Raw genomic sequence first — 144,179 nt, 5'->3', positions numbered from 1 at the left:
TCTTTTATTGAGCTCCAAGACTGTTGCAAAGTTTCAAGGTGGCATTGGGCCCAAGGTTAGCCTCCTAACAACCCCAATGATATGACAGAAACAGGCCTCAAGTCTTTGGTTGCTTTGTAGATAATTGCCACTGCCCTGTGCCATACTGATGCCCATCCTATCAGTCCTAAATTTAAAGAGGCCCTTTTCCCAGTGATCCTTGGCCATGAGGGTGCAGGAATTGTGGAAAGTGTTGGGCCAGGAGTGACCAACTTCAAACCAGGTATGTTCTTTGCTGATGCCAATTAAATGGAAATGTCAGGATAATTTTAGGAACTGATAGAGTCCTGGCTTTGCATGCTATAATTGATCTCTATTTATATATGGGAACCATCTTCTCCAAAGACAAACTAAGACATACAATCTATCACAGTCTAACAATGGGACGGAATATGTGAAGTCAGAACTAATAAAATATGGAAAATATGGTCACTTTATTTATATATAGCACTGAGAAACTGCTATGAAGCAAAGCCACAAAGTGGGACACAAATGAAAATTTATAACAACTTCTAAATAAAACAGAAAAATAATTTAGTATCATAAAGAATTTACTTTTTAATGATTTTATTTATTTATTCATGAAAGACACAGAAAGGTAGAGACATAGGCAGGGGGAAAAGCAGGCTCCTTCTGGGGATCCCAATGCGGGACTTGATCCTGAATCACAGGATCATAACCTGAGCCGAAGACAGATGATCAACCACTGAGCCACCCAGGTGCCCCTCACTGAAAGGAAGTTAAGGGGACACATGGGTGGCTCAGCAGTTGAGTGTCTGCCTTCGGCTCAGGGCGTGATCCCGGGATCCAGACCCGCATTGGGCTCCCCTTAGGGAGCCTGCTTCTCCTTCTGCCTGTGTCTCTGCCTCAATCTCTCTGTCTCTCATGAATAAATAAATAAAATCTTTAAAAAAAAAAAAAAGGAAAAAAGAATGAGGACTTATAGTTAGCTTAAGTGAGAAATATACATTTCTGTGTATATGATACAGGTCTGTATCATTTTTTTCTACTTGAATGAGAATGCTCCAAACCTAGAAGTATATTAGATTCCATTCCAAACAAGACCAAAGAAATGAACTGCTCCTGTAAGTTTTGAAACCATCAAGTAGTCTAGCCAAGTAGTCCTAGCTCTGCCACTTACTGGCTGTGTGACCTCCACTAGTTAAGTCACTTCTCTGGCACAGCTCAGATTTCTGTTTTCTTAAGTGGGAGAAAAGGTATGTATCCATCTCAAAAGAATTGATCTGAGAATTAAGTGAGATACTATAGGTAAGCGTAGGGTGACTAGCACATACCAAATGTTGAACAAATGTTAATTATCATTATTAGACTGTGGTCATCCAAGGATAGAAGCCATTATTAAACTGAAATTGAGTAAAAGGCAGAAAAAATAGAATGTGAGAGTAAACTAAATGGTGACATGCAATGACATAAAGTTTAATCTCCATATACCACTGTTGCTGTGCACCACTCCTATTATATATAAGGATGTTCTGTTCCATATAGGATATTTAGAAATGTAAACAAAAAATAGTCATGATGCAGAGTTGCAATGACGGCAGAGCCTCAGACAGGATTCTGTAGCTGGTGGTATCAATGCAGATTTGTTGCTTGACTGCCCAGTAGCAAAAAAAAAAAAAAAAGGAAAAAGTTAAAAAGACAGTATATACATTACCTGGGGGAATCAGCAATCACGTAGAGTGATAAATATAATATAAAATACTATAAATATAAATATAAAATACTATAGCCATCTATACTTTATGCTAAACATAAAATATATATCATAAAGAAGATTCATCTGGTAGAGACTTTTACAAGCTGTATCTTAGGCACCATCCAACATATGGCCTTTCTTTCCAGGTGACAAAGTAATTCCACTCTACATGCCTCACTGTAGAAAATGCAAATTCTGTCTGAATCCACTCACAAATTTATGTAAAAAACTCAGGTAAGCCCTCTACACTATTAGTAAGATTATAAATTGGTATAATATCTGGGGAAGTACATTGGCAATATCTGGATAAGCTTCTACCCACCAATACTAGTCCTAGATGTATATAAGAAATTGTTGCAAAATTACTCAAGGAAACATATGCTAGAATGTTCACTGCGACATTGTTTATAACAGCAATTAAAAATAGCCCAATGTCATGCCTGAGTGGCTCAGTGGTTAAGTGTCTGCCTTTGGCTCAGGTTGTGATCCCGGGATCCTGGGATCAAGTCCCACATTGGGCTTCCTACAGGAATTCTGCTTCTCCCTCTGCCTCTGTCTCTGTCTCTCTCTGAGTGTCTCTCATGAATAAATAGATTTTTAAAAACCTTTTTAAAAAATAGCTCAATGTCCACCAACAAGAGAATGGATTAATGAATTGCTGTGGAGTAACACAGTGGAATATTATATAACAACAAAAAGGGTTAAACTTGATCTACATACAAAACATAGAATAGTTTCACATACATGATGTTAAAGGAAAGAAGCAAGTTGCTGATAAATATATTTAGTAAGATATCATATACAAAATAATACAATATACAGGGGAGCCTGAGTAGCTCAGTTCTTTAAGCTTCTGACTCCTGATTTCAGCTCAGCTCCTGATCTCAGGTTTGTGAGATTGAAGGCTCTGCCCTCAGTGGAGAGTCTAATTCTCTCCTTCTCAATCTCTCTCTCAAATAAATAAATAAATCTTTAAAAAGATAAAACAACAGTAATACTATATATATAATATAGTTTATGGTTACATGTGTATGCAGTTAAGGTATAAATACATTACTGAACTGATAAATGCCAAACTCAAGATAGTAGCTACTTCTAAAGGAAATGAGGAATGAAATGAGGTACAGTAAAGTAATTTATTCCAAGGCCCACAGATAAAGTCTTAGAGCTAGATTTTGACCGTAGAGAGTCTGACTCCAAAGTTCAAAACCTTTATCAATTTATTCTTTAATGAGACTACATACAGAAAAACCTCCTAAAAAGGGCGGGGAGGGGAACGCTTGGGTGCCTCAGCAATTTAGCATCTGCCTTTAGCTCAGGGCATGATACTGGAGTCCCGGAATGGAGTCCCGCATGGGGCTCCCTGCATGGAGCCTGCTTCTTCCTCTGCCTGTGTTCTACCTCTCTCTCTGTGTGTGTCTCATGAATAAATAAATAAATAAATAAATGAATAAACAAACAATAAATAAATCTTAAAAAAAAAAAGAAAAGGAAAAGAAAAGAAAAATCTATTAAAAAAAGAAAAGAAAAATCTATTTTAAAAAAAGGAAAAGAAAAATCTATTTTCCAGTTTTCCTTCTCCCAAAAAAACTCTAGAAGATACCTTTATTGGGCACGGAGTTTAAATTTTATACTCAGAATTTGCACAGAGCACAGCAGGCGTAAATAATAACATCCATATTATTCTTTAATGTCAATTGAAGCTAGTTATTTCAGAAGCTAAAATTGTACTACTCTTACATCTAATTACTGTGCCTCAATCTCCTCATCTATAAGATGGGAATAATAATAATGCTTACTTCACAGGGTTATTATAGATAGTTAAAGCATTAATACAACCCTTTGCAAACTTTAAATAAAATAATAGATTTTGGCAATGACCATCAATTCTTTCTAACACCACAAAAAGAGAGATAATAAGGTATTATGTACCTCCAGATGAAAATTCACAGCACCACCTTTGAAATATTCCTACAAAAATATAAAACCTAAATTAAATCAACCAGTTAGATTGAAAATACTAATTAAGAGGAAATACAGGGATGGGAAAATGTGTTACACCCAATTATAGGAATGTAATCAGGAAAATTCAGAATGGAAAAACTGTACAGAACAAATGACTGTTTCTTCAACAAATAAATTTCAAAGAAAAAAACAAGGAGGGAGGTGAGAACCTATCAATTAAAAGAGATAACACGTCAACTAAATGCAATATATCAACCTAAAAGAATCTCTTTGAGATACGTAATAAAATATTTACAAATGAAACAGTAATGAGTGGGGTTTACTTCGAAACCATCCCATTGGGGAGGGTAGGTGCTGGGGAAGAGTGAGCCTTGAGGTGGGGGTTGGGGGAGTAAAAGATGCCAGAAGAACAGCCCTGAGTTGTTAACTGCTAAAGCTGGGATATAATTGCACAGGCATTCAAAAGGCTAGTATTTCTCCATTTATGTACAGTTGAGTTTCCATAAGTTTTTTTCTAAGAATTATTACATACAAACCCTCAAGAGAGTTTCTGGCACATAAAAAATATTCAATAAAAAGTTTATTATCATTATTAACTTTAGAGTACTTCTGACTATATATTTAGGTGAAAAGACTCAAGTCATTTTCTCAATTTTTCTATCTCATAAAAGTGTCATAACAAATATATAACACTTAACTTTTTTTTTTTCAGGAATGTAACCAGTGGTCTATTTATGTTCTCTCTTTATTATCTTGTGTTTTTTTTTATTTTTATTTTTTTTTATTTTCTAGTCTAGTCAAAAATCCTATTGTTGATCAAGAACTAATGCAAGACAAAACCAGCAGGTTTACCTGCAAAGGAAAACCAATTTACCATTTCATGGGGACCAGTACCTTCACTCAGTACACTGTAGTGTCAGATATAAATCTTGCCAAAATCGATGATGATGTAAATTTAGAGAGAGCTTGTCTGTTTGGATGTGGATTTTCAACTGGCTATGGAGCTGCAATCAACACTGCCAAGGTAAAAGTGGTTCATCACCAGGTTACATAAAACAGAATTTACTAGGAGATGGAGTAATAAAGCAGCTAGTTATTCTTCAAGCCTTAGCTCTGTCATTTATTACTTCTATGACTTTAGGCAAGTTATTTAACCCCTCTATTCCTACTCTCTGCAATAACATCTAGTATAAATAGGTATGGGGATAATCAAATCATATTACATATGTAAGGCACCTATCTCAGCAGCTGGCATACAGTCAGCACTCAGTTCATGTTAATTTCTTTTCCTATACTAGTATGTTAGATCACAGACTATCCCTGCCTTAAATATAGCATGCTTAAATATGTCACCTAAATATGAATGTTCACCATGGGAGAGCAGACCTAGTCAAGAGGCAACAGAAACTACAGAAACTCCCACCCATCTCCATTTAGTCACCTCTGCTTTCTTCCTGATCCTATAAATTTCTCTCCCTCAAACTGGTAATTCACCTCTGGTTCTTATCCTGTCCTTTTGTGGCTCCAAAGGCGAATCTCAGGTGGCAGCCCTGATGGTGGCAAGATGCATCCTTGGAATCTCATGTTAGAATTTAGAAGCTTTCGCAAAACTATTTAATGAGAGACTGGACAGGTGTCAGTATCACTTGGATGCCTCAAACAACCTCCTTGACGTCAGCCTTCGATCCTTGAGTTCAAACTGCAAAATGCATCCAGAGTGCTCTTTCTAAACAGAAACAAAAGAACAAATGTTGTTTCTAAACAACAAATGTGAAGATTTCATTGCCCTTTCATTACTCCACTTTGCCATCAGTGGGGTAGTGATTCTCCCTAATTCTATCTACCTTCACAGCGTCACCATTCCCCCAGGCCTGACCCTCAGTTTCTGGGCTCCAATCACCATGGCCCCTGGGCTTTCCATACATGGCTCCCATCAACACTGCCTGGAAAGTCCCCCCCCCACACACACACACAAACCCCTCTTCTGGCTGTCTCCATTTTTTTGTCATTTCCTACCAGAAACCCTCCAAACTGTCAGGCATGTACTGGGTGTCCCTCTCAGTTTCCCCTAAAGTGTCTGTGCTTATTGTCCCTGTCTCTCTTCTTATCACACTCTGGAGAAATTTTCCATTTATTTCTCCTTCCTATTAGACTATTTGCTCCTTGAGGGCAAGAACTCTCTCTTGTTCATTGTGGTATCTCCAGAGCCTAGCCCTGTGCCTGGCACACAGTAGGAACTGGATAATTTTTCAATGAATGAATGAAAAAAAGCCAGGTTCATATGCAATCCTTAAAACATCTTGATAAGGCTTGATCCTCAGCTTTGCAATCTAAATACTCCTCTTTATCAGGTTACCTGCAGTTGTTCAAGTGTCAAGGAAATAAACTCAACCTAATCAAAATTAAAAACTGATCTAATAGCCAGAATATCAAGATAAGACTTTTCATTGAGAATCAGTCAAGCAGACAGAAATGTTGTTTTTGGCTATCAGTATATTAAAAATTAAAAACAGTATAGTCAATCAGAAAAAGACAATTTCATATGGTTTCACTCATATGTAGAATATAAGAAATAGTGCATGGGAAGGGAGGGAAACTAAATGGGAAGAAATCAGAGAGGGAGACAAACCATTAGAGACTCTTAACTATAGAAAACAAACTGAGGGTTGCTGAAGGGGAGGAGGGTAGAGGGATGGGGTAATTGGGTGATGGGACATTAAGGAGGCCACATAATATGATGAGCACTGGGTGTTATATGCAACTGATTAATTACTGAAAAACTACATCTGATGTACTATACTACATAATAATGTACTATATCTTGGATAACTGAATTTAAATTCTTTAAAAAAGGAAAACATAAAATAAAATTTTGTTCTGATAACATTAAAGGGAAGAGGAAAACAAGTGGATTATTTTCACCTAGGTTTCTTTTTGTTTTTGTTTTGTTTTGTTTTTTGAGCTTATAATTTTAATGGCATTCAAATGATTCTCCAAATTTAGCCAGTGACTCATCCATTTTAATCTTGGCAGACTTCCCTCATTGGCTGTATCATTTAGCTTTATGACAGGCAGTCTTTTTTTTTTTTTTTTTAGGCAGTCTTTCATTTATATGTTCCTGCCCCTACTTCACTCTCTTCCTTTAAAAAAAAAAAAAAGGGGGATCCCTGGGTGGCGCAGCGGTTTGGCGCCTGCCTTTGGCCCAGGGCGCGATCCTGGAGACCCGGCATCGAATCCCACGTCGGGCTCCCGGTGCATGGAGCCTGCTTCTCCCTCTGCCTATGTCTCTGCCTCTCTCTCTCTCTGTGACTATCATAAATAAAAGTTAACAAAAAAATTAAAAAAAAAAAAAGTGAGACCACTTCCATTTAAAGTTAATTTATAATTTTGCTGCCTGCAGGTCACCCCTGGCTCTACTTGTGCTGTCTTTGGCCTAGGAGGTGTTGGGCTTTCCACTATAATAGGTTGTAAAGTAGCAGGAGCTTCCAGAATCATCGCTATTGACACCAACAGTGAGAAGTTTACAAAGGCCAAAGCCCTTGGAATCACTGAATGCCTCAATCCTAGAAACTTCAATAAACCCATCCAGGAAGTCATCATTGAAATGACCGATGGAGGTGTGGATTTTGCCTTTGACTGTGCAGGTGGACCTGAAGCCATGGTATATATAGTTTTTATAATAGTATATAATAAATTGCATGTATTAGTATTATTAAACTATTTAATAATATAAATATTATTAAATTGGTAGTATGTATATTGATAAAGTTATTTTGAATTTAACAGTATATTTATGTGTATGTAAATTATATATTTATATAAGTATTATTTATTAATAATATCAGATTACATATATTATTAATATTTGATTAATAAATGTTAATACTTGCTTGGGTTATTAATATTTCTGTATATTCTTCCACATGAAGTTTAGCAAAAAGAGAAAACTTAGAAATAAACATTTTAAAAGAATTGTGCCTATGAGAAATGATAGAGAAAAAAAACAGAAAAGGCAGAGTTAGAGGAGGGAAGAAGACAGGGTGACACGTGTCACCCCTAACAGCTGGAGGCATTCCATTCCAACCTAAAAGCAGAGCGGTGAGAGGTCAGCAAGCTATAAACAATCCAGTTCCGTTCGTCAGATCTTAATAAAAGGGATGCCAAATTAGGTCCACATCATAAATCTGAAATTTTCAATATATTCAATATATTAAAAACATACATACACACACACATACTGCAAAATTAAAATGTAGACCTTTTGTCCTAAGCACTACAATTCTGTATCATTCAGATTTCTTCTCTCAGGGCAAGCTACATAATTTGCAGGCCTTTCCAGGCACAGAGCCCTGAGCAACTACACTGGCTGCAGGCCCATGAAACCAGCCTTGTTTATTCTACTCTCAAAAGTGGGGTAAAGAGCCAATCACACAGACTACACATGGAAAAGTTAGCTTGCCAGACTGCCTAACCTCACTTTCCAGCGAATGGTCACTTGATGCCTATTTGCTCAAAGAGGCTAAATCGAGTTTTGTTTTGTTTTATGAGATGACTAACAATTTATCAACTGATTATCTGCCATGGATTCTTCCTATTTCATGAGGGAGATCTGTGGAGGAACTGTGGTGTTATGGCCTTTTATTTACAACTTCATTCAACGTGGCTCTCAAAACCCTCCTCTAGGGAGGTTATAAAAAATAGAATTCTGTACTTCAACATCCCAGTAGCAGGCTTTGTACAGTTCTTCTCCTTGATTTTTACCCAACTGATGCATTCTCCAGAAGAGAATGGAGATAGGGAGGAGCTGCTGAAAGCATGAGGCTCCCTTCCTGGGTCTCCCCTCTCAGAATGGTTTCATTGGAATAATGTAACTGTTTAAAGGAGGATCTAGCAGGTAATAAGCACTCCATAAATGTTAGCTATTACTGAAAACTCATGCATTAAGGACTCCTTATCCTGTACTGGTCCTTTGTGTTCAATGTTTCAGATCCTGCTTCTTAAATTATTGTTGGCATCTGCAACTTACAATGTGCCACATCCGTTCCTCCACTTTCCACAGCTCAAATTTTTTTCAAACATTGAAATTCAACCTATTGATATTATTTTTCCAGTATGGAGATTCTCAACACTGGCTACATTTTAGAAACGCCTGGGGAGTTGTTACTATCATTGTTTGTATTGGTACCATTCATTGGTACCAATGAATGGGCCATATCCCAGGATATTCTCATGAGTCTAGGGCCCAGGTACAATATTTTTTACAAGTTACTCCAGTTGAGAACTACTTAATCTAAATCTTGGCAGGTTCTATTATTATTTAAATTATGGAACAGACTTACAACAGAGAATCCAAATAAGAATAGATGGATTTAGTTATCACAAAAAGATCAGCTATCTACCCATCCACCATGTTTCCACAACTAAGGAAATCTAAATTTCTCGGTTGTAGAGGAAAGTCCAGTAATACCTGTGAAGGAACTTGAATTCAATGACCACTAATGCTCTTAAGCAGCCTAAAGGAGGTGCCTGAGGGGCTCAGTCAGTTAAATATCTGCCTTCAGCTCACGTGGTGATCCCAGGGTCGTGGAATCGAGTCCTCTATCAGGCTCCTACGATCAAGCCCCATATCAGGCACCTTGCTAAGCAGGGAGTTTGCTTTTCCCTCTCCCTCTGCCTCTTGCCCTGCTTGTGCTCTCTCTCTCTCTCTTTCCTTGCCAAATAAATAAATAAAATCTTTACAAAGTAAAGCAGCCTGAAGAACCCACAGAACAATCATAAAGTTACATTAACTGGCAATATTATAAAGTTTTGAGAAGCCAAAGTAATTCTCATCAAAAATTATCAGAAGCTAAATAAAACCCTTTACTCGCATATGATACCCATTTTTAACTAAGTTATCATCAGGGAGATAAATCCCTTGCTTGAAGCTAAGCTCCAGAAATGTAGAACAGGCTAACAGGGGGCACCTGAGTGGCTTAATAAGCTAAGCATTAGACTCTTGATCTTGGCTTGGGTCATTATCTTGGGATCATGGGATCGAGCCCCACACTGGCCTCTGCACTCAGTAGGCAGTCTCCTCAGGATTCTTACTCCCTCTCCCTCCAACCATTCCCCTCTCCCATTCTTTCTCTCTCTCTCTCTCTCAAATAGATGGATAAATCTTCTTTAAAAAAAGGGCCAACAGGAAAGACATTTTTTTTTTGTTTCTGTTTTTTTTTTGTTGTTGTTGTTGTTTTTAGGAAAGACATTTTAAAATTAAAATAGAAAATAGGAGTTAATATAAATAGCTACCTTCAGGTAACAAGTCTATGAATTTTCTCCTCTCCATGGATCTCTCTATACAGCATAAACAAAAATATTTCTGCCATATAAAAAGTGCATACAGTAAAGCAGTTGCTATTTAGAAATGTTATGAAGTCAGGCGGCCCAGGTGGCTCAGCGGTTTGACGCTGCCTTCAGCCCAAGGGCCTGATCCTGGAGACCTGGGATCCAGTCCCACGTCAGGCTCCCTGCATGGAGCCTGCTTCTCTCTCTGCCTCTCTCTCTCTCACTCTTTCCCTGTGTCTCTCATGAATAAATAAATAAAATCTCTAAAAAAAATAATAAAGAAATGTTATGAAGTCTCAAAACAATAAAAATTTATTCAAATAAAATTTTCATAATACATTCTAAAAGTTCTAGGTCACTTCATCTTCCAATACTAGTAAGACAGACAAAGAGAAGGGGGAGAATTTACTTCAAATTGCTTCTTTTATACAGTGATCAATGATGAAAAAAAGCTATACTTCCTATTGAGACTTTTGTAAAAATAAAAATTGCCCAACAAGTCAGAATTAAGTTGAGCACTGACTATGACAAAGGATATAAAACAAAGTTTATGCTTTTCTTCTTTAAGATTAGTCTCAAAAATTAAAATGTTCCTAATAAACAATATTAAAACAAGCACCTAACCAAAAAAAAAAAATTAAAATGTTCATCTATTTACCATACAGCTTCTTGTGGAATGGTCATCCACAGTTTATATCTTTCTTAAATTTCTTAACATTTTCAACCCTTGGCATTTTTGTATTAACCTCAAACTTGCAGTAGGTTAACATAACATTTTTTTGCTTGTGGAAAGATCAAGGCAACTCCCCTGGGCCACTGTCTTCCATGTAATGACTCAGCTAGTTCTTTTTTTTTTTTTTTTTTTTTTTAATGAGAGAGAGAGAGAGAGGCAGAGGGAGAAGCAGACTCCCCATAAGGAGTCCGATGTGGGACTCGATCCCAGGACCCCAGGATCATGCCCGGAGCTGAAGGCAGACCTCAACCACTGAGCCACCCAGGCGTCCCTCATTTTTGACCTCACATGTCAACATGAGGTCATCTTGATTGTTATAGCAGGAGAATGGACAGCTGGCAGGATGTATACCGGCTTTTCTGTTTTGTCTACGAAATAACATACATCACTTCTGCCGATAATCTATTGCCCAGAACTAGTTATTTAACTCTACTTCTGAGAGATAAATAATGTAGGAAAACTGATAAAATGTTTTATGAGCAGTATCTAGTGTCAGATTCTGTTTAACTGTCTTGCTCTGTTTTAAATAGCATTTTTTATTTATCTTATATTGTGATATACTAAGTTTACAATGTGTACCTCATTCCCTAGGTTCTAGTAGATACCCATCCTCTCTTCATGACTTCAAGGATTGTGTAAATTTTATGCCTCTGAAATTGCAAATGTTTTAGAACATACCCACAGCAGATCATCAAAAACTTGATTAGAATTTATAATATATATCTTCTAGAATTCTTTTCTAACTTCACATATTTTTTTCTTTCTTGATTTGCAATGATACACATTCCAGATTCAGCATAACTATGGTATTAAACAGAAGAAAATAATGGGTTCTGTTTCTTTTCAATATCTTTTTTTTCAATATCTTTTTAGATGAAGTTCAAACTTTTAATGAATCTTCTACCTGAAACTGGACAGTGGAGCTTCAAGTATCATCAACAATGCCATAACCTCATTAGCTTGACTAATCTTATCTTATATGCAGAGTTGTATAAATTTTCCCTAAAGTATTGTACATACCTAGAGAGTTCATGTTCTACTTTTTCTACTTATTCAACTAATCCTTTTTGTTTTACCTTCTAGAGAGCAGCCCTGGACTGCACAACAGTAGGTTGGGGATCATGTACTTTGATTGGAGTAAACTCTGAAATGGCAGGATTGACTATATCTCCAGTAGAGCTAATAATGGGCCGTACCATAAATGGAACATGCTTTGGTGGTCAGTTTTTTTCTCTTTTAATTTACTCCATAGTAGTATGCAAATTCTTCCAATGAAGATTATTGAATGAAAAGGGGAAAAAATGTTGTTTAAATACTGAGTGCCTAATAACACATCTGGAGACTGCATAAAAGTTATTCTAGGAATTATTTGAAAGTAAACAGTTTTTTTTTTTACTTAAATTTGCCAACATATAATATAATACCCAGTGCTCATCCCATCAAGTGCCCTCCTCAGTGCCCAGTCACCCAGTTACCCCATCCCCCCTATTCACCTCCCCTTCCACAACCCTTTGTTTGTTTCTCAGAGTTAGGAGTCTCTCATGGTTTGTCTCCCTCTCCAATTTTTCCCTGAAAGTAAACAGTTTGTATAGATGGATAACTACAATTTGCAAACTGAAATGCAATTTGCATTAAAATGAACCAACACAGAGGAACAAAAGGTAAACTTTAATCAAACTGATAATTCCTTATCTAGAAGTAGGAACTAATTTTAACAATTCTTATTAAGAAAAACTTTTAAATAAATTAAACTGTAGAAAATTAAAGATGGGAGGGATAATCCATTTGAAAACAACTCAAATCTGACCCAGTAATTTAATTCACTCAACAAACTGATTAAACTACCTCCTGTCAAATACCGTGTCTTTACTTGGCATCTTGGCCAAATTGCAGGTTGGAAAAGCGATTCTATCCCAAAGCTGGTTACTGACTACAAGAATAAGAAATTTGATCTGGATCTACTGGTGACTCACACTCTGCCTTTTGACAAAATCAATGAGGCATTTGACATAATGAACCAAGGAAAAAGGTAAATTAACAAGGAGGTTTGAAAAACCTTTATGATGACCTTATTTGTTAAAAACTAACCAGTTTGTCTTTTCTCACATTTTCCACATCATCACACATACTAGATGTGCTTTAAAGATTAAATGGTGACCTCTGGAAAAAAGAAAAGCTTTCTACTCCATTTCCATAATGTACACTGCCATACACTATTCCAACAGAGAGCGGTGATATAAACTAACACATATTTTCCCTTTCACAAACAACTGTTAATTCAGTTGGGGCTGTTCCCTAGAAAGAAAGGTTTCTACGGTATAATGTCAGGTCATTCTGGTGCAATATAGCCCTAGGTCTCCCATCATTAAATTCTGCAATTAACAAAGAATGCCCATTCCAGTCCCTTCAAGGTCAGAACCAAGTGAAAACCACTGATGTGTGAGCAGTGAATGACTCATTTAAAGAAACAAAGGATACCTCAACTCTTACTCTCTTGCTTTGTCCGGGGTCTACTATAAGATACAATCTGATCCATGGTTTTAACTATATTGTGCTCCCTTGGTACAGATCATGAGAACTAACTTATAGAAATGGCCCAACTGGAGTTCTGTAGCAACTGAGGAGCAGGAGAGACGAGGATCAATTATTTTGGTTAAAATGATTAAGCACAGCTTTCAATAGAAGCAAAGAGCAAAACACCAGGAATAGCTTCATAGAGGAGATGTAAAAAAAAGGGGGGGGGGGAACAAAACAAGAAGATATCACAAAATGGGAGTTTCACAAAATGAAATTAAAGTTACATGACATGAGTTTGAAGCAGAAAATAAATGTTGCAAAAGAAGAAAACAGGTCTATGATGTGAGGACCCTGGCTACTTCCTAGGAAAGTATTTCCTGAGAAATTATTTCTACTGACATGAACACTCTATTTTGCAAACCCATTAACTGCAATGTATCAAGAAGAAGCTCAATAGAAAGAAAAAGAAAGATTATTTAAGCTACACAAAATAACTTAGTGTATAAACCCTGCAATATTTTGCATAATCTCAATATTCTCATAAGGAGTATTCCTTATGTTGGGAGTTAGGTTGGAATTTGGGGCATTAGACCCCAAAACTCATATCTCATGCACCACCATTTCCCCCTAGATTTCTGTGTCATGGAATACACCCACAAGGAATGCTAAGTGGCAGCCAAATGGAAAATGGTGAATTACTTTATTAATAGCTGGGCAAGTCTCCCATACTTTTAAAGTAGGCCTGATAAATCAGTGAGAGAATGGAAGGCTGAGGGCTAGATACTTGAGTAAGGCCTCCTACTTCCCCTCTGGCTCACTGAGAAAACCACATTACTGCCCACACTGATGGAAAGGTGACAATGCAGAAAGCAGAGGATGGGACTTAGCATACGGGTATAGGAAACACAACTGAGGATAGGCCCTCCTGCCATACCAACTGCATAGAAGCAAGGAAGTGGAGGGAATACAACACTCAGTTGGCCTCTTAAGGTGCAGTGACCCTGACTCATGGCAAGGAAAGGACATAGACGTTCTCCCTCCACAGGTAGAAAGATGTAGTTCCGGTCCCTGGGTGAAGAAAACATATATGCATGGCAACCTGCTAATGCCAGGGATTCCACAGCTCTAGCAGTTAGGTGGAACATAAGGAAGTCTCTGTCCTTGAGGCTTACCTCGTTCTTTGCTTCTACATGTTGAAGGAATTATCCATGAGTAAGAATATTTAGATTCTCAGAAAGCATCATCCCAATACACCAAGCAGTGACTATTCCAAGACAAAAACCTCACTACAATCCTAGCATGTTCTACTTTATAGCACCATTGGGCAGCACAGACCTCACCCAGGGTCACATGAAGGTCCCCAAGTTTTCCCAGCTTATTAGCACCATACATGAAGTATTATTAATTTTATGAATGGAAGAAGATGCCAAGATAAAAGAAATTAGACATAATTTGTTAATTTCTTTTTTTATAGATGTCTCTAAAGAAAAATTAAACCAAATGTCGAAATAAAAGTACAAAAATTATTTGTGGGTCTTGGTTAAATTTACCACAAAAATTATGCTGATTGTTGTCTTATTATTAACAGCCTTCGGATAGTCCTGACCTTTTGAAGACACCAGGAATAAATTGGAATACTATCTGACTGAATCTGAACCTGTCTGGTTAATTTACAACCTATAATAATGAACCAAGGATTGCCATGAATTTAAACAACTATTTATGGTTAACATCTCAACATCAAATAGTTATAAACATTACAGCATTTGTGTCCGTAAAATATATTAATATTTCCTGTTTAGTAATTATGATAACTGGTGTGTTTATGAATAGAATTATATGATGAGAATTGTTCAAAACTAGTTCTGGAGAGGTGGGAGTGGGGAATGACGGGTAAGAAGTAAAGCTAGTTGGCTATATGTTTATAATTTTTTAGGTTGGGTGATAAATATTCAGGGTTTCATTACACTGTTCTCTCTACTTTTGCTTATCCTTAAAATTCTCCATAATAAAATTTGATTTTTACTAGAATGACTACTATATATGTGTACATAAGATACATATATCTTTAAAATGTCATATATATATATAATGCTGTTACATAATTTGGGGGTTTCAATAAGCTACAAGCTAATCTTCTTTAATAAGCTGCTAAATAATTTCCTTCTTGACATCAGGTATTTACTTTTCTCTTAGCCCTGCTTTACCACTATGAACTATAATCACAAGTAATGGGATATCAAAAGCTATATAAATGGGTAGAGATAAATAAAAAATGAAGATTTTTTTTAAGATTTTATTTAAAATCTTAAAAGGAGGAGGCAGAGACCTAGACAGAGGGAAAAGTAGGCTCCTCACAGGGAACCTGATATGGGACTCAATCCCTGCACCTGAGATTACCACCTGAGCAGAAAGCAGATGCTCAACTGCTGAGCCACCCAGACATCCCAAAAATGAAGATCTTTTAAGGAGAGGGTAATTTGGAACAGAGTAACAAACACTAGCCATCAGCTCACCGTAATTCCTGAAACCCACTCGTTTTATTAAATGTTTACCACATGTTGAACTGAGAGAAGATAAACTTCCTGGAAGCGTTGGCAGAGAAGGGTGATAATATTTCAAAGTAGAAACTTACATTCGGGGTTACTGCAGACTCTCTTTGGTTAGAAATGGAAGGCAGTTAATCTGTCTGTAAATGCTTGCTTAGTTGCCATTGCGGGGAGTAGGATATACCCAACAGGTGGCTGTCCTTTCCCATACTATTCCCTGTATCAGGTGTGTTCTATCTCCTCCTCATCCCCTGGCCTCCTCTCCTCAATCCTTCCCCAGCTTCACGAACTTCCCACCTCCTTTTCAGCTGTTGGCAGTCCTGGAGCTGTTTGCCTTCCCAGATTTCCTTCGGCTCTTACTGTCTTTATGGAAATCTTAACACATGCTGCTTCCATTGTTAGTTTTGCAAGAGTCTGTTTGTAAACTTCTTGAAGGAAGAACAGTCTTTGAATGCATCCCTCTGTTAAGTAGGCTCAATAAATATGTGGTGCATGGGACACCTGGGTGGCTCAGCTGTTGAGCACCTGCCCTCAGCCCAGGGTGTGATCTTGGAGTCCCAGGATTGAGTCCCACATTGGGCTCCCTGCATGGAGCCTGCTTCTCCCTCTGCCTATGTCTCTGTGTCTCTCATGAATGAGTGAATAAGATCTTTAAAATAAATAAAGAAAAAAAGAAAGAAAGAAGTGGTGCTTGACCAAGTTCATCCTCATGAGTATCCAGTTTGTATTAGCCCTTCTGAATGATATTTTTCCAAAACATTTTCTACAGGCCTCTTTTTTTCCTAAAAAGAGATTCACAAACCTCATCCTAATAACTCAGAATGGTCATTATGAGAATAAATTTTTATGTAAAATTGTGATACAGTATCTCCCCTCCCTCTCCCTCTCTCTTTCCTTCTATCTCTAGGATCACTCCTGCAGTCAATGGCCCCTGCGTCTACATGTCTTCTAATTTCCTAATTCCGGTTCTGTGATTTGGAAAACAAACAAAAACTTCATTATTTTTCACAAGGCTGTTAAAATTACTTATAGAATCACTGAAAACCCAGAGTGATGTGTATGAGGTTTAAAGCTTAACTTTGGTCATTCCCTTGGCAGCAAAGGCCTTTTTTTCTTATCCATGCACCTAGCTGAAACTTCTAGTAAATGTAATCACAGTATAATTCTCCAAAACATACACCTAATTCCGAAGTCACCCAAGCATTTCTTTCTTAAAATGATAAATGAATGCTGAATCTATAGGATACTCCAGGAACTAAAATCATGTACCACTAACCATTTGGCAATGTGCAGAAAAGTTCTGTTGTGCCCAAGATTGCGAATCCGAGAAACCACCAAGGAGCCGACACCGATGCCAGCACACGAGGGTTTATTTACAAGCTTGAGCTTGGGTCCAAGTGTACCCGACACAGCAGAGCAGGGACTTGGACCCCAGATGGGATTTAGCTTAGTTTTAAGGGCTGGTCTAGGGGACCTCCAGAAGGGGTGGAGCAATTCCTCAAGTTCTGTTTACATTTTGGTATGGGGCCTTCAAGGGCATTAAGCTCTGTTCTTATTCTAATATGGGGCTTCCTGCCACTGGCTTGGGCTCTGTTCTCATTCTAATAGGGGCTTCCTGCCCTTGGCTTGGGCTCTGTTTTTATTCTACTATGGGGCTTTCTAGGGTGTTAAGCTGTAAACTGTTTTTTTTTTTTTTTTCCTGTAACTGAAGTAAGGTAAAGTTCAGCTCTTATTCACAGGGGCCTGGGATGGCTGTACTTGTGCTAACGCTGAACTTGAAGTGGAATGGCCTTAATTTTCTCGGCCTCCACAGTTCCATTTAAAAATTGCACTTTATTTTTTTCAAGATTTATTTATTTATTGGACAGACAGAGTATGGCAGGGAGGGGGCAGAGGAAGAGGGAGACAAGACTCCCCACTGAGTGGAGAGCCTGACTTGGGGCTCAATCCCGGGACCCTAAAAATCATGCTCTGAGATGAAATCAAGAGTCAGACACTTAACTGACTGAGCCACCCAGGAATCCCTAAAAATTGCACTTTAAAAACATAAAAATAAATCTGCAAGCTACTGACAGTTATCTATTTCTCCTAAGGGCTCTCAAATTTGCTCTTCAATTTTAAGTGTTACTTTTTAAAATACTAGGGACAACACACAAATCAGTATTTCTAGGATTCCAAGTTACTGAAACAAAACTGGAATGGAATTTGACCTCTCCAGGGACGCCTGGATGGTTCAGCCGTTGAGCGTCTGCTTTAAACTCAGGGCTCGATCCTAGGATCCTGGGATGAGTCCTGCATCAGGTTCCCTGCGAGGAGCCTGCTTCTCCTTCTGCCTAGGTCTCTGTCTCTCTCTGTGTGTGTCTCTCATGAACAAATAAATAAATAAATTATTTTTTAAAAAAACGAATTTGACCCCTCCAAAGGGAAGAAAAATTAATTTTAAAGGTTTTGATTCTCTAACATAGTAAAATATTCAGGTCTATTTTTTTCATGCTTTTTCAGTCTGAAATTATTACAAAACTTTAAGAATGTCAGTTAATAGGGTGAACAATACTTAAATGTAGAAGGCAACACAATCACAGTATATTTTTCTGGCAAGAAAAAAATGCAGTTTTAAAGTATAATCACTCTTTGAGCATCCTAGCTGGTCGTTGTTTTCTATATGCTACTACAGCGCCCTCTGGTGTTTGTTTAAAACATTTTTTTCCCATCTACTAGATCCTATTTTCTTGAAAAAACGATTCAGGGAGAGAATAACAACTTTCACATATATCATAGTTGACATTTTAGAAAGTACTTTCATGTGCATTATTCCATGTGATTCTCCAGAATTTTCACTGGCCCATAAATTCTTGAGGGCAAGGCCATGTTTCATATTCTTTGAGTGCCTTGCTGATAGCAGGGCCTCCAAGCAAAGAGCTCTATGAGGTAGGCAGGGCAAAGTTTATTAATTTCATCGAATAAATCCTGTGTTACAGGGCAAAGAAACACTACTTTTCTCACTTGCTTATGAGAGGTTCACAGAAACTTCAAACTGAACATTATCTTAAGAATGGATGGTAACATGTAGGAGAATGACCCTAGTAGAAGATATTTGCTGAAAAATTTGGGGGTAAATTTCATGAGATTTGCAACTTCCTTTCAAATGGATCATCAAAAAAATGTGTAGTGTGTGGGATCCCTGGGTGGCGCAGCGGTTTGGCGCCTGCCTTTGGCCCAGGGCGCGATCCTGGAGACCCGGGATCGAATCCCACGTCGGGCTCCCGGTGCATGGAGCCTGCTTCTCCCTCTGCCTGTGTCTCTGCCTCTCTCTCTCTCTCTGTATGACTATCATAAAAAAAAAAATGTGTAGTGTGTGTGTGTGTGTGTGTGTGAGAGAGAGAGAGAAAGTAAATGTGACAAAAAAATATTAATTGGCATACCTAGGTGAAAAACATAGAGGTATCCATTGTCCTGTTTTTCAAATACTAAAATTGCAAAATTTTTCAAAATAAAAACTTAGGTCAAGGAAAGTGGATATTTTCCAATTCTAAATTAAGTACATAAATCACTTTTTAAAATATGCCTAACAGGTGATCAGTCAACCCTGGATTAAACCCCTCATAGGTCAATTTTTTCCTTATATGGTTAAAACTAAGGTCTGCCTTCCTAGTTTTGCTCTCCACAGCATCAGAAAGTTTAGTCCCTCTGGTAGCTGAAGACAGCTAGAATAATCCTGTCTCCTATAACACCATGTCCTCTTTATTCCTAATTAAATACCTCTAAATATACTTACAGTCAATATTCCACATGCAAGTGTGAATAAAAGACTAAATGTAGGCCATATTTACTCTTTAGTCAGCCTGCCCCATCACTGACAAATATTGAGCTGTATAAAATTCTTAAATATTTCCTTTCTGGAATGCTCTTATTCTATAATTCTATCACTTTAACCCAAAGATAGACCATTTGTCTTCTCTGAAGTTTCAAGGTCTTTTTAGAAGGAAATTATGAGCATAAGTAGGCATTTTAAAATATAGAAGAAAAACAATATCCTCTAATTTTATTGCTATTAAAGAACATTTTTTTATCCTTTCTACCAATAAAACTTGTTTTATAGGTCTACTTACAATGTAGCTAATAAAATTTCAGAACCTGACCTTAAAAATAAAAACGTTTATAATTAACCAAAGGAGTCTAAGAAAGAGATGAAAGAGATATCCCTTAGTGCGGATAGGTAAAAAATAAAATAAAATTCTGCATCATAAGCTACCTTTAAAAACCTGGTTTGATAAGGTATTAAAAAGATTTCCAAAAGAAACAAACCAAAAACCCAACTCTCAACTATAGAGAACAAACAGATGGGAAACAAACCAGAGGGAAGGTGGGTGGGGGAAATGGGTGAAATAAGTGATGGGAATTAAGAGTACACTTACCTTGATGAGCAATGAGTAATATAAGCAACTGTTGAATTACTATATTGTATACTTGAAACTCATATGACACTGCATGTTAAATACACAGAAATTAAAATTTTTTTAAAGTTTATTTTCTCAGGATCCCTGGGTGGCTCAGCGGTTTGGCGCCTGCCTTTGGCCCAGGGCATGATCCTGAAGTCCTGGGATGGAGTCCCCAGCATGGAGCTTGCTTCTCCCTCTGCCTGTGTCTCTGCCTCTGTGTGTGTGTGTGTGTGTGTGTGTGTGTGTGTGTGTGTCATGAATAAATAAATAAAATCTTTTTAAAAAATAAGAAAAAAAATTTTTTTTAAAATACATTTATTTTCTCTGGTTAATATTTGCCCATGGTTAAATCTGGGTCACTGGTACCTAAATGCCTATCTATTATACTACTCTATATACTTTTCTATGTTTGAACTATTTCAATATTTATTTCAAAATAAGAGAAAATAAAATAGTCCTAGCTACAAAAAAAAAAAAAGTTTATTTTCTCTGAAAAAAGATTTTTTTAAAAGATTTTATTTATTCATGAGAGACACACAGAGAGAGGCAGAGACACAGGAAGAGGGAGAAGCAGGCTCCATGAAGGGAGCCAGATGTGGGACTCGATCCTGGGTCTCCAGGATCATGCCCTGGGCTGAAGGCGGCGCTAAACCGCTGAGCCATCCCAGCTGCCCCTGAAAAAAGATTTTTTAAAGGTTTCCAAAAATATTTGTTGGTTCTCCTCAGTAATATGAAAACATGTGTGAATATTCACAACTATTACTAGAACGTCTTCTGTTTTTTTCTAAAAGAAATCCATTCTCAGTTAATTTAGTGCTATTTGAACCAAAATGTCTTGTAAAACTCTAAAGACTTTAAAAAGTGTTGCCTTATTCCATGAAAATAACCTCCAAGAGGAATCTGCAATTCTGCTCATTATAGCCAAGATTTTTACCTGGTAATAATATTGTAACTGATATCTGTGTATTTCTAAGCAGTCTTTAAATGTTTCTGCCAAATTAAAAGAGAATCCTTAGCACTTTCCTTTCCCTCCACAGGTACAATGTAGAATTATTAATTATTTCGAAATAATGGAGTAACTAAAAGTGTATGTATTTGCTATATTTTCTTTTTTAATCTGATAGTCTGAATCCATGTTTCATTTATATTAATAAATCCATGGATGATGATACAAGTATATAATAAGGAAAAATTTCTACATTTGGAATAAGGGTAGATCCCAGTGAGAACAAATTTCTGCCCCCTTGCATGATGAAAGGAATCCAATGTAAACAATCTGTGACAGAATGGCTTAGATATTATATCATATTGGGGGATCCAGGGTTGTTAGACCTTGCTATCAATCTGAGCACTCAGAAGTGGCAGAGCCAGAACACCCTTGGTAAGGAATGTTTATGCTCTTGAGCCTATGCTCATGCCTATGGGCACTACATGTATAAGCCTACTAAGCAAACACTTGGGGGATTTGCTAAACAATATCCCCAGACTGGGTCACCTTCTTCACCTGGTAATTAACAATCTCTTCCAAAATCATACCTTTTGGTGAGATTTACATGGAACAAAAATTTTCTCACATACAGTGCTCATGTAGTATAAAAGTTCCAGCCACCTATCTCTTCATCAGATTTCCTTATTACCAATCTTATAACCTCATTCCTTCAAGTCCCTATCTGACCAAATCACTAATTACTGCCTATTAATCAATGTAGATTCATATCTCAGGCCATTTCATTCTTGTCAAAGAAGATTCAGAGAGATATACATAGGGGCACCCAAGTGGTTCAGTCAGTTAAGCATCTGCCTTCAGTTCACGTCATTCTAGGGTCCTGTGATCAAGCCCTACATTGGGCTCCTTGCTCAGTGGAGCATCTGCTTCTCCCACTCTATCTACCCCTCCTCCCACTCATGCTCTCTTGCTCTCTCTCTCAATTAAATAAATACAATCTTTTTAAAAAAAAATTTAAAGAGAGATATACATTAACTCTTAAAGTTCTGTATCTCTGTAAGATTTCCCAAATCTACCTCTACCAACTGCCTGAATTTTGTGCAGGGCATTGTAAACCAAGCTGAGATTCTCTTTCTCCTCTATTACCATATAGGAGTGGAAGCAACAGTGGAATGAACTGTGAGTCATTTGCTCAGGCAATTTACTGGGCCTTCAGGATCTGTATGGATACAGTCCTATATACATAACTCCACTTGATAATGCCATCCTCCTGGGGCATGTGCAGGCTTATAATTCTGTAGATCCAATAACACCTAGTTCATGGTGAGAAACTCAAATAGCATGATCACCCAGCATGTCACAGTTAGACATTTTCAATCATAAGCAGGACTAAGGAGAGCATTTCTTTGCTCTAAAACTCTAGGTTCTCCATATAGTTCTACTACTTGAGCCTGTATAGGCTCCATACAACATCTTGCCATAGACACTTAAAAAACAGTCAGTCCATAAAGGAAAGCATCAAGACTTTTGTTCTCGTAACAGTCTAGACCAGCTGAACTTCTCTTGCTCTAGGTTCCACTCAAAGCTGGCAGATTTTAGGTCACAGTATCACAGGTGAGAGCTGCCCACAGATGGTGTTGTCCACACTGGCTGCTGACTCATTAGCCATTCCTCACTTCTCTATTACAAAAAGAACCTCAAGGGATCCCTGGGTGGCGCAGCGGTTTGGCGCCTGCCTTTGGCCCAGGGCGCAATCCTGGAGACCCGGGATCGAATCCCACGTCGGGCTCCCGGTGCGTGGAGCCTGCTTCTCCCTCTGCCTGTGTCTCTGCCTCTCTCTCTATCTCTCTGTGACTATCATAAATAAATAAAAATTAAAAAAAAAAAAAAACAAAAAACAAAAAGAACCTCAATGTCATTCAAGAAACAGGCAATAATGAACTCAGGGAAGGTGGGAGTCTCCTTCAGCCCCAAGAGTTAAACTAATCCCATTCTCCTTTGCTAGTGACTAATTTAGGATAGATATATGACTCTGTTCTGTGAGACATAAAAGGAAGTCTATTAGAGGGCTTTGGGGAATAATTTCTCCCTTGATTTAAAAAAAAAAAAGGAGAGCTAAAAGGAAGATCTTTTCTTTCCTACCTTTGAGTGTTGTCCTGTAAGGACATGACAGGCTGGAACTGAAGCAGCCATCTTACAACCATGATGGGAAAAACAAACCAGAGCAGCTAAACCACAGCCCTGACATCACAGAACAACCAGAAGTTACCATTCTCTTTCATTAAACTGTCTAGCACTTTTTCTTTTTTTTTATTTAAATTCAATTAGCCAACATATAGTATATCACTAGTTTCAGATATAGAGTTCAGTAATTCATCAGTTGTATATAACACCCAGTGCTCATCACAACACGTGGCCTCCTTAATCCCAATCACCCAGTTATACCATCCCCTACCCACCTCCCCTCCAGCAACCCTGTTTGTTTCCTGTAATTAAGAGTCTCTCATGGTTTGTCTCCCTCTCTGATTTCTTCCCTTTTGTTTTCCTTCCCTTCCTCTATGATCCTCTGTGTTATTTCTTATACTCCACATACAAGTGAAACCATATGATAATACTAGAAGCCCTAGCTTCAGCAGACAACAGAAAATAAGAAAGAAAGAAGGAAGGAAGGAAGGAAGGAAGGAAGGAAGGAAGGAAAAGAAAGAAAGAAAGAAAGAAAGAAAGAAAGAAAGAAAGAAAGAAAGAAAGAAAGAAAGAAAGAAAGAAAGAAAGAAAGAAAGGCATCCAGCACTTTTAGAACCAACCACCTACCCTCTCTGGCTCTGAATGACTCATGCACTTTAATATTCTTCTATAGCAAAAACCAAGTAGTCCCCAAGGCTTTGCCTCCAATACTTCATTCCAGAAAATCAGATTTGATTTTTTAGTTAACTGTTTCATCCATCCCTGCATACCCAGAGATATTCCTTAGAATCAACTGAAATTTTCACTGCTTCCAGCCTCAACCAGGTCAGGTAATTAATCCCAGATTAAGCCACCGATTGTCTGTTTTCTTGCAAAATTCCTAGTACTGCCTTTACTGATTTCATCACAAGTCACAGAAATCAATTCTGGCTAATTTAAAATGATAAGGAACTTATTTAAAAGATATTGGTTGGGTCATAATATTATCAAGAGGACTTGAAAACACTTTCAGAGATATACAGCTTGAAATTTATGTCCAAGCCTATGCTACAGAACTGATCTCATCAGGCTCCAGATGTTACAGACTGAACCACAATACTACCCCTGGATACAGGATACCACCACTGGCTTGGCTGCCATTGCTGTGCCAGAAAATTAAATCTGCAAATTAAATCTGAAGGAATAATGCTTCTGAAGGAATGCCTCTTCTCTTGTTCATACTCCATAATTCTCACCACTTGCTAGCTACTACTCAAGCCCCCTCCATTTTCCAGACTTGAAGGGAGCAGAAATTTGGAGGAAATGACTGTATTCTACATGACCACTGATAACTACTGACGCAGTCATATTTTTTTCCATTTTAAAAAATATTTTATTTAAATTCAACTTGCCAACACATAGTATAACACCCAGTGCTCATCTCATCTGCAATCTGATATTGATATTCTGTGGGTGTAGCACCTTTTAGATACTGGATTCCTTCTTGAGAAGAGAATTTCTGTGGGTTTGACAAAGAACCCTCCACCTGACTGGGGATCTCCTGTCAGGAGAGAATGGATGGTAGATCCATTCCTTTATAAGTTGGATTCTTTCCACAACCAGCCAACTAAGATTCTGCCTTCAGCCTTTGACTCCCACCAGGGTCACCTACCTTCACCAGGTGTATCTTACTGGTGAAGTTTCTTTTAAGATTGTCTACAACTATATCCTTTTGCAGGATCCACATTTGGTCCATGGGAAAAAAAACCTGAGTATCTGACTCCACTAAGCTCTGCTCTACTTCATTCTGCCACCAAACAGACTGCTCTAGCCAGTCTCTAGCCTAGTGTTTTTTATTATTTCAGATACCAGACCGTGAGTCTTTCAGGTTCCAGAGAACATATTTCAAGATTTTTGAGTGGTTTTCTTCTCTTGGCTTCACATGAGAAAGAAGTGCTTCCATCACTCTCACCAGGTGGGGAGGGCATATATAGAACACTGGCAATGCTCCCCAAAGAAATCCTGCCTTGCAATTATTTCTGCCCTTCCTCAGGAATTCTTTGCCCTTCCTTACAGAGCTCAGAAACAAGAGAGGAGCTAATGCTGGCAGAAGAAACTGTCTGTGTCTTAGCATGTCCTACATAAGGTAGGCTAGTACCTTGCCTTAGAATGTGGGAGTGATTTTGGTACCTATATTGTTTAGCCTTGAAGTTCTTAGTCAAAACTGAGACAATATGAAAAGTGCCATTTTAATTTTTTTAAGATTTTATTTATTTATTCATGAGAGAGAGAGAGAGAGAGAGAGAGAGGCAGAGACACAGGCAAAGGGAGAAGCAAGCTCCATGCAGGGAGCCTGACGTGGGACTCAATCCTGGGTCTCCAGGATCACTACCTGGGCTGAAGGCGGCACTAAACCACTGAGCTACCCGAGCTGCCCCATTTTAATTTCCTATTACCCTTAATCATGAAATTATACCTTGTACTTCTCCAACCTGTCAGGTTTTCCAGAGTCTCCAAAATTCCTGTTTGGAAAAGATAAGGTCAGGTTACTTACAATAAGGAATAACTTATATGATTACACAAAGAAAATTTACTTCTTTGGGATCACAGAACCACCTGAGAAGTCTCTGCCTCCCGATTCTGTGAGATTTATTGGTAATGAAAAATAACAGGAAAAATTGCACAACATAATTCAGATCTGTGGCTGCAAATTTGATATCCATCTTCTCTGTATGCTATGTTTATGTGTATTTCCCAAGAGAAACGGTTTGTTGAGTAGCTTTGGAACCTTAGATTTAACAGAATTAGTACTAGCCACTTCTGGTTCCCTCATCTAAGGATTCCTTCAATTCAGACAATTTTCCTGTTCCAATTCATAGGGTCTATAGCAAGGGTTGTCTCTGCCTCTCAACTGGAGTATGTACCCAAGCAATGCCAACTAGAACTGGGTGGGGGGGGGGGGGCAGTTCCTTTGACAATGCAGAGATACTTATGGCTTCATGAACTCTTCTTTCATTTTATTCAGTACTTACTTTTCTAGCAAAGCTCTATGAAATATGCTTCCATTCCTTTAAATGTTTGACTATGTACACTCACTTGTCTGTTATAAAACCTAAAATTATGGGTCATTTTCACCTAATGAGTCTTTCAGTTCAAAATAAACTGAACTTTTTTCTTGGAAGTCAGAATCCAATACAAGTGAGCAGTAAACTCATTGTTTACTCTCTTCTGCTAGATGAAAGAGAGAGCAACATAGAACAAGAATTTAACTAAATGATGTCTGGAGGTTGATGTTCCCCATTACTTCTATCTTTTGCTGCTATGCCCATTTTGTGATCTGTGTTTGGAAAACATCACCTGTATCTGGTTAGGTTATTTCTAATCTAGTCCACACTATCTAATTCCCTAATAAAACTGAGGGCCTTTGATTTAATCTTGTATCAATTTTTCCTTCTCAAAGAAAATAGATATGACTTCCACATCTACTTGTAACTCCTGTCTTTTAAAAAATATATATATATATATATATATATATATATATATATTTTTTTTTTTTTTTAGAAGTTTTAGGATTCACAGCAAAACTGAACACAGTTCCCATGTATCAGCTGCCACCACACACAGACACAACCTACCCCACTATCACTATGTCCCACAATACTGGTACATTTGCTACAGTTATAAACACTGACAAATCATTTATCGCCCAAAGTTCACACTCTATGTAGGGTTCACTTTTGGTGTTGTACATTCTATGGATTTTGACAAATGTATAATGACATCTACCATTACAGTATCATACAGAATTTGCCTTAAAAATCTTCTCTACTCCACCTATTCATTCCTCCCTCCCCACTAACCTCTAGCAACTACTGAAATTTTTTTTTTTTTTTACTGTGTCCATGGCTTTGTCTGTTTCAGAATGTTATATTGTTAGAGTTACACAGTATGTAGCTTTTTCAGATTGGCTTCTTTCATTTAGTAATATGCATTTAAGATTCCTCCATGTCTTTTCAGACTTGATAGCTCATTCCTTTTCAGCACTTGACAATATGACACTGTCTAGACGAACCACAGTTTATTCACCTACTAAAGGATATTCAGTTGCTTCTTAGTTTTGGCAATTATGAATAAAGCTGCTATAAAATTTGTGCAAATATAAGGCTTCAACTCATGTGGGTAAATATCAAGGAATATGATTGCTGGTAGTATGGAAATAATATGTTCACTGTCAAACTGTCTTCCAAAGTGTTCATACCATTTTGCATCCCCACCTACCAGGAATGAGAGTTCCTGTTGCATTTGGTATTCTGTTTTGGATTTTGACCAAAGAGTTGTGTGGTAGTATCTTATTGTCTTGATTTTCAACTCCCTAATGACATGTTGAGTACTTTTTCATACTCACTTGCTATGTATACATCTTCTTTGATGAAGAATTTGTTCAAATACTTTGCCTTTTTAAAAATTGGGTTCTTAGCTTATTGTAGAGTTTTAAGAGTTCTTTATATATTTTGGAAGACCATCCTTTATCAAACATGCCTTGCAAATATTTTCTCCCAGTCTGTGGCTTGTCCCATTCTCTTGACAAATTTATTTAATGAAGTCCAGCTATCAATCATTCCTTTTATGGGTCATACTGTTGGTATATTTAAAAATCATTGCCATACCTATGGTCATCTAGATTTTCTCTTACATTATCTTCTAGGAGTTTTATATTTTTGCATGTACTTCAGGTCTATGATCTATTTTGAGTTAATTTCTCTGAAGGATGAAGGTCTGTATCTAGATTCGTTTGTTTGCAGTGTATATCTAGCTGTTCTGGCATCATTTTTTAAAACATTGTTTCTTGTATTGTATATCGCATATTTTCTTTGCTATATTGTCAAAAGTCATTCACTACATTTACATGGATCATTTGTGGACTCTATTATGTTCTATTGATCTATGTGTCTATTTTTTGCTGATACCACACTGTCTCAATTATTATAGCTTTATAGTAAGCACTGGGTAGTGTTGGGTAGTGTTATTGGGTAGTGTTATTCTCTGAAGTTGGGTAGTGTTATTCTCTGACTCTGCTCTTCTTCTTCAATGTTGGGTTGATTTATTCTGGGTATTTTGCCCCTCCATATAAACTTTAGACAGTTTGTTGATAACAAAATAACTTGCTGGGATTTTGACTGGGATTGTTTTGAATCTTTAAATCAAGTAGGAAAGAACTGACATTTAGGCAATATCAGGTCTTTCTGTGGACATGGAATATCTCTTCATTTACTTAGTTCTTGTTTGATTTCTTTCATCAGGGTTTTGCAGTTTTCCCCATATAGATATTATACATATTTTGTTAGGTTTATACTTAAGTGTTTCTTTTTTTTCACAAGCTAATATAAATAGCCTTGTGTTTTTAATTTCAAATTCCACTTGTTGATTGCTGGCATATAGGAAAGTAATTGACTTTTGTCTATTACCTTGCACCCTACAAACTTGGTATAATTACCAATCAGATCTAGGAGCTTTATGTGGATTCTTTCAGTACTTCTACGTAGGTAATTATGTCAATTGCGAACAGAAAGCTTTCTTTCTTCCTTATCAAGCACTATACTTTTTATTTTCTTGTCTTATTGCGTTAGCTAGAACTTCCAGTATGATATTGAAAATGAGCGTGAGAGAGGACATCCTTGCCTTGTGCCTGGTCTTGGGAAAAAGCTTATAGTTTCTCTTAATTAATTATATTGCTAATTGTAGACTTGCTGTAAATATTCTTTATCAAGTTGAGAAAGTTCTCTTCTATTCCTAGTTTCCTGAGAGTTTTTGTCACAAGTGGGTGTTAGATTTTGTCAGATGCTTTTTTCTCCATCTATTGATAGTATCATGGCTTTTCTTCTTTTCTTTAGTCTGTTGATATGACAGATTATGCTAATTGATTTTCAAATGTTGAACCAGCCTTGCATACATCAAATAAGTCCCACTTGGTCATACCATATAACTCTTCTTATAAATTTGATCCAAATTGATAATATTTTGTTGAGGATTTTTGCACCTAGGTTTATGAGATGTTGATCTGTAGTCTTCTTCTCTTGTAATCATTTTGCCTAAATTTGGTATTAGGGTAATGCTGATCTCATAGAACTAATTAGTAAATATCTATCTTCCTCTGCTTCTATCTTCTGGAAGAAATTATAGGTAATTGGCATAATCTTTTCCCTTAAACAGTTGGTAGAATTCACCAGTAAACCCATTTGAGGCTGGTGCTTTCTGTTTTGGAAGGTTATTAATTACTGATTCATTTTCTTTAATAGATATAAGCCTATTCAAATAATCCATTTTTTCTTTGTGAGTTTTAAAAAGATTGTGTCTTGTAAGGGATTGTCCATTTGATATAAGGTTATCAATTTTGTGGGCATACAGTTGTTCACAGTATTACTTTATTATTCTTTGGAGATCCATGATGTCTGTAGTGATGTTCCCTTTTCACTTCTGATGTTAGTAATTTGTACTCCTCTCTTTTTTCTTAATTAGCCTGGCTAGAGGTTTATCGATTTCATTATCTATTCAAAGAACCAGACTTTGATTTTGCTGCGTTTCTCAACTGATTAATTTTTTTTTTAAGATTTTTAATTATTTATGAAGACACACAGAGAGGCAGAGACACAGGCAGGCTACACACAGGGAGACTGATGTGGGACTTGATCCCGGGTCTCCAGGACCAGGCCCTGGGCTGAAGGTGGCGCTAAACCGCTGAGCCACCAGGGCTGCCCAACTGATTCATTTTTAATTTCACTGATTTCTACTCTAAGTTTCATTATTTCTTTTCTTCTCTAACTTTGGACTTAATATGTTCTTCTTCTTCTACTTTCCTAATGGAATATGTAAGAAAATTATTTTTATCTTTCTTCTTTTCCAATACATACATTCAAAGCTATAAATTTTCCTATAAGCACTACTTTCACTATATGACACAAATTTTGTTGTGTTTTCATTTCCATTAGGTTCAAGTAATAAGCCAAAACAAAACCTCCTTCTCATCCTTCCCACTGAGCAACTTTCCCAAGACCCTGTTTCAATTCTGATAGCTGACAGGCCAAGCCCTGCACACTCGCTGAAGTTACAAAAGTGTGAGGATCCCCAATGACTAGATCTCTCCGGAGTTAACTCTCAAACTTATCCACAATAAGACTCCAGCAATTCATCAACTACACTGCATATTTTCCAATACCAATATTGGTTCTGCCAGAGGTAGGTTTCTCTCCAATAAGTTGTGATTCTCTGAATTCACCTGGCTCTCCAATTCTGGCATCATTGATTTGCCCTGTGATCTCAATTCTCTGACAGATCTAAGACTGCCATAAGCCCTACTCACCCTTCCAGAGCCCTGGAATAGAGCTTGGGGAAAGACTATCCACTGGAAAAAGGACAGTCTCCTCAATAAATGGTGCTGGGAAAATTGGACAGCCACGTGCAGAAGAATGAAACTAGACCATTCTCTTACACCATACACAAAGGTAAACTCAAAATGGATGAACGATCTAAATGTGAGACAAGATTCCATCAAAACCCTAGAGGAGAACACAGGCAACACCCTTTTTGAACTTAGCCACAGCAACTTCTCGCAAGATGCAACTATGAAAGCAAGGGAAACAAAAGCAAAAATGAACTAATGGGACTTCACCAAGATAAAAACCTTCTGCACAGCAAAAGAAACAGTCAACAAAACTAAAAGACACCCTACAGAATGGGAGAAGATATTTGCAAATGACGCATCAGATAAATGGCTAGTATCCAAGATCTATAAAGAACTTTGAACAGCAAAGAAACAAACAATCCAATCAAGAAATGGGCAAAAGACATGAACAGAAATTTCACCCAAGAAGACATAGACATGGCCAACATGCACATGAGAAAATGCTCTGCATCACTGGCCATCAGGGAAATACAAATCAAAACCACAATGAGATACCACCTCACACCAGGGAGAATGGGGAAAATTAACAAGGCAGGAAACCACAAATGTTGGAGAGGATGCGGAGAAAGGGGAACCCTCTTGCACTGTTGGTGGGAATGTGAACTGGTGCAGCCACTCTGGAAAACTGTGTGGAGGTTCCTCAAAGAGTTAAAAACAAAACTGCCCTAGGACCCAGCAATTGCACTGTTGGGGATTTACCCCAAAGATTCAGATGCAATGAAACGCCAGGACACCTGCACCCCGATGTTTCTAGCAGCAATGTCCACAATAGCCCAACTGTGGAAGGAGCCTCGGTGTCCATCGAAAGATGAATGGATAAAGAAGATGTGGTTTAGGTATACAAGGAATATTGCTCGGCCATTAGAAATGACAAATACTCAGCATTTGCTTTGACGTGGATGGAACTGGAGGGTATTATGCTGAGTGAAGTAAGTCAATCAGAGACTAACAAACATTATATGGTCTCATTTATTTGGGGAATATAAATAATAGTGAAAGGGAATAAAGGGGAAAGGAGAGAAAGTGATCGGGAAAAATTAGAGAGGGAGACAGAACATAAAGACTCCTAACTCTGGGAAATGAACAAGGGATAGTAGAAGGGGAGGAGGGCGGGGGGTGGGGGTAACTGGGTGACGGGCACTGAGGGGGGCACTTGATGGGATGAGCACTGGGTGTTATGCTATATGTTGGCAAATTGAACTCCAATAAAAAAAATACCAAAAAAACCTTTTTTTAATGTAATAGAGCCTGGGAAGTTCCCCAAGGAGTACCTCCTTTGTGTCCCCTTTATCACTCTTCTCCCAGCTCAGTTTCTCCTCAGTAGAGAGCTCTTCCAAGCGCTAGGTCTTACTCGTGTCATTTCCTGACGCAAGGCGGACGAAGCGTGCATTAAGAGCACAAGATGGTACATACAGTCCTCTCCATTTCTCACGTGCTTCCAGTGAAATTCCTGGTTCCTCACCTTCCATATCTCTCCTTCATAAGCCTTTCTTACGCTGCCTGGGCTAAAGTTACAAGAGGAAAAAACCGCTCCCAGACACAGAAGTTTCGCCGCCAGGCGGACGGAGGCAGCCGGTGGAGCCGCCGCCACCGAGCCTCGCGGAAAGCCTCCCAGCTTCAGAGGCAAAACCCCGTGAGCATGCGCGGACGCGCCCCGGCCGCGCCAGGCTCAGGCCCCGCCCTTCGCGCCCGTGGCTGGCCACGCACGCCCCGCCCCCAGGCGGCCGGAGGCGGGAGCACGCCAGGAGCACGCCCCGCCCACGCCCCGCCCCTGCGCACGCCACGCCCCCAGGCGGCCGGAGGCGGGAGCACGCCACGCCTACGCCCCGCCCCTGCGCACGCCCCGCCCCCAGGCGGCCGGAGGCGGGAGCACGCCAGGAGCACGCCCCGCCTACGCCGCGCCCACGCCGCGCCCCCTGCGCCGAGCGCACGCCCCGCGCCCGCTTCCAGCTCGGTGCGGCCCACCCCGGATGTCCGCCCCTCACTGACCCGGAGCAGAGGACATGGCGAACCAGGTAGGCCTGGCCGTGCAGCGCTAGCGAGTCCGAGGACTGAGGGGACAGAGGGGAAGCACAGGATGGAACCGGGGCGCTGACCGCGCGGGGCTGGGCCCGTGGACAGGCGTGAGCTGTGGATCCGAAATGGTGCCTTGGGCGAGCTGCTCTGCGGGAAGGAAGGGAAAGTATCTTTGCTGCGTTGGGCTCCTTTCTGGAAAGGGCTTGGCTGCTTCTGCGGCAGCCGGAGCGGAGTGGGGGTGGGGAGAGCCGGAGCGGGGCGGCGGGGGGGAGTATCCTGGTAGAAGTGGGTTTGGAGCGCTAGAGCCTTTGCATATTATAAAATAAGTGACTTCCCGGGGGTCATTCTTGCATTTAGCAGAACTACAGCCAGAACCCGTGTTCTCCTCACCCTTAAGGTTGCCGTGCTTCACGATTGTAATTCATAATTGAACAGTTACGGTGACTCCAAAGAATGTATTTGGGGAGGACGCCTAGGTCCCTTTCAGTATTAATATTTTTTTTAAAAAAGCATGTTTTTTTTTAAGATTTTATTCATTTATTTATGAGAGACCTAGAGAGAGAGAAAGGCAGAGACACAGGCAGAGGGAGAAGCAGGCTCCATGCACCGGGAGCCCGACGTGGGATTCGATCCCGGGTCTCCAGGATCGCGCCCTGGGCCAAAGGCAGGCGCCAAACCGCTGCGCCACCCAGGGATCCCCAGTATTAATATTTTTGAGCACTTAAGGTACCAGGAGTTTATGTCCTCTTTTAACCCTCCCGTGACACTTCTGCGAGGTATTATCCCCATTTTACAGAACAAAAATTGAAGCTTAGGGGTTGAGAGTGCTTAGTGGTCACATTAAGATAATCAAGATTCCGATCCAGGTCCGTCCCTGTGCCAGGAACTATTCCAGGTTCCTGAAATATGCATTAGACGATGAAGAAAGCCAGAAATAAGAGAATAACGTGAATAAACCATCTAAAGTCGTTTAGTGTTTTAATGTTTTGCAAACTTGAGAAATTTTCCAGAAAGACTTATGACCTTGAATGCTGAAGTTGAAAAGAAATGGTAGACTCTAGACGATCTTTTAGACTTAACAACTTTGCAAGTTGTTTTTCCTTATTACCAAATGCCTTTATTCGGAGGTGAAAAATGATAATCCTGTGATAGTTCAGATGCTGACGTAGGGCAATTGCCCGTGGATTTAGAGTGGAGCTTTGTTTTACTTAGAATTGTCATTGAAAGAAAGAGGTTGATCTTTCAGCATTCCTGAAAATGGGGCAAAGGGGCACAAAAATTTAGATTATGGGTGAATTACAGTACAATAAGGTATTTTAAGAGAGGGACCATGCTCCCATAACTTTTTACAACATAATTATTCCTGTTGCTTAAATTCTGTAGGATACATGACTATCCTGAATTTGACCTTTTGGGACTTTGTTTTGAGATTTATGGTACATTGAGTTGAAAACAGATTCAGATGCAATATCTGAATTTTCTTACCATCGGATTTAGTACCTGAACTTTAATTGTAAAAACAATAATTTCCAGCCCTACCAGTTTACACAAGCTGCTCATCTCTCTATGTAGTCCAACTCTCCTTGCATTCACACCTTTTGTTCTATTGCTACTAATAAATATTGACTCGTTTTTGCAAAGCTACACTATGCCAAGGACTCTGTTAGGGACTATACATACTCGTTTTCATTTACTTCTCACAATAGCTTTTTGTAATTGTAGGTGTTTTGTCACTGTTTGTAACTAACACTCATCCTTTTGTATCCTAGTTAAAAGTGAAATCCATCCACCAAAGTTAAGTCTTTCTCCACTTTGTGCATTCTGTAGCATTTTATGCCTCTCCCTTTAACTTATACTTGTTGGAACTGCTGACTTTCAAGTCTGTCTCCTATAAACCCAGCAGTTTGCAACCTTTATTCTGTCAACACATTTCATAAGCATTATCTGAACTAATCAAAGCTTTAGGGGTTTGTGGGGGAGGGGTGGTAAAATAGGTGAAGGAGATTAAGAGGGTCAAACTTCCACTTATAAAGAAGTCATAAGGATGTAAAAGTACAGCTTTGGGAATAAAATCAATAACATTGCAATAACTTTGTATGGTGACAGATGGATAAGCAGATCTACTGTGGTGATCATTTCTTTATGTACTTAAACATCAAATCAAGGGCGCCTGGGTGGCTCAGTCAGTTAAGCATCTGCCTTCTGCTCAGGTCATGATCCCAGGGTCCTGAGATCAAGTAAGCCCTGTGTAGGGCTCCCTGCTCAGTGGGGAGCCTGCTTCTCCCTCTACCACTACCCCTGCTTGTGCTCTTGCTCTGACAAATAATTAAAATCTTAAAAATAAATAAATAAACATCAAATCACTATGTTGTGTACCTGAAACTAATATAATATTCTTTTTTTTTTTTTTTTTTTATGATAGTCACAGAGAGAGAGAGGCAGAGACACAGGCAGAGGGAGAAGCAGGCTCCATGCACCGGGAGCCTGACATGGGATTCGATCCCGGGTCTCCAGGATCGCGCCCTGGGCCAAAGGCAGGCGCCAAACCGCTGCGCCACCCAGGGATCCCCCTAATATAATATTCTATGTTAACTATGTTTCAATTAAAAAAAAAATATTTTTAACTCCTCATTTACACCTGATTCTCTGGTAAAGGAGAAATGTACTGACTAGAATTTCTAACAATACTATGCTACAGAAATATGATACAAGTCCCATATGGAGTTTTTACTTTTCTAGTAGTCACTTTAAAAGTGAATAAAGGGGATCCTTGGGTGGCTCAGCGGTTTAGCGCCTGCCTTTGGCCCAGGGCGCCATCCTAGAGTCCCGAGATCAAGTCCCGCATCGGGCTCCAGGCATGGAGCCTGCTTCTCCCTCCTCCTGTGTCTCTGCCTCTCTCTCTCTCTCTCTGTGTCTATTATGAATAAATAAATAAATAAAATTTTTTTAAAAAGTGGATAAAAACTTACTCCATATTACAGTAATCCGCCCCCATCCACAGTTTCAGTTACCCAAGGTCAGCTGCCATCCAGAAGCAGGTGATCGTCCTTCTGATCTATTGTCAGAAGATCAGTCAATAGTAGTCTAACACTGCATTACAACGGCCACATCACTCATTTCACTTCACTTCACACTTCACCTCGTGTAGGCATTTTATCACCTCACATCATCACAAGAAGGGTGAGTACATACAGTACAATAAGGTATTTTAAGAGAGAGACCATACTCACATAACTTTTTACAACATAATTGTTCTATTTTATTATTGTTAATATCTTACTGTACCTAATTTATAAATTAAACTTTATCATAAGTATGTTTGTATAGTTTCAGACATCTGCTGAGAGTTTGATTATGTATCCTCAGATAAGGAAGAACTACTGTATTCAAGTTACTATCCTGACATATAATTCATATTTTTTAAATACTGAAATACTTTTCCTTTTTTTTTTACTAAGTCTTCATAATCTGGATAACTTTTACACTTACAGTTTGTATCAGTATAGACTGGCCATTTTCTAAGTGCAATAGCCACACGTGGCAATTGGCTACTATATGGTATAGCAGAGTTAAAAGGGGTAGATACAGTATTTTTTTAAGGTGTTTTATTTATTTATTCATGAGAGACACAGAGAGAGAGAGAGAGGCAAACATACAGGCAGAGGGAGAAGCAGGCTCCGTGCAAGAAGCCTGATGCGGGACTTAATCCCGGATCCCGGGATCATGCCCTGAGCCAAAGGCAGACACCCAACTGCTGAGCCACCAAGGCATCCCAAAAGGGATAGATAGAGTATTTTAAAATTCCCCCATTCTGATGCTCTTTATGCTTCTTCCCACTTTGCAGGTTTGTACTAAACTAGTATTAACTTAAGCCATCCTTAGCCAAAGGAATACCGTAGGGTACATGTTAAGCATTCAGATTCCCTGGATCTCATGCCAGACCTACTAAATCGGATTGTCTTGGAACCTGTATTTTTGACATGCTCCTGCTTATGCATTGTAGAAGGTCATTAAATATTTAATAATAAAATTCCTTAACCAAAAGAGGCTTTTATATATATAATGGTCATCTCCATTAAATTTTTTAGTGAACATTGTTTAAGTGAAACCTAAAAATATGCAAAACAGTTCTCCATATCACTTTGAGGTGTATAGTTTTTTATGATTGTGTGATACACTTTTTAAGATTAGCATTCATCAGGATCTAAACTAACTAATAAGTAGTTTGTTATTAGTGCAGGAGGATAAACGACTTGTTCTCTTTTTTTCCCCATTTCAGGTTATCAAGTGCAAGGCTGCAGTTGCCTGGGAGGCAGGAAAGCCTCTCTCTATAGAAGAGGTAGAGGTGGCACCCCCAAAGGCTCATGAAGTTCGAATTAAGGTAATGATACATCTAAGGCACTGGAAAAGAAGACTTACAATTAGGTCTCTGGGTAAATGAGTCCTCTGAGGATAAATCCCAAAGGCCAGTGTGTCAAGGAGAAGGCATTGAAAGTCATCCAGCCTTAGAATCACAACATCCTCCTCTTATTTTACCCCCTTCGCTTTTGCAGCACTCCTCTCCATCTTTTTAGCTTTGATATTGAGCTCAGCAGTATTTCCCATGGATCACTGGATTACTGCAATTTATCATCTGTAACCTGTGTTTAAGAAGCCTTTGTAAGCTAGTCCTCTTTCTGCCTGTTCTGTAACTTAAAATATGTGATGGCACATTAGAAACAAAAGACGAAATGATCTTCAGTTTTGTTAGAGGAGATTTCAAATAAGATTTGGAAAGAGGCTCCTGATTTGACTGGAGCAAGAAGCAAGTGAAGAGAAATATATATATGTGTGTATATATATATATATATATATATATAAATATTTATATAAGTATATATGTATACAGACATAGATATATTAAAATATCTATATATAAAGTAGATATAAATATATAAATATTTATAAATACATATACACACACACACACACACATAAAGAAAGAAAAAAAGAAAGCAAGCTTAGAGAGCTCTAAAATGTACTGAGCTTTGCAGACAAAGTCTGTATTCAGGGAATCCATAAGTCTAATGCTTCTCAACCTCCGTTGTGGCAGAGAAAGCCTCTCCAGAGGCTACCCCTGGAGAGGGGGATATTGCACAAGGCAGCCAACTGGGTATTTTTAGCATTCTACTCTGTACTTGTTTTGATATACAACTAATATTCTAGAAAAAATAAGCTCTTTCTTGCTGTGAATTAGAGTATACTTTCCCTATCTCACCTCCAAATGCTCATGCTCTTATGCATCAAATATTAGGTTGAGAAGCCCAGGGCCAAAAAGTTTCCAGGATCCTTTTCAACCCACACTCCGGAATCTGCAGTCTTATAAATTTATACATTTTTCTTTAAATTTAGAAGTTAACCTGATTGTGATTATGCCACTGAAAAAGAAAATGTGTCCTGTGATGTACTAAGATGAGCTGAATGGAACATGTCATCTTCTCTGGGAAACTACTAACAAATAGCAAAAAAATGTTACCTTATAAGCAGGTGGTGTATAGGTGAGAAAGAAGCATAAATATAAATACTCCAAGACTTTTTTTCTGTGCTTTTAGTGGTTTAGTAAGATGAGTCACTTAAAAGCAGAAAGATGAGACTAAAGGGCTATTTAAGTAGAAGTTATGTGTGGCTGCTAAAAGCGGAGTTGGTTTCATTAAAAGCTCTGAATTTTGGCCCCAAATAAGCAGGCGGTCAGATTTCAGAGGTAGTCCGTACCTTCTTAGAAGTTGCATTTGTCAGGGCACCTGGATGGGTCAGTCAGTTAAGTAAGTGTCTGACTCTCGGTTTCAGCTCAGGTCTTGATCTCAGGGTTGTGAGATGTAGCCCCAAGTGAGGCTGAGTGAGTGTGGAGTCTGAGATATTCAGAGATATTCTGAGATCTTCTTGAGATATTCTCTCTCTCTCTCTCTCTCCCTCTCTCTCCCCCCCCCTTCCCCCCCCTCCCTCTCAAAATAAAATATATGGGGAAAAAAGAGGAAAAGAAATCACATTTGTCAATAGGGAGGAGGCTTCACAGCAGTGAAGTGAGCCCCACCTGCTTTGTACACCAGTCATATTCCCCTCCACACCTGGAGGCTCGGTGCCCATAAAATCCCCTTGTTTACCTGCTCTTGCTAGCATGCACTGAAAAGGAGATAGATGTACCATTTTTTTGCATATAAATACACCATTATTTTTATGTTTCACTTAAAAATTCTGCCAATTCTAATTGTTCAGATACCGTAGATGACAAGCACGTGCTGATTTTAAAGAGGTTAAAATACCAAAGAAATGTATCTTAGAATCAATGAAATACACTATTAAAAATGCCTTTCCTTTGGCCTGTATCTCACTCTGAATTGCATGCAAACACACTTAAATGGTCTCTAATATCCTGTTAGATTATTGCCACTGCAGTTTGCCACACCGATGCCTACACCCTGAGTGGGGCTGATCCTGAAGGAAGTTTTCCAGTGATCCTGGGACATGAAGGTGCTGGAATTGTGGAAAGTGTTGGCGAAGGAGTTACTAAGCTGAAAGCAGGTAAGGGGAATTTGAACCACTTAATTTTATAATTTCAAGTTATTTCTGCAAGGAAATTATATTTCTAATAAGCTATACACTGTTTCTTCGTGAACAAGTTATCACTTGAGTCTTTGTCAAGAAGGAAATTACTCCTTATCTGGGAAGCCACAAATATTTGAGAGCCTTTTTCATATTCTGTGACTACTGTTCATCTAGAATTATTTAAGTATATTTCCAAAACCAGTTTTGATCAATTAAACAAGAATTTTTAAAGATCCATCAGTAAGTCAGTATTTTGAAGTTTGTGGCCTTGTTCTTCAGTTGCAATTTTAAGAGCTTCATTTCAATCAAAATTTTGTACTTGTATTTCTTCCGTAGCCAGTGTCTGAATGATGTTTTGTAGGTAGAGTTCTAAGTTGAAGTTCTTAACTTTGCCAAGTCACATGAGTTGAGAGGAGTGGGTATTTGCAGGGGCTGATGTATCCATTTAGAAACAGATGCTCCCTATTCAAGATAATGTCTTTGCATGTTTCCCAGGTGACACTGTCATCCCACTTTACATCCCACAGTGTGGAGAATGCAAATTTTGTCTAAATCCTAAAACAAACCTTTGCCAGAAAATAAGGTTAGTATCTTTGTTACTTTATTCTTAAAATAATAAGTAATTGTGTGGCAGTCTACGTGAATTATTTCATTCCAGCTTTATGGCAGCCCCACTTTCACTGGTATCACCATTTTCATAGATTAGAAAATTAAGACTCAGAAATTAAGTGGCTTACTCAGTATCATAACTATTAGATAAAACAATTTTCTGAACCATTCTCCTTCCATAACTCTAGGCTAAATTCGCCAAAACAACTGTTAAGGAGGGGCATACTTATGAAATTAAATGAAATCATTTTTATGGGCCATTTTATTGTCCATGAAATCGAAGTAATAAAACTCATAAGGTTATTAGGAAAACTACAAGAGATAACATAACCTCTTGACACAGAAAAGGTGGTTTTATTGTAGTAAGATAACAGCACTTAAAGAACCACAACTTTGAGGCAATTTAAGATCTCCGTGCATTCACCTTTTTTCTTCTTATTGAGGTAGAACATATGTATTAAAGTACTTAGTCTATAAATCTGAAGTGTACAGCTCAATGAATTATTATGTGTATTCGTACCTAATGGTTATAACCCCTCAGATCAAGATAGAGAACCCTTCCAGAACCCTACAAAGTTACTCATATCCCTTCCATGTCAGTACCTGCCTCCCTCAAGGGAACCACTGTTCTGATTTCTTTTGCTACGGGACTTCATATATATATAGAATCACATACCATGTGTTCTTTTGTCTGGTTTCTTTCTTTCATAATGTCTGTGAGATGTATCCAGGTTGCTATGTGCATCAGTTCTTTTTGTAACTCTGTCATATTTCATTCCAAATATTTATTTATCTGTGTATTCATTTATCTGTATTTATTCTCTTTTTGATGACAGTTAAGTTGCTCCCTAAATGTTTGGGGTTATTGTGATTCATGCTGCTATAAATGTTCCTGTGCATATCTCTTGGTGGATATATGTACTACTTTGTCTGGGGTCTTTTCCTAGGATTGGAATTGCTAAATGTAATACTGTGATTTCATTTAGATGACCAAATGTATATCTCTCATATGTATTTGGTTTTCTGCCATGGTTTCTGGCTCATAGCTACTAAAAGCCTTGAACTTTCCCATGTTATTTGTTATAAAGGTACCTTTGTCATATGAGTGAAGGTGACCTTTGGAAAACTGTTAGGAAACCTATGGATGGCCTGGCCTTTGGTAGGGGAAAAGGGTATATTGAGGCTGAATCAGCCAATGGCCAATATAGTCAATGATGACTATAACTAAGCTTCCATAAAACCCCAAAAGGACTGGGTTCAGAGAGGTTTGGGGCAGGTAAACACATGGAGACTGAGGAGACTGACATACCTAGAGAGCGTGTGGAAGCTCCTCAGCTTTTCCCCATACTTCCTGTGCATCTCTTCATCTGGCTGTTGATTCATATTTTTTATCATATCCATTAATAACATAAGTGTTTCTATGAGTACCATGAGCCGCTCTAGGAAATTAAAAGAACCTAAGGAAGCAGTCTTTGAACCTCCAGTCTGTAGCTGGTGGGTCAGAAGCATGGGTAACATGGGGCACCTGGGTGGCTCATTTGGTTGAGCCTCTGACTCTTGGTTTCAATTCAGGTCATAGGGTCAAGCCCTGTGTCGGGCTCTGCACGTGGCACCAAGTCTGTTTGAGATTCTCTGCCTCTCCCTCCCCTCCTCCCTCAGCTCATATGCACACATGTGCACTCTCTCTCAAATAAATAAAATCTTAAACACACGCGCGCGCACACACACACACACACACACACACACACACACACATGTAACAGCCTAGAACTTGCAACTGGCTTCTGAAGTGGAGGGTAGGGGGCAGTCTTTCTAGGACTGAGCCCTTAACCTGGAATATGATACTATCTCCGGGTAGCTGGTGTTGGAATTAAGTTAAATTCTCAGACACCCTGCTGGTGTCCAAGAATTGTTCAGTGTTGTGTTTGAGGGAAACCCCCCCCCGCCACACACACACACACATTGGAATTGGGTCCATGACCTAGAAGAGTGAGTCATATGTGGAAGATCCATGTGTTCTACATTTGTTTTCTAGTGCCATTGACAAAATTAGTTTTTATTTTTGGGAAACAAGATTCCATTTATTTTATAACATAAGTCCAGTTGGTTTTGGCAAAGCTGGAACCAAAATAAGTCTTGTTTTGAAAGATGATTTTTTTTTTAAAGATTTTATTTATTGATTGATGAGAGAGAATGAGAGAGAGGCAGAGACATAGGGAGAGGGAGAAGCAGGCTCCATGCAGGAAGCCCCAATGCAGGACTCGATCCTGGGACTCTGGGATCACACCCTGAGCCAAAGGCAGAGACACTCGACCACTGAGCCATCCCTGAAAGAGAATTTTCTAACACTGTCTAAAATCTTGGGACCTATCAAGTATAATAATGGTAATGGGCTTTTTGTGGCTGTCTGTAGCCTTTTAGAGGGACAGGTCCTTTCAAAGCATAAATTGTATCCCATGTCACTTTTTGTTTGAGAAAATTCCTCTGGGACAGAAGTGATTTCTTACATTAAGGAAGGCTAACCAGACTTAAGTTGCTCTCTTAAAGATGTAACAATTCTTTATGGTAGGGCTTTGTCACATAGTTGTTTTTGTTTCTGGTCACATATTTCTCTCAAAGGAAAACCATTATTTCACCTGTGTATTTGTTTATTATGTGTATTCCAAAAGACTAGCCTAAGAATGTACATCAAGTTATAGTGCATTAATTTTACTAAAAATAACAAATATTTATTAAGCACCCTGTGCTAGGCATAATGCCTTATGTAACACCTCATTTGATTTCTATAGCAATCTATAAGTAAGATAGGATTATTTCTCTCCATTTTCTAGTGAGGAAACTAAGGCACCAAGGTTAACTAACTGGCCCAAGATCACAGAAGATTTTGACCCAACACTGTTTGACTTTAGGGCCTATACTCCTAAGCAGGATGTTACATTACCTATTTAGAATATCAAAAACAATTTTTGGTACCATTTATCATACGGTTGCCTTTGTGAGGTTTTTTCATCCTTCATTAGCATTACCAACTATATAGGCCGATAAAGTGAAGAGAAAGAGAAGGGAACCTGAATCCTAGAGGACTATTTTGAAAAGATGCCTCCTAAAGATCTAACTTAGCCAATGTGGCTATTTTCATCACCTAATCTGCATAATGGCTCATAATCTGTTTGTGTAGATTCTGGTTTTGGCTCTATGCTTTAAGTTATATATGTTCACAGTTTCATGATGGAATTTTAAAATTACTTCATCTGATCCTTAAGTTGTATCTATTAAATTTATTTCAATACCCAACAGTAAGATCCAGAAGGATATCAAATGTTGGAAAAGATATGTAAGGTTAAAAGTCTTTTTTTTAAGTTTCTCTAATAAGGTATTGCTGAAAGGTGCTAAATTATTAACACATTAGAAATTAGACTTTGGGGGGGCACCTGGGTGGTTCATTCAGTTAAGTATTCAACTCTTGGTTTCAGCTCAGGTTGTGATCTTTCAGGGTCATGAGATTGAGCCTTCTGTCAGGCTTAGCTCAGAAGAGCCTGCTTGAGATTCTGTCTTACTCTGCCCCTCCTGCTCATGCCCACATGTGCTCTCTTGTGATCGCATGCTTGCTCTAAAATAAATAAATCTTGAAAGAAAAAAAAAAAGGTGGGGTGCCTGGGTGACTCAGTTGGTTAAACTTCTGCTTTCGGCTCAGATCATGATCCCAGCATTCTGGGATCGAGCCCCATATTGGGCTCATTGCTCAGTGGGAAGTCTGCTTCTTGTTCTCCCTCTGTCCCTGGCTTGTGCTTACTTTCTCACTCCCTGTCTCTCAAATAAAATTAAAAGAAAGAGAGAGAGAGAGAAAAGAGAGAGAGAGAGAAAGAAACAAAAGAAAAGAGAAAGAGAGAGAGAAAGAAAGAAAGAAAGAAAGAAAGAAAGAAAGAGAGAAAGAAAAAAATTAGACTTTGGGTCTTAGCATAATTTTCTATCTATGTGTCATTTAAAACTGATTTCTTTTTCCTGTGCATTTTGGGAAACCTGATTTTACCCTTTTTCCTTTTTTTATTTTCCTTAGAGTTACACAGGGGAAAGGATTAATGCCAGATGGTACTAGCAGATTTACTTGCAAAGGAAAGACAATTTTACATTATATGGGAACCAGCACATTTTCTGAATATACAGTTGTGGCTGATATCTCTGTTGCTAAAATTGATCCTTTAGCACCTTTGGATAAAGTCTGCCTTCTCGGTTGTGGCATTTCAACTGGTTATGGTGCTGCTCTGAACACTGCCAAGGTAAGAAATTGGTCTGGATTTTAGCTTCTGTTCTAATTTGATACAACAGAGCTTTGCTAGAATAATGCAGTGGACCCAGTCTGTGAGAAACCTGGTGATGTCCTTGACAACTTGTGCAGTGAGTACCTCATAGACTGTCTTTACTGTTAGGTGGAGCCTGGTTCTACTTGTGCCGTCTTTGGCCTAGGAGGAGTTGGATTGGCGACTATCATGGGCTGTAAGGTGGCTGGTGCATCCCGGATCATTGGTGTGGACATCAATAAAGATAAATTCTCAAGGGCCAAGGAGTTTGGAGCCTCTGAATGTATTAACCCCCAGGACTTCAGTAAACCCATCCAGGAAGTGCTCATTGAAATGACTGACGGGGGAGTGGACTATTCCTTTGAGTGTATTGGTAACGTGAAAGTCATGGTAAGTATGTTTTGCTTTATTCTTTTATTTTTTCTCTAGCTTTATTGTAATAATAGAGCATATAATAAATATACAAAATATGTGTTAATTGACTGTTTCTGGTAAGGCTTCCAGTCAACAGTAGGCTATTAGCTAAATTTGGGGGTGAATCAAATGTTCTTTATGAATCTTCAACTAGGTAGGGGGTCGACCCCCCCAACCCCTATTTATTGTCCAGGGGTCAGCTGTACATCCACTTTACTAACTTCGAGCAACAACTTCTTTAAACCTCAGTTTCCTCTTGTGTAAAATGCAAACAGTAATAACCTCTACCTGACAACAAAGTAGATACTCAGCAGGAGTATTATTCTCCATCTGCTTCCTTTATTAAAGATATTAGAATTTTGAACTAGGATTTACTTTAATAACTAGACAGCAAATAAAAGCTTTAAATTGTTCCATTTTTTGCTAACATGGTAGTCAGGTTAATGAATTTGTTAAGTACCTGTTAAAACTGTTGAATGAAATTACATTTAATGTAATATCTCCCCCAAAGATATTTTACTGATATTCTCAGCAAAATGCACTGACTTCTGTGATTTGGTCCTATCCCTGCCTGCAGAGAGCTGCGCTAGAGGCCTGCCACAAAGGCTGGGGTGTCAGCGTCATAGTTGGAGTAGCTGCTTCAGGTGAAGAAATCGCCACTCGTCCATTTCAGCTGGTAACAGGGCGCGTATGGAAAGGCACTGCCTTTGGAGGTAATTTAGTGAGTGAACACATTTTCTCTTTTGTTATTTCCATTGGCAGAATTTTAATCCCAGGCTGATTTTTTTGTTTGTTTGTTTTAACAAGAATGTTCCCATCTCATCATAAGTTGTGTGTATAGTTTTTTGTTTGTTTTTTTGCAGGGGAGGGTGTTTCACATTGAGTCAGTATTTATTCCTGGAGCTGAGGAGATGTTCAACTTCCTCTGAAGTACAAGATCACTTTTTACACACAAATCAGTATCCTGTTGATGAGGAAATAGTTGGGGTAGGGCAGGAGTGAGAAGTTGGTTCCATGGTACGCTAACAACAGTGTCAATCACACTGTTACACTGTGGACTTAAATAGGTTATTGGCATTTCTCCCATTTTTCCAGAGTGCAGTTTTTGTTGGATATGATTATATCTCTTTTCTACATAGTACTGATTTCACCAATAACCAATACAAAGCCTTAAACTGAAAGTACTATATTAGACAAAACCTTATAACAAAATTGAAAAGCTGCCAGACTGATCATTTTTCCCTTTTGTGATCCTAAAAAAGTACATGGTGGTTTGAGGTTGCCTAACTACTGGTAGAATGCTGAGAAACATTTTCCATCTTTTTTGTGGTTGCTTAGCTAGGAAGCACAAATCATGCTTCTATATCTCAACAACCATAATTGAATGAAATTTCAAGTTTTTGTAAGTTTTTAAGACTATATATAAAAATCACATGAGTTTTTAATACTCTGTATTTAACAAAGTATCACTTACAATCATCATCCTCATATTGTTTTTTCATCATCCTCATATCCACTTTTTTGAAGGTCAGAGGAAAAGATCAGGAAAGTAGGAGGGGTTTCGCCAAAGTTTTCTGACTTATTACTATAGAATTCATCATAAAAATGTCACAGACTCCCTGGGTGGCTCAGTTGGTTAAGTGTCCGACTCTTCCTTTCAGCTCAGGTCATGATCTCAGGGTCTTGAGATTGAGCCCCATGTCAGGCTCAGCATGGAGTCAGCTTGAGTTTCTCTCCCTCTCCTCTGCCCCTCTCCAATGCATATGTGTGGGTGTGGGTGTGCACACACACCTGCACACTCTCTCTGAAATAAATAAAACCCTTAAAAAAAAAGAATTCCTTTAAAAAAAAAGTCAAGCTGACCAAACCTGCCTTTCCAACTAGATGTGTGCCTCACGTATTTTAGAATAGAGTTTTAAAGCCACACATCTTTCTCAGGTCCTTATCTATATCTTAAAGGGCCTTCTGAGCCTGAGAGACTGAGCAAGATGATCCTAATCTCTCACTGAAGCCTCATCCTCCCAGCACATGCTGGTTGGGAAGTAAGCTGGAGCATTGGGGCCCAATGGGTGTTGTTAAAATATGACCCACAGATGGAAATAGAACTTTTGGTGTAGAGAATAGTGGTGACTATACTTGTCTTGGTTACCAGGAGATTTAAAGCAGAAAGAAAGGGGCACCTGGCTGGCTCAGTGGGTAGAACATGTGACATTTGATCTTGGGGTCATGAGTTCAAGTCCCATGTTGGGTGTAGAGCCTACTTTAAATAAATAAAAATAATTTTTTAAAAAAAGGACAGAGGGGCAGCCCGGGTGGCTCAGTGGTTTAGCGCCACCTTCGGCCCAAGGCATGATCTTGGAGACCCAGGATCGAGTCCCCCGTCGGGCTCCCTGCATGGAGCCTGCTTCACCCTCTGCCTGTGTCTCTGCCTCTCTCTCCCTCTCTGTGGGTGTCTCATAAATAAATAAAATATTTTTAAAAAAAGGAGAGAGAAAAAGCCCCACAGTCTGTAGGGGAAGAATAATTGGTAGAGGACATAAGAATAGAGATTTGGATAAAGGCTCAAAAGACGTTTTAGATAAGCTACAATGTGTACCTGGGTACCTGGGTGGTTCAGTCAGATTAAGTGTGCCTTCAGCTCAGGCCATGATGATTGCAGGGTCCTAGGATCCATCTCCTCTGTTTGGAGCTCTCCACTCAGTGGGGGGTCTGCTTCTCTCTCTGACCCTCCCCCTGCTCTTGTGCTCACATGCTCACTCACACGCTCTCTCAAATAACTAAAAGAAAATTTTTTTAAGTGTCCCTGGTTTAAAAGGTAGGAAGGCTTTTTTATTGATTTATTGCTTCTTTCAATACAAGTGAAAGATTGGAGTATTTTTGTTTAAAATCTTAAATAGCTAAAAATTTCCCACTTTCGTTTTCAGTTTCACAGTTTTCTAGGGTTAGATGCTATCCCTAATTTCATTGTTGAATTTAAAACCAAAGAAATAAAGTCACATATCACATCACTTTTATTCTTTCCTGAGTTTTATGACTATAGAAATCTTTGCTGCTGTGGACCTAGATAGGTTTATTCTAAGACTTCCAGAGTTCTATCCTGGATAGTTTAAAACTTAGTCTCAATTGGCTAAGCTATTAATGAGATTTTAGTAAATCTCAGTACAGTAAAAGAGAAATACTCAAAAGGCATTTACTGTTTTCTTTTTTAAAGACGTGTATTAAATTCTTTCTCCTTTGTATATGCTGATTTTGAAGTTTTTCGTTCCTCTTTAATTCATGAAAAAATTTAATCTCTTTAATGTCTGTCAGCCACTAAGCAATAAATATACTATAAAGATTTGTTGAGTGAATTAATAGACATATGATTTCTTTTAGGATGGAAGAGTGTGGAAAGTGTCCCAAAGTTGGTGTCTGAATATATGTCCAGAAAGATAAAAGTTGATGAATTTGTGACTCACAGTCTGTCCTTTGACCAAATTAATGAAGCCTTTGACCTGTTGCATGCAGGAAAGAGGTAAGCTTCCTCTTTAGATATATATTATAAAACATAGTAATGATTTAGGGTTCATAGAGGAAGGGTAAAAAAAAAATTATTTTAGTGGTCTTAAAAGATAGCAGTTAAAAACCTCTTTATTGCTTCCTTCTCTTACAGCATTCGAACTGTTGTAAAGCTTTAAATTCAACAGAGAAAACATGTCCATCCTTGTACTGAAGTCTTGTGGTCCACCTGGAACAGCCAGACAAGTAGGGAGATGCTCTTCTAAGTTCACAGTCTCTTAGACCTTTTCTACTACTACTTTTAGAGTAACCTTCTCTAGGGAATAATATTTTTTGTATAATTCATAAATCTCTAATCAAGGACAAGGCTAATACAGTCATAAATCTGTTTTCTGAACTCTCCTTCACATGAATAATTGCCAACCCATTAAGGAGTATTCTAACATAATAAAAGTAATTTCTGTATATGTCTAGGCTGTTTTATGCTGAATTCATTCTCATGGTTCCTATCCCCATAATCTTCATTCTTTAAAGGAAAGCTATAGGAAACAGGGCAGTGATATCTGAACCATGCCACCTTCCATCCTCAGCAATGTTTGCTTAACTTTTAAGAGTCTCTGGCCCATTTACTAAAGAACAATTTCCCCTGCCATCAGGGGCAAAGTTCATCAAAACCAAGTCTGCCTCTGTGAGATTACATTCTTGAGAATAGATCCATGCTCAGTATGTTCAGACATACTCTCCCAGTTCCTGGTAAGGCATCTACCCCACCCTGGGCACTAAACTTCACTGACAAAACTACCTTCTGGGCATAAGTAGGTGAATGTGTGTTGGTAGTGGCTCTATGAACTTTAAAGAACATTAAAAAATACATACTAAATTTCAAAGTTCCCCAGTACTTTTTCAGATCGTCACATTTTACCACTTCTAGATCACACTGCCTTTCCTCTCCAGAGGTTTTTTTGTGAATTATCTGTCCACACTACAGAGGAATTATCTTTCCTTGTCACCTAGAATTTGGTGTTTTTTACTCATGCATGTTGTTACACTTTTAGTATACATATCCATTAACCTTCTAGTCTTTGGTATTGAAAACCTAATACTGTCTGGTTCTGCAGCTTTCATTTTTTACTGATTATTGTGTGATGAATCCATGTTATTGTGTATTGAATCCATATGATGCTCTCATTCACTAATTTTAATACTATGCAATAGTATTTAGTTATATGAGATAACAGTTTATCTGCTGTCCAAATGATGGCATAAAGTAGCTTTCAGAGCTGTTTCTGTATTGCTAACAACACTGGGGAAACAGTCTTGTATATCTTGATCATTGTGTTGGTTACTTAGTATGTATAGATGCTTGACCCATGAACACCATAGGTTTGACCTGCACAGATCTACTTACACATGGATTTTTTAATAGTACAGTACTGTAAATGTATCTTAACATTTTTTTCTTTAGCTTACTTTGTTGTAAGAATTCTCTTTATAATGCATATTTTTAAAATATGTCAATCAACTGTTATCTTAAGGCTTCCAGTCAACAGCCAGAAGTAATATGTGGGTTTTCAAATGCGTGGAGGGTCAGCAACCCTGACCCCTGCATTGTTCAAGAGTCAACTCTATATCATAGAATAAGTATATCTTAACTTTACTAGAAATTGTCAGGTTGTTCCTCAAAAAATGGTTGGAAACTTTTGCAAATCAGATGGGTGTGAAATAGTATTTCATTACTTTGGTTTGCATTCTCCTCAGTTACTAAAGTACTATTACCATGCATTCATATTTCCTTCTTTGTGAAGTATCTGTTCACATCCTTTGCTCATTTTCCTATTGGATTATCTTCTCTGATTAATTTTTAGAAGTTATTATAGATGCCAATTCATCAGTTTTATATTTTAATGTATGTCCAAGAATTGAAAATTCAAATAGAGAAAATTATATAAGAAAGAAGAGCAACACTTCTGTCCCACAACAAAAAGTTGATTATGGTCAAGTTTATATATCTTCCCAATAGTCTGAATGCATATCATAGCATTTATACGTATCCTTTAAAATTATGCAAAGCATATTACAGAATGTTTTTGTATCGATACACTGGATATGCCATGCACATAGATCTCTTGGTTGGAGTGAAGCCATGTACTTTTGTTTTAATACTTTTGTTTGATGTGGTTTAATTACTCCTTATAAAAAGGCTGTGTTTCTGAGCACCATCTAGTGGACTGTAAAGTAGAAAATTGGAATTATGGTCAGGATCTCTCCTTTTTGGATCTTGATGCATTCGTAGGGCCAAGCAGTGCAACCTAGAGGGCTGGAGATACACTAGGGGCCCAAATGGCCCCAAACTATTGCCCTGAGAAAACTGGAAGAAGAAATCAAAACTAGCTTCTACTAAAGCTGGTTCAAGAAATAAGCTTTTAAGCTTGTTTGATTTAGCCTAGGCTTCCAGAAACAAAAGGTAGTATTACCTTGAGCAATTGCATAAGAAAATGGACATGTAATAATGGAGAGCAAATAATTCTTTAAAAAGTTTCTTCCCTGTTACTTTTCTTCTACCTGACATATACACAAATGAGATGGCAAGCATTTTTATGTTCACCAATGTGAAAAAGCCATTTTAAAATACTAAAATAATTAACTCCAATTCTTATAGCTGGCCAATTAGTGAGTTTATTTTTCATTTTTGTCAAAGTACATACTCTTGAGCCAGCTAATTCAGTTTTACAAGTACAAGCATTTCCTGGCTGAAAGCACAATTGATCCTTTTCAAAGAACTAGTAGAAACGAGTTTGTAAGATCCTTACTATAAAGATTCTTAGATCATGGGACTATAAAGCCTTTTCAAGATCCTTTTAATACATCCTCTTGGATACCATGTAGGATGTTATGTATAATGCTGGACAAAATAGGTTTTAGAAGAAAGTATAGATAAAAATAGCTAAAATCCATTCAGCATATGCATGTCAGCAAATCTATCCTGGTTGTCCAAAATTAGGAGTCTACTGCTTTAGAAGTATTGTTGGGAATTTTAAGTAAGTATCTTAAATTGCCTTCCAGACAGATATGTAACTTTAATATCAATGGCTAACCCACTGAATATTTCATGAAAGCTAGTATAATGTATTTTTAAGTACCCAAAATTTTACAGTATTAAGAACTAACTTTAGGGGTACCTGGTTGGGTCAGTTAAACGTCCGACTCTTGGTTTCAGCTCGGGTCATGATCTCGAGTTATGGGTGGTGGGATTGGCCCTGTGTCCAGCTCCGTGCTCAGGGCAGGGAGTCTGCTTGAGATTGCCCCTCTGCCTCTTCCCCCACTCACGCTCACACTCTGTCAAAAAAATAACTTTAAGCAACTCTTTTACTGAAAAATTTTCCTATACCTCGCTAACATTTTTCAGATCTTGCTTGCATATCCATTTTCAGCATGTGCTACTTTTTTTACTTAACCCTACTGATGTTCACTGGAGTAAAATAGTCCATATACAGACATGTCTGACTTGGAACAAGTTCTTTATTGTATGCAGAAAACTAACATAAAGTAGGAATGGATAAAATGATGAGCTTTGAGGAGGAGGCAGGAAAAACCTGCATTATATCCAAAACTCTGTCACAGGGAACCCGTTAATGTGTGTACAACTTAAACCAAACAAATCCTCTAAAAAAATATCCATGCTATTTCCATTTATCCCACTTGAATGCAAAATTATACATAGCTGGTAATCCTCAACATGTTTGTTAGTTGATCTAGAGATAGGAGGAACATATTTTCCATGCATAGAAGGCTTCAGAACATTTTCTGCTTGGCTACCAATCTGCCAGGCCAGTGATCAAAGTCCTAAGGTAACTGACAGTTCTTTGGGCTTAGAGTCACTCATTGACCCAGGAAAAAAGACCAACTTTGGATTCAGCCAATTTTGTTTAATATGCAAAATTGGATACTTTGTCAGCAAACGCCTTTTAGAAAAGCTATACCATAAACACATTTGGAAAGCACTTTATTAATTATAAAGAGAGATTTAGATAATAAATGCATAGAACTAAAAGAATTGTGTCTTTACAGAAACAACTACAAAGTGAACAGGGACATACAAAGTCCTCCATTATACAAATTGCTTTGGTGGAACTTTTCTTTATGGGCACAAAGCAGGTGGGATGGCTTTTAAGCAGACTGGTTGTGATGCCTGAGTGGCTCAGAGGTTGAGCATCTGCCTTTGGCTCAGGGCGTGATCCTGGGGTCTTGGGATCGAGTCCCACATCAGGTTCCCTAAGAGGAGCCTGCTTCTCTCTCTGCCTGTATCTCTACCTCTCTCTCTCTCTCTATCTCTCATGAATAAATGAAATCTTAAAAAAAAAAAAAAAAAAAAAGACTGGTTTTTATCAGGTGGACATTATACCAGAATCCCTTGGGATGACATAAATTTGCACATGGTCCTTTTCCAAGAAAGGAGTGCTAATCCACCACAGAACCACCTCCAGTTTAGAATGGACTGAAATGTCCTTGACTCCCAAAACCAGGATATATGAAGCAAGATAAACAGTGAAAATGTGCTTTAAAATATTCACTGTTTAATAAGCGACTTCATACTAGAAGTTCTTATCCTTGACTGTTGTTTCCGCAGAATCACTCAGGTCTCAGATTTACTAATAAAGTTTCAAAAATTCTAGCCTGAATTTTCTGTTGACCCCTGAGCCAACTACTGAAATAATGCAGATTTGTTTTTTTCAGTCACACTATCTATATAATAAAACAGTTGTTACGTTATGGTATCACTCGACAGAGAAGAATGGCGATTTGTCCTAGTCAAGCAACCAAGTAAAAACCTAGAGAAATCAGAGCCCTGGAGTCCTGATTGTTTGTCTTGTGCTCTTCTCATGACACCAAAATACAAATGTACCTACAAGTTTTGGAAAGTGTTAGCATGTTTGTTCTCAGAGTGGGATGAGGTGCTGGGGTAACAGTAAAAGGGCTAAGCACCCAGGAGATGTAAGCAATTACTAAAAGCTTTACAGTGGTAAAAAGATGAGACATCTATTTTAAAAAATAATTAAAATACTTGGAGCTCTAACAAACATATTACTGATAACTTTCCAGGAAGCTCTTCTTCAGTGTTCCACTTACTTTTTGGCACATTTAATAAGATATACCAGTGTGAACACATTTTTTAATATAGCCAGAGAATCGCCATAGACTGACACTTCTGTTTTTGCTCAGAGTCCTCAAAATAAAAAACAGGTAGCCAAGGCCACCTTATTCCTGCTTCCTTTTTCTCAAAATCACCAAATACAAACCACTGTTTTTCTTTTTCATACTTACAACCCAAAAGAAGAGATAAAGGGGAAGGCTGCCGCTTCTCAAGAGTTCAAATTCAGGAGAGCCAGAAAATCTCCATGAACTGTGTTGCAAAGTTGACCTTTCCTTAAATGTTCATTTTTTTAAATGAAACACACTGAAAACTTTTAGGATATTAGCATAATGTAGCCTACACTGTGAAACAGTTTGCTCCCAAGGCATTAATGTCCAGATGTTCTTCTCTATTGGAAAATGGGCCACACATCCACATTACAAAGTGGCATAATTTGCTCTTCTTGTAGCCATAGAGCTTGGTAGAAGTCAAATACCAAATATAGACACAATCTTATCATACGATCTCAAACAGTGACAAAATTTTTAACTCCCAGACCACTAAAATACCCTCCTCACTTCTCCTACTGTATGTTTTGCCCCAACATTCACTGTATTCATTGCTTAAAAGTTCACAGTTTATGAAATACAAATACAAAGCGGGAAAAGGTGAGGAAGATTAGTGTTAGATTTCAAAGTATCAGAATGGGGACACCTGGGTGGCTCAGCAGTTGAGCATCTGGCTTCGGCTCAGGGAGTGATCCTGGGGTCCTGGGATTGAGTCCCACATTGGGCTCCCCATGAGGAGCCTGCTTCTCCCTCTGCCTATGTCTCTGCCTCCCTCTCTGTGTCTATCATGAATAAATAAAATCTTAAAAAAAAAAGGTATCAGAATGAACTCATGATTAAAAAAAAAATGCATTTCCTGGCTCTGTCCCCTGAAAATGACTGGAAACAATGACACAGTAGTACCCAAATCTTGATTTCCAAATACCATTCCTCATGAAAAAAAACTAGAGCTCCAGAGCTCCTTGGAGAAACAGCCTGTCCCGCTGTGGTACAGGAAAGCTATATGATGAACCTACACTTTGCTATGGCAAAAAGCAAGAAAGTGCTCAAAGACTGGTAGGCACAGGTCAAAATGACACATGAATGAGCTTAAAAGTGCTTCTGCTGGCCAAATTTGGAACAATTACAGTAAATACAGTTTTTAAGAATTGATGAGCTTGCACTGATACTCAAAAACAGTAGATAGGACGGGGGGAAAAATGCTTCTTTGTAAGAGTGCCAGCTAAAAAATGTAGATGGAAGGCTAGACTTAGAAAAATCTCAGTTTGCAGCCAGCAATGTAATAAAACAGTAGACTCTGGCAAGGATTATCAGTGAATGTTAAAACCATGGAGTGAATAGGATACCAAAATGGTCTCCAATTATCTCCTCCCAGATTATTTGCTTAAGAGTTTTTTTTAAGATGTTATTTGACAGAAAACACAAGGCGCACAGGGATCATGACCTGAGCTGAAGGTGGACACCCGGCCAACTAAGCTACCCAGGTGCCCCAGAAAAAAATACTCTTAAAATGGGAAGGTCTGGCAAAGCAAGTGACCAAACTCATATTGGCAATGTGACAATTAACACTGTGTCTCCTGATATTATGTGACATGAATGAGATACACCACATACCATCAACAGACTCTTCTGCCAAAATATTTATCCTGAACCTACTCGTGAGAAACTAAGAAATACAGAATCTACAAGCTAACTGGCTTGCTTTCTTAAGTGTCAATTTCATAAAAAGGGAGGCTTGGGGTGCCTGGTTACACATCTGACTTGTGATTTCAGCTCAGGTCATGATCAGAGTCCTAGAATCGAGCCCCCCCAACCCCCCATCAGACTCTGCTCGCAGCATGGAGTCTGTATGAGTGTCTCTGTCCCTCCCCTTACACACGGACATGTGCACACACTCTCTCTCAAATCAGTAATAAAAATTAAAAATAAATTTAAAAAAAAGAAAGTAGGCTTGTTCCAGAATAAAGATACAGGACACATGTAGTCACAGATACAGGACAACCAAATGCCATGGGTTTGGATCTTGGATTTTAAGAAAGAAGAAAAGCTTTAAGGAACACTTGGGAAAAACTGCGACTCATGTTTATGTACTATAGATAATTCTATATCAATGTTAAATTCCTTAGGTGTGGTAACTGTATTATGACCAGGTAAGAAATTGCTTATGTTGCATGAGACGTGCTATAATAGTAATGGGTGAAGTATGGAGCCACTTCTTTCAAAAGGAAAGTGTCTAAAGAGAGAGATGTGGCAAAGTAACAAACCTTGAACACAGGAAAAGGATTTAAGATGATTTCCTTGTACTGTACTTTGAACTTTCCTATAAATTGGAAATTTTCAAAATAAAAAGTTGGAAATGAACAATCTTTTTCAGAAGAAATAGCTTACAGATACCTTGCAGATGATTAGGGGGGGCCTTAGCAAAGTGAAGCACCAGGCATTCAATTCTAACCATACAGAAAAAAAAAAAAAAAACAGGGACGCTTGGGTGGCTCAGCAGTTGAGCACCTGCCTTTGGCCCAGGGTGTGATCCTGGAGGCCTGGGATGGAGTCCCACATCAGGCTCCCTGTGTGGAGCCTGCTTCTCTCTCTGCCTCTGTGTGTCTCTCATGAATAAAAAAAATCTTATAAAAAAAAAAAGTGGTTCTGAGACAAAAGAATCAAGCTAAGATGGCAAAATTCCTAACCCTCCTCCTATTAATTGATTTGTGGGGACGCGTGAGTGGCTCAGCGGTTAAAGCATCTGCCTTCAGCTCAGGGTGTGATCCTAGAATCCTAAGATTGAGTCCCACATAGGGCTCCCTGCATGCAGCCTGCTTCTCCCTCTGCCTGTGTCTCTGCCTCTCTGTCTCATGAATAAATAAAATCTTTAAAAGTAATTCTTGATGTAGAAAGTGGTATAAAAGTGTTAATGGATTCTCATGTACCTTAATCCATTTTATCATAAGACTTAAAATAAAGATAAATGGCAAGCATATTCCCTTGCTTCTAAATTATAAGTCCAAGGGGGACAGAGGAATAGCAAAAAAATATATATGTAGTATTTTAAAAGTTAACACCAAAAAATAAAAATATATTGACTTATTTTGAAAAGTTGGCTGACTGATACAATTGATGTTTTCATCTAAATCTAATAAACATCTGAAATTAGGTATTTACAATTAGACTACAGCCTATATTGTTTCGAAATCTCCCAAATCGAAGAAAGCATCATCACCAATGTGTTGGTTCACCTTTTTACAAACAAACAAACAAACAAACAAAAAAAACTATCCCATCAAGACTTTTCTTTCTTGAGCTTATTTTCTAATGATAGACAAAGAAACTCTCGCTGTTAATTCCATGATCAATACATAAAACAGTCCCCTAAATATTCATCATTGTCTTAAAATTAGCTCTCAAAAATACGGTTCCATCTCAAATGCTGCTGATAGACTCTGTTGAACCAAATGGTACTGGAATTTTTTGTGTAGTCATTAAACTCAAAGACTCTTTTTACTCAAACGGTCATGAGTTTATTTCAGATTATGAAATCAGCCACCCTGTTCCCACCACTGTCCTCTGAAATCCCCCATAAATGCAGCAAAGTTAATGACTACACGGTGGGATAATCATTCAAACTTTTAATCTCCCTTTACACATTATATTAACATTCATATTGCAAGGCATTCCATTCACAAATATTACAGTTTGATAAAAAACTTCACACACATACCCCAAAAAAGTCTATACCAGATTCAGTCACTTCACTAAATCATTAAAATAATAAAGTAATGAAAACATCATCATAATTCTCTTAAAGCAATAAAGGTCTGAGGCACTCTGGGAAAGATGTTCTCATATAACATGTCAGTGGTATCAAATTATCTTACAAGAAAGTTACCAGATACCTAGCAATCAAGTATACTCCAATGACAATAACTTTGATCTGATATGTATTCGCTGGATCCACTCCCATTTGGACTGAACTATTGAAAGGAACACAGATAGTGGGCAGCTGAGGCTGTTTCTAATGAGGTTCACAACTATGTAAAGGTAAGTGTGTTTTCAACACACCAAGGACAGGTGCATCTCTACTGCAAGGGAACAGGTCCAGTCTTGAAAAATGTTCCTTTATCATCACTACCAGGTTTACTAAATGTGAGAAATGAACAGCCCACTTAACTCTGCCCACTGCTAAAGAGATTTCAGAACTGTGTCTTCCCATCAACCTCTGCAGTGCAATGTTTGCCCTTCTCTGAGGGTCTTCAAGGTGTGCCCTTGAAATAAAATAAAGGGGAAGAAAGGGAGCTTTTCCCCTCCATTTCGACCAAACAGAGGTCTGAAATAGCAATGTATTACAAAATTCTCATGCTCTGCAAGAGCCAGCTACTATCTGGAGCATGGCTATTTTTACCACAAACAAGATTTTTAAAAACCTGATAATCCTTTTCCAAAGCGAATTTTGCCACATCCATTCACTGACAGAGTCCACATGGGAGAGGAGGTCTCACTGACCGAGTGCTTCCTTACACACAATTACAAGGGTAAATCATTAGCATGGGGAAGGAGGGAGGCCGATTCCCAATGGGGAAATAAATCACTGCAAACTAGGGGTCGATTTATGACAGCATAGAACCCTGTCAGAGCAGAATCAACACAAGCCCAGGTCATATAGTGTTTGGTAATTACATACATGGAGTTTAAAATGTATACATATATAATAAAAAAAAAATCTGCAACAACATATGTTGCTAATCTTTCAAGGATTCTCCTCTTCAACATTCACCTGGAGAGCAGCTGGCTCTTGCTGGCCCAGTTGTGGCAGTGATAAAAGCAACTAGAAGCAGGTTTAAGTAAAAAGTGCTCAAAGGCCAAGTGAGAAAACAGAGGTGCAGAGATTTCTGGAGGAAGAGGGGAGCACTGAAGAGTTGAGAATATTTCCTTTCTTCTTCTTAGCTTTTTCAGACCCAAGACAAGTTCTGGAGGACACACATCCAATGCTGTAATCCTTCCTTATCTATAGTCAAAACAAAACAAGTAATAAAAATTTCCTCTTCCATTCTGTACTCTTAATAAAATGCATAGTACAGCCAGAAGGTATTATTGAGATGTGCCATCTTGGGAGAAATTAAAATTGGGACATGAAGTGAGGCCGCGTGCTATCGAGTCGCCGGGTCAGGATTTCACAGCCAGTGTCCGTGACCAGCAGGGTGTGCTCGAACTGAGCAGACCGCTTTCCATCTCTTGTCACTGCCGTCCAACCATCTGGCCAGGTTTCATCCTGCCATCCGCCTTAAACAAACAAGAACAATTTCTTAATTCTATCACTCAGTTTTCTAAAAAAAACTCTCTAGGTAAGTGCATTTGCATGTACTCCTATATCCTTGGATTATCACAGAACAATCAGAAAATTCACTATTAAGACTCCTATTTACAAATGGTAGACAGCGGGCAGCCCCGGTGGCTTAGAGATTTAGCACCACCTTTAGCCTGGGGTGTGATCCTGGACCTGGGATCGAGTCCCACGTCGGGTTCCCTGCATGGAGCCTGCTTCTCCCCCTCTGCCTGTGTCTCTGCCTCTCTCTCTGTGTCTCTCATGAATGAATAAATAAAATAAATGAACCAAAAACAAAACAAACAAACAAAAAAAGACAAATGGTAGACAGCTACATGCAAAAGAATGACGCTGGACCACTTTCTTACACCATACACAAAAATAAACTCAAAATGAACTGATGACTTGAATGTAAGACCTGAAACCATGGAATTCCTTAATGAAAACATAAGCAATAATCTCTTGGGCATCAGCTTCATCAACAAATTTATGGACCTGTCTCCTCAAGCAAGGGAAACAAAAGCAAAAATAAACTATTGGCGGTGCCTGGGTGGCATAGTTGGTTAAGCTTCCAACTCTTGGTTTCAGCTCAGGTTGTGATCTCAGGGTCATGAGATTGAGCCCCACCTTGGGCTCCAAGTTCAGCACAGAGGCTGCTTGAGATTCTCTCTCTCTCCCTCTGCCCCTCTCCCTGCCCCCCTTAATAAATCGATAAATCCTAAAAAAAATAAAAACAGGTAAATACCCACACATAAACACACACAAGCTATTGGAACTACACTAAAATAAAAGGCTTTTGCACAGCAAAAGACTCCATCAACAAAACAGAAAAGCAACCTACTGAATGGGAGAAAGTATTTGTAAATGATATATCTAATAAGGGGTTAATATACAAAATACATAAAGAATTTATATACCTCAACACCACACACACACACAAAAACCACCCACAAATAATCTAATTAAAAATGGGCAGAAGAGTTGAATAAACATTTTTCCAAAGAAGACTCACAAAGAGTCAACAGGTACATGAAAAGATTCCTAGTATCAATAATAATCAGGGAAATGCAAATCAAAACCACAATGAGATATCACCTCACACCTGTCAGAATGGCTAAGATCAAAAAGGCAATAACATGTGTTGGTAAGGAAATAGAGAAAAGGGGAAGTCTTATGGACTGTTGGTGGGAATGCAAACTGGCACAATTGCTGTAAAAAACAGTGCAGAGGTTCCTCAAAAAATTAATTAATTTTAGTAGTAATTCCACTACTGGTATTTATACAAAGAAATAAGACCACTAATTCCAAAAGATATATACACTCCTATGTTTATTGCAGCATTATTTACAATAGCCAAGATATGAAAGCAATTCAAGCGTCCACTGATAGATGAATGGATGAGAAAGTATGGTATACATATGCAATGGAATAATACACAGCCATAAAAAAAGATGTGATCATGCCATTTGCTACAACATGGATAGACCTAAATGATATTATGCTAGATGAAATAAGTCAGAGAAAGAAAGAAAACCCTATGATTTCACTTATACATGGAACATAAAAAGCAAAACAAATGAATAATCAATCAGACTCTTAAATACAGAGAACAAACTGGTGGTTGCCAGAGAGGAGGTGTGTGGTAGAGTGGGGGTAGGGGTACGAAATAGATAATGGAGATTAAGAGGTACAAACTTCGTTATAAAATAAGTAAGTTACAGAGATGAAAAGCATAGCATGGGAATATAGTCAATAATACTGTAATGCCGTTGGGTGACAGATGGTGACTATACTTACCCTGATGAGCACTGAGTCATCGTACTGGCCAGTGTGTTTATTGGATACCTGAGACTAACATGACATTGTGTGTCAATTGTACTTCAGTAAAAACAATAATAAAAGATTCCTATTTATACTTCAACTGTCTTATTTAGTCTTTTCAACTTCATTTTGGTCTTTAGTCCAATGAAGTAATGACGATATTTTAAACTTCCTCGGGTGTGTTAGAACTTCACATTTTTCATACTTCCCAAATATCAAATCAAGATATTTCCAAAATAAAGGCACTGGGTTTCATTTTAGAAAACATACTGATACTATTCCTTACAAAAGTGTGAGTTAAAAGTTGAATTAATGAATTGAGCTCTTTCCTGTTATAACTTTGGTATCTGACTAAACTGCAGCCAATGTGTATTGTGAAGAAAATAATCTTCTTATACTTTCATTAAAGCATTTAATTCCTGATATTATTTTTAAATGGAAGGCACACAGATGGTGAGTATAATCTGTGCGATTCTTGTAGATCACACATTCCTGTAACCAGAAGAAAGGGCTAAGAGAAACAGGGGTTGGTGAGAGAAGGTAAGAAAAGACAATCAGGCAAAACAGGTTAGGGTGGGGCTGGGACTAGAGAATTAGGAAATGAAAGCACAGGGAAAAGAGCCTGAAAGAGACCACACTGGAGAGAGAGAGGAGAGTAGAGGAGGGGAGGTAGAAATAAAACGAGAAATTCTACAATTCTGGATACTACTATAAAAGTGTTTACAGAGACTTACTTTCTTGTCTCCAAATTAGATCCCCTCCAAAAAATTAATCCATTCTTCACTCTGAGTAATCTTTATCAAACTTAGGTCTCACCGACTCAGAAAAATCCCAAAGCATAAACTCTACAGTAAAGTAACCTACTTTTTTGCAATATTTAATCCCAGCCTAAAAGAGAATATGAGGTAGCTTGAAGAATGTTAACTCACACTTTGTCAAGCATGTAAAGATGAGTGATTGCGTATTTTCTGATGTAATGAGTAGCCCTTTTACAACTGGATTTAAGATATAATATTCCTGGGGATCCCTGGGTGGCGCAGCGGTTTGGCGCCTGCCTTTGGCCCAGGGCGCGATCCTGGAGACCCGGGATCGAATCCCACATCAGGCTTCCGGTGCATGGAGCCTGCTTCTCCCTCTGCCTATGTCTCTGCCTCTCTCTCTCTGTGACTATCATAAATAAATAAAAATTTTAAAAAAATAAGATATAATATTCCTCTGACTTTATTGTGATCTGCTTAAAACACGATCTTTACTAATTTCAAATCAGATATATCTGCATACTATTCTGAGGAAATTCAAATTCCTTTTTGGATTTGAAACTTCCCGCTCCACAGGTAGGATTTAACCTAGAGGAGTTACACTGACATATATGCATTATAATTTGATGATTATCTGACCAGGCTCCTTGGAAAGTTATTTGCTTATACCTGGAAATACCACATTATGTCTCACCTACCAGGTGCCAGTTAATGAAAATAGGTATATAATCCAAACGTTTTCCTCTCAGGTTCTTGCCTTTCTAATATACTTATTGCTCTTGCAATTGGTTCCACATGATCAGAACTTTATTCTTATTCCATGAAGATGACAAAAACAATACCTTACATTTCGTACAGCCCTTTAATGTTCACCGGGTATTTTGTGCTGCTATAAATTGCCTCAATTCTTACAACAGCAGCCCTAGAGAATTGGCAGGTTAAAGACTGTCATTTCCATTTTACAGAAAAGGGAGCAAAGGATCATGTTATAAAGAAGTCTGTGGGCTGGATTTAGTGACTCACTTCTAAGTCATTGCAATGTGGCAGACATAACGGGATGCCACTCCTAAGATCAGGTCATAAAGAAGACCAGAAGGATCCAGAAAGGAGGTATCCTTTAATAAGGCCCCAGGACACACCAGCCCCACTACCATTGCCTCACTGTATCCTCTAATCCCAACCGAGAACTGGCTGAAAAAAAAGGTGAAGAGAACATCTGACCATCTGGGTTAGAAGTCCTCATCATGACACTGGGTTTTCATCACTGCCACAAGCCTGCCACAGGGAAGTGACAGTGAGGACATAAAAGTACCAGCACTACATGTGTCTGTGCTGTGCTTTCACGAGAGTTGTATGATCCCATCTGATGACCTGAGCAGAGCCTCTGTAGAGGCAGAACGGCTCATGAGTTTAGAGTCTGACAAACTCTGTCACATAACTAGCTAAGTGACTTTGGACAAGTTATGTAACTTCTTCAAGGATCAGTCTCCTCTTCTATATAATGAGGATAGCACCCACCTCGTAAATTGTGGAGAATTAAAGCATATACCTGTGTCTGCCTCTAAGTGGGTGGCACTACTTCTTTCCTCCTCCCCCTAGCACCCCGCCAAGCGAGCTACACAGGGTTGACGAAGTCTCTGGATTGTTACAATGCACCTCTGACAGCATCTTTTATGGAAACGGACTGGGATTCAAGTACTTCAGCATCTACTGATTCGAGAATTCCCAGGCAGAAAGTACTGCTTTCTTGCCAACCCTTATGACTTTCAGTTCTCTACAGGACACTGAATCGAGTTTGAGATGGGACAGGAAGTGGAAATGAACCAACATAAAAATACACAGAGCAGACTAATCTGATCCTGGGTAATCAAAAGTAAATAAAAATTTAATTAAAGAACATTATAGCATCCCTTTTTCTCACCTTCACAAATCATTGGCTCAATTGTGAATACATGGCCCGCCTTCATCACTCCAACTGCTTTATTTTCTGAAATTAGAGGAAAAAAATTCTGAACATGAAGCAAAAAAATCAACATTGTACTGTTGAACAGCTCACTGTAAGAGTACACACTGTTCACTAACATGAGATGATTTTTCAGGACCATCATGAAAAACACAACTACAAATTAAAGCATCCAGACCTGCCTTCCTCCAAAAAAGGCCAAAAGGTAAAAACAGGGACAGATCTTTTGAGACAATCTCAGACAAAAGTGGAGATACCAGTTTAAAGTTCAAATTAAAAAGAACAGATGTGAACATCAGTAAATGAACGATTGCATTTGCTCTGCCTACCACCAGATGGCAAAAGCAGTGGCTTTCAGGGTTTCTTGTAAGGCTAGTTTCACGACCGTGACTCTGGTAATGAAGGACACGTGTCCAGAGGCTGCATCAACTACACACCATTCTCCATAGGTATGGTCTGATATCACCCACACGTTTACATTCCTGCACATCTTCCCTAATGAATAGCTATCATGCTTCTTTCTACTATCTTAGGTAGTGCCAAAAAATACTTACTGCAGATTTCCAAATCTGGCATTTGTAGATTGTCATAAAATCTAAGGCAAAAAATAATTTTGACTTTCTGTTTCTAATCCCATGAATTTTCTGTCCCAATGATCTATAACTTACTACAAAAAATATATTTTTTAATTTTATATATTTAAAATTTATTTTATATATTTTATTTTATTTTATTTTTATTTATTTTTATTTTTTTTTATTTTATTTATTTTATATATTTTTTTAATGTCAAGAGTATCAGTGTGGTGTCCTAGAAAGAAAAAGGATAAAGATATCTGGAGCTAGGCTGTCCCCTTACCATTAGCACTGGCTGCATGTAGCCACTGTCCACCTGCAAAGAGGCTAGTCAGAATGGTATTGGCTATATGTGTAAAAAAATAAGCTAAGTTCAAAGACAAAGTATGTGATATATCTCAACCCTTTTTACATTGACAAAATGCTGAAATGTTAATACTGTGAATGCAATGCATTAAATAAAACATTTCTTTTTACTTTTTTTAATATGACCACTGGAAATTTTTTAATTACATAATGTGCCTCAGAATATATTACTAGTGGACAGTGAACTCTAAGTTCCATTCCTGTTTTTGCCACTGACTTCATTATTCTAGAAACATTACATCTCTCACTCAACTTGACTCACAGTTTCAGTTTCCCAACATACCTCACTCTGCAAATATACCTTTTCTGATTGACCACACTACTGCAGATACTAGGCTGAGTACTTTTAAAAAAATTTGTACTTGCTCTACCACCTACCTCACAGAATTATTATAAAATACGTTCTAAATGTAGAGTCTTATCATCATTACTTCCCAACCATAATGACTTAAAGTAATCACTCTAATCTAACAAGGACTTCTCTTACACAGAAGGGTGTAGGGGAGTTATACAATTTTCTAGTTCCACCTTCAGTTGTTAGGGATACCACAGAGTTACAAGCCAAAGGCGGGATCATTTATGTTTCAAAAGTGTCCTCTGTACAAAGACTCAGCAGTTTCCTTTTACACCTCCCTAAAGTGATCACAACATATTTTAATTTATATAAACCTAATTTACACTAGACTCTTCATAAACGTTATCAAACGCATAAAACAAGTACATATCTGGTCTTTGCTTCTTTTTTCAGAATTGCTTTTTTTATTCCTTTTTTTTTTTTTTTGCTTTTTATTCCTAATTAAATGGCTTTATGTGTTTTACAGACACTATCATCACTGATCCATATCCTCTTCTCCCACAAATTCTATTTTCTTCAGTCTGTCTTTATATAATCTGTATCTAGACCTGAGTTTGTCAATTCCCTAACTAAAGGGACTTTCTTCACCCCCTTCCCAGCACACACTCTTTTTACACACACACCTAGAAACATACACATGTATCACTGTAATCAGAGTAGCTACTTCTATTCTGCTAACATAAGGTTATATCCGGTGATTACAGGGCCTACCAGGAAGGAACTAAGTTGGTTACTTACTTTCTGTTGCTAATTTTTATTTCAAGCACAATTCACAGCTTAAACAAGAACTTTGTGGTCTGCTAATAAATGTTGATATATATCAAATGCTGTGCTCTAAACTGCTTCTCCAGCTTCTCTCATTGAGAGGCTTCTCACTCATTTCCCTTTTCTTCACAGCTAGTGACACCTAGGATTTTATCAGCTCACACCTGACCTGCACCAGCAGCTGTGATCAGGCTGCCTGCACATCTAGCCTGACTTGCTCTCACACCCGCTATATGTCCTAAACACCACTGCCAAATTTGTCTTCCCGAACTAATGTCACCTTATCATTCTTCTGCTCAAAAATGTTTCAGCAAATCCCTACAATTGAAGTCAAATGTGCCTGGTCAGGAACTGCCTACTGTTAGTTTTTAACACAAAATACTCAGCCCAAGCTTACCTGGTCTCCGTTCAGTCTCACCGTGAAGCACCTACTCATGATTCCCCTTTACCTGGGATATTTTTCCCCATCTTCTCCACCAAACCACGATTTCAACCATTCCGTATTTCTCCCACAGGACCTGCGCCCAATGCTTCAGTCCTCATTAGGCAGCACAAAGTACAGAAAAAGACTGCCTCTAGAAAGACAGAAGCCAGGCGCCAATCCTACCTCTAGCATTTCCTTACTGGTCTGTGTGAACCTGAGTAAACAGTGTACTTCTCTAAGGACAGAATCTGACTGCCTTCCTTTTTCCTTCTTCCCTTTTCCCTTTCTTTTTGCAGAATCTGCTCTAAGCAGGGCTAACGGGGCACCTGGGTGGCTTAGCCAGTTAAAGATCTAATTCTTGATCTCAGCTCAGGTCTTGTTGTCAGGATTGTGAGTTCAAGCACGTGAGTTCAAGGTTGCGAGGAGCATGGAGCCTACCACATAAATAAATAAGTAAATAAACAAATAAATAAGGCTAAGAAATTATTCAGATGTGGTGATCTAATGAAATAATGCATATCATTATCATCATGATCGTTCCAAGAGTTAATATTAAGTGCTTTCCATGTATTCTCTCACTCCTAGTAACACTTCTAGGATAGGTACCATTCCCTACTATTATTCTAGATGAGAAAACAAGCTTTCACAAAAACCTATGTGAAAATGTCTATATTGCAATAACTTATACATACTTGTTAAATTCCTTCTTAGGTCAGTTTCTGTGGACAGCTTTCCTTTTTAGCACTAAATAGCAGACTTATTCCTGTGTGTCTTAGCTCTCCAAGAAAAAAGGTTTCTGGAAGACATTAATTGTCCACACTTCCTTTGTTATTCTATCAGACAGTACTGAACTTAAAGAAAGGTCTTTTGTCTATTCTCCTGTATTTATACCAACAGATAGTAAAGCATTTGCCATACGCTATGAAATCAAACCAAACCAAACCAATTTCATTTAAGGAGTCAGAATACTGATAGCTAGACCCATGGCAGTGGCTGTGAGCTATTCACTAAAACTAGTTTACTTTTCTTCTGAGTGCACAGCTAGATTACATTTCCCAACCTCTTCTGCAGTTAGCATAGCCATGTGACTGAATTCCTGCCAATGAAAAGTAAATATAATTGATTTATGCCAATTCCAGGCTGGTGCATTAAAACCTCCTACACAGGGATCCCTGGGTGGTGCAGCGGTTTAGGACCTGCCTTTGGCCCAGGGCGCGATCCTAGAGACCCGGGATTGAATCCCACATCGGGCTCCCTGCATGGAGCCTGCTTCTCCCTCTGCCTATGTCTCTGCCCTCTCTCTCTGTGACTATCATGAATAAAAAAATAAAATCTTTAAAAAATAAAACTAGCTACACTCATAAAAAAAAAAAAAAACCTCCTACACATACCATTTCATGCTTTTCCCCATCCTCCCCAGTATCTACAGATTAGAAGAGTAACCCAAAGTGAACTTGAAAGATAGGCTGAAGATAACAGAACCTGGGTCACAGAATAACTGACCTATCACCATCCTTAACAACAAACAAACACACTTTCTGGACTGTTAACATGAGTAAGATATGAACATATAGTGTGTTATGAGCAAAAATATACTTTGAGGGTCCATTTATAACAGCTTATAGATGAATAAATACAAAATAGTAGGTCCTGTTATATATTCGAATAAATATCTCTTGAATAAATGCTTAGCAAAGATCAAATCTTTGGATAGTACTTACTGGCATAATGGGGTACATTGGGGGCTGTATGAAAAAGTTTGTGGATTCCATGCCCACAATAGCTTCGAACAACTGAAAACCCATTTGCTTGGGCATGCTTCTGAATAATGTTTCCCAATTCTCTGTATCGAACACCAGGTTTCACTGAAAGGAAAGAAGACCAATGACAAAGAATAATAATAACTAATATTTACTGAGTAATTACTATCTATGTGCCAGGAACTTTTCTAAATGCTTTATATGCTACATAGAAACATATATATACAAAACTTTCAGATGAGGAAACCAAGGGACAGAAATGCTATATGGCCAGTAAATGGCAAAGTTGAGATTCAACCCAGTAGCACCTATGCTTCCTCCTTGGGTGCATAAAAGGACATGGGTGCAGTACGCTAAGGGTTTTAGGGACATACACCTTTTGTCTTCTGAATAAACCAAAGAATGGAAAACACGCATCTCTTCCTCTCCTCTAAGGTCAAGTGTGTTCCTTTTTTTAGAGAGAGAGAGCACGTGTGGGGCAGGGCAGAGGGGCAGAAGGAGAGGAGAGATAGTTCCAAGTAGACCCCCTCCACCTCCACTGGTGAGCACATAGCCTGATGCACGAAGGACTCAATCCTACAACCCTGAGATCATAACCTGAAGTGAAAATTGAGTCGAACACTTAACGAACTGAGCCACCCAGGTTCCCCAAGTGTGCTCCTCTTTTAAAGTGAATAGAAGTAGTAAGGAGAGTACAGAGTCTCAGGAGAAAAAGGAACATCCAGGAAGTAACTTGACTTGTCCTCAGTTTCATTCTGATCAACTTCTCAAAGAATTACTTCCCCTGGGCTTCTTTACCCCCATAAAGGTGATCCTAAAGTTATTCACAGTTGCCTCAGAACACAGTCCTGGGGACAGGATATAGAAAGATACTTTTAACTACATTCTTCCTCCTCTGCTTAATTTTTATGACTTTTTATTTTTCAATAAAAACCAAAACAGAGTGGTTCTCGTTGTTATGTCTCTCCTAGCACTGAGACTCCAGGACAATCAAATCTCTGTTGATTGGACAACCAGCCAATCGAATCTCTGGGCAAACAGCTCCAGGAATCATTTCAAGCAATATATACTTGATTTTAACTATACGTTCAAGCTTGACTTTTGCGGGGGGGGGGGAGGGGGGGGAGTTAATAATTTTGAGGAACCATGCTGACTTTCATAATGATCTGCTTGCATTCCAATCTAAGACCTCCTATCAGCCCCAGTAGTGGGAGAGGAAGCAAAAATTTTAACCCATTTTGCATAATATACAACAAAGAAAATCAAAGGTAATGGGAGAGCATGAGAGGAGATTCTGTCCTAATTCTCAAACTAGAAACAATTCTCATCCCAAGAAAGCACTCATTAAAATCTGGAGACATTTCTGGTTGTCACAAGTAGGAGTGCCAGGGTAACTAGCATCCGGCAGGTAACGACCAGAATGTGTCTAAGCATACTACCATGCACAGAAGGCCCTATGACAAAGAATTAGCAGACTCACCAGGCCAACAATGCATAGGCGGAGAAGCCCTATTCTAGAAGGATAATTTCAACAAGAGTCAAGCTCTCTACTGTGCTGCACTACCCCGAGCAGCCAAGTTAATAGAATATAAGGGGCAAGACTGCTACACACAAAGGTATTAACAGCACTTTCCAGAGACTAAGCAACTTGTGTTTTTTCCTGGCCACTGTTAGGAAGATTCTGGTTTCTGATAGTTTCTTGGCAAGTTTTACTCTTGTGTCTTTGTAAAAACAACATTTGATCACCTGTCTGGTTATTTCAATCAGCTCACAGAAAAGCAAAAGGACATACACACTGAAGGCATTATCTGGCAAAAACCCTAAAAATTATTTTAAACTACCACTTCCACAAATGAGAAACTAAAGAATATTAGTTTTTAAATAATCTAAAATGAGTAAGTAAAAAAGAAATCTCACACATTGATAGATAAAAATATCATGTTCTCACTTTTCATTCCTCCAACTCTATTAGTGAAAGTTTCATCATCTCCCATGCGCGTTAAAACAGACTCAAAACAATAAAAATAACAAATCTATGTCATCAGAGATAACTATGTGCTTGCCAAAGAACCTGGTCAATGTCCAATACTTTGTTGATATATCAGGTTTATTGTGGGGAAAGGGACGTCAGGTACAGATAATACACTGAACGATAGAGCTAAAATGTTGTGGGTTTCAACTGAAAAAACTGTTTGCCCTCAAACTGCCCTCTTAAAGTAATAGTCTGCTGGTATTCCCACTAAGTCATTCTTTCTCTCTCCTCATAAGACACAGTACAAACAAACAAACAAATCTGAATGGGCTGTTTGTATGGACAAAGACAGCCTTTGAAAAAATCTACAGAAATACATCTCTATTCAAAGGTATTATTCACTTAAAAAAAAATTATTATTCACCACAGTAGCAAGACGTCTAGAAAACACAAATTTCCAGTAGAGGAATAGCTGTAGAAATTTTTATACTCTGGATATAATAGATAGTCATTTAAAGAAGGGAGTATATCTATGCATTAGATACATATACTAATTTAGAAAAATCATAAAGATCTTATTGAGAAAGGAAAAGGGATTCCTGGGTGGCTCAGCAGTTTAGCGCCTCCTTCAGCCCAGGGCATGATCCTGGAGACCTGGGATCAAGTCCCACATCGGGATCCCTGCATGGAGCCTGCTTCTCCCTCTGCCTGTGTCTCTGCCCCGCCCCCCTCTCTGTGTCTCATGAATAAATAAAATCTTTAGAAACAAAACAAAACAAAAAGATCCTATTGAGAAAGTACCAAATTACAGAATGCTACCAATAGTGTAACTCCATTTAACCTAACTAAACAGATACACATAGGTGTATGTGGTGTGTCTGTGTCTGTCTGTTAATGCACAAGGGAGAAAAAACCTAAATGTTAAAAGTAGAAAAAAATATATAAAAAGGTAAGAGGAAAGTATTACGGGAAGATCATTCATTTTTCTCTCATAATCTAGCATCTTGTTTTTTTTTTATAAAGAGAACATAATACTTATGACAGAATTAACAAATAGAAGAAAAACTGCACTCAAGAACTATACATTCCTATACATTTATCATGTTCTATATAAATAATATACATTCCTCCTCATTTATCAGCCAAAGAAAATGAAATTCCCAAATCACCCATAAATCAGTTAGTGCTAAAATCTGAAGCTAACTCAGGGAGGGTAGAGGCAAAACTGGCAGGGACAAGGAATGCAACAAGAGCCATGTGAGGCCCATCACAACACACAGCAGCTCTAGCGGGTGCCAGCACTGATGCTGACCTGCGTCGATGGCTTGCATCAGGCACTCATACGTGGTCTGCACCAGTTTCCGTGCTCCCTCATCCACGTCTCCAACAAAAAATGTCTCATTCAAGTCCCCATGATAACCATTGCGATAAAGAGTGATGTCCACTGCAAAACAACAAATATAAAGTACAAATATAAAGACCACATTTGTTTTTATTTCAAAATAGAAGTCACTTCTCCAACATGACAGCAGCAAGCAGCTTCGTGAGCAAGACAATTTCTGCATTCTTAAATTAGACACTAATGGATATACAGTTATCACCTGTAATGCAACTGAACTCACCGTGGAGAAAAGGGACATGGTCATGCAGCACAAGTCAGAAGGTGGGCTTTTCTAGGTATAGTAGTAATTAGATCGGGTGTGGCAGAAGAAATGTATTGAGGATACATTCATGCAAGATCAATAAGCCAAATTAATAGCATTAAACGGAGGACTGTGCTACATTTTGACATTAAACAGAAAATATTGCTTTCACTTTCCATCTTTGACGAGATTTTTTTTCCTTCTAGCAAATCCGCAAATAGGAAAACTTACACTATTCTAAACTTACTTTTCAGAGACTCATTTGCTCTTCACTTAACTGTGAAAATTCATCCTTCCCACTGTCCTCATATTTTAGAGTACGACTACTGGTATATAACTATAAAACATAAAACACTAAATGTACACATTAAATTAGTATTTTTAAACCATGAATTTTCAACCAACCTAAAGTATCACAATAGTGTGTTTGCCAGCATGACACATATATTCCTGAAAAACCTCACGCATTACACATGTAATCAAAATAAGAGTGTTTGTATAAAAAAAACAGGGTTGGCCAGACCACTCGAAACCTATGGCACTTCATACAGAGATACCCTAACTAAAGAATAACAACCAGGATAAGAAGTGTCAGCTGTCTCCACTATCACTCCCAGCCAGCATCACAGCAGGGCACTCCCTGCAGCCTTTACCATATGGGCTCATGCTTCCCCATCTGACGGGGTATCTGATTCCTAAAGAGACCAAGTTATTAACCAATATTAAAAATACCATATAGGGACACCTTCTTTGTCGATATTTCTTTTAATCACAGAGAGAAATATCTTGGCATCTCCTTCCTCTGCACTTGCAGTCTCAAGACAGGTTAATACAGTGGTCCTTACAGCCACTTTCAGGACCTCTAACACATCAAGGAAGGCACTTCTTATAGAATTTAGCTTTCTTCTTAGGGTCTTCATATATTGCTAAAAATTTCTCCTTATCTCTAAAAAGTCTGCCCTGATCTCTTCAAAATCATTAGTGCACTAAAAGGAAAAGAGGGGGGAAAATCTCACTTGAAATAACATTACTTCCACATTTCACTGACATCTTTCACCTTTTTAACAATCACATAAAATAACTGGCATTAAAGAAACTCATGCACTACCAAACCTATCATACTAAAAGTATCTTATTTTTCTAAAAGTATCTTAAAAGCAGTTATCTTAAAATCATAAAAAAAGTTTCCATATCCATAGATTTAAGATTTCTTTTAAATTTTAAACACAAAAGACTAAGTTAAAAATAGGTAGCAAGTAAACAAAACACTAGTCACTGTCAGACTCCCAAAACCTTGTTGCTGCTTCACTGATGGGGACAGAAGTCACACTTACATATTTCTTACCATTAACAATATCACCTTCTTGCAAGGGCCGTCTGTCTGGAATCCCATGGCAGATAACTTCATTCACTGAAGTACAACAAGACTTTGGAAAATTATAATAATTCAGGGGAGAAGGATAACAATTTCTTGCAATACATGCCTATAATAAATTAAAATACAGAGAAAATAATTTAGAATGTACAAAAGAAAAAAATTAACCCATATGCAAATGAACCTGATTTTAAAATTTGAAAACTGTGAAAAAATTTGTTGTACCTATGCTAATGAACTTGATATTTTATACTTTAGAAATAGTAATAAATAGTATCTTAAACAATATACACCAGACTGCAAACCAGTTTACTGATAATTGTAAAAGAAAAGCAAATTCACATATTACAAATATTTATAAATATACACAAATATTATATATGATTCTAATTTAGAATTAACTTTTTGTTAAAAATACTTTAAAATAAAATAAAGTATTAACGTACTTTTAATGTAATTATTTTATATGTGACCAAAAAAAAGGAATACCAACATAATTAAGAGATGATAAAGTACTTACAAATACATTTAATCATTATATTCATATAGAACAACAAAGGTACCTCTAAGAAAATGGTCTGGTTTTCCTTAATCGGTCTTATTTTACTTGGATGTTTTTAATACAGTGAGAGTCATAGCATGTATGATATTTCTTTCCACACTGCTACATCTTCAGACTAATAATCTTTAAACAGCTGCATATAATATGATTCGTGAAATATATCGTAATTTTACTGGCAATTCCACTATTACTAGAAATTTAAATTAAGTTTTCTCAATTACAAAAAAAATTACAACCAATAACTACATGCCTGTCACTTTTCCCTTATTTAATAATATACTTCTACACTTCCCGTAGCCAGTATAAATAGTAGTTTAGAGCACAGCAAACCTTCTTGACTAAAAATGCCAACTCCATCACTTACAAGTTGTGTAACATTAGACAAGTTAATTAACCTCTGCCTCAGTTTCCTTTCCTATACAATGGAGGCAACAATGATGTCTACCTCATGGAGTTGTTGCAGAAATTAAATGAGTTGGTAAAAGAAGCAGGTAAAAGAGCACCTGGGGATGCCTAGTTGGTTAAGCATCTGCCTTTGGTCCTGGGATGGAGCCCCATAATTAGGCTCCCTGGTCAGTGGGGAGTCTCCTTCTCTCTATCCCTCTGCCCCTCCCTGCCACTCCTGCTCCCTAATAAATAAATAAAATCTTAAAACAAAAAGAACATCTTGGCTATAGCAAGCATGCAAAAGGCTGTTAATGCATACTATATATTTTGTAACATATGGAACAATTCCCCCAAATCAGAATTGATACATTTTTTAAATAAAATATTTTACAAGTTGAGTGCCTGAGTGACTCAGGTGGTTAAATGTCTGACTCTTGATTTTGACTCAGATTGTGATCTCAGGCATGTGAGATCAAGTCCCACTGCATGCACACTGGGGCATGGAGCCCACTTGGGATTCTCTCTCTCCTTCCCCCTCTGAACCCTCCTGACTTATGCATGCACGAACACATGTGTTCTCTCTCAGTAAGTAAGTAAGTAAGTAAGTAAGTAAATAAATAAATAAATTTATGAGCCTTTAAATAGCTCAAGACAGACTGTCAAATTTCCTTTCAAAAAGGTTGCCCCAATTTAAAGTAGCATCACCATGTAAAAGAGTACCAGCTTCATCTCCTCCATAAGGCAGTGTAAATAAACATCTTTAAAATACTTAACTAACGGGATGCCTGGCTGGCTCAACGGTTGAGCGCCTGCCTTCAGCTCAGGGCGTGATGCCAGAGTCCAGGGATCGAGTCCCACACCAGGCTCCCTGCATGGAGCCTCCTTCTTCTGCCTGTGTCTCTGCCTCTCTGTGTGTCTCTCATGAATAAATAAATAAAATATTAAAAAAAAAAAACTTCACTAATTCAGTAGGTATTCATGATCTGCATTTGTTTATATTACCATAGGAGGTTTAGTTTTCCATGTGATTTATTAACTAATTATTGCTCTTCTCTTGTGAACAATTGAACAATCTACTCATATAATGTGTGCATTCACTCCTACTCACATACTAAGGTCTCTCCATGAGGGACAGGCAATATTTATAAAAAAGATATCCCTATATCATATTTACTACAAACATTTATCTATTTACTTCTTTGTTGCTGTAGCTATGAAAGGTAACATTTTTATACTAATCTAGTTTCAGAAGTTGTATTCTTTTTTATTTCAGAATTTTTAATGTATGGAGTGGTATGATTTATTTACAGCACTATAATTAAACAAAGCACTATAAATTAATAAAATTAATCATTTTATAAAAACTAAACTAAAACATAAAATGTAAGTTTCAGAAACAAGATATTTCAAGCTCACCTCAGACCATATATTACAGATACTTAAAAATGGGAATAAAGATTTGAATATTTTCTATATTTAACAAAATAAAAATCTGCTTTCAAATTAGCTATGTTAATTTGGACATTTTTTTGGACATTCAGAACTTAAGCTTACTTAATTTTTAGAAGCTAATAATGTGAAAAATATTTTCAAAAGGAAAGTTCTTACTAAGTGTACAGCATGATCTATTTCTTCAGTAGTTACACCAGGTTTAATCATGCCAGCAGCAATGTCCAAGACTTCTCTAGCAAGCTGTAAAAGAGAAATATTTAATACACTCAAGAAGAAATGAAATAGAAACAGAAATCTGTACACTTTGTACTATCTTAGATTTTGTAAGAGATTTGTAAAAATAAATCTCACCATGAATATGATAATCTCAAATTTTCATTTTAAAACCATTTGCATTTCTAATGTCCATCAATAAACAGATGTGTATATAAATATATAAATAAATTTGGGCTAACTAGCTTAATAAATAAGCATGAATTATTTCTATGCAAAAATGCATAGCTTACAGAACCTAAACAATAATCAATTGATGGAAGTTAAGTCTTCTCACATTTTTATACTTCCTAGGTATAGGAAGTATTTTTATACTTCCTAGGTATAGGAAGTATTTTTATACTTCCTAGGTATAGGAAGTATTTTTATACTTCCTAGGTATAGTCTCCCATTATCTGCAAGGGTATGTTCCAAGATCCTCTGGATGCCTGAAACCAGACCGTACCAAACCCAACATATATTATGTTTTTCCTATACATATAAATCTATGATAAAATTTAATTTATAAATTTAAGGACAGTAAGAGACAAACAACAATAATTAAACAGATCAATTATAACAATATACTCTAATAAAAGTTATATGAATGTGATCTCTCTTTCTAAAAATGTCTTACTATACCGTACTTACCCTTCTGGTGATGATGTGAGATGTAAAATGCCTCCGTGATGAGATAAGGTGAAGTGAAGGACACAGGCATTGTGATGTAGCATAAGGCTACTATTAACCTTCTGACAATACATCAGAAGGATAACCTGCTTCCAGACCACGGTTGACCACAGGTAACTAAAACCGTGGAAAGTGAAACCACAAACAAGGGTGGGCTACTGTATTTCACAACAGAAGCCTTACCTTAACTTTATAAACAGCCTTAAAGCTTGCCTATGTTATGATGACTTGTGAAAATAAAATGACAAAATATCATGAATACCTGGTTCTTTAAAAAATAGTAATAATAATACAACAGGTAAAAAAATTGGCTGCCCACTAAACTAGATTACCTGCCATATTATTTCTCAAAGAGGCTATCTAAATTATTGAAGTAGAAAACAAAGGTTGCATGAATTATATGCTAACAATCATTTAATGAAAAGTTAGTATGGCTAGCCATAGTCTTACAATGTAACATTTACTACCTTGATAAATCAACAAATCATTGACTTCATGTTTAATTACTTCATGTCCACTTAAACGTTTTAATCCCATGGTGGAAAAATAACTCTTACCCTACATACAAGTCGCATCCCTTCTATATCTTCAGATGAGAGCAATTTAATTTGAGAAGTACCTTTAAGAGCCTGTTCAGATTCAGACATTCCTGAAAAAGAAAATCAGTAAGAAAAGCCAAAATGAATGAAAAGATGTAGTACTTATTAGCATAATTGTCTTCTTGATAACACAATAATCGTTTAGCCTTATTATTTAACACAATGATATCTCATCATTTGGAGAGTCCAGGTCAGATACTTTTTAAAAATATTTCCAACATGAAAAGGAAATTGCTAAACAAACTGAAGAATTCTAAAGCCAAACTCCCAAATCTATTAGAAATCAGTCAATATGGAGTACTTATCACATGACAGGCAGTATGCTGATAAGATCAATAAATGATTCACATTTAAAAAGTACCTACAATTTACAAATTGTTTTCATGATCATCAGCTAATGAAGCAATTATATACCAACCAGTGATGAATCAATTATACTCCATGATTTTTTTTAAACAAGAACCTAAATCAGTGTTTTACAAATTGTAGTCTATGACCCTTTAGTGGACCATGACTAATTTTTTTTTTAAGTAAATGAATGGAAGAGAAAATCTTAGACTAAATCATATAGAGTAGGAATGAGTGCTATTGTGGAATGTTTGTTAATTTACATACACACACAGATCATGTTATAAAATCCATTTCTCAGGGAGCCTTGGTGGCTCAGTCAGCTAAGTGCCTTCTGCTCAGGTCATGATCCCAGAGTCCTGGGATCCAGCCCTGCATCAGACTCCCTGTTCAGCAGGTAGCCTGCTTCTCCCTTTCCCTCTGCTGTTCCCCCCACCCATGCTCCCTGATTCTCTCTCTCTGTCAAATGAATAAATAAAATCTTCAAAGAAAAAAATTTTAAATAAAAATTTTAAAAATGCATTTCATTGTACGTCACAGTCAAAAAAGTTTGAAAAATACCACCCAAACAATCTTCACTAATAAAATTAGCTTAATTCAAGTTATTTACACACTTAAAAAGTGTTAAAGCCAGTATAATAATTTCAAAATTGACAAAAAGAATATAACAAACCATGAACTAATCTTTTTTATAAATGATATAAAAATCCAAATAAAGTATTATCAAACAGAATCCAAAAATCATAAAATACAGCATGACTTAAACGAGATTCCTATTAGAAGCACAAGGATAGTTCTATATTAACACATCTATTCATATAATTCATCAGAGCCACAGATTAAGAGAGGAAAAATAAATGATCATCTAGAAAGAGAATTCTGATAACATGACCAGTTATCACCTTAACATGACAAATACAAATCTCAAGTTATGAACCATCATCATGGAATGTCCACTTGTCAGCAGTATTAGTATTAGCAGTATTAACAATGTTCTGACAGTACTAACAAATGTCATTAAACAAGAGAAAGAATAAAACGTATAAAATTAGAAAGAAAAGAACTAAATCTTCATCATTTTTAGAAATAATTATGTGTCCCTAAAACAAGGGAATACCTGGTAAATAACTAGAAATACGAGTGCAGCAAGCTGGCAGATATATCAGATAAACATATCGAAGTCAATTAACTTCCTCATATACAAACCATTGCTAGGAAATACAAAACATACTATTCACAAGAGTAACTAAAAGAGATAAAAGTCTCCGGGAATAAATGTAACAACAACAACAACAAAAAACCTAATGAAGAAAAACTGAAAACCCCACTAAAAGACATAGAAGGAGACAAAGTAGAAAAACAATATTCTTGGGTAGGAATACTCAAAATTGTAAAGGTGTGAATTCTTCCAATATTAGTCTATAAATTTAATGTTATCCTAATAAAAAATGGTAACAGGATATTCTGGGGAACCAGACAAACTGATTCTAAATTTCACATGGAAAAAATAAATTAATTAAATAATTAGATTAAATTTCACACGGAAAAACAAACCTACAATACCAAAAAAATTCTGAAAAAGAGGAAAGGTGGAGGCAAAAAGGCTTACCAACTATTAAAACATTATATAGCAATAATAATTAAGAGCTTGGCAATGAGGGGCACCCAGGTGGCTCAGTAGGTGAAACGTCTGCCTTCAGCTCAGATCATGATCCCAGGGTCCTGGGATTCAGCCCCTCATCAGGCTCCCTCCTCTGTGGGGAAAGTGCTTTTCCCCTCTCCCTCCACCCTTATTTTGCTTTCTCTTGCTATCTCTCTCAAATAAACAAAATCTTAAAAAAAAAAAAAAATAAGAGTTTGGCAATGGCACATGATTAGACAGATGAGTTAAAGAAACAGCATAGAAACCAAAAACAGACCCAGATGTGTGATAATTTACTATTAAGACACAGATTGCATTTTAAATCAGTTAAAAGACAGCTGATATGTTTAAACATTAGTCATATGATAACTAGATTATTTTTCTGAGAGAAAAATTAAGTTGCACCCCTATTTAACTCCTCATAGTAATTGTTAGAGGGATCAAAAATCTTATCATACATAAAAAGTGAAACCATGAAAATAGTGGAAGAAAAGAGGAGAAATATTTCTTCAGTTTCTGAACCAAAAAGGTCTGTCTAGGTCATAAAGCCAGACACCCTTAAAAGAAAACACTTGTAAGTTTTATTACAGAAAAATGTTGAAAGTTTGTCATACATATAATGCTACAAAAGATAAAATGTAAACGTTCATTTGGGAAAAAACATTTATAACGCATACATAAAAGGACTATTTTTCCTAATATACAAAAAGTACTTATAAGTCAGTACAGAAAAAATTACTAATCTAACCGGGGGAGGAAAGGCTAAAGATATGAACAGATCAAGAGAAAGAAAAATACGAATGACCTTTTAACATATAAAAATATGCCCAACCTTAAAATTTAAAAATATAAATTATAATAACAATTACCACAAATCATAAAACTTGGCAATATTCTATACTGGGGAAAATATATGAAAAGAAATCCCCATATGTTTTTAAAGAGAGTAACAAATGGCAAAATGGTGAAATTTGTAGTCTCTCTCAAAATAAAAAATGCATGCATCCTTTGATCCACCTATTTACATTAGGCAATTAACCAACAGAAATACTCTCACATGTTCACAAAGATGTAATGGTTACTGCAGCCAAATTGTGAGAAGTAAAAACCTAGAAATAAACTAGCCATACATTAGTAGAGGCCTGGTTTGATGAACTACTATGATGCATCTCCAAAATGGAATACACATCGGTCATTGAAAAGAAAGAAGTGGACTTATTTGGGTTTATATAGAATGTTTATAAGAAATATTAAGAGGATATAACAAGGTGAAAAGGTGTATATAGCGTGTTTCTTTAGTGTGTAACTGGGGGTGGGCAGACATAAAATATCTCTGGAAAGTGGTGCAAGAAACCGTTAAGAGACATTAATTACCTCTGGAGAGTAGGACTTATTTTTCACTGTGTAACATTTTATCCTATTAGAATTTACCTTATCTATGAATTTTTTAAATACAAATTAAAACTATATGCAAGAATATTAAGTATAGAGCAATGAAATATACATTCTTAACAGTATGCTATCATTCAGACTGTCCTGTCCTTCAATTCCTCTGGAAGTGGGGAACTTAACTCAATTCTAAAATTATGTTCATGGGGCATTTGGATGGCTCAGTTAAGCAGCCAACTCTTGATTTCAGCTCAGGTCATGACCTCAGTTTCTTGAGATTGAGCCCCGAGATGGGCTCCATGCTCAGCCAGGGAGTCTGCTTGTAGATTCTCTTTCCTCTCCCTCCTCCCCTCCCACTGTGGAGCACACTCCCTCTCTTTTTCTATCTCTAAAATAAATAAATAAATCTTTAAAAAAATAAAATTATATTTATAAGAAGTTAGTACATCTCCCCACTTCTTAGAGAATAAAGCAAGCATAGCTTAGTATATTAAACCACATAAAAATGCTAATTCTCAACATATCAGACATGTAAAATCAGTCATCTCACATAGTCCAACTTAAGCTATATACACAGGCCCTAAGGTCAGACTGCTCCACTAATTTGTGCTGCAAAATACCTACTGTCTCTGGGTATCTCAGGCACCCATCCATCTATAAAATGGAGAAGACCATGGAACCCAACTCAGGAGTGGTCAAAGTTTAAATGGAGAAAGGAACACATGTAAGGAACCTAGCACAGTGCCTGACACATGGTCATGAAAAAATACGGATCAGGTACAGAATCATAATCATCCTTACTACTATTTCTATTACTGCTATAGCCCAGCCTTTGTAGTCAGACATTCAATCAAGGCCTCCACAATCTGTTTTTTATCTAAATAAATACTACAAAATTAAGGTAGGAGAATATGTTAAAATCAAAACAATTTTTTAATCTAGAATTTGATATAACAACACAAAATACATTATGTTGAATGTAGCCTTTAGCAGCTGCATAAACAATGTTTTCAGAATTGGGCAGATTTCTAAAGGGAAAAAAGAATCTTTAATTCTTGCAAATGTTCTAGTGTGTCTCAGAAAAACATGCTTACATTTACTGGAAATCCATCACTGAAAAATTTCTATAGAAAAGGCACTCCTTTCCTTTGCAGTAGTCACCAAACCCACAAACTGAAAAATGAAGAATCAGCACAGAATTTACCTAAAGGGTGATCAGCATAATCTGGTCTTTGAATATAACTTGGCACTGGCCTTGTTGGCATCTAAAAACATCAAAGAGGTTAGTTAAAACCAAATCTGAAATTAACTTTCATTATTAAGATTTTTACTAACAAAGAAAAAAAGTAGGGGAAAACACACTGAACATAAAAGTTCCTATCATATAAATGGAAAACAAGATTTAAGTGACATCTTAAATATCCTATCTATTTCATGGAAGACCAAACTTTACTTTCCAAGTGGTTAATGCCACTCCCTTAGGATATTTAAGAAAGAAAGGAGACTGGATTTAAGATGATACATACAAACAAGGTGCCCATGTTACTCCAAACAAACCGGCAAACCAAAAACAAAAATAAAATAATGTCTTGAGGTAAATATACATCAATATGCACCTGGCCATTATCTCTGGAGGTAGAATTAAAGAGACTTTCTCATGTATTCTATATTTTTCCAAATTTTAAAAATTAAATATATATTCCTTTTGTAAAAAGAAAAACATCAGTAAACAGTTTTTAAATATTTAAGGATTGCAAACAGATTTCAACTTCAGTCAATTCCTATTCCTGAAGTCTACCTACCAAGAACATAGGAAGGGCTGGAAGTGGCAGAAAACCCATATCTAAATTAAGAAGGAAATATATCCTGTTATAAAAAAAAAAGGAAAATAGTAATATACACTATCACTGTGTTGGCCAGAAAATATCTACCTCTTTCTTTTTTAAGATTAAAGAGTTTTTCATTCTTTCACTAAAAATTTTTTCTGCTTTGCCCATGACTGTCAATTATCCTAAATGCCAAATAATATATCATAAAAGCTAGAGAGCTAGAATGCAAATTTAATATTGATTATATAACTTATAATTGGAATACAAAATACATGCATCATTTTTAGGAAACTGGAAATTGTGCAAATTGATTTAAAAGAATGTAAAATTTTGGGCACCTGGGGTGGCTCAGTCAGTTAAAAGTCTGACTTCGGCTCAGTTCTCAATCTGAGGGTCCTGGGATTGAGCCCATTATTAGGCAACCTGCTCAGTGGGGAGTCTGCTTCTTCCTCTCCCTCTGTCTCTTCCCCTGCTTATCCTCTCTCAAATAATAAATAAAATCTTTTAAAAAATGTAAACATTTTATTACCTTATTTACTCACCAGTGGATAATGTGGTCTGAGTTTACCAGTGTATCGATAGCCTGCCCATGGATCAGTGTTAATATCACCTTCTACAGTCCAGGAAGACACTTCTCGCTTGGCCTTTTCATCTTCTGGAAGGTGGACAAGACAAGAAAAAAAGAGAAAGAATACTTCAATTGTCAAGCTACTGAGCACCAGAATACTTTATTATCACTTGTTTGGAAACCAAGCCACAGAGCCCAGGCATAAAAATCTAGCAAACTTCCACCCCAACCTAAATCACCAAAGCTGCTGCTTTCTTGCTATGTTCACCAACCCTATGATTTCCCAAAGATCCAAGTGTCTTGGGAGCTTTTAAAAGGCCCGAGCTAGACATATTCTAAGATTTTATACAGTATCAAATAAGAATAGCTGGGATGTGTGGGTGGCTCAGTGGTTGAGCATCTGCCTTTGATTCAGATCATGATCCCAGGGTCCTGGGATAGAGTCCCACATCAGGCTCCCCACAGGGAGCCTGCTTCTCCCTCCCCGTATGTCTCTGCCTCTCTCATGGAGAAAGAGGAAAGAAAGAAAAGAGAAAAGAGAAAAGAGAAAGAAAAGAAAGAAAAGAAAAGAAAAGAAAAGAAAAGAAAAGAAAAGAAAAGAAAAGAAAAGAAAGAAAAGAAAAGAAAAGAAAAGAAAAGAAAAGAAAAGAAAAGAAAAGAAAAGAAGGAATAGGAATAGATCACAGAACTCCTTTTCCAAGAAAATGCTAAATGTATTCTCTCTACAATGTCAATTTATAGAAGGCCCAGTTTTTGAAATATAAAATCTAAGCCTAGGCAAAACTTCCCAACTGAGAGCAGATGTTATAAATGGATTCTGTGCTCTTAGAAGAGATTCTAGAAAGAACAGATTCTAAATAATTCCACAGCAAATTTAAAATAAAAAACAAAAATTTCCCACTTAGCTGACAAATAGCTTTCAGACAAATATTTCAAAATGCTTTGAAAATTTTATAGTCAGGATCCCCGGGTGGCTCAGCAGTTTAGTGCCTGCCTTAGGCCCAGGGCATGATCCTGGAGTCCCGGGATCGAGTCCCACATCAGGCTCCTGGCATGCAGCCTGCTTCTCCCTCTGCCTGTGTCTCTGCCCCTCCCCCATGTGTATCTTTCATGAATAAATAAGTAAAATATTTTTAAAAAAAGAAAAAAAATTTTATAGTCATCATATGTCTTTTTCAGGAAAGGAATAATAAGAAGTAGGAAACTCAAAGATAAGAGGAGGGAACCATCAATAGAAAATTACTGAAAACTCAGTAGAAAATTAAAAATCACACGCACTCACTCACTCACTCATTCCTACCAGGTTAGTTATTAATACATAATGTTGTATTCACAGAAATACAACTAAGAATTCTTTGCACATGGAACAGATCCTCAATGATATCTGATGTTAGCACTCTGACTGCATCTCATATCCACAAATTAAAACAGAAATAACCTAAGACTTTTTTTACACAGCAGGAAATCAAATCTCTGCTACATCAAATCAACCTATACACCTTCCAATGCATACTGATCTTCTCCTGTTTACTGTTAAGCTATCATAGCTTTTAAAAGTCAGACTTCACATAATTTCTGAAGTGTATAAGAAAATTAACACTCCCTTAGGGCATCCCTGGGTGGCTTAGGGCATCCCTGGGTGGCTCAGCGGTTTGGCGCCTGCCTTCGGCCCAGGGTGTGATCCTGGAGTCCCAGGATCGAGTCCCACATCAGTATCCTTGCATGGAGCCTGCTTCTCCCTCTGCCTGTGTCTCTGTCTCTCTCTGTGTGTGTCTCTCATGAATAAATAAAATCTTAAAAAAAAAAAAAAAAAGCCCTTTAAACAACCTAAACATACAAAAGGGGGAGAAGAGAGAGACTCATATAATGCTAAGATAGAGAGGAACGGTGAAGTGGGTGAAGGAGATCCAAAGGTATAAACTCCCAGTCATAAGAGAAGTCAGTCCTAGGGATGTCAAGTGCCACATGGTGACTAAAGTTAACAACAAAAAAAGACAATCTACACTAACGGACTCCTCATCTTGCAGAAGAGGAAAACAGGCAACATGGCTCAAATGAGCAGAGACATACAGGAATGCTGTTTCCCAGTCCAGTATCCTCTCTGCAGAGCCCATCATCAACCTGAGATTGAAAGGAAGTTGAGAGGGATCCCTGGGTGGTGCAGTGGTTTGGCGCCTGCCTTTGGCCCAGGGCGTGATCCTGGAGACCCGGGATCGAATCCCACATCGGGCTCCCTGTGCATGGAGCTTGCTTCTCCCTCTGCCTATGTCTCTGCCTCTCTCTCTTTCTCTCTCTGTGACTATCATAAATAAATAAATTAAAAAAAAAAAAAAAAAAGAAAGGAAGTTGAGGTACAAGTGACAAGAATGAAAAAATACAGCCAGTCCATGCACATTACTTTGGAAGAGAATACAATTATAATATTACATATGAAGTAGAGAAATAGTAAAGAATAAGACTAAAAAATAAGAGTAAGAATAGCAAAGGAGGGACGCCTGGGTGGCTCAGCAGTTTAGTGCCTGCCTTTGGCCCAGGGCATGATCCTGGAGTCCCGGGATCGAGTTCCGCATCAGGCTCCCCGTGTGGAGCCTGCTTCTCCCTCTGCCTGTGTCTCTGCCTCTCGCTCTCTGTGTCTCTCATGAATAAATGGATAAAATCTTTAAAAAAAAAAAAAAAGCAAATAAAAAGAAAAGTTCTCTCATCCTCCTGAATTTTAGATCCTCCTCCCCTCTGGAGTTGAAGAAAACCACCATGAACACGAATGTCAATAGGAAAAACATCTCGCATCCCAGGACAAAAATGAACTCCATTCATCACACCTTGCCTTGGGTCAAGGATTACAGAAAACAGTTCCAAATGCAGGCCAACTGATGCCTGCTTCAATTATCACTGTACCAAGTGCTTTGTCTGAAACATGAACGTCAAGAATAATTTTCATCTGAAACACAGAACAGAACAGCCATCAAGATGTAGGCTTCTGGGTCTGATGCACTCCTGGGGACTTGTGAAGGGAGAAGAAAAGATGTACAATCTTTCAAAGCTTCCCGCTGATCTGCATTTGGGCCCTTCCACTACCTATTTTCAAAAGAGAATTAAAAGCAGACCTCCAACAAATAACTAATTCAAAGATCTCTAAACAAGTTAAGACTCAATTATGGTGGGATGCCTGGTTGCTAGGCGGTTAAGCATCTGCCTTCGGCTCAGGGCATGAACCTGGAGTCCCAGGATCAAGTCCCACATCGGGCTCCCTGCATGAAGTCTGCTTCTCCCTCTGCCTGTGTCTCTGCCTCTCTCTGTGAGTGTCTCTCTGTGCGTGCCTCTCATTTTATCTTTAAATAAAATCTTAAAAAACAAAAGACTCAATTATGGCAATTTCTTTTCTAATCTCCATGTATAATTTACTTAGGGAAATTTACACTTTAAAAGTAAGTTAGTTGACATGTTAGCATCAATTTGATCCAACCCTAAATGCTAGACCAGTTAACAGATACTTAGTAAGCATGAACTGTACTGAGGAGTCAGTTACAAAGTCACATACGAACTGGTCTTTATCAAAACAGAACAGTGTAAATAAACATCTGTAGCTGTCTTTCAAACATTACAATGCAAAAGGGTCAGCCAGGTACACTGTGGGTATTGTGGGATATACACAAGATGTGGCCCAAGGCATAGCACACCCAGGCTTCCTTCTTGAACAAAGTCCTATGCAGGGTGCCTTCTCCTACTCAGCTGACACAGAAGAACTGCACATGTCTAAGCTTTGTCTGGGACAGGATTTTCTGATCACAACCCTGACTCAGTTCTTCCAGAGATGATTATTAAACAATTGTTGAGCACGTACGAGGCATCGTACATAGGCTAAGAACTTTATGTGGATTGATTTATTTAATCCTCACAACAAACCTAGAACTTTAGCATTCTGGAGATAAGGCTTCACGTAATTCATGTTTACAAAGCTTGGTGGAACCAGTTCTAAATGATTACGTAACACCTTCTCTCTGCAATCCCAAAACCAAGCATATTAGGTGAGGAGGTATAGAGAAGTAGAATAAAAAAACTTATGTAGTTTTGGGCTGGGACGCCTGGGTGGCTCAGCAGTTGGGCGCCTGCCTTTGGCTCAGGTTGTGATCCCGGGATCCAGGATCAAGTCCCACCTTGGGCTCCCTGCAAGGAGCCTGTTTCTCCCTCTGCCTATGGCTCTGCATCTCTCTCTCATTCTGTGTCTCTCATGAATAAATAAATCTTTAAATAAATAAATAGATAGATAAATAAAGTTTTGGGTTTTTTTAAAAATAGAGTTTTCATATCATGCTTTTGGCTATTCAAAGATATTTATAAAGTCCTTTTACTGACACACACTGAATGTGTCAGTGATAATCTAAAAAAGTGACAATCTAAAACATACTATATTATTAATAACAACTTTCACAGATCAGACTAAAAGCTAATGCTACTGGGACACCTGGGTGGCTCAGTGGTTGAACATCAGCCTTTAGCTCAGGGTGTGATCCCTGGGTCTTGGGATCGAGTCCCACATCAGGCTCCCCATGGGGAGCCTGCTTCTCCCTCTGCCTATCTCTGCACCTCTCTCTCTCTGTGTCTCTCATGAATAAATAAATCTTTAAAAAAATAAAAGCCAATGCTACTGTGTGCGTTCTGACAGAAGATACATGTTGGAAGTATACATCAAGCGAGTATCAACACTATGTGCAAAGGCTTTGCAATCTAAGCGGTCTTCTTCACCAGGATACAGGAAAAATAAATTCTGCCCTTGAGTCATTTCTTTAACTCACAGTTGAAATTTTCCTAAGGCCTGATTAGCTTCTGCAATCAAAACAACTCCAGGTCCAGATGGCTTCACTGGTAAATTCCACCAAATATTTACAGAAAAAAGAATACCAATTGTACACAATCTCTTCTAGAAAAGAAAAGAGGAGGAAACATCTTCCATATTATGAGTCCAGGATTACTCTCATGCCAAAACTAGGCAAAAATATTAAAAGCAAATGACAGACCAATATCCTGCACCAATATAAATATAAATCAGGCATCCTTAATTAGAGATAAGTATGCATTACAGTGAAAAAAGAAAAAAAAGAAAGAAAAGAAAAGAAAAGAAAAGAAAAGAAAAGAAAAGAAAAGAAAAGAAAGAAAAGAAAAGAAAAGAAAAGAAAAGAAAAGAAAAGAAAAGAAAAGAAAAGAAAGAAAAGAAAAAAGCTGGGTATATCATCTTCATGAAATGAACTTCATGTTACATGTTATCTCACTATTGTTTCTTGGAATAAGATGCGATCTTCTAATATGCCCTTGGTTCCTTGCCAGCCCAACATTCTTTTCCCTTGATCCCTTTCCAGATACTAGTCTTACCCTGGATACCAACCTTCTCCACACCATTCCCTCCTCTAAGTCTCTCATCTATAATGGTATAATCAGAGTCTACTTAACAGGGTGTGAAAGATATAAGGCAGGCCAGCTGATGGCTGTCTCTACCCAATACAGCCCAAAGGGATCAAGAACAGTACTCACTCACTAAGAAAATCATCCCAAAAGATTCAAAAGGGCACTATCTAAAAGATGGCACCACAGTAAAATGCAATGAGTAAAATGCAAAGTTTCAGTTGAAGACAGTAATAATTATGTTCTTTTTACTTAAGGGGCATTAGCTGTTTAATTCTCTTGGAGTGTAGGTCATAATGGCTCTTAATTTCCCATAGGAAACCAGTATTAAAGAAACACACACTCAGGGTCATACTGTTTGTATGTTGGTTAAGCATCTGCCTTCAGCTCAGGTCATGATCCTGATGCCCTGGGACTAAGCCATGAATCAGGGTCCCTGCTGAGTAGGGGAATCTGCTGCCCCCTCCACCTCTCTCCCTGCTCATGCTCGTTCTGTCTCTCAAAAATAAATAAAATCTTAAACACACACACACACACACACACACACACACACACTTCAATAAGTTAGCAAATGCTTGGGGTAGATATCCATTCTAAGCTGTTTTACTAACATACTATTTCACCTCAACCCTTCACTTCCCTATGCTTTAACTGCCTGGATATAAAATGTTAATAACTGGCTCAACTCTAAAAATATCTAACACATTAGAAATGCAGGACTTAATGTGTGACTGAATAAATAGCATTATTGAAACCAACTTCTACACTTTGATCTGAAGTAACAAATCCTGCTATTTATGCTTTCTTAAATTCTCATTTATTCATGATCCTCCTTCCTCATCTCTAACCACATTTCCTTCCACAATAACCTAGCATTTCCATTCAATGTACACTTCACCTCATAGAGCCACAGAAAATGTCTTTTTACACTTTCATTTCCCTTTCCTTCAAATGGTAAATTGACCTCGATGAGATTTTATGATAGATATATATAATCTACCTATGTTTATTAAACCAGCAAATTCCTAAAAAATATACAACTAGATGTATAAAAAATTACCAAGATCAGTAGGTTGAAACAGAAACTTTATACCAAGAACCATGTGCTGTCTGCCAAGCTTTCATTCATCAGGATGGCTATGTTGTAAGACTAGAAAGTCATTGTCAGTTTTCAGGTAACTGTGTGGACTTGTCTTAAGCCCTTAAGGCAGCCCACTAATGACATGAATTTACAGAATGATTAAGTAGCTAAAGCAGAATAGGTCATGTGAATTGGTGATAGATCTATGTGGCTGATAGCAATAGCTAAGAAGTAGCTAATAGTTTCACTCTGTGGTGTCTCAGAAAGTAACTTCAAAAAGAAAAATTGAACATATGGCTGCAAATAATAATATTAAAACAAAAAACAAAGTAATAAAATTTTTAAAAGTAAACAAAAACAAAGAAATCGGGCTAAATTTCGAAGCCAGACAGCTCATGTGCCCCTGCCTACAACACACAAACCCTTCTAGCAAAGAAAAGCAAGTGCCGAAAAATGAGGACATTCTCAGGTACTTTTCAAGAAAGATTCATCTATCCTAAAAACCATCTCATGTTTTCACATTACATACAAGATTAACAAAGAGATCACTCAGCCACATTTTATTCACACAATTACATTTTACAAAATTTACACAATTACATACCACAAAGAATAAAAAATTTTAAAATACATGCTAATTCTAGCTCTTGGGATTATACTTTCAGAAACCCAAATACATATTTTCAGAACTGGAAGACTTCTAGTTTTCTGCATAAAACCCAAATCTAAGACAAATAGTACAGAGATGTGTGATTTTACTTACTTGCTTTCTTATGTAGTAACTTGTGAGTTGCCCAACTTCCTTTAAAACATTCCTAAAAGAGTAAACAAGAAAATCAGCGTCAGGTCTCCCTTAATCAGAGACATTTAAGGAATACTGTACGTAAGAAATAAATGTTGGAATCTCTGTGCATTCAATATTTGGGCGAGCTTAAGAAATGGTGATATCTATTTAAAAATTGAGATACTTCAGACAAGTAAGAAACATTAGCCTATATTATAAAGAGTAGTCACATAGTTATATTTCAATTTTATGTCACCAAATTATTTTCGAAATTATTAGGAAAATGAACTCAAGTAATAAACTGAATTCAAATAATGAACTCAAGCAATAAATTAGAAAAATGAATTCAATTAAAGATCTTATTTATGCTTTCATTCTTATAGTATTTCCATCAAAGAATTTAAAATTATTCAAACAAATCATTACAACTACTAAGAAAATTCACAAAGTCCTACAAATGTTTTGACTTTGCAAATATAAAAGAGTAACTAACATATAAGAAAAAAAGCTAAAAACATAACTGAAAGCACCCCTAGAACTATGCAGTGATCAAACCACATGACACGAGTGATGCTACAGCTCCTCCTCTCCCTCACGGTTTGTCTAAGGGCTCTGAGGAGCTAGTTTCTCCTTTCAGGGCCAGAATCTCCTACTTTCCTTTTCCTCTCCTTGTATCTTTCAAAGCCTGCCAACTGCTAAGTTAAGAAAACGCAGGTCATACCTATTGCCTCCTACTGCAATGTTAAGCCTCAACAGACTTCAAATGTGTAAAAAGATATCTGCAACATTCAAGACTTTTTTCAAAGTTGGTAAAAAGACCAGTTCTTCGCCACCCTGGAGTTCTAGGAAACTAGTTTAAAAAAAAAAATTATCTATGATTCTGCCAGAAGAGGTATTGTGATTAATTGGAAAGTCCCAAGAACTGAAACGGGAATAAGTTATTTCTTCAGTACTACCTACACCTATTCAGCATAAGAAAACAAAGGTAAAAATCAGTGTTAAACAGTAATTTGAAGGCAACCATAATGAATAACTATAAGTTATCATTTACTGAATATGTGCACTATATGCCCACCTCTCCTTTCATCCTCACAAAAACCTTGCAGGGCAGATGGCATTATTCCCATTTTACACATGACAAAACTGAAGCACAAATAGCTAAATAATTTACTGTCATATAACAGAATCACACCTGGCAGAACAAGAACTCAAACTCAGGCTTACCTGACTAAAGGTCATGCTTTCCCACTGCTTTAGTGTGTGGATGGGTAGGTGTGTGGGGGTGTGTGGAGAGTTTGTACTCAATTCAAAACATCAATTTAGCATCAAACTCAGAACTAGAAAACATTCAATTAAGCTCTACCATCACAAAGTCTAAAATTTTATCTTTAAGGGGTCCCAGGAGGCTCAGTCAGTTGAGCATCTGACTCTTGATTTTGGCTCAGGTCATGATCTCAGGGTCATGGGATTGAGCCCCGAGATGGACTCCGCACTGGGCATGGAGCCTGCTTAATATTTTCTCTCTCCCTCTCCCCCCACTTGTGCTCACTCTCCCTCTCTCTCAAAATAAACAAATCTGAAAAAAATAAAATAAAATTTTATTTTTAAATCTAGGAAGCAATGATAACTACTAACCATTTTCATGGGTCCTCAACTGCCCTATCAAGTGGGGCAGATATCTAGGTGACGATAATATAGCAGATTAGATGAGATCATGTAAATAACACATGGGAAAGTAGATAACCAAGTGTCTAGTACCTAGCAAGTATCAAAATATGGGAATCCCTGACATCCCAGTGCTTATGGCTATGCCTGGCATTGAACAGGTTTTCTCAGTATATGATAAGAGAATGAACAAAAATTAATGTGATCATATACATACACAAAGCCTTCTTCCTGTTGTCGATGGAAATGTTCTCATCACCTTCCAGGACCAAGCTGCCTACTCCACAGCCATTCTCCCCTCCCTCTCACACCAACAGAATCCTCCTATAGCACAGTTGTAATGGATCCTACAAAAAAACATTCCCAGCCTCGATGATACAAATGGCCTCATGACCTAACCTGGCCAAAATCTCAACCCAGTTGTCAGGTGGGGCCTCTGGAAAGCTTCTTAGAAAACAGGCACCTATTTTCTCTTCTTTGCCCTTTCCCAGCTTCAAACCAAGACGCTGGCTGAAGCGAAGTGGCAGTCTTGTGACCACAAGGCATCAAGCACACCCCAAGAAGCCTGGATCCCTAAGGACTTTGTGAGGCTGCTGTTCCAGTCTCAAAATACCTACCTCCAGACTCCTCATCATTAAAAATCTCCATACTTGGACCCTTGGGTGGCTCAGCCAATTAAGTGTCTGCCTTCCACTCAGGTCATTGTCCTGAGGTCCTAGGATGGAACCCCGAATCAAGCACCCTGCTCAGCAAGCACTCTGTTTCCGCCTCTCCCGCTGCCCCTCCCTCTCTCAAATAGATAAATAAAATCTAAAAAAAAAAAAAAAAAAGAACATGATATAAAACAAAACTCCACACTTTTAGTTTTGGAAGATATATTAGTTAGAAATTGCATTGGATTGAGAGACACTTGGGTGGCTCAGTCAGTTAAGCATCTGCCTTTAGCTCAGGTCATGATCCTGGGGTCCTGGGATTGAGCCCTGTGTCAGGCTCCCTGCTCAGTGGGGAGTTGGCTTGTCCTTCTGCCTCTCTTACCTGCTGTGGTCTCTCACTCAAATAAATAAAATCTTTAAAAAAAAGAAACTGCATTGGATTATGAGAAATAAAATCTCAAACAACCATGGCATAAAAACAAATCAATCACTCCACTGTATAGTAACAGACTAAAAGGCAGGGGTAGGGGTAGGGGAAAGGGCCACTGGATAAAGATGGCCATAACAACTACAGTAGGTTGAATGATGGCCACCCAGAGACACCAGGTTCTAATCTCTGGAACCTATAAATATCACCTTATTTTGAAAAGGGGTATTTGAATGTGTGATTAAATTAAGGGTCTTGTGATTAGGGAGATTATCCTGGTAAGCCCTAAATGCCACCATCATGAGTGCCCTTATGAGAGAGGCAGAAGGAGGCTCACATACACAGAAAAGGAGGGAATGTGGCCAGAAGGGTACAGATTAATGTGGTAGAGCCTCTGGAGGGAGGACTGCCCTGCCACTGCCTTGATTTAGGCTCAGTGGAACTGAATTTGGACTTAGACCTCCCCAACTATGAAAGAATACTGCTGTTGTTTTATGCTACTCTGTGGCAATTTGTTACAGCAGCCACAGGAAACTAACACAGTAAAAAACAAGACACTAGGGCACACCAAAAGAATGAATCCAATTAGGGCACTGAGGGTGAAGGACTAATTACAGTCTTCTTGAAGCTTTTTCTGCTTACTGTACTTATTCATGGGGTCAACTCCCCATTATGCACAGTAATTTTTAAATAAGATCAGCCAAAGCACATGACTTACTTTAAGAAGCTTAACTTCAATCGGTATTTCAATCTCATCTCTTCCTTTCCTTTCTAAACTGTTCATCATCATGGATAAGACTGGCAAAAGTGATGAGACAGACTGGAATTTCCCTTGTTTCTCATTCTTCCAGCCTCACGGCAGTAGGCTATCAACAAGGAAAAACATCAGGGATGCAGAAGGAAGGGAGTAGAGAGAAACGGTCAGAGTGGGTCCTAGAATGACAGTCTAAGAGTCAGCCAGGCCCAGAGGCAGAAACCCACCAGGGCTGCAGGCTCAATGTACCAATGCTATTCTTCAGTTGAAGGCCTTGACACCAATGCTTTCATACTAAGTATGCTTGGTATAATTTTCAATTAATTTTCAGTATGCCAGCTTAAGATAAATCAACCAAATGTCTACCCAATAAGACCTATGTATGGCTAAAGTGGCTTATACATTATCTAGGTGCTGGTATGTCCAATACTGCATCACTGCTGTAAATAGTCTACCCTGAAAAAAATTAAGGACAGATTTTTGCTCCATCACATACACCCCATTCTCCAAAATCCTAAGGTACTCCACTTGTTATGGAAGCACCGGCACAGCACAATTTGCACCTTCAACTGGCTAGCCTTTTTCCTGCCATCACTAAAATTAGAATATAAATCAGAAGAAAACACGTCAAGAACAATAGAGAAAAAACTTCTGGACAGAGCAGGGTTATCAAAAGAGGACTCTTAGGTACTCTTCAGCTCCACAAGCCTTGGATTCCATCTTTTAAGTAATTATATAAAAGAAGTTCTTAAAAAATTGTGATTATCTCAAAGTTAACCTCCTCCTCCCCCCTTCAAAGTAGAGCAAAATGACAGAAGGCTGAAAATAAAGAGATGGCATTTTTGAAAAAAAAAAAAAGGTATTTAAAACCAATGAGTCTCCAGCATCTGGCTGGTTCAGTCCATAGAGCATAGGAGTCTTGATCTCAGGGTTGTAAGTTTGAGCCCATACTAGTTGTAGGGATAACTTAAAAAAAAAAAAAAAAAAAAAACTTAGAAAAAAAAACAACCAACAAATCTAACATCTGGATAATAAAAGTTTCAGAGAGAAAAGGGAGAAGAGAGACCTTAGAAATAAAGTTTTCTGTAACTAAAAGACAGTAGTTTCTAAACTGAAAAGACTCCCAAAGGATAAATCTTAACTTGCCCAAGGCATACCATATGTAATTTCCTAATACTGGGGTAGAGAAGCTCTAATAAGCTTCCAGAGAAAGGGGGGAGGGCAAAAATATGTAAAAGATTATGAATCCCATGGCAACAAACTTTTCAACAACAGTGGAAGTTAAAAGAAAATGGAACAATAATACAAAAATTCTGAGAAAACAATTTCCAAACTAGAATTCCAAATTCAGCCAAACTGAAACTCAAGTGTCAGGGTACAGCAAGATATTTACAGAATCTCAAAAGTTTACCTCCCGTGCAATCTTTCTCAGGAAGCTACTGGAGGAGATATTACATAAAACATGAGATTAACCAGGAGAGAGGAAGATATGATACAGACAAAAGAGAAGTAAAGGGTAATGCTTGAGAAGGGAGGTAAGGATGACTGCACTGAAGGAAGCCGGAGGGCAAGAAGTTGTGGCTAGAGGCGGTCAGTGTTCTCAAGTAAAAATGACAAAATGCCAAATGTATTTGAAAGTATTGAGAGGAATTCTATGCAATTGTGGAAGAGTTTGGGAATGAATCAGTACATGGCCAAAAGAAACTGTGAAATGAATGGGAAAGGGCAACCCGGGTGGCTAGGCGGTTTAGCACCGCCTTCAGCCTAGGGCCTGATTCTGAAGACCCGGGATCGGGATCAAGTCCCACATCAGGCTCCCTGCATGGAGCCTGCCTCTCCCTCTGCCCGTGTCTCTGCCCCTCTCTCTCTGTGTCTCCCATGAATAAATAAATAAAATATTTAAAATAAATAAATAAATGAATGGGAAACAGGAGCATCTGGCTGGCTCAGCTGGAGGAGCATGCAATTCCTGATCTTGGCGTCATGAGTCTGAGCCCCATGATGGGTATAGAAATTACTTTAAAAAGAAAGAAAAGAAAAGAAAAGGAAATAGGAAAGGAGTGAGGTGCTTTGTAAGTTAGAAACATTTTGACTAGGTATGTGAAATAATTTGAGTAATCAACTAAAAAGTTACAAAAAATTATTTTAATTATGGATATTTTGCCTCCATGAGGTTGAGACAATAAACGAAGCCAATCAAGAAACATTTAAATTACTGTGAGTTAAGATTCGATATAAAATATATTTTTTAAAGATTTTATGTGAGAGACAGAGAGAAGAGAGAGCGTAAGTGGGAGGAGGGGCAGAGGGACAAGCAGACTTCCCACTATATATGTGTATCCAATGCTAAAAAACGCTTTAAAGTTTAAAATATGAATGAATTAACATCTAAAGAAAAACACTAGGTAATTTTAAAAAGAAAACAAAAAAATTTTTTTAAGATTATTTATTTGAGAGAAAAAGCAGGAACAGGGAGGAAGAAGCAGGAGGAGAGGGGGAGGCAGACCCCGCTGAGCAGGTAGCTGGATGAGGGGTTCAATCCCAGGACCCTGGGATCATAACCTGAGCCAAAGTCAGAGGCTTAACTGATTCAGCCACCCAGGCACTCCTCGAAAGAAAATATTTTAAAACATATATATTTCCATTGCTTAAAAAAACCTTTAAACAAGGTTAAAATACAATGATTAGCATCTAAAAAAAAATCAATAGGTAATTTTAAAATGAAAACAAAATTTTAAAACGAGAAGAAATTTACAATTTCATAGAACTGAAGTAGTCTCCCACTTGACACCACCTCAACTGTGCTGTCATATGTTACATAAAAAATGAGATTTTTTTAGGAACTCCTGAGGGGCTCAGTGGTTGCACATCTGCCTTCAGCTCAGGGTGTGATCCTGGGGTCCTGGGATTGAGTCCCACATCGTGCTCCCCACGGGGAGCCTGCTTCTCCCTCTGCCTATGTCTGTCTCTCATTAATAAATAAATAAAATCTAAAAAAAAATGAGATTTCTAAATCGCTATTGTATAGTTAACCTTTTTTAAAATAAATTTTATGTTCTGTAATGTAATAATTTAAAAGGTTTGCCCATCACCATATACATCTTATATGTCCAGATATTCAAATATAGTTTAAAACTGAAGAGTTAACTACACTATGTTAACTAAATGGAATTTAAATTAAAACTTAAACAGAAAAGTAAACATCTTCAGTATTTAATGATACCATCTAGGTTGAGTATCCATTTCAGGGCATCCAATTCCTTTAATGTGATACTTAACTTTTTTTTAGATCACTAAATCCTTTGATAATCTTCTGAAAGCAATCATTCCCCTCCACAGGAAAAAAAAAAACATACCTGTGCACAACAAACTTGTGCACAGTGTTAGTCGCTACTAAATCATTCATGCATATAAAGTGTAAAATATGACCAAAGCACTTGTAAGGTGCTGGACATTCAGCAGTGAACAATATAGGCCTGGTCCAGACAAATATTACACAGCTAATTACACGATCACATAGCTTAAGTCATAAGGGCTAAAAAGAAAAATTATATAGTGCTAAGAAAAAGAGGTAAAGGGCAAGAGGTAAAGATACAGGCATGGGTCAGGATGAGGTTAAGGACTCTGGTCTCTTCCAGTAACAACAGAAAGCCATTAAAAAGTTTTAAACAAAGGAACAACCTGTAAAGACTTGAGTTCATGACATTCCTGATCTTCATCCACAAACCTAAAATTAAAATCCCTTTTCCTAAATAATAATCGAAAGAATGGTCTTGAAGAACTGTTCTTTAAGCTGTTCTTATTCAAGAGAGAGAAAATGAGAGAGCAAGCAGGGGGTGATGGATAGACAAGACTTCTCTGAGAATCAGAGCATTTTATTTCTTTATTTAAAAACTTACCAAGACCAGATTGAATATTTGCCTTCTTCCTATTGTATAACTTATGAAACAGAGTGAGCATCTCTTTTATGCTTGGCAAACTGTCCTACTCTTTGCTAGGTATAGAACAGCTTCCAAATTTTATCCTTTGCACTTTCAACACCTCTGGGAGTTCCTTTAAAGCTTTTGTTGGTACTGCTTCCCCCACAACACTGCCATTCTTTTCATCACAACCATTTTCCTCATTTATGCCAACAAGTTGGCCTCATTGAGTTGTTCTGTTCTGGCTGCATGTCTAGCTGTCTAGAATGGTGAGGAATGCCAATATTCCTGTGGCCAGCTATTTCTTCTACAACTCCCTTTATGTTAAATTTAGATTTTATGTTTCTAGCATTATCATTTACCATTTCTTTACTGCACTTTGATCTTTGTTGGCCAATTCCTTCTTTCGATTATCCGTTCTTATAAAATATCACAGAAGCCATCACTGGAAAACAAGAAAGCAACACAACTACAGACTTTGCTGTCTGGATGAGAAATGAGTGAGATGCACAGTGGCCAATCACTGACAGGTTTTCAAAGAAGGGAGTGACTGGTCACTGATAAGGTGCACACCTGTGATTTACACAGTGATCCTAGGACTAAAGAGTTGGCCATGAAGTGTGTACTTTATGTAATTACTCCATGTCATTGGGAGACTGGCTTCACTTAATGGAACTATGGTAACTAAATTCATGCATATCAGGCAGCCTGGGTGGCTCAGTGGTTTAGCACCACCTTCAGCCCAGGGTGTAATCCTGGAGACCCAGGATCGAGTCCCACATCAGGCTCCCTGCATGGAGCCTGCTTCTCCCTCTGCCTGTGTCTCGGCCTCTCTCTGTGTCTCTCATGAATAAATAAATAAAATCTTTAAAAAAATAAAAAAATAAATCCGTACATATCAAAACTGCAAAATAAGATCTACCTTTAGCAAGTACCTAGTTAGCTTAGTCAATAGAGCATGCAACTCTTGATCTCAGGCTCATGAGTTCAAGCCCCATGTTGGGTATACAGCTTACTTAAAATCTGTCTTTATATAGTTGGCACTCTGATACAACCTATTTATAAAACTTTTCTAAATAGGTTATGTGAACAAAACACTTCTGCATCACCCAGCATCTTTTTTTACCCTCACAGAAGCTGACATAAATTTCCTTAAGTTAAAAAAAAAAAATCTGTATCCCAACTGATTCATTTAGAGAACACAGAAATTTACATGCCAATTTAAATGGGGGGTGGGGGGGCACATACCAATTTAAACAAGAAACATAAGGAGAAAAAAACACCAAAGAGAGGTAAAAGCAGAATTTAAAATGTTACCAAGAATTTAGTATATTCACCTAATTCGGTAATACTAAAAAACAAAACAAAATAATGCTTTAAAAAAAAAAAAAAAAACACACACTACCTACTACTAAGGATAATTGATAGCCCCTAAAGGGTTTATAAGTAGGGACAACTCAAAACCCACAAGGTTCTCTAAAACAGTCCTTCTCAAACATGACTAGTGGCTAAAAAGCATGGACTCTGAAGTCAGACAGACTTGTATCCTAGCTTGGTCACTTATCAGCCTTTCGATACTTAGTATCTGAAGTTCTGCTTTCCTCGACTGTTATGTTGGGAAAACAACTGTGTAAAATGTGTGGCCAAGAAGTGCTCAATTCTAATTATCATCAATTTTATTATTTTTTGAGGCAATTTAAATTTTAAACTTGAAAAGATGATCACTTAAGTATCTCTACCTTTAACATGTGTCATCCCTGGCCCAGATTCTTGGCTTCTGAAAACTGATAGCAATTAGGCAGCTAGTAATTGCACTGAGCTTTGTATCTTACTGGCATTATTACTGCCCACAGAGGCTGCACAGTGGGGAAGGGGATGTAACCCCAAGTTCGAACCTGCTCCCACCACACAGACCATTAGAGAGAACAAAGCCTACTGGCTCACAGCATCTGAGTACAAGCGGAGACCCATCTCTGGCAGACACAAAGGCACCCTTAGAAAGCCAGGCCTTTATATATATATTTACATTTATAAATAAAACATTGATCAGTGACAACCAGTAGTCATATTACAAGGGAGACAAAAGTCACAGATTTGCAGATTTAGTCCAACTATAAGGCCTGAACAGAATGCGTGGAGCAGCTATTTGAGGGCTCTGAAAAGAAAACCGCAGCAGGCAGATTAGGGAAGACCAAAATTTGAAGTTCCACTGATATGGTGACGAGTTCACCATCTCACCCCACGTATCATCAGGGGCAACAGAAAGTGACCACTTGGCACAGACACATTGTGCTCCAGGAGAAATCCTTTAATTCTGGCTCAAGGAATGGAAGAATAATTCCCAGTGCTCCAAGAGCACAGATATCCACCTTTTCTTCTCTCTTCTATCCTGTTACACCCCACACTCCAAGTGATCCCAAGGTGACCACCTATAACATGAGCTTGTAGGAACCAAAATTCTGAGGAAGAGGCATCTTCCTTTTCTCATCTGTGAAGCTGTAGTCCAGAGAGGGTAGGACCAAACCCCACTTTCTTCCCTCTGCCCTCTTGCCATGTAGCCCTGGACACAGACAGCATCAAGAAGTGTGCAACAAACTGGGTACTAAATTACAGCTTTCTGGCCAGAAAACCAAAAATGAGAATTTCTGAGAAACCAGAAAGTACCAGGAAGGAGCTCCAGAAAGGGACCCCATAAAGTTGTTCATAACACGACATTAACAATACTTGTGAGAACAGAACTAACTGAAAAGTCCATCATCCACATCTCAGACCAAGCCTGGATCTAACTCAGATGAGGAACGGACTAAAACAAAAATATCAACATTCACCAAAGGATTTAAACGAAATTCAAGATCTCGTAATATCAAAATTCCTAGTCTACAGTCTAAAATTATTTGACATATAAAGAACCATGAAAATTTCAACTCACAAGTGAAATAAGTCAACAGACACCAATACTAAGATGACATGAATGTTGCCATTAACTGCCAAAGGCTCAGAAGCAGGTATTATTAAAACGTGCCAACGGACAACATTCTTAATACCAGTGGATAAAGAGAAAATCTTTGCAAAGAGAAACAGACATAAAGAAAAACCACATGGAAATTTTAAAATTGAAAACTACAGTAGCCAAAGTAAAAAACTAACTCGGTGGATCCAACAGTATAATGGAGATGACAGAAAAGATCCAGAGATCAAAAGAAACTATTCCATTTGAACATGGAGAAGATTTATTTTTAATGAACAAAGTCTCAGGGGCCAATGTGACAATAACGAATTATTAAGAGTAAAGAGAGAATGGAATAATGATAAAAAAGAAAAAAAAAGAAAAACAGGTCAACTAAGATGATATAACAGTCTAAACTATACATCTCTAACAAGAGAGCTTCAAAATACATGAAGCAAAAAGTGACAGAAGTGAAAAGAAGAGAAAAATCCATACTATAGTTGGAAATCAAAATTATCATCCATTCATAATAAAAACCCTCAGTAAACTAAGGAGAGCATTTCCTCAACTTGATAAAGATTATCTACCAAAGTCTATGGATATCATATTTGTGAAAGACACAATGCTTCTTCCCCAAGATCAGAAACCAGACAAGGGGTAGCCAGGGTGGCTCGGCGGTTTAGTACCACCTTCAGGCCAGGGCCTGATCCTGGAGACCTGGGATGGAGTTCCACATCGGGCTCCCTGCATGGAGCCTGCTTCTCCCTCTGCCTGTGTCTCTGCCTCTCTGTCTCTGTCTCTCTCTCTCTTTGTATGTCTCTCATGAATAAATAAATAAAATCTTAAAAAAAAAAAGAAAGAAAGAAAGAAAGAAAGAAAGAAACCAGACAAGGATGTCTACTCTCAACATTCCCAATTCAACATCACACTGGAAGTCTTAGAATTCAAGAAGGCAAGAAAAATATATATAAAACGCATACAGACAGTAAAAAAAAAGAAAACTGCTCCCATTCAAAGATGACATAAGTATCTGTATAAAAATACAAAGGAAAAAATTCCCAGAACTAAAATACCAGGTTAGCAGAGCCACAAATACAAGGTCAACACACAAAAACCTGCTGTATTTCTATATACTGGCAATATATATAATTAGAAAATGACAAAAAGCATTACTATTTATGATCACTCCTCCCCAGAAAAAACAGTATAAATGTAACAAAACATGCATAGCAGTTGAAAAACTATAACACTTATAGAAACTAAGAAACAATGATAAATCAAATAAGATCTAACTAAATGGATATCTTGTGCATAGAGTGGAAAACTAAACATCGGAAAGATGTCAATTCTCCCCAAATTCATTTACAAGTTTTAAGCAATTCCAATGGGGATTGCTTTAAGATATAAAAAAGTATGGTTCTAAAATTTATATTAAAAGGCAAATAAACTAGAATTGTTCAATTTTGAAAAAAAAGAATTAGAGGAATCTTACACTTTTTCTTATGTTAAGGAAACAATTTTTCCTATTTCTGCTCTAAAAATAATTTATTAGGGGCTAATGTTGAATCTCATCAAATGTATCTTAAGAATGTACAGAAGCAATTTTTTTTGTATTTGGTGTAATGATTTGATGTATTAATAGCTTTTCCTATTATTTCATGATTTCTACCTCCCTAAAATAAACTAGCTGACTATGGTGGATTATTTTTTTTTTTTATATTACACAACTTGATAGTATTTGTTTTGCAAAGTTGTGGCCATTTTAGGTCTCTCACTATGTAATGCTGGATATTTTAATTCAGGGTTTCCTTGCTGCCCTTTCTTCCCTTTCCTATCTGCCACCTCACTCTTACTGCCAACCCTTATTATTGCTGGCCAACAGATAATCTGTCTCAAAAATATAAATAGCCCTGCTATCTTCTTAATGAATAAAAAGGATCAGGTGGCAAGTATCTATAGAGGAAGGTTACCATCAAGCTGGATGAGCAGGACATCATCTTCCATTATAGGTAAAAGCCTGTAGAGCCTCCATTCGACATTTATTATTGGGAACCACCATTTGTTGAGAGCCTGATTTTGTGTGGGACACCTTAAATGCATTATCATTCAGATGTCACACTAATCCTAGGAAGTGGATATTAATATTCCCATTTTACAGATGAGAAGGTTATTTAACCTACTTTAGTTTGAGCCAGTTCAAACAGCTGTTGAGTGGCAGAGCTAGAATATAAATATAGGACTTTCTGGTTCCAAAGTCCACTCTCTTTCTATACAGCTACAAGACTCACAGGGCAGAGCTCAGAAGAAGCGACAGCTTGAGAACGAGGATAAAAGGGGGCAAGAAATGGGTCTGCATCACTACCTCCTCCTCACAATACCTTGCCCTCTGCATCTTTTCCATTGGCTGTAGGGACAGTTGTATCCTGTATAATAAATCAGTACATGTAAAAAGAAACAAAAACAATCTAGCAGCATAGACGAGAGAGAGGAAGACAGAGATGAGATCAAGGTAAAGGGGGACAAATTTCAAAGAAAAGGCTAAATAAAATTTTAGCTTAAGATATTTAAAAATACAAATATGAAGAATTTCTAAGTAGTTACTAAGAATTGGCAAAAGGACAAAACCAAAGGAAAAAATACGAGACTGGTCTCCAGCAGAATCACATTATCATTTAAAAAACATTTTACAATGTTAAATGTTTTCATCCACGAAGCTTATATTATTATAAGTATGCTAATTCTCTTACCAAAAGTAATTATCTCTTTATTAGAAACTATAGTAACCCATGTTATCAAGTACAGACAGGAAAACAGAATGTTTCTTATTGAATTCTGTTGAATAAAGATGCCCATTAAGAGATGTACTTTTTTTTTTTTTTAAGATTTTATTTATTCATGAGAGACAGAGACAGAGACAGAGAGAGAAAGAGAGAGAGCGAGGCAAAGACATAGGCAGAGGCAGCAGGAAAAGCAGGCTCCATGCAGGAAGCCTGATGCGGGACTCGATCCCAGGTCTCCAGGATCACACCCTGGACCGAAGGCAGACACCCAACCTCTGAGCCACCCAGGTGTCCCTAAGAGATACATTATGTACTTTGAGAACTTCTTGGGATACAGAGAAACCTGTGAACAGTGATTATTCCTAAGGAATGAGAAATAAATTTGGGAGAAGGCACCCCTCACTTTAAATTCTTGTAACACATATTACCTTTTTTAAAACAAAACAAAAAAGATATTGTAATAAAACAGATTTCCAAAATTTTCATCGAATTAAAACACATATATAGGAAAATACTCAGCATCAAAACTACACTGAATAGAAATTAACCACCCTGATGCATCAGCAGCTCCCAGAAAGGACTTTACACGAACATAATGAACTCAACTTTTAAGTTGTACTAGTGAAGTTATTAAATGCTAAGCAAATCACTCCACTAGATTATTAATCCTTCATATTGGTAAAATGCTACCTCTAAATAATAAAAATAAGCAAATATAGCCAGAATGTTATATAACATGGTTTCTTAATCCCTGTCATACTATAAGCAAGTGCTTTTTTCATTTTCAAATAAAGAGGACAAAAAAAAAAAAATCTGCCTCCTTACTCCTAGATGACCTACTAGGCACAAGGAAAATGAAGGAACAAAGTAACATTAGAAAGTTCAGGAAAATGTCCTTTCAAGAAGATACAGGCCTGTTTTATAAGTTCCAGAAATACTGTAACTAGTAACCATATTGTCATATTATGGTTTTGTAACTATAAGACTTGGTTGTTCCTACTGTGAAACTTTCAACAAATAGAAGGTTTAAGAATTGCCAAAATTAATCAATTACTTTTGAATGTTCAACATATAAAAAGGATTCCTGAATGACAGTTTACTGCATCTGAAAGTACCTATGTTGGGTCCAAACTAAGGTATTCCATGTAAAATTACTATTCAACAGCTTTCACTATTATTGATTTCTATAACTATAAAGTAGTATCAAAATGACTTCTAACTAAAGGGCATTTAAAAACATATTAAAATATGTGGTTTTAAATTCAAAACAAATGCTTTATAACCTTAGAAAAGAAACTATTTTCTCAAAATGTTCTTCAAAGAAATCTTCCACAAATATTTTAGCAGGATGTAGGAGTTAGAGAATACTACACACGACAAAATATAAGAAAACCCCAGAATGACGTGAGATAAATATCCCCAACAAACTATACAGTAGAGATAGAGACTTACTAATCCCAGCTGGAAAGGTCAGAGACCTAGAAGAGACTTCTTACAGAAACATGAAACAAGTGATAGAATACCAAGTATGAAGAAAAAAAAAAAAGAATACCAAGTATGTTTAAATATACTAAAAAGAGACTTACAAGAATCAAAGGAAGGGTTAGGGTAAAGTAAAAATAAGTACACAGAGAGCAAGTAAAGGATCTGCATGGGGAAGAAAAAGTAATCACAACATAATAATAATAGGTAAAATTTATAGTGCCTACTATTTGTCATTATTCTAATTACTTTATAGATAGTAACACTTAACCCAATGAGGTAGGTACTATTTATATACTCATTTTACAGATAAGAAAACTGAAATACACAGATGATAAATGACTTGCCCAAGGTCACGCAACTATTAAGTGACAAGCAAACTACAGGACTGTGCTGTCAAAACCACTCACAAATCAGAAGACACATATATGGCAGGTAAAGGATAAAACCACCAAATCCTCTTCTTGCATTCCAGAAGCCTAGAGGAAGGCCTGAACCAAATCATCAGGACACAGCAATATAATCATGTTACTTACAGATATGAAATTAAATGCCAAAATAATCTATTTAAAATGTTGAAATAAAAACAAGTTCTGAGGATGTAATGTACATTATGATGACTACAGTTAACAATACCGTATTGTATATCTGAAAGTTCCTAAAAGCATAAATCCTAAAAGTTCTCAACACAAGGAAATAAAAATTTGTAACCAGTGAAATCATGGATATTAGCTAAACCTACTTGGTAATCACATTGCAGTGTATACATATATCAAATCATTCAACTTGATACACCTTAAACTTAGGCAGTTAATGTCAATGACTTCTCAGTAAAACTGGAAAAAAATTTTGAAAGAAATTACATGGTATGTGATATGAGGATTATAGAATATTTCATTCTAAGCATGTCTTTTCAAGAATCAAAACCATACTCCCTATAATGTCCAGTGCATATATACTAAGATTCATCTATAGTCAGAATTTATGTTGAATGCCGATTTCCAGTTCCATGAAGAACCCATCTAAAAGACAAGTTGCTTTCTTATTCTGAGTTAAGGCATTACACCAATTAATACATAATTAATGTATTATGTAACATTTGTATACTTTCTGCTAATAGTGTGACTGAACAATTTACTCTCCACTCCACAACTGAATATCCCAAGTGGCAAAACACATAGCCCACCTTTTTAGCCTCTTCCCTGGGGGACATCACCCTTCTGGCGAACTAGGTTTGACAGACTGGCATCAAAAACAACTTTCAGGGATCCCTGGATGGCTCAGCAGTTGAGTGTCTGCCTTCAGCCCAGGGCGTGGTCCTGGAGTCCCAGGATAGAGTCCCACATCAGGTTCTCTGCATGGAGCCTGCTTCTCTCTCTGCCTATGTCTCTGCCTCTCTCTCTCTCTCTGTCTCTCATGAATAAATAAATAAAATCTTAAAAAAAAAAAAAAAAAAGAACTTTCAGACTGACTGCTCCTTTCCTTCCCATCAATATTACTTCCATCCTAACACCAACTACATTCAGTGACCTATCCCTTACAGCAGGTAGGTCTACACATTCATCATTCCTAGATTATACTCAGAAGATCATGTTATTTATGACATGACAACATCCAGAACCCAATCGTCAAATCTTCCTGGATTTTAAATAAACAGACTTCTTGATTCCAATGGCAAATGCTTGCCATCTGGAGGGTAGCAGAGTTCAGTTCTAAACATTTTTCTTTTTACTCCTCTTGATCAAGGAATTCTTCTTAAAAAGAAAATCTAGAGCAGTGTTCAGTATTTAAAACAGAAAAGAGTGGCTCTGACTGAGACAGGAGCAGGGAGCTGGTGCCATTCCCACTTGTGCCCAATTCTATAGGTATCTTTCAAAGCAATTAAGCTTAAATAATCAGATGCCCTCCTCTTCTCCATTCAACCTTACCTTTCTTCAAGAGTACAGAAGATAATAATAACTGATTTTAAATACCATCTATCCCTCAGTGGGAACTGACACTTCTAAACCCTTTAGCAATTACAGCCTCTACAATTCACTTAATAATCTATTCCACTGTGATCTCTACTGTTGATTTGATTCTCAGATGAGCTTTGGACAAACTAAAAGCAGCATAAATTTTTTAAAGGAACCATATTTTAAAACCCTTCTACTCCATCCTCACTTCATAATGGGCAGAGTAAAACTACCCAAGAAAATATATAAAGACCAACATTTAAATACCTCTTAAGTATTTTAAGGAAATTATGTTTTCCTATGTATTCTGAAAAGTCATACCCTATGTAGCAATTACTAGGATTTTAAAATAATCATCCTTAGGCGCCTGGGTGACTCAGTCGGGTAAGCATCTGCCTTCAGCTCAGGTCATGATCCCAAGATTCTGGGATCAAGCCCTGCATCAGGCTCCCTACTCAGTGGAGAGTCTGCTTCTCCCTCTTCCTCTGTCCCTGCCCCCTGTTCATGCTCACTCTCTCTCTTAAATGAATAAATAAAACCTTGATATAAAAATCATGCTTCATTCTACTTCAGCAAAGAATACTTTCAACAAGATTATGAACGTACTCCCTGGAAAAACACAACACACTTTTACATATATTTCAGACTACTTGGTATTCTAAAAAAGTTTTAGAATGCACTTGGGATCCAACTCTGTCCCACTTTATTTTTTCTCCCAACTGTATTTTTAATGTAGCCATCATCAACTAACATTTTGAAATTTCACACATTTATTGAAAAGTAGCTATCTAACTAGCCACCTACTTTCCATTTCAGAATGCTTTCTATTTGGTTCATGCAACTTACATCAAATCCCAACTTTTTAATAAGAGGACTAATAGGATTATTCTCATTAAATAAACTGGGGAGCTATCTCATGGAACAGCTTAATTAGCTAAAGGCTTGTATTTCAAGATATATGAGGGTTCAAGTAAATGAAAGAACTAAAATATTCATAATAAACACCTCTCACCTAGAAAAGGACACCCACCTTCCTCTTACTTGCTGAAGCCATGAAGCAACCCAGTCACGGCCCTCAAAATCACTAAGGGCGTCAAGAACATCCTTATATCTCCTAATAACTTTTGACAGCTGAACAGTGTTCTTTCCTTAAACCACAATCTCGTTCTTTTTCTTCTCCTATTCATTACTAGACTAGGACCACCCAAAATGCTAAGTGACTACCCATTCCCTGAAGAATCAACCTCTGATCGCTTAACCAGGCAATATTTCCCTTCTCATCTCTGCAAAATGTACCAATGACCTAGCTAAACTAGACTAAATACCCCAAACACACTTTCCTTGCCTTGCCACATCTGGTGTATCTGCTGCTGACACTCCCCTTTACATCCCAGTTCTCAGAAGCATTACCTACCCCTTCAGGTCTATTTCAAATGCTACCTTCTCCATATAGTGTCCACATTATACCCCATCCCACCCTCAAACCTAACAGGTTACATGTGCTTATTTGGTACTTGTCTGAGTGCACTTTGTCTCATTGCTTTATTCTCCACCTATTTAATATAATAGCACCAAAGCACTGTGTGTTGATTATCTATTATAACTAGTTGTAAACCTTGAGTTTTCACCCCAAGAGAACATATTTCTTTTTTAGCACCAATAAAAAGGTCCAGGAGCTGATATGACATAGTGTGGTTCTTAGTCTCGGCTACGTATCAGAATCATCTGGAAAGTTTTTCTTTAAAAATATTCATGCTGGGAGTGCCTGGGTGGCTCAGTCAGTTAAGCATCTGCCTTCAGCTCAGGACATGATCCCAGGGTCCTGGGATGGAGCCCCGCATCAGGCTTCCCTGCTCAGTGAGGAGTCTGCCTCTCCCTCTGTCCCTCCTCCCTGCGTGTGTGCTCTAATAAATAAATAAAATCTTAAAAAAAAAAAAAAAAAAAACTCATGCTGCTTCCTACCTCATATTTAATCAGAATCTCTGAGGACAAGCTATGTAGATGATTCTTATTTATTTCCAGGATTGTGAATCACTGGAGAGCAAAAAAGTACCAACAGGGTTTTTATTTTCATTTCACTGCTAGAACAAGTTATTTTCCATTTTATTCTTCTTATCTAGTTAATCCCAACATCTCCTACTCTATTTTAGGCTCTACTGACTTGTCAAACTAACCAAAACAGCTTTCCACTGGTCTCCCTACCTGGACCGTCTCCTTTCTCTAATCTTTTCCTATTCTGAACCACAAATCATCCTATAAGTAGTTGCTAGAATTAACATTAAATGGTTTTCCTAATATGACCACTTACCCACTACTGTCTCCTTTAGAATCTATATTTTTCTTTTTCTTTTCTACTATCTCAAAACTAAAATCAATTCATGCTGATGAGGATATGAGCAATTGGATAGACAATAAAATATCAGTGAGTGTTGAATGGTCAGCTGGTACCAAGAAGGCTACATATATCAAATATAGCATGTATATAAATAAATACATACACATAAAAAACAGAAAAAAATACACTTTGACCGAGTAATGCCAATTCCCCCCTCCCAAAAAAATTATTTATATTTACTTATAATAGTTTCAGGTGAACATACTGATTCAACACATTTCACATATTACTCAGTGCTTACCACAATATCCACTTCCAAAAACTGAACCAAGGAAAATAACCTGACAAATAAGTAAACATATATGCAATTTAATGCTCACTGCAGCATTATTTATAATTGTGAAAAATTAAAGTGAATTTAGATATCCACTGGTATCAAATGGGTTAAATCCTGATTCAACCATGCAAATAAATTCTACACCATCATTAAAAATAATGGAATCAAGTTTACATAAAAATCTACAATGTTTTAGGTGTTCAAGAAAAATCAGAAGGAAAACTGGAAAATCCACAAATATGTGAAAATTAAACAATGAACTCTTAACCAATGGGTCAAAAAGAAAGACACAAAGAAAATTAGAAAATAGCTTGAGACAAATGAAAACAAAATACAGCATATCAAAATTTATGGAAGGGGCACCTGGGTGGCTCAAGTTGGTTAGATATCCAACACTTGGTATCAGCTCAGGTTGTAATCTCAGGGTTATGAGATCGAGCCTCCTGTCCAGCTCCAAGCTCAATGGGGTGTCTGCTTCAGATTCTCTCCCCTCTCCCTCTGCCCCGCCCACTCATACGGTCTCCCTCTCTCTCAAGTAAATAAAAGTCTTAAAAAAAAAAAAAAAACTTATGAGATCCAGAAAAAGTGAAGATTATAACTACAAAGTTATATATTAAAAAGGAAGAAAGGGGGCACCTGGGTGGTTCATTCAGTTAAACATCTAACTCATGTTTTTGGCCAGGATCATGATTTCAATGTCATGAGATTGAGCCCCATGCTGGGCTCTGTGCTCAGGGCAGATATGCAGTATGCTTGAGATTCTTTCTCCTCCCTCTCCCTCTCCCTCTCCCTCCCCCTGCCCCCAAAACATGATAAATCTTTTTAAAAAATTGAATAATAGGGGATCCCTGGGTGGCTCAGAGGTTTAGCGCCTGCCTTTGGCCCAGGGCGCGATCCTGGAGTCCTGGGATCGAGTCCCACGTTGGGCTCCTTGCATGGAGCCTGCTTCTCCCTCCTCCTGTGTCTCTGCCTCTCTCTCTCTCTATGTCTATCATAAATAAATAAAGAAATATTTTTTTAAAAATTGAATAATAAATTTAAAAAGTAAAAAGGAAGAAAAATCTCAAATTAGTAACACTAACCTTTCACCTCTCAGGAAACTAAAAAAAGAACAAACTAAATCTAAAGCTAGCAAAAGAAAGGAAATGATAAAGATTTTAACAGATTAGTAAAAGAGAAAAACAATGGGGGGGAATCAACCCAACTAAGAGTTTAAGTTTTTTAAAAGATCAATAAAATTGACAAAACCCTTAGCTAAATTAACTAAGAAAAAGGGGGAGAAAACTCAATTAACAAAAATGAGGGTAAATTCCCAGTGCATTCATTCTGTGAAGCCAGTGCTACCCTGATAACAAAGCCAGACACAAGACACCACAACAAAACTACAGAGCAACATCTCTGATAAATACTAATATAAAAATTCTCAACAAAATACTAGCAAACCAAACTCGACTACACATTTAGAAAATTATACAGCATGATGACATGGATTCCTGGAATGCAAGGATAGTTCAACATAAAAAAAATCATCTGGTCAGCATTTAAAAATCAATACTACATTAACAAAAGGAAGGACAAAAATTGCAGTCATCTCAATTGATGCAGGAAAAGCATTCGACAAGACTCAACACTCTTTCATGATAAAAACATGTAAGTTAGGAACAGAGAAAACTACCTCAACATGATAAAAACTGACAGCTTAATAGCATCAGTCATTGGTGCAAGAGTGAAAGCTTTTCCTCTAAGACCAGAAACAACACAAGGATGCCCATTCTGACCACTTATATTCAACACAATATTGGAATTCTTAGCAGGAGCAATGTAGCAAAAATAAATAAATAAAAGGCATCCAACTAGAAAGGAAAAGCAAAATTATGTTAGTTCACAAATGACATGATTTTTTTTTTAATGACATGATCTTTTATGTAGAAATCTTAAAGATTCTAAGGTGAAAAGCTGTTAGACTAATAAAATCAGTAAAGCTGAAGGATACAAAATCAACATGGGACAATTGTTTCTATACACTAACAATGAACAATCTGAAAAGGAAATTAAGAAAACAATTTCATTTACAATAGCATTAAAAAGAGTACTTAGAAATATATCTAATAAATGTAAGGAACTTATATCCCAAAACTTAACAAAAAATGGAAGCTTTATAAAAAATGGAAAGCAATCCCATGTTTATGGATTGAAAGACTTAATATTGTTAAAATGTCAGTACAACCCAAAGCAACCTACAGATTCAACACAATTGCTATCAAAATCCCAAAGACTTATTTTGCAGAAATTCAAAAAAATCATCCTAAAATTCATATGGAATCTAAAGGATCACTAAACAGCCAAAATAATTATTTTTAAAAAGAACAACTTAGAAGACACCTCTTGATCTCAAACATACTACAAAGCTACAATAATCAAAACAGTATGGTACTACCATTAAAAAATACAGACTACTGGAATAGACTGGAATCTAGACATTAACCCTCACATAGTCAAATGACCTTAGTAGAGTGCCAAGATCATTCAATAAGGAAAAAACAATCTCTTCAATAAATGGTGTTAGGAAAACTGGATATCCACATGGCAAAAGACTAAAGTTGTTAGGCCTTTATCTTATACCACATAAAAAATAAATTCAAAATGGGTTAAAGACCTAAACATATGGCCCAAAACCATAACACATAGGGGGAAATCTTCAGGACATTAGATACAATGATTTCTTGGATGTGATACCAAAAAGAACAGGTAATGAAAGCAAAAATAAAGTGGAATTTCATCAAACACTAAGATCTTTTTTTTTTTTTAATTTTATTTATTCATTTATTTGAGAGAGAAAAAGCTCAAGCACAGGAGCAAGGGAAGGGCAGAGGGAGAGGGAGAAGCAGACTCTTCACTGAGTAGGAAGCCCAACACGGGGCTCAATCACAGGACCCTGGGATCATGAGCTGAGCCAAAAGCAGATGCTTAAATGACTGAGCCACCCAGGCACCCCAAACATTAAGATTTTGTTCATCAAAGGACACAACAGACAGTGAAAAGGCAACCTAAAGAATGGAAAAAAAAGATTTGCAAATCATGAATCTGATAAGGGGTTAATATCCAGAATATACAAAGACTCCTACAACCCAACTAAAAAAAAAAAAAAAAAAAATCAACCTGATTAAGAAATGTCAATTGACATTTCTCCAAGAATGATTTTTAAAAAAAGGCCAACAAGCATCTGCAAAGATGCTAATTATCACTAGCCATTCAGAGAAATACAAATCAAAACCCAGTAAGATATCATCTCTCACACCCACTTGGATAGCTAGTATCAGGAAAAAAAAAAAAAAAAAACCTGAAAATAACAAGTATTGGCAGGGATTTGGAGAAGCTAGAACCCTTATGAGGCAGTAAACTACTGTGTAAACCATAGTGGAATTAATACAGATACTATGGAAAACAGTATGACAGCTCCTCAAAAAATTAAAATAAAACTAGTTATTGATCCAGCAATCCATTTTTAGAATATATAGCCAAAAGAATCGAAAGCAGGGGGCACCTGGCTGGCTCAGTGGTTGAGCATCTGCCTTTGGCTGAGGTTGTGATACTGGCGTCCTGGAACTGAGTCCTGCATCAGGCTCCCAGGAAGTCTGCTTCTTGTTCTGTCTGTCTCTGCCTCTCTGTGTCTCTCATGAATAAATAAATAATTTTTTTTTTAATTGAAAGCAGGGTCAAAGAGACATCTGAACTGTTCTCAATAACCAAGAGGTGAGAGCAACACAAATGTCCATCAAAGGATGAGCAGATACACAAAATGTGGTACATACATACAATAGAACACTATGCAGTCTTAAAAAAGAAGGAAATCCTGTCACATGCTACACCATGGATAAACTTTGAGGGTATTATGTTAAGTGAAATAAGACAGTCACAAAAGGACAAATACTGTATGATTCCACTAATATGAGGTATCTAAAATAGTCAAATTCATGGATATAGAAAGTAGAATGGTGTTTATCAGGTTGGGAGAAGGGAGCAGAGTTCTTGTTTAATGGATTTCAGTTCAAAAAAAAAAGAAAAATTTCAGGAAATCTGTTCCACAACAATATAAATATACTTAACATTAATGAAACTGTATGCTTAAAAATGGTTAAGATACTAAAGTTTTTGTTTTTTCACCTCAATAAAAAAGACACTTTAAAAAAGTTATAAAACTGTATAGTTTCATATAAGAGCAATGACTCCATTTTTTTTTTTTAAAGATTTTATTTATTTATTCATGAGAGACACACACAGAGAGAGAGAGAGAGAGAGATTCAGAGACACAGGCAGAGGGAGGAGGCTCCATGCTGGGAACCTGATGCGGGACCACGCCCTGGGCTAAAGGCGGTGCTAAACTGCTGAGCCACCTAGGCTGCCCATGTTTAGAAAAAATAAAAACAGCTAACACATTTGAGTGCCAAGCGCTGATTTAGGGACTTAGTATGTTTTAATGTTGTTAATCATACAACAACAACTCTAAGAGATAGATAAATGCTATTACTGTCCCATTTTATAAATGAGAAAACAGTTTAATTAATATGTCCAAAAAACACAAAGCCAGGGTCTTTTGGTTTGTTTTTTTGTTTGTTTGTTTTTAAGTTTCTTAAAAGATTTATTTACAGGGCACCTGGGCAGCCCACTCTGTTATGCAACCGCCTTCAGCTCAGGTCAGATCCCAGGGCCTAGGGATCAGGGCCCAAGTCAGGCAGGCTCCCTGCTCAGTATGGAGTCTGCTTCTCCCTCTTCCTCTGCCACTCCCCTAACTTGTATTTTCTCTCTCATACACAAATAAAACCTTTGTAAAAAAGAATGGAATGAGCAATCTGAAATGAAATCTTCTTAAAAAGATTTGTGAGAGAGAAAGAGCATGTGCACATGTGTGTGCATGCAGGGGCAGGGGTGGAGGGGTGCGTACAGAGAAAGAGGGAGAAAGAATCCTCAAGCAGACTGCCTACTGAGTGCGAAGCTTAGGTGGGACTCAATTCCAGGACCCTGGGATCATGACCTGATCCAAAATCCAGACTCAGAGGCTTAACCAACTGGGCCACCCAGGAACCGCCCCCGCCCCCCCACAAGCCAGGTTTTAAATGCAGGCCCTCTTGAGACACTATACATGTTTTTTTCTTTTTTTTTAAAATTTATTTATCCATGAGAGACAGAGAGAGAGAGAGAGAGAGAGAGAGAGGCAGAGACACAGGCAGAGGGAGAAGCAGGCTCCATGCAGGGAGCCCAACACGGGACCCGATCCAGGGACTCCAGGATCACACCCTGGGCCGAAGGCATTGCTAAACTGCTGAGCCATCTGGGCTGCCCCTATCCATGCTCTTAACCTCTATGCAGTACATATAGAAAAGTCTGGAAAGATAATAAACCAAACTATTAACATTCTTTAGATCTCTCTGATTATGATGTTTTCACTATATCTATATCCAGTTCTTAACTCACCTCTTTCAGGAGGTCTTCCGAGACCTGTCATTAACCTTTACCATTTTTCTTCTACTTAGAGAAGAGGTTTTGTGTCCCTCATAGAGCTATTAGTAAAGTCTCTTAAAGATGTTACTACTCCTTCTCCTACAGGCAAGGATACTCTGGGCAAGGGGGCATAACATATACTTAGCACCCACATCTAGATTTCTAAAGACATTCCTACCAGAAACAAAAGCTGCTTAGAGATGGGACTGATTCCAGATCTGGAATAGGGAAATTACAAGGTAAATCTGATTCCTCTTGTGCCAGAAGGCCAGGAAGCAGAGGCTAATGCAGGAGGGTCCAAAAGATACAAAAGCCACTTTGAAAGTGGTATCACTGATGGAAACTGAGACAATATGACCAAAAAGAATAAGGATTGTAACTTATTTTAATGTTTAATAAAGGAAGGGGGGCACCTGGGTGGCTCAACTGGTTAAGTATCCCAACTCTTGATTTTGGCTCAGGGTCGTGGGATTAAGTTCCACTTCTGGCTCCACGCTGAGCATGGGAGCCTGCTTGGGATTCTCTTTTCCCTCTCTCTCTGGTCACTCATACCCAAACTCTCTCTCAAAAAAAAAAAAAAAAAAAAAAAAAGAAGAAAAAGAAAAAGAAAAAGAAAGAAAAAGAAAAGAAAGAAAAGAAAGAAAAAGAAAAAGAAAAAGAAAAAAAAAAAAAAAAAAAAGAGGAAAAAATCCAAAGGTCCCTAAACTAAAAATTGAGAAAACTACAGCTAACATTTGTGATCATTGGAAGTGACCAATATATTATCATTACATACCTTTTTAATATCACCATTTTTAAGTGGAACATAGTTTATTAACCAGTTGATGAGGAAGAAAGTTCTCAGAGGAAAAAAAAATCAGCTATTAAATGACAGAATGGGGTTGGAATGGTAATCCCTATTTGCAACCCCTACTGAAATAAAAAGAGGATTCTTCTAAATTAAGAGACTGAGAGACGTGACAACCAAATGCTATGTGAACTTTGATAAGATCTTTATTCCAAAAAATAACAAAAAGCAAAAAATACAACTATTAGGGGTGCCTGAGTGGCTCAGTCAGTTAAGCATCTGCTTTGGGCTCAGGTCATGATCTCAGCATCCTGGGATCGAGCCCTGCCTTGGGCTCCCTGCTCAGCAGACAGCCTGCTTCTCCCTCTCCCTCTGCCGCTCCCCTTGCTGTGCTCTCTCTCACTGTCAAATAAGTAAAAAAAATCTTAAAAAAAATACAATTATTAAAGATCCTTGGAAGATAACTGAGATATCTGAACAAGATTGACTGCTGGTTGACATTAGGAAATTCTTATCAATTTTCTTAGATGTAATCATGGCATTGTAATTAAGAAAGAGGAATGTCCCTGTCATTAAAAGATGCACACTGAGTATTTAATCGTATGGTGTCATGTTGCCTGTGACTTACTCTCAAATGTTTCAACAAACACATACACAAATGCAATACACACACAAAGCCAGCATAAATAAAACAAACAGGGCAAAATGTTAATTTAGATTAAAGTATACTACAATTAATTATAAATATTCTTTTTTTTAAGACTTTATTTATTCATAAGAGACACAGAGAAAGAGGCAGAGACATAGGTAGAGGGAGAAGCAGGCTCCATGCAAGGAGCCCCAATGTGGGACTCGATCCTGGGACTCCAGGATCACACCCTAAGCCAAAGGCAGACACTCAACTGCTGAGCCACACGGGCATCCCAATTATTAATATTCTTCTTTAAACTTTCTACATGTTTGAAATTTTTCACAAAAGAAAGTTAGAGAAACAAATGAAGTTGTAAAATTATTTTTTTAAGTTTTTTAAGTTGTAAAATTATTAAGAAAAAATAACTCCTTGTCTCTAACTTTCACTTAGCACCTTCCTGTGATGTATCTTTCTCTTAACCAAAGCATACTTCACATATTAGTTTCAGGTGCACAACATCCTGATTCAATCACTTACTTTTTAAAAAGTACTTCCTGTCTGTGCAAGTAATCATAAGTCCCTTGAGGACAGTTAAATTTATACAGGTTTACAAATATACAAATAGCCCAACAGATGTTGTTACTCATAAGTAACACAAAAGACCACATTGATAAAAATCAAATGTCTGTTAATTTCAAGTCCTAGCTAGGATTTGAAACAATATAAAGCTTTTGATGACAACAGTATAAGTACAATCACACTGGAAAAGTTTGGCACCATCAAAATAAAGCTGAACATACATATACCGTAACTTAAGAATTTTTTGCCTGGGTAGGTATAAGAATGTCTACAGTAGCACTGTCTACAAGAGCAAAAACCTGGAACAACCCAAATCTCTATTAACAAAGAAATGAATAAACTATATTAATTCACTGGAATACCACCAAGCAATGAAAATGAAGTAGAGCTACACACATCAATGAATCTCAAGAACATAATGTTAAAGAAAGCAAGTTGTACAAGAATACTAGCAATGATTTCATTTATAAAAATTTCAAAAACATTCAACATAAACAATGCATTATCTAAGGAATCAAACATATAGAAAAGCGAATGATAAAAAAAAAAAACATATACAAAATTCAGGATAAGAAGTACCTCTTATGAGAAGAACACATTGAAGCCGCCTGGTTTTACTTACGTTCTTTTTAATGACTTAGGTACTGGCAGCAGCTCTTTCTGCCCACAGGTCCTAACCCTGTGCTTTAATAAAACCACCATTTTGCACCAAAAAATTTAAAATAAAAAATAACTTAGGTACTAATTATATAGGCATTTTCTGTATTTCTTTTTTTAGATTCTGTTGATGATTTAATATTCTTTTTTTATTCTACTCAAAATCTAGTAACAACTGAGTAAAAAAAAGAGAATACTTATATGTAGATTCTGACTTTAAGGTACATGAAACCTCAATTCAAAAACAGTACTAAATTATTCACATAATAATTGCATTTATATTTTCTACATTTGTTTAGTAGCGAACCAGTTTTGAGTATCCAAATAGTCAAAGCTATCAGCAGTACCAGTTAGCAAATTAATCGGGAATAAAATAAATCCCCCCACCCAAAATGCCATGCCTGATGGAGGGGTAGGGCATGCCATATCTAATGGCACTCACATTTACTTATTTTACTGAACAATTTAGGCTCAGCTTGATGATAAGATAAAGTAACCCTCAGAATCTGATACAAGAGGTTGCCCTTTTGCACCTTTTATCAAGGTTAGAATCACTAAATACAGGTTCACAGAGAAGTCTCTGTTGCCTCTTCATGATAATAAGGAAATTACTAACATCACAATTTCATTTGTGTCTTATACCCTAAACGCTAGAGAGGCCTGAACCTCTAGTAAATGACCCAAGTAAATGCCACACTAGCAGCTGACAGGGTTTTCAGGAATGCTTTCCAACAGACAAGGCACAGCTCTAATATACCTGGAAGAAGTCCCTATGGAACCTTGCTATAAAACAGGTAAGTTGCTGGAGACAAAAACAGGAGACAATTTTTTTTTATTTTTTATTTTTATTTATTATTTTTAAAGATTTTATTTATTTATTCATGAGAGACAGAGAGAGAGGCAGAGACACAGGCAGAGGGAGAAGCAGGCTCCATGCAGGGAGCCCGACGCGGGACTCGATCCTGGGTCTCCAGGATCAGGCCCTGGGCTGAAGGCGGCGCTAAACCGCTGAGCCACCCGGGCTGCCTGACAATTTTTTTTTAAATATAAAAACACTTTAACATGATGCAGGACTCGATCCCTGGACCCCAGATCACACCCTGAGCCGACGGCAGATGCTCAACTGCTGAACCACCCAGGAGCCCCAAATTTAACTCCTTTAGATACCTCTGTAACCAGTTTAATTCAGTTAGCATGATGTTGTGGCATAATGCAGAACTTCCTTCTTTTTTAAGGCTGTATTGTATTCTACTGTGTGTAGAATACCACATTTTCTTTATCCATTCACCCATCCATAGACATTTTGGTTGTTTCCACAGCTTAGCTATTGTGAACTGTGCTACCAGAGAACTTATTTGCAATGTATAATTCAGGAGAATTATCACAGGGTCCCTCCACCAGGTTCAACTATAGTTGCCAAACACATTGAGAAAAGAAGACCTAGCTTACAGAACGTGTTGAATTGCTCTTTATTCAAAGCCAGACACAAGACTGATACCAATCAAAGAAACTGAAATAAAAAGACCTAATTGTTGAGCTGGGAGTACTACCTGCCCAAGCATGAATAAGCAAATGCTTCATGTTAAAACAGTGAGGTCAGGAGACATTCAGGATCAAGCAGAAAGGGTAATAATTATATTTATACTCCCATTACATTATAACTTTGATCTGCAGAGATTCACAATGTTTACAGAGTATGCCTGCCTACATTATACCTACTAACTGGGTGTATGCACTTAATGTGTCTGTCACGTCTTCCCTACCAAATTTATTAAAACCAAACTAAAAATTTTGTATGCCAAACCTGAAAAAGATACGCCAGAAAAAAAAAAGTGATTAAAACTTCTATATGCTAACTGTATGACTATAAGATCACACCTACTTCCACCAGCCCTTCAATCTCTTAAAAAAAAAAAAAACAACAACAACAACAACAACAAAAAAAAAACTAAACTAAGTTAAAGATTTGTTCAACTTTTGCTTATCTACCAACCAAGTGACCCTTGCTTTTTACAAGTTCTACTGGAATATAAGTATAGCTCATGCCAAAACTACAACGTAAGTGTTGTAATATAAGCTTGTCAATAAAAAGAGATCTTCGCTGACCACCACAATGCCCTCAAACCAACAATGATCTTTATAAGATCAATGAGCTTTATAAAAAGCTAGGATAGTTGTACCCAATCACCTAACTCACAGCAATATCTCTGACATAATGCAAGAATTTAAAGATAATCCCTATAAAGTATAATATGGTAATATCTCCATCAATGATGAAAATGAGTTCCAGAAATATGCCGTATTATCAGGAACTTTGTTACAGAAGGACAGAGTTTCAGAGGGCAGAATCACATTTCAAAGATGCTATATATTGGAAGGGCAATTCCTTCCTCGGTTTCCAATTCCAACCCACAAGATGCCCAGCTACTCCCTCTCTTCCTGAGACCCAATTGATCATCTTTCCTTGCCACTGCTTCTTTCAAAGAATCTACTCCAAGAATTTGTTCAAAATTTTCATAAACAGATGGGAAGAATGGGGGGGATAGGCAAAATGGGTGAAGGGGAGTGGGAGATATTGGCTCTCAGTTACAGATAATTAAGTCACAAGAATAAAAGGTACTATATAGGAAATAATAGTCAAAGATACTCTAATAGTGTTGTACGGTGACAGATAGTAATTACACTCATGGTGAGCATAGCCTAAAGCAGAGAGATGCTGAATCACTATGTTAAACACCTGAAACCAATCTAACATTGTGTCAACTATACTAAGTCTAAAAAACTTAAAAAATAATGATGAAAAAGTTCTAAATACTGTGAGAATTACTAAAATGTGACATGGAGACAAAAGAACACAAATGCTATTTAGAAAAATGGGGCTGGGATCCCTGGGTGGCGCAGCGGTTTGGCGCCTGCCTTTGGCCCAGGGCGCGATCTTGGAGACCCGGATCGAATCCCACGTCGGGCTCCGGGTGCATGGAGCCTGCTTCTCCCTCTGCCTGTGTTTCTGCCTCTCTGTCTCTCTCTCTCTGTGACTATCATAAGTAAATAAAAATTAAAAAAAAAAAAAATTTAAAAAAAATTAGAAAAATGGGGCTAAGACACTTGCTTGAAACAGGATTGCCACAAACCTTCAACTTGTAAAGAAACACAGTATCTGTAAGGCACAATAAAGCAAGTGAAGTAAAATACGTGTGTATATACATGTGTGTTCATATATATATATGTATGCCTATATATACCTCCATTTCTAGCTTTTCTCTCAGCAATGATATGTATTTTTTAGTGTAAAGATCTTTCATTGCTTTTATCAGATTTTTCCTAGTTGTTTGATTTCCTTGGGTACTACTATAAATAATACCTTTCACAATTTTATTTTTCAACAGCTATTATGGAGAAACAAAAATTATCTTTGTAATTTTAAAAACAACAAAAATAGGGATCCCTGGGTGGCGCAGCGGTTTGGCGCCTGCCTTTGGCCCAGGGCGCGATCCTGGAGACCCGGGATCGAATCCCACATCAGGCTCCCAGTGCATGGAGCCTGCTTCTCCCTCCGCCTGTGTCTTTGCCTTTCTCTCTCTCTCTCTGTGACTATCATAAATAAATTAAAAAAAATAAATAAAAAATAAAAACAACAAAAATAAAAATGTCATGAAAAAATGATCTTCTCCCTAAACATTTTTAAACCTTCCTTATAACTAAGTGTAATAGTATTAGATATGAAGCTACATGCGTAATAAAACTACTCACCGGGGGCGCCTGGGTGGCTCAGTGATTGAGCATCAGGTCATGATCCTGGGATCCTGGGATCGAGTTCTGCATTAGACTCCCTGTGGGGAGCCTGCTTCTCCCTCTGCCTATGTCTCTGCCTATCCCTGTGTCTCTCATGAATAAATAAATAAAATCTTTTAAAATAAATAACATAAAACCACTCACTGAACACTGTGCTAAGTACTTTGCATGCTCTCTTTTTCACTTCCCCCTCAATTCCATGAGAAGGATACACCATTAGCCCTCTACTACAAATGTAGGAGAGAAGTTGGCCAAGGACATGGTAGCAAAAATTTAACCCCAGTTCAGACTATAAACCCAATCGCCTTCCACTCACACTTCCACTCTTCTAAGTTCTTTTATCTTATTAATGGTTACAAATCACTCAGCTGAGTCCTTCTCAGCTGATCCTGTAACATAGCATCTGCCTTGAGCACCAAGGGCTTGAATGCTCTTTGCTCTCCTTCTTAGGCCCATCAACCTCTTTTAAGTTAATAAACTGAGAGCCTACAGTGTACAAGGTAGAGAAAATCAAAATATGTAAAGCACAGTCTTCATCTTCAAAATATTCTTTTTTTTGTTTTTTTTATCTTCAAAATATTCTTATGGACTCCTAGGAACTAGGAGTAAACTACCACACCACTATTAAAATTAGTAAACGATGGGACCCCTGGGTGGCGCAGCGGTTTGGCGCCTGCCTTTGGCCCAGGGCGCGATCCTGGAGACCCGGGATTGAATCCCACGTCGGACTCCCGGTGCATGGAGCCTGCTTCTCCCTCTGCCTGTGTCTCTGCCCCTCTCTCTCTCTCTCTGTGACTATCATAAATAATAAATAAAAATTAAAAAAATAAAATAAAATTAGTAAACTACTGGGATGCCTGGGTGGCTCAGTAGTTGAGCATCTGCCTTTGGCTCAAGTCATGATCCCAGAGTCCTGGGATCAAGTCCTGCATCAGGCTCCCCACAGGGAGCCTGCTTCTCCATCTGCCTATGTCTCTGCCTCTCTGTGTCTGTCATGAATAAATAAACTCTTAAAAAAAAAAAAAAAAACTTAGTAAACTACTATTAAAAATGGACACTTCTATAAGGAAATACCATCAAACTTCAGAAAAGTTTGATTTTCAAGTAAAACAGATGTCACTCATTTAAAGGACCAAAACTTTTCTTTTTCTTTTTTTTTTTATTTTTTTTTTTTTTTTTTATTTATGATAGTCACAGAGAGATAGAGAGAGAGGCAGAGACACAGGCAGAGGGAGAAGCAGGCTCCATGCACCGGGAGCCCGACGTGGGATTCGATCCCGGGTCTCCAGGATCGCACCCTGGGCCAAAGGCAGGCGCCAAACCGCTGCGCCACCCAGGGATCCCCCCAAAACTTTTCTTAAAGTTAAACACCTCAGGGGTGCCTGGCTGGCTCAGTCAGAAGAGCATGCAACTCTTGATCTCAGGGTTGTGAGTTAGAGCCCCAAATCAGGTGTAGAATACTTAAAAACTTAGAAAATAAATTATGCATTTTAGATAAAAAATATTTTTACCTTAAGTATAAAACACAGTATAACAATAAAAAGACTTAACAATGAGAGGCACCAGCGTGGCTCAGTGGGTTCGGCATCCAACTCTTGATTTTGGCTCAGGTTGTGATCTCAGGGTTGTGAGATTGGGCCTGGTGATGGGCTCCCAGCTCAGGAGTCTGCTTGAGATTCTCTCCCTCTCCCTCTGTACTCCTCTCCCAAGCCATACATGTCCTAAACAAATCTTTTTTAAAAAAATGTTAAAAAAAAAAGACCTAATGATTAAATTTACTAATGTGCAGAATATTTTACATAGAGTTAAAATTTAGTCTTCACCAAAACCCTGTACTATCAATGGCCCCATTTTAAAAGAAGAGAACATTAAGCAGAGTATCCAAGTTATTTGCCCTAAGTCATACAATTAGTAAATGGTAGGGGTCATGATTAATATGCAGCATGTACTTGTCTATTTAGCCTGGTGATACACTTATCACTGATTCAAACATTTACTGTCCACCTACTGCATGCATAACATTCTGTTGAGAAATAAGGGCAGTTAACAAGATAAGGTATTCATGAAGCTTACCTTCTGGTTAAAAAACAGATAAGAAAGTAAATGAGATAATTACAGATTGTATGAAATATTCTAAAGGAGGGACGCCTGGATGGCTCAGCAGTTGAGTGTCTACCTTCGGCTCAGGTCATGATCCCGGGGTTCCGGGCTCGAGTCCCACGACAGGCTCCCTGCTTGGAGCCTGCTTCTCCCTCCTCCTGTATCTCTGCCTCTCTCTCTCTCTCTCTCTCTCTCTCTGTCTCTCATGAATAAATAAATAAAATGTTGAAAAAAAATATTCTAAAGGAAATCTGGAAGGTGGTGTGAGAAAGTAACTTGGAAAGGCTTACCTGTTATGGCCTCTCGTAGTTTTGTTCTCAGATTGTTCCCACACAAGCTGGCCAGGCAGCCAAGCTGGGGACCAGAAAAGCAGGCAGAGAGAAGACCGACCTCTCCCAGTGAAGATGATCAGAAAAGTGGCAGGGAGAAGCCCTAGTGTCATGTTTTCACAAATGTGTTGGCATTTTTCCACAAACCCTAATGAGACAGCGTTCTTTCTACCGAATAATACCGTGCCTAAGAGGACATCACCTTTGCCTGATGATTGTGGTTTCACAGCACCTTTTTAATATCTCAACAAGTGTCTGTACACATTAACTCATCTAGCATTACAAAAGGCAACCTAATTTTAAACTGAACGTAAACCACATTATTCTACTCAGATGATACACAATTTCCAAAAGCAAATTATTGGGTTTGTTTTAAATACAGGTCCCACATGGGCTTCAACAAATTAGAAAATTATTTCAAAGAAACAGACTCATACCAGGTTTAACATGCTGAGTAGTCCCAATCCTATTTTTAGAAAGACAACACTCCTCATGTGCAACTTTTTCCAAATGATACTAACAAGGTCAAGGATCATACCCTATCTAAAAACAAGAGGTATACAACACAGCTAGGATCTCTGATCATGGCTTACCACAAGTGGTGTGACCTGAAGGTTTTATTTATGTATTTTGCGTAGGTCTTTATGTTTATAGATTTTATATTTAAAATATTCCTATTACTGTATTTATTGTTCTCATGTATTTGTTTTCATTCCATCCATTCATTTTTTTATATGGTAGTGTTGCATTGTACTGACAGCCTTTAAAAAAAAAAAAAGTGGGGGGATCCCTGGGTGGCTAAGCTGTTTGGTGCCTGCCTTTGGCCCAGGGTGTGATCCTGGAGTCCCGGGATCGAGTCCCACATCGGGCAACCTGCATGGAGCCTGCTTCTCCTTCTGCCTGTGTCTCTACGTCTCTATGTCTCTCATGAATAAATTTTTAAAAACTTTAAAAATAAATAAATAAATAAAAATTAAAAAAAAAAAAAGTGCTTCAGGTTTTACCAGCATTTCACATTCACTGGATAATCTGAGCTCCAGAACAACCTGTGAAGAAACATGTCAGTAAAAGTATTATCTTCCCCTCTGCACAGTGGTAGGATTGGAGCTCAGAAAAGGTTAGGTAAGACTGCACAGTACTTGGCAAGGGCAGGGCCCTGACCAGGCCTTCAGACTCTTTGTTCACGCTCTTCTCCCCACAGGATGCTACTAATTTAATACTTGAACTTTTCATGTGTCTCTCTTCACCAAACCTGGACTGTAACTAAGAGTCATACCCCTGCGGCTCTGCCAATACTCCTGAGTGCCCAAATGCAACCGGAACTCCAGTACTTTTCAGTAAACGTAAACACGAGCACACGTTTCGGTCAGGACACTACTCAACGCTGGGTTTGCTCCACTGCACAAAACTTGTTAGAATGCACGGCGGCCTTACAGCATAAACCTTAATGGACTGACTTTTTTCACTCGGTGGGAAATTCAGCAAATGAGAACGGTGACTCATAGCACTAACTTACGGCTTTCCAGATTAATAATTCTGGAGGCCACCGCAGAAGACCGGATTACAGACCCCTATTCATCCCACACCCGAAGGTGCTTAGTGTCAGAGAGGCAGTGAAACACAGGGAGAGAGGTGGGGCTGGAGCTGGCTCTCCGGTCTGCGACCCCGGGCAGCCCACTCCGCAGAACCCGGGAGCCTCCTCCGACGCCGCACCCGCCGGGACCAGAGGGACCACCCGGCCGCGCAACGCCCCGCACGGCTGGGCTGCCGCGCCCCAGGGCGTCCCCACCTGTCTGGGGCAGCCCGCACACCTCCGGGCCCCAGCAAGGGCAGAAGATGCGCGGCGGGAGCCCGCCCCTCAGCGCCGGGCTACCCCGGCCGAGTCGGCTTCCGCCCCCAGCCCACATGGCCGCGGCAGACCGCGCCCGCGTCCGAGGGGCCCGAGATCGCCGCAGGCGGGAGGGGGCGGCGGCGCTGCGGCTGGGGGCGGGGGGAGGCAGCGCGGCCGGCGGGCCGGGAGGGGGAGGAGGAGGAGCGCGCCCCGACCCGCCGCGAGGGCAGGCGGAAAGGGGAGGAAGTCCGCCGGCGGCGGCGCCGCGGAGAGCAGGCGTCTACCTGGGAGCAGAAGTACGAGCCCTGGATGCCCAGCTTGATGCAGGTAGGACACTGGAGCTTGGCCTCGCTGCTGCAGCCGTCCGTCTCGCACACCCGCGTCTCCACGGCCGCCATGCTGCCTGGCTGCTGGAGGAGCGCCTCACCGAGGAAGAGGAGGAGGGGGAGGAGGGAGGGCAGAGGAGGGGACAGAGGCCGAGGCGGGGGAGGAGCTCGGCCCGCCGGGCCTGGGCGCGGAAGCAGGAGGAGCGCCCGACCGGCCCAGACCACGCTGCGCGCCCCGCCCCCGCCCCGCGCGCGCAACTGGCGCCCCGCCCCGCCCCCGCGCCCCCGCGCCCCGCCCCCGCGCCCCGCCCCGCCCCCGCGCCCCGCCCCGCCCCCGCCCGCCGCCTTCGCCCCGCCCCCGCCCGCGGCCCCGCCTCCCCGCGCGCGGCGCGCACGTGGGGGCCGAGAGGGAGCCGGGCGGGCACCTCCACCGGCTCCACGCGGGCTCGCGCGCGTCCCGGGCGAGCGGAGCCTCCCGGCGCCGGGAGGGGAAGGCCAGGTGCGGCCCCCGGGGAGGGCCCCCGCGTCCCGCGTCCCGCGCTCTCCGTACCTAGACAGCGCGCGGCCGCGCCTTGGGATCGCAGGGTCCTCAATGCCCCCCCACTCGCGAGCAGCTGCAAAGGACACCTCGCTCCTCTGCGTCGTCCACCCGGCAGCTCCTTGGAAGAGGAAAGTGATTCCCTTTTCAAAGTTGTGTTTCTCCCGGGTAGTGTCGGCTCTGAGGCCTAAGGACCACCACTCAGTCATTCACAAAAAGGGGAGCCCGAGAGCTGTCAGGAGGAGCTGGGCCGAGATTTGCATCAGCCCTCCCCCGTGCCTGATGTTTTCTCACACTACCTCCCCCACTCGCGATGTACAGTGCTAGTAACACAACAACTACTGGGTATTAAAAAGAAAGCAATCATCTTCTCTATTATCCGAGCTGATTGTTCGAAAGGCGAATAGGGAAGGATTCTGTTAACCGTGAAACATCAGGGTTGAAAGGAGCTTTAGAGGTCATCTGATGCAACTTGTTGCCTAAATCTCTTCAACTAAATCCCAGATCTGCCATTTTCTAACTTGTGCTCGAATACCTCCTGCCACCAGGGAAGGGAGAGGAACCAATACTTACTGATCATCAGCTAAGTGTTGTGAACTCCCTGTTAATCTAATCCGTATTTTTTTGATCTTACGTATTTGATAGAGGAGAAAAACTCTTTTCAATAAGTTTTGCTGTCTAAGCAATACAGATAAATAATGTAATAAACTCAAATGCATTTTTTAAAAGGTTTTATTTATATATTTGAGACAAAGGAAGAAAAGAGCAGAGGAGGTGGGGGCAGAGGGAGAGGGGGAGAGAGCAGCAGGGATACAGGGCTCAATCCTCGGACCCTGGGATCCTGACCTGAGTGGAAGGCAGTTGCATAATGGACTGAGCCACCCAGGTGACCTCAAATACATTTTTTTCCCTCAAATACAATTTTTTTTGTAAAGATTTTATTTATGCATGAGAGACAGAGAGAGAGAGAGAGAGAGAGAAGCAGAGAGACACAGGCAGAGGGAGAAGCAGGCTCCATGCAGGGAGCCTGAACGGGGACTCAATCCCGGGTCTCCAGGATCAGGCCCTGGGCTGAAGGCGGCACTAAACCGCTGAGCCACCCGGGCTGCCCCCTCAAATACATTTTTAAAAGTTACACCTAAGGGATCCCTGGGTGGCGCAGCGGTTTGGCGCCTGCCTTTGGCCCAGGGCGCGATCCTGAAGACTCGGGATCGAATCCCACATTAGGCTCCCGGTGCATGGAGCCTGCTTGTGTCTCTGCGCCTCTCTCTCTCTCTCTCTCTCTCTGTGACTATCATAAATAAATAAAAATTTAAAAAAAAAAAAAAGTTACACCTAAGCAAGAAGAACTCAATTACTAAATATATATGTGTATAGATGCATGTGCGTTATATGGTGTATATGTATATATAAAATATTTTTTTAACAAAAACTGGACCATTCCAGGCAGAATCTTTACATGCTTTCTTCAGTTATTGCATCGTGAACTTCCTTTACTGTCATTAAATACAGTATAACTTAATTTATTATTGATTTAATTATTAAATCATTAAAATTTTGACTTAATTATAATAAAATATGCCACATAATTTTAATGTCTGCATAATATTCTACTGTACGGATCATTTGCTGTAATTCTACTGTGCTGATAATTTGCTCCGAACAGAGCGGAGCTGGGGGGCTGCATACATAAGTTCACTAATAATAAACACTTAAGTTATTTATAATTGTTATATATTATAAGCAAGGCTTCAGTGAATACCCTTTTAGCTAGAACTTTGTGTACATCCTTATTTACTTGGCATATATATATATATATATATATATATATATATATATTTTTTTTTTTTTTTTTTTTTTTGTAGGCTCCATATGGAGCATGGAACCCAACATGGAACTCAAACTCACAACCCCAGACCAAGGCCTAAGCTGAGACCAAGAGTGAGATGCTTAACCTATTGGGCCACCCAGGTCTCCAGAAGATATATTCTTAAAAATTGAATTACTGCATCAAAGGGTTGTCACTATTTATTTTTTATTATATAATTTGTCAAATTTTCCTTTAAAAAGCATATACAAATTTATAATCTGGTCAGAACTAGTCTGACATATTATTTCCTGAGACTTTACTAGTGTTGGTTATTATCTATTTTTGATACTTGTCATTTTGATAAATGGAAAATTATATCTTTTTTTATAATAAGGCTGAACATTTTTCTCTAATTATCAACATTTGTATGTTTTCCCCTATGTGTTTGCTATTATTTGTCAATTTTTCTTTTTTTCAGAATAGTACTTAAAAAAGAAAAAATCAAGACATATTGACCACATTACAGTTACCTAAACACATCAATGCTTCATTTGCCCTGGTTACCATCAGTCCTTATCCACAGGCATATTCAGTGTTCACATATTTGCAGTTATTGATAAAACTTTTTATTCTACATTTTCACATAAGATTATGCCATGGATTCATCTTAGATTTAGGAAAAACACAAAGTACTATTCCTTTTCTACTACCTGACAGCTCTATATCTGTTTGAGATTGTCATGTCTTATGGTTTGTCAGTCTTAACTGCATCCCCTTATATCTTGTAGTATGTTTAGATCCCTTGCAATCTTTTTCCATCCAATCTGGAGGAATTCCAGTTTGTTGTCCCCTGATAGGTTGTGTTCAGATTAAGCTAAACAAATAGAGGAACAGGAATTATTGAAAATTCTAGTCCAAAAGACCCCAGGGTTCTTCACAGGCTAGGAAAGACTGGAAAAGCAGGAGACTCCTGCTTTTGCTGGCTGTCTGCTCTGGTAGCTGCTCTGTCCTTCCACCTTAGAAAAGCAATGCTGTGGGGCAATTAAGAGCACTGATGTTGCATTAAGATAGGCAGACCTGGGCTGAAACCTCTACCTCCAACTTTCCTTCCTTAATCATGTTTCCATGAGCCACTTACTTTTTTTTAATATTTTTTTTATTCATGAGACACACACACACACACACACACACACACACACACACACACACAGAGGCAGAGACACAGGCAGAGGGAGAAGCAGGCTCCAAGCAGGGAGCCCAACGTGGGACTGGAACCCGGGTCTCCAGGATAACACCCTGGGCTGAAGGCGGCGCTAAACCGCCGAGCCACCCAGGCTGCCCCTCCATGAGCCACTTATTTAAGCTTACTTTCCATATCTCCAAAATGCAGGCTAGAGTAACCTACCCATAGAGTTTTGCGATGATCACATTGGATAGATTTTATGAAGTGCTTAGGAATCCCATAAGTGATACTTAGTCAGCCTTGTCATTGGCTTCTTCTTCCTTGGTCCTCCTCACCCCCCCACAAAACAAGCTGTTGAGTGACATAAACTTCCTAAGACCACCTTTCTAGCTATTCTTAAAATAATCATCCAGATCTCTTTTGTTTAACCATAAAAAAGTGACAAAATAGGAGATTTTTACAAAATTATGTCAGAGTCCCTGTTTTATTCTTCTCTTCCTTCTGAGATTTTAACTCAAAGTCCCCATTGGACATTTATTCTTGTTTTAATTCCTGTGGGCAAAGTTCAGCCAACCCACTTCCAGAAGAAAGAAGGGACTTCAGAATCTCAGTGAGAATTTGGCATTTATAAAGAATCTTTTTGGGGCACCTAGGTGGCTCAGTTGGTAAACCATCTGCCTTCCACTCAGGTCATGATCCCAGGACCCAACGTCCGGGCTCCCTGCTAAGTGGGGAGTCAGCTTCCCTCTACCCCTCCTCCTGGTCATTCTCCCTCTCTCTCTCTCTTTCTTTCTCAAATAATCTTTAAAATATAGATATCACTCAACTGTAAAAAAAAAAAAAAAAAATCCTTTGGCACTTGTTTCCTGGGACTTCTGCAGAAAGAGAAGAACTTTTGAGATTGTGTCTAAGTCCAAAGCCATCTCTCCAACTAGCTACTATATTTCCAGTGTCCGTGGACATTTCAAATCCAACTTGGCCAAAAAGAAAAAATCTTCTATTTAGCCACTTTTGCCCTTTAAATCTGCTTTTTCTCCTAAATTCTTTGTCTGGCTTAGTGACATCCTTACCTACTCTTGTCTCCCAAATTAAAAATTAGGCCCTTTCTCTTCCCCATTCCCCACATCAAATGAATCACTCGTGCTGTAGATTTTAGCCTCTAAATATTTTTTTAATGTGTTTTCTCTATTCTTATCGCTGCAGCTTTAGTTTAGGCCATTTTAAGCCTTTGCTTAGACTATTACAGTAGCTTCTTAACTACCTTTAATCCATTGAATCTACCCTGCCATCAAGCTGATTGTTCTCCGAGATAAATCTGATCATGGCTTTCCACTGCTTAAAATCCTTCACTAATATGGGGCTTGGAGAGCGGGAGCCAGGGTCAAAAGTTGGCCAGAGCCTGCAGAGTTGCTGGCAAGGAAATAGTCAGGACTAAGGCGATCTGTGGACCACGAAGGCCAAAGCTAAGAACACAGTCAAAAAAATAGGGGATTTGGTACATAAAAAGGAAATGAGGGGCACCTGGATGGTTCAGTGGTTGAGCCTCTGCCTTTGGCTCAGGGCATGATCCCAGGGTCCTGGGATAAAGTCCTGAATCAGGCTCTCTTCAGGGAGCCTGCTTCTGCCTCTGCCTCTCTCTCTGCCTCCCTGTTGTCTCTCATGAATAAATAAATAAAATTTTAAAAAATATATATATACATATATATAAAAGTTGAAGGCTAGGGTGAATCATGTGGTGGTGTATTGAAATTAGAAATATTGATGTGTGGGACGCCTGGGTGGCTCAGCAGTTGAGTGCCTGCCTTTGGCTCAGGGCGTGATCCTGGTCTGGGGACCGAGTCCCGCATCAGGCTCCCTGCATGGAGCCTGCTTCTCCCTTTGTCTGTATCTCTGCCTCTCTCCCTGTGTCTCTCATGAATAAATAAATAAAATCTTTAAAAAGAAAAAGAAATATTGACATGAACTCAAGGTTTTGATTAATAGATAATATAATATGGACATGTGTATATGTAGGTATATGAAGTTCTGATCACTAAGGATACTTAGAGGCAATAAGCATGCTTAATTTTCAGATCTTGACATACTATTCTCTACTAAATACTATTCTCTACTAAAAGGAATCCGATCTCCTTGGAGAGCTGGCTCATTCCAGGAGCAGAGCAGGGAAAGTACAAGTCTGAAAAGTCTCATTGTACCAGAACATAAGGTAGAGCACAAAAATTATGGAGACTAGAGGAAGGACACAGTAGCCAAGTCGAAGCATCTCCCACTGGCCAAACTGAATACAATTTGAACACCAGAATAAATAATGATAGTATGAGATGATAACCAACTGAAAAAAATAGTATTCCATGAGTCCTAACTGATAAAAATACATTAAATAAACAAGCAAATGAGTGGGAAAAGTAAGCACTTCTTTACAACAGATTGTCAACTTAGAAATTGGAAAAAATCTGAGAGCTTTTATTCTAAGATAACAAGACAAGGATGTCCATGATCATCACTTTTGTTCAACATAGTACTAGAAGTCCAATCAGACAAGAAAAAGACATAAAAAGCATCCAAATTGGAAAAGAAGAAGTAAAACTTTCACTATTTGCAGATGACGTGATACTATATATAGGAAATCCCAAAGACTACCAACAATCTATTAGAACTGATAAATGCATTCAGTAAAATTACAAGCTACAAAATTAATTACAGAAATCTGTACACTTCTTTTTTTTTTTTTAAAGATTTTATTTATTTATTCGTGATAGACATAGAGAGAGAGAGAGGGAGGCAGAGACACAAGCAGAGGGAGAAGAAGGCTCCATGCAGGGAGCCTGACGTGGGCCGTGATACCGGGTCTCCAGGATCACACCCTGGGCCAAAGGCAGGTGCTAAACCGCTGAGCCACCCAGGGATCCCCAATCTGTACACTTCTATACACTAATAACAAAGTAGCAGAAAGAGAAATTAAGAAAATAATCTCATTTACAATTGCACCAAAAAGAATAAAATACCTAGGAGTAAACTTAACCAAGAAGGTGGAAAGACCTATACTCTGAAACTTTAAGACTGAAAGAAATTGAAGAGGACACAGACAAATGGAAAGATATTCCATGCTCATGGATTGAAAGAATTAGCATCACTAAAATGTTCATACTACCCAAAGCAATCTATAAATTCAGTGCAATACCAATCAAAATACCAGTAGCATTGTTCACAGAACTAAAACAAATAATCCTAAAATTTATATACAGCCACAAAAGACTTTGAAGAATCAATGGAATCAAGAAAGAACTGGAGATACCACAATCCCAGATTTCAAGATACATTACAAAGCTATAACAATCAAAACTGGTATATAACACTGGCACAAAAATAGACACATATGTCATTGGGAACAGGATAGAAAGTCTAGAAACAAATCCATACCTGTATGGTTAATTAATCTATGACAAAAAAGGCAAGAATATACAATGGGGAAAAAACAGTCTCTTCAATAAATGTTGGGAAAACTGGACAGCTACATGCAAAAGAATGAAATTGGACCACTTTCTTACATCATACACAAAAATAAACACAATATGGATTAAAGACTAAAATGTGAGCCCTGAAACTATAAAATTAAAAGAAAATATAAGCAGTAATCTCTTGGATATCAGCTGTAGCAACATATTTATGGATATATCTCCTCAGGCAAGAGAAACAAAAAAGTAAAGTATTGGGACTAAACCTATGTAAAACGTTTTTTGCACACCAAAGGAAACTATCAACAAAATAGAAAGGCAACTTACTGAATAAGAGAAGATATTTGCAAGTGATACATCTGATAAGGAGTTAATACCCAAAATATAGAAAGAATTTATACAACTCAACACCAAAAAAAAAAAAAATTTTTTTTTAAATGGGCAGAGAATCTGAATAGACATTTTTCCAAAGAGATGTACAGATGGCCAACAGACACATAAGAAGCTCAACATGACTAATCAGGGGAATGCAAATCAAAACCACAATGAGATATCACTCACACCTGTCTGAACAGCTAAAATAAAAAAACAAAGGTATTGGCACAGATGCAGGGTAAAAGGAGCCCTTATACACCATTGGTGGGAATGCAAATTGATACAGCCATGGTGAAAACCTGTATGGGGGTTCCTCAAAAAATTAAAAAGATAAATACCATACATACCAGTAATTCCACTATTGAGTATTTATCCAAAGAAAACAAAAACACTAATTTGAAAGGATATATTCACCTGTATGTTTATTGCAGCATTACTTTACAGTAGCCAAAATATGGAAGCAATCCAAGTGTTCATTGACAAATGAATGGATAAAGGAGAGGTGGTATATGTATATGCAATGGAATATTAGCCACAAAAAGGGTGAGATCTTGCCATTTGTAACAATATAGATGGACCTATAAGATATTATGGTAAGTGAAATAAGTCAAAGAAAGATTAATACTGTGTGATCATTTTATATGTGTACTCTAGAAAACAAAACAAATGAACAAATAAAACGCAGGAATAGAAAGAACAAACTGATGGTTGCCGAAGGGGATATTGGGGGGAAGGGGCAAAATGGATGAAAGGGAGTGGTAAGTACAGCCTTCCAGTTTTACAAAGGGATAAAGTCATCGGGATCAAAGTACAGCATAGGGAATATAGACAAAGGTATTGAAATAGCTTTGTATGGTGACAGATGGTAGCTATGCTTGTAATGAGCATAATATAATGTATAGAGTTGTCAAATCACTATGTTGTACATCTGAAACTAATGTAACATTGTGTGTCAACTATACTTCAATTAAGAAATTAAAGTAAAACTAGAAAAAATAAATAATGGAAAGAATAACAGAGCTAGAAAATCACCATACAGCAATCATTATATCAGTGATTTATTCTGGCCAGAATCATCAACAGATGCTAAAATAAATGGACACTTTGACTAAGTGAAAGGTTCTTAAGGAACAGGATATTTACATCATCTCAATTGAACTCCCTACAAAATATTTATCACTTAAAAAGACAAAATAGGGGTGCCTGGATGGCTCAGTCAGTTGAGCTTCTGACTCTTGATTTTGGCTCAGGTCATGGGATGGAGCCCTGCATCAGACTCCATGCTCAGCAGGGAGTCTCCTTGAGATTCTCTCTCTCCTTTGCCCCTCCCTCCACTCACGTGTGCATGCATGCATGCATGCCCTTTCTTCCTCTCTCTAAAATAAATAAACCTTTAAAAAATATAGAAAAGAAGAACTTCACAATGAGAAACCTTTCAGATACTCTCTTAACTGTGTTATCAAAGTTAAAATCACGAGTAATAAGACAAATTGACTTTGTGCACCTTCTGATATGAAACAATGAGAACACAATATATCTTCTGTGATGTTCTTGGCAGAAATGCATAATTGATTCTATTAGGAAACATCAGTCGAACCCAAACAGAAAACAATCTACAATATAAATGATCTGTGCTCTTCAAAATGTCAGTATCCCAAAGACGAAGATTTAAGGAAGTCTCCCAGATTGAGAGACTAAAGAGACATGACAACTAAATGGAATGCCTGAACCTGGGCTGGATTTTGGATAAAAAGAAAAAAATGGTCTTGCCGTAAAGGAAATACAAAGATAGTACTGCATCCTTAAGAATTTCCTGATTTTGACAGTTATATTGTAGTTACAGTATTGGTTCAGCATATATATATGAATATATAATTATATATGTATATTCTGAGAGACAGAGAAAGTAAATAAGACATTTGTGGTAGAATGTTAGCAGTTAGGGAACCTGAGTATACCAGCCTTCTTTTTACAATTCTTGTAACTTTTCTCTAAGTTTGAAATTATTTCAGTATTAAAGAAGGTTTTGTAAGTTCTTTCTAGATGCTCATGACCTGCAGAATCAAGCCCAAACCTTTGTGTATACCCCTTGCCTAACTCATTGGTCTCATCTCTCATTACTTTTCATGCCATGGCCTTGACCCTTCAGCAATAACAAACCACTCTTTTTTCCCTAAACACACAATGCTATTTCATTCTTCCATGTTCTTATACATGCTGTTCCCTCTGCCTCAACTGCCTTTCCCTACTTAATTTCTTGGTAAAGTTGCTATTTCTTCAAGATCCAGCTCAGACATCATTTCACCCATTAAACTTCAGTGACCTCAGTTCTAGCTAATCAGTACCTTCTCAGTGCTACCTCTAAGCCAGGCATAAAGTGCTATTGTTGCAACTGACAATAATTTTAAGTAGTATTTATTGAAGACTTAATTTATGCTAAGCACAAAGAGATCACAGCATCCATCTATTTATGCTCAGCATATAGTAAGTAAGTATAGATGCTAATGGGGTCACTTTTAATCTTCACAATGACCCAGTAAGTGGCTTAGCCTGGACTTGAGCTCAAGTCTGAAAGTCTGAAAGTCTGACTATAAATTCCTTGCTCTAAACCACTATACTTCATTGCCTGTAATTTTTCATCTGTCTTTCTTACTAGACTGTGACATGAAGGCTTCTTGTGACCTGAAGGTTTATATCTTGTTTTTCTCTCTATTCCCAATCGTTACCACAATCACAATGCTTAACATATAAGTGCTCACTAAATGTTTTTCCTTAAGTTTTTGGTAAATATGAATTATTTCAAATATACAAAAAAAAAAAATCATGTATGTGTGTTTCGAGAAAGAAAGAGAGAGTACCTAGTGTATTAGTTAGAACCCAGGAAGAAGCAGATGACATTCTCAAGATGGATAATTTGGGAAGAGTGAAGGATTTCATAAAGGGACTATGTACCAACGCACGCAAGTCAGTGTCAGAAAAATGACAGAAATGCAATAACTCTGCAATAAACAGTTAACAATGGGGAAGATTTCCATTGAAAGAAATGGCTTGAAGGAGTGAGGGGCCCAGGCAAATACCAAAACTTAGAGTAAGCTGGGAGAAGAGGGCCTCTGACAAGAGCTGTGATCGTTGCCTAAGAGACCTAACCAACCCAAAGCAACCCTAAAGTCAGGAATCTGAGACCTCATTCTCTTCCCTCCTTCCTTCCAATCCTTTAAAAGCTAAAAGGATAAGGAGCCCATGGATCTACAAGTGGACCCTGTGAGTAATCCCCTCAGGGCAGAGGGCTGGATTGAGAAGGGTGGAGCATATCCACAGGGGCAAATGGAAGAAAATCCAGAACAACATTGTACCTATCACCCATCTTCAGAAATGGAATATGGCCAATATAGTTGAAGTGCTCAGTGTACCCCTCCCCAGGTAGCTCCCTCTCTCCTGAGGGGAGTCATTATCCTAAAGTTGGTTTTATTGTTCTCATGATTATCTTCAAATTTTATAGTGGCTTTATATTGTTTGTAGTCTTATCTTACCTTCATTCTTCATTATGATTGTGACATCCATCTTTGTTGACACTTACTGCTTGAGGTTGTTTATATTTCCTATAATATAGTGTTCTGTTCTCTGAAGATGCCACAATATACGCATTCTTCTGCTGATAGACATTTACTTTGTCTTCTACATTGTGCTCTTACAATCAGTATGGCCATAAAAATTCTTAGACTTCCACATAATATGCTGTTTAAAAAAAAAAATGAATAATGGAGTTTTCTGACAAGGACTCTTCTTTGCCCTGTCATATCCTTGTATTAGAAAAAACCTGGTATGAACAATGTGTTGGGAGTCAGAAAACTGAGCTCCATGTATCTAGTTTCTAACTTTGTCTTGTGCAAAATAAGGAAAATCTTTGAGCTTTGTTTCTTCATCTGTAAAATATGAAAATCAAATGAGTTGGTGCCTATGAAAATACTTTGTAAACTAAAAAGCACCATATGAATGTAAAAGATTACTGCTTATTGTCTGCCTCCTCTTCTATAACATGTCCTGTGAAAGCAGAAAGCTTGTCTCTCTTGTTTGTTTGCTGTTGTGTCCCAAGTATCCAGAATGAGGGCTGGTACAGAATAGGCATTGCATTAGTATTAATCAGGGATGGCTAACTACTATAACAATCCCAAAACTCAGTGGCTTAAGAAAAAAGTTTCTATCTCTCTTGTGTCAGAGTCAGCTATTGATCAGCCAAGGAAGCCCTGTCCTCTTAGTCATCAGAGATTCAGGATCCATCTTTTATCCCCACCACCTCATAGATTCTTGGGATCATCACTTGAGGATAGGCTGACACATAAGCATCCTTGTACATGAGAATTAACAGGCCAACCCTGGGAGTGATACACTTCACTCTAGCCCATTACACTGGCCAGAAGTCAATCACTGGCCACATCATATTCCAAGTGATGCTAGAAAATGTGATCACTGGAAACAAGAGAATATGAGTTCGATCAGCATCTAGCCAGTCTTTGCTATGGCATTCAATAACTATCTGTAGAATAAATAAATGAATGAAATAGGCACCTGTCAATGGACCTAACATCCACTTTAAAAAAATTTTTTTAAATACCTTAATATTGAATTTGTGTTAGCTAAAATGACTACAGCATTTTCACTGTGTGTGGATAAGGTCCAGTGAGAACCTAATGGCTTCTCAGAGGTGGGGTCTGGGGAGATTAGTTAGCAAATGCTGCTGCTGCCCTATTACTAGACCTATCCTCTAATAACATCATGGCCATGCCTACTTTCCTTAGGAAACAGAGCCAGAAGCTCCTCCTCAATTCTTGCTTCCAAAATCTCACATGGATGGCCTATAATTTCAATCTGCTGGCCAAAAGACTACTTCTTTTTTATTCCATTCTCAAGCAACAAGGGCTCTACTTCACAATTTGCATCATCCCCACCACAATCTTCCTCACAGATGAACATGTTGGATCAAGTGAATGCTAAAGTTTCTGAGGTCAGACCTTAAGAAAGCTGCAGCTTCGACTTTAACTTCTCTTGGAATACTCCCTGTTGGTGCCTAACCACTATGCAAGAAGTCTAACTTCCTTGAGACTTCTGTATTTGGCTCATATTTCTTTTTTTTTTTTTTTCTGGATAGCCACGTAAAAATTCAGTTTCTTGGGATTGGACATATAAATGTGAAGGTAAAACAATACAGGTTCTAGATAATAACATCAGAAAACATCTCTGTGACGTTATAGAAGGCAACAAGTCCTTAAACAGGACACAAAAGCTTAATTTTTTGAAGTCCACCCTTTTCCTTCTGCTCTGCATGCTATCATCTTAAATGAAGGATCCATCTGTGAGTGTATTTGTGTCTTGACATTATTAAATGATATTAGTCTATTTGTCTATCCCTTTGCTTCTATACCGTACTGAATATAACTTCGTATTAAGATTTGATATCTGAAGGAGCAAGTCTTCCTACTTAGTTTGTTTTTTTTTTTTAAGAGATTCTCAGTACTTAGCACCAGGCAGTATAAGAAAAGTGTCCATGGGAAGGTGAGGGGAACCCACCTCTGCAGGGCATCAAAGCTTAAAGAGGTGAGGAAATAGTCCATGCAGGCATGAGGGCCAGTGCAGCTCAGAATAGAGCATCAAAACCTAAGTGGGGTGTGGAGGGAGTCAATGTGAGGGACAACTTGATGCTAAGTATCAGACCCTGATGCTGCATGCACCCCACTCAGGCTGCCACCCACACTGGGCACCTTTTCTTTAGGGGATTCCCTTTTCATCCTGCTCAAGCTCTGACAGTAGGTGTAAAAAAGATGTCTCTCCCAAGGGAGATGCCCGAGGTAGGATGTCAGAGCCCCAGCATGATGATATCTCTGCAGAGTAATGGACCTACCTGGGATGTCATGACCAGAGCACAGTGAGAAGAACATGCCTAGAGAGTGACAAGCTGGCAAGGGGAGTCAACCCCTGAGTATGTTGAGGAGGGTGCTTGCACAGCAGGACAGCTTAACATGGAAAGTCAGAGCCTAATGGAGGTAAGGTATGCATCCCTCCAGAAGTGCAGGCCAACATGGGTGGTCAGAGCCTATCTGTATGAGAAGGAAATCCAGAGGGTAAGGGGGCAGATGTGGGGTGTCCAAGCCTGAGTTGGGTGAGGAAATCATACCAGTAAAGGAGAAGACTGATATGGGGTGTTGGAGTCCATATATGATAAGAAGAAAATGCATACACAAGAGGGGAAGAACAACAATGGGGATTCTTTGTGTATGCTGGATCCAACAAATAAATATGTTAAGAATAAACAAAGCCAATTTTCTTTCTGTCAGAAAACGTAGTTGCAAGTAAGGAAAGGCGGAACACTAAAAAGAAACCCTGTGGTGGTGAATGAAATGGGAGAAATCAGTGTGAGCTACGGTTTTCAATATATAGACATAAATATACATTTAATTGTAAGTATATGTGCGTCTGTAAATATAAACATATTCCCTAGCTCTATCCACTGAGTGAGGCTGAGCCCTGCATCACCCCAATAGAAGGATCTTACCTAGTGCCAGATCTTGGCTTCTAAATATCCGTCTCTGGCAGCCCGCGTGGCTCAGCAGTTTAGCGCCGCCTCCAATCCAGGGCCTGATCCTGGAGACCCAGGATCGAGTCCCATGTCAGGCTCCCTGCATGGAGCCTGCTTCTCCCTCTGCCTGTGTCTCTGCCTCTCTCTCTCTCTCTCTCTCTCTCTCTCTCTCTCTCTCTCTCTGTGTGTGTGTCTCTCATGAATGAATAAATAAAATCTTAAAAATAAATAAATAAATAAATAATCATTCTCTGCTAAAAAGAACCAAAATAATAAGAGTAATAGAATATAGCCCATTAAATAAATCAAATAAAATGATATGATTCACAAATCATTCACTGCTATAAAATGATAAATGAATAAATTGCCCATTTGATAAAGAATAAAATTTTTACATGATTTTAATATTTCCCCACAAATTCTTATTAATCACAAAGGAGGAAAAGTAACTTCAGAGTTGACAAGCTCAACAGATGCCTCCTTAATCAAGTAATCAGAGCAAACATCATCAACAAAGGGACAAATAGAAATGTTGGGGCTTTATATACTGTTACTGGTTTATATAAATTTGGGATTGGGCATCATCTAACATACAGAACAAAATACACTCAGAACCAAGAGGATCACCCTCTAGGACCCTTCAGATAGGCTACATTCTATCTCCACTACCTCTTCCTCACCACGACCATCCCCCCCTTTTTTTCTCTTTTCTTTACTTTTTTTCTTCTTCTTTGTATTTGGTTTTTGGCTTTTTATTTTTATTACTTTGTTTTAAAATAGACTTTTCACTTTAGGCATCCTTTTGTTTAATTTTGTTCTGTTCTTATTTTTCTTTTATTTTCTAGTCTCTGACCTCTTCAGAATCATTTAGGGTTTATTTCACTTGGGTCATGGTTGATATTTTTGACTCAGCCCGCTCATACAGCCACTCTGCACTGTACAAAATGACTAGAAGGAAGAATTCACCACAAAATAAAGAACAGGAAAAAATACTCTCTGCCACAGAGTTACAGAATTCGGATTTCAATACGATGTCAGAAATTCAATTCAGAAATACAATTATAAAGCTATAATTGGGGACCCTGTAAAAAAAATAAAAAGAGAAAGCCCAAAGAAACAATCCACAAGGGGATCCCTGGAAGGCTCAATGGTTTGGCCCCTGCCTTCGGCCTAGGGCATGATCCTGGAGTCCCAGGATCAATTCCCGTGTCGGGCTCCCTGCATGGAGCCTGCTTCTCCCTCTGCCTGTGTCTCTACCTCTGTGTGTGTGTGTCTCTCATGAATAAATAAATATAATCTTAAAAAAAAAAAATCACAAAACCAGGGACTGAATAGGTAATATGATAACAGTAAATTCATGTTTTTCAGTAGTTACTCTGAACGTGAGTGGACCAAATGATCCCATCAAAAGATGCAGGGTATTGGACTGGATAAAAGAGCAAGACCCAAGGATCCCTGGGTAGCTTGGTGGTTTAGTGTCTGCCTTCAGCCCAGGGCATGATCCTGGAGTCCCAGGATCGAGTCCTGCATCAGACTCCCTGCATGGAGCCTGCTTCTCCCTCTGCCTGTGTCTCTGCCTCTGTCTCTCTCTCTCTCTCTGTCTCTCATAAATAAATAAATAAAATCTTTTTAATCTTTTTTTTTTTTAAAGAGCAACCCATCTATTTGCTGTCTACAAGAGACTCATTTTACACCTAAGGATACCTTCAGCCTGAAAATGAAGGGATGGAGAACCATTTACCGTTAAATTGATCCTTAAAAGAAAGCTGGGGTAGCAGTCCTCATATCAGATCAATAAAGTTCATAACAAAGACTGTAATAAGAGATGAAGAGGGACACTATATCATATTTAAAGGGTCTATTCAACAAGAAGACCTAAAATCATGAATATTTATGCCTCTAATGTGGGAGCTGCCAAGTATATCAATAAATTAATAACTGAAGTAAAGAGATACATAGATAATACACTAATAGTAGGAGACTTCAACACAGCACGTTCAGCAAATGACAGATATTCTAAGCAGAACATCACCACAGAAACAAGGGCCTTAAATGATACACTGGACCAAACAGATTTCACAGACACATAGAGACCTTTCCATCCAAATGCAACTGAATACACATTCGTCTCAAGTGCACATGGAACTTTCCCAGAATAGACCACATCCTGAGTTAAAAATCAGGTCTCAATTGATAGCAAAAGATTGGGATTGTGCCCTTCATATTTTCAGACCACAATGCTCTGAAACTAAAAATCACAAGAAGAAATTTGGCAGAAACTCAAACATATGGAGGTTAAACAGCATCCTACTAAAAGATGAATGGGTCAGCTAGGAAATTAGAAAAGAATTAGAAAGATTCACAGAAACTAATGATTCACAGAAACTATGAAGATACAACCATTCAAAATCTTTGGGATACAGCAAAAGCAGTCCTAACAGGGAAATACATCACAATACAAGCCTCCCTCAAAAAATTGGAAAAAAACTCATACACAAGCTAACCTTGCACCTAAAGGAATTGGAGAAAGAAGAGCAAGTAAAGCTTGCACCAAGCAGAAGAAGAGAGATAATAAAGATTCGAGCAGAACACAATGAAATAGAGACCAGAAGAACTGCAGAAAAGATCAACAAAACCAGGAGTTGGTTCTTTGAAAAAATTAATAAAATGGATAAGCCTCTAGCAAGCCTTATTAAAAAGAAAAAAGACTCAAATTAATAACATCATGAATGAAAGAGGAGAGATCACAACCAATACCAAGGAAATACAAACGATTTTAAAAATGTATTATGAGGGCAGCCCCGGTGGCTTAGCCGTTTAGTGCCACCTTCAGCCCAGGGCCTGATCCTGGAGACCCGGGTTTGAGTCCCATATCAGGCTCCCTACATGGAACCTGCTTCTCTCTCTGCCTGTGTCTCTGCCTCTCTTTCTCTCTGTGTCTCTCACGAATAAATAAATAAAATCTTTAAAACAAGAAAGTATTATGAGCAGATATATGCCAACAAATTAGGCAATCTAGAAGAAATGGATGCATTCCTGGAAAACCACAAATTACCCAAACTGGATCAGGAAGAAAGAGAAAACCTGAATAGGCCAATAACCAGGGAGGAAATTGAAGCCGTCTTCAAAAACCTCCCAAGACACAGAAGTCCAGGGCCAGATGGCTTCCCAGGGGAATTCTATCAAACATTTAAAGAAGAAATAATACCCATTCTACTAAAGCTGTTCCACAAGATAGAAAGGGAGGGAATACTTCCAAACTCATTTTATGAGGCCAGCATTACCTTGATTCTAAAACCAGACAAGACCCCACCAAAAAGGAGACTTATAGATCAGTATCCCTGATGCACATGGATGCAAAAATTCTCACCAAGATACTAGCCAATAGGATCCAAAAGGACATTAAGAAGATTATTCACCATGACCAAGTGGAATTTATGCCGGGAATGCAAGGATGTTTCAACACTCATAAAACAATCAACAGATAGATCACATCAACAAGAGAAAAAACAGAAATAATACGATCCTCTCAGTAGATGCAGAGAAAGCATTTGACAAAATACAGCATCCATTCCTGATTAAAACTCTTCAAAGTGTAGGGATAGAGGAAACATTCCTCAATATCTTAAAAGACATTTATAAAAGGCCCACAGTGAGTATAATTCTCAGTGGGGAAAAACTGAGAGCCTTTCCCCTAAGATCAGGAACATGACAGGGATGTCCACTCTCACCACTGTTACTCAACACAGTGCTAGAAGTCCTAGCCTCAGCAATCAGACAACAAAAAGGCATTCAATTTGGCAGAGAGGTCAAGCTCTCCCTCTTTGCATATGACATTATACTGTATGTAGAAAACCCAAAAGATTCCACCCCAAGATTGGTAAACTCATACAGCAATTCAGCAATGTGGCAGGATACAAAATCAATGCACAGAAATCAATGTCATTTCTATACCCTAACAATGAGACTGAAGAAAGAGAAATTAAGAAATCAATCCCATTTACAATTGCACCCAAAAGCATAAGATACCTAGGAACAAACCTAACCAAAGAGGTAAAGGATCTATGCCCTAAAATCTACAGAACACTTATGAAAGAAATTGAGGAAGACATAAAGAGATGGAAAAACATTCCATGCTCATGGATTGGGAGAATAAACATTGTGAAAATGTCTATGCTACGTAGGGCAATTTACACGTTCATGCAATCTCTATCAAAATACCATGAACTTTCATCACAGAGTTGGAACAAATCATCTTAAGATTTGTGCAGAATCAGAAAAGACCCAGAATAGCCAGGGGAATATTGAAAAAAAAAAATCACAATGCCAGATTTCAAGCTGTATTACAAAGCTGTGATCATCAAGACATTATGGTACTGGCACAAAAACAGACACACAGATCAATGGAACAGAATAGAGAAAGGGTTGTCCGGGTGGCTCAGTGGTTAAGTGCCGCCTTCAGCCCGGGGTGTGATCCTGGAGACCTGGGATCAAGTCCCACATCGGGCTCCCTGCATGGAGCTTGCTTCTCCCTCTGCCTGTGTCTCTGCCTCTCTCTCTCTCTCTCTCTCTCTCTCTCTCATAAATAAATAAGATCTTAAAAAAAAAAAGAATAGAGAACCCAGAAATGGGTCCTCAACTCTATGGCCAACTAATATTTGACAAAGCAGGAAAGAATATCCACTGGAAAAAGGGCAGTCTATTTAATAAATGGTGCTGGGAAAATTAGACAGCCACATGTAGAAGAATGAAACTAGACCATTCTCTTTCACCATACACAAAGATAAACTCAAAATGGTTGAAAGATCTAAATGTAAGACAAGAATCCCTCAAAATCCTAGAGGAGAACACAGGCAACACCCTTTTTTGAACTTGGCCACAGCAACTTCTTGCAAGATACATCTATGAAGGCAAGGG

General features: G+C 38.2%; 3 protein-coding genes and 1 long non-coding RNA gene across 6 annotated transcripts in view; 2 read left to right on the top strand and 2 right to left on the bottom strand.

The window, feature by feature from the left end:
- The window catches only part of ADH4 (alcohol dehydrogenase 4 (class II), pi polypeptide), a 17,234-nt gene extending 1,908 nt beyond the window's left edge, over positions 1-15,326 (top strand). Inside the window, exons 3-9 of the mRNA XM_041759746.1 lie at positions 121-262; positions 1,903-1,990; positions 4,514-4,745; positions 7,122-7,382; positions 11,865-12,000; positions 12,675-12,810; positions 14,887-15,326. Coding sequence (XP_041615680.1) covers positions 121-262; positions 1,903-1,990; positions 4,514-4,745; positions 7,122-7,382; positions 11,865-12,000; positions 12,675-12,810; positions 14,887-14,911 — 1,020 coding nt within the window. The 3' untranslated portion in view covers positions 14,912-15,326. The remainder of the gene's footprint in view (positions 1-120; positions 263-1,902; positions 1,991-4,513; positions 4,746-7,121; positions 7,383-11,864; positions 12,001-12,674; positions 12,811-14,886) is intronic.
- Positions 1,526-32,444, bottom strand: LOC121493662. The gene is made up of 3 exons (XR_005988522.1): positions 32,317-32,444; positions 25,872-25,917; positions 1,526-1,654 (listed from the first exon to the last, which is right to left on the bottom strand). It is a non-coding gene; the product is annotated as an uncharacterized LOC121493662 (long non-coding RNA).
- Positions 32,445-32,728: 284 nt separating this feature from the next.
- On the top strand, positions 32,729-48,738 carry LOC121493036 (alcohol dehydrogenase class-3). Of its 2 annotated transcripts, none has more exons than XM_041758530.1 (9): positions 32,729-32,869; positions 37,150-37,251; positions 39,287-39,428; positions 39,948-40,035; positions 44,119-44,338; positions 44,489-44,749; positions 45,351-45,486; positions 48,149-48,287; positions 48,426-48,738. In XM_041758530.1, the coding sequence occupies exons 1-9, from the start codon at positions 32,858-32,860 to the stop codon at positions 48,448-48,450; spliced, it is 1,125 nt and encodes a 374-aa protein (XP_041614464.1). In that variant the 5' UTR covers positions 32,729-32,857; the 3' UTR covers positions 48,451-48,738. The 2 variants fall into 2 exon arrangements, with proteins under 2 accessions (XP_041614464.1, XP_041614462.1); XM_041758528.1 differs by lacking the exon at positions 32,729-32,869 and adding an exon at positions 32,890-33,031.
- Positions 48,739-57,078: 8,340 nt separating this feature from the next.
- On the bottom strand, positions 57,079-125,540 carry METAP1 (methionyl aminopeptidase 1). Of its 2 annotated transcripts, XM_041758527.1 has the most exons (12): positions 125,289-125,421; positions 93,008-93,155; positions 89,524-89,575; positions 82,257-82,369; positions 81,090-81,150; positions 76,465-76,556; positions 75,122-75,205; positions 72,535-72,673; positions 70,859-70,990; positions 67,536-67,679; positions 63,288-63,353; positions 57,079-58,744 (listed from the first exon to the last, which is right to left on the bottom strand). In XM_041758527.1, the coding sequence occupies exons 2-12, from the start codon at positions 93,077-93,079 to the stop codon at positions 58,581-58,583; spliced, it is 1,119 nt and encodes a 372-aa protein (XP_041614461.1). In that variant the 5' UTR covers positions 93,080-93,155; positions 125,289-125,421; the 3' UTR covers positions 57,079-58,580. The 2 variants fall into 2 exon arrangements, with proteins under 2 accessions (XP_041614461.1, XP_041614460.1); XM_041758526.1 differs by lacking the exon at positions 93,008-93,155 and having other exon boundaries at positions 125,289-125,540.
- Between the last annotated feature and the right edge of the window lie 18,639 nt (positions 125,541-144,179).

Source organism: Vulpes lagopus, chromosome 6 (assembly GCF_018345385.1).
Source record: "Vulpes lagopus strain Blue_001 chromosome 6, ASM1834538v1, whole genome shotgun sequence".
In the NCBI taxonomy this organism is placed as follows: Eukaryota; Metazoa; Chordata; class Mammalia; order Carnivora; family Canidae; genus Vulpes; species Vulpes lagopus.
The sequence above is the reverse complement of the archived record's forward strand: the minus strand, read 5'-3'. Positions and strand labels throughout refer to the sequence as shown.

Bases quoted from the DNA above. Each gene is read 5' to 3' on its own strand.
- LOC121493036 (XM_041758528.1), top strand. From the start codon at position 32,996: ATGGTGCCTTGGGCGAGCTGCTCTGCGGGAAGGAAG. The intron at 39,429-39,947 runs GTAAGGGGAATT...CATGTTTCCCAG, and splicing joins AGTTACTAAGCTGAAAGCAG to GTGACACTGTCATCCCACTT. The intron at 44,339-44,488 runs GTAAGAAATTGG...CTTTACTGTTAG, and splicing joins CTGCTCTGAACACTGCCAAG to GTGGAGCCTGGTTCTACTTG.
- METAP1 (XM_041758526.1), bottom strand. From the start codon at position 125,402: ATGGCGGCCGTGGAGACGCGGGTGTGCGAGACGGACGGCTGCAGCAGC. The intron at 81,151-82,256 runs GTGAGTAAATAA...TGATGTTTTTAG, and splicing joins TCAGACCACATTATCCACTG to ATGCCAACAAGGCCAGTGCC. The intron at 72,674-75,121 runs GTAAGAACTTTC...AATTTATTATAG, and splicing joins TAGATCATGCTGTACACTTA to GCATGTATTGCAAGAAATTG.